This window comes from Xiphophorus couchianus, chromosome 8, assembly GCF_001444195.1.
Source record: "Xiphophorus couchianus chromosome 8, X_couchianus-1.0, whole genome shotgun sequence".
In the NCBI taxonomy this organism is placed as follows: Eukaryota; Metazoa; Chordata; class Actinopteri; order Cyprinodontiformes; family Poeciliidae; genus Xiphophorus; species Xiphophorus couchianus.
This window is the reverse complement of record NC_040235.1, coordinates 18,127,916-18,272,094: the sequence shown is the minus strand read 5'-3', so window position 1 is coordinate 18,272,094 and position 144,179 is coordinate 18,127,916. Positions and strand designations below refer to the sequence as shown.

Sequence of the window (144,179 nt, the reverse complement as noted above, 5' to 3'; positions counted from 1 at the left end):
AGGAGTGTAAACACACACACACGCACACACCAACACACGTGCACATGTGTACACGGTGAGAAGCACGAGCGATTGCACGCGCTTTATCTCATGTAAAATAAGTGCATAGAGGGTAAGCTAGGACAACACTTTCATACCGTCCCTGAAAGAAACTGTGGCCTTCACCAAATTGTTTCTTCATGAATTCTGCAGTGCATCAATTGTGTCCTCTTCTGACATTTTCCTTTTATTTCAACCTTTTACATTGGTCCTCTTCCCCTCAACCTCTCTCAGCTGCTTGCTGCAGATAGCCTCTCCCTCTACTAAACCCATCTCATCCCAGTGCCGTCGAGTATAGAGTGGGCAGGTTGACCTGACAACGATAAAAACCAAAGTAGGCATGAGAGCTTTTTACCACCTATACATGTTAGAGCAGAAAAAAAACAAAAAGAAACAATGGATGTTGCTTCAGCGGTGAGGGGGCTCCAGCTGCAGGCAAAATTCACATGAAAAAGCAGAGGGGCAAACACCTGCAGGTGTGCAAAAAATGTCGAATAAGTAAGATAATGCAACATGTTGGTGACAGCTGCACTGCCCTTGAACTTTGTCATTTTTTATATTCATTTTTAAGGGAATTTATATGAAAGATTAACACATAAGGCAAATGTGTGTTGTTGAGGTCAATGTCTGGGTCAAATGAATTATTCAAAAAACGTCTTACTGTCCTAAAGGCCTATACGTACAATAAACAGAAGCACACAGCAATATATTTAGGTAAACACGGTTCGAGTAAAATGAGCTTGAACAAAAACTAGGAATAAAAAGTAAACCTATGAACAATTAATTATGATTAATATCCTTTACTTTTTCTAAAGTGCAAATTAAGAGCAGCAACAAAAGAAGCTATATCATCTTTGTTTGTTTTGGGTTTTTTTTTTTTTTCAATTTTTGAACTGGGCCTTCAGCATCTCAGATGTTTAACTTGGTCTTCTGCTTGCAGCACAAAGTAAAGCAAATGGTAAAGAATTTTCAAATGTTGTTACAAATACAAACTTGAAAAGTGTGGCATGCATTTTAATTTTGGCAACATTTTGAAGAACAACTATTTACAGAAACACAGCCTAAGGCTTTCTTGGGGCGTGTATTTACCGTCTTGGTACATGTAGAGGAGTCTTTGACTACTCTACTTTGCAAAACAGCTAAAAAAAGGGATGGGCACTGTTTACAGGCTCAAATAAATTGGAATATTACTGAAAAGCCCATTTATTTCCAAAAGAATCACATATAGATTAATTACACACAGATGTTTAATGGTCTTTATCTCTGACAATTATAATGATTTTATACTTACAGGTGCTGAAAACATAGCATTTGAAATTAAAATATATCAGACCAATAAAGCATGCTTAATACCTAAAAATGTATGTTCAATACCTTCTTAAAGGCTGTTATTTTTCAAAAAGTACATTTAATCAGACAAACGAGCCTATTTTGAATGCATAATCTAATTTACTGAATATGATTGTATAACCAGCAAGTTTCAAGTCTTGCCACAGATTCCCAATTATAACTGCTCAAAAAAATAAAGGGAACACTTAAACAGGTGTTTAACACTTAAAGTGTTCCCTTTATTTTTTTGAGCAGTATATTTGGATCTAGGCTTTGATTGGTCCATTCTACTTTTACTTTGTTGGAAGGTGGACTGTTGTTGCACCATGTTTTATAGCAGGGAGGGTGTTTTCTTTTTTTTGAGGTGATCTTTAGTGTTTGTTTTTCTATACAAAAAGTATTTTGCATGTAAGCCAGATTTTATTAAATAATTCTATTTCTCCTCCGATCAGAACACATTCTCCCACACGTTTGCTGCACCTCTCACTTGACTTGTGGGAAACAATCAACATTAGGTCAGATTTATGGCGTGAACCTTTAATAATAATTGTAGCAACATAATCCCCCACCTGCATCTCCAGCTCTAGCTCCTGTAAAGTTACTATGGGCCTTTTGCCTGGCTCGCTGATTAACTCCCCTTGCTCAGCCTGTCAGTTTTGGTGGCCAGGTAGGTTTATAGATATGCCATACTTTGTCTATCTTAAAACGACGGACTGAGAAATACTCCATGATATGATTAAAAACTTGTGATACTGTTTCGTAACAATTTGAATGTGTTCTATTGCTTTTACTTCTCAATTATGTGCTGGTGTGTCTCTTATAAAACCTCTAATAAAGTACAATAATGTGCAATGTTATACAGTGAGGTAAATGGTAGACTAAAGCTCTCAGCTTAATGACAGACTTTAGCCCTCGGAAAGTCAAGTGTCTTCCACAGTCATGTCTAAAAAGTTGTTTAAATAAAATGTTTCCTGTCCTTTCACCGATGCATGTTTCTCTCCTTTTCATTGACACCCGTCACTTGCGCTTTTTGTGGTTTTTAACTGCATGCTTGTTTCTGACAAGAGCCTCCAATTCCCTGATGAGATGAAAGGCATCCAGGCCACTCATTTGTGTCAGCGTGTGGTTTTGTCCGCTGCGCCAGGACACTCTCGAGCTCCGCCGGTCCCTGTAGTCACATCCCCAACCAGCCCGCATATCTTATTTTGGCTGCTCTGAACTGCAAAACCCACAATCCTCCGCTGACCAGAGCCCTCTCCTCTCTGCTGGCCATAATGATAATGTGGATATTGATAGACCAGGGGGATTATTATCATTCACTGAATATAAGTTTTTATTGTCGAGCATTTGACTGACTCTGTCTGGAAAACAGTAAACAAGTTAGTACGAAGGAGCTGAAGCCGATTCCTCCGTAAACTGAGGTTTCCCCCAGAATATTTTACGTGAAAGAAAAAAAAAATGGGTTTATTGATATGACTAAAATACAAGCTCTAAAAATATTCAAAGCAAATAAAAAGAAAACATCATAAGGCGCTCTATGAAAATGTTGTAAAAAGCTGAATATGTGGGCAGAAGGAGGAAAAACGGAGAATCGCCAGTGAGCACTTTTCCTTTCAGTGATATGTTCATTTCTCAGTATTTTATCTGAACTGATCAGCAGCTCAGAGCATCAGCAGTCAATACTGTTCTCATTTGTTATCAGAGAAGAAAGAAACGGAGAAAAAAACACTACACTTCTTGTAAAGCACATAAATAAAACATTTTTAATAAAGGCACTTTTGGCTTTATTTCAGGAGCAGTGGCTAATTAGACAGCTGTGAGCTGGAATCTGACCTCTGATGAACCAGATACATAATATAAACAATATAAGAGACTTTAGTTGGTTTTTCTTCCATTAGACTTTAATGTAGGAACATCACTGTGTTGCAGAGTTCCAAAAACCTTTATTCTAATATTACACATAATATATATAGAAATTGTGTAAAGGATTGTCTGCATAAACAGCAAGACAATATATTTTCTGACATTTATTAATTTTCTGAGAGGCACTGGCTGTAAAATAAGACGTATACAGGGGCTCAACTACATGCTTTCTGAGGTGTATGCGAACATGTCATCGGCGCCCCCTCAACCCCATTACATAAACTTATACAACTCATCTTTAATTAAAGTATCAATAAATGTACATATATGTGAATACATTGCTGCCTACAGGGCAATAAAAAAGAATGAAACAAAAAACACGGCAGGGGAGAGCAGCTGGCAGGAGGGGGAGGGCGCCTAATCAGTGCTGTTCCTATGTTATTGATAATTTCATACACAAACAGCTGTTAAGTATATAAAATGCTGACTAGAAAAAAAATTTCCCACAATGTTTTTGCGATCCCTGTAGTGCAGTGGCCCTATGCGTTACATACGGTGCATACCCACTGTTTGAGCCACTGGATGTATGAGCTGCTCACTCTAAGAAAACAAAGATATAAAATTGTCAAATGGAAAAAAAAAACATGCTTTTAATAAATTCCTCGTCAGATTTTATTCTTTTAATCAACAGTTCACCGTTTTCAATTGGAGTTCTTCTAAAAATGATATAGTATTATGAAAAGGTATTTTACACCCTGACAGATTTCTTCTCGTTTTGCTTTTTTGTCACATAAAATGTTTCAGATCATTAAATGCATTTTAATATCGCTCAGTAATAACCTAAAAAGTAAATCCAAAGAGCAAATTTTAAATGATGAAACAACCTGACTCTAATTACCAGCCGTGTTAACTGGTTGCTGCCATTCTGGGTGGCAACAACTGTAATCAAGCATTTGCAATTGCCAGCAATCACTGGTTCACTGATGTAATATAAAATGAATTAATGTGGGGGAAAAAAAATTCATCATGCTTGCATTGCGGGGTTATTTACATGGAAGTTGGTAATTATTTGAATGGAAAAAGTAGGTAGGACGGTATGTGCCACCGGTGATCTTCCTGTGTGAAAAACACACTGAGAATGGAACATGTAAAGAGTTTCTGGTCAGAGGTACTGTGGAAAACAGTACCTCTGTAAAACTGTGATGTAAAACTCTAAAACATTATGCTGATTTAACTAAACAATAGCTCTACCAAGTTTTACACTGCCTTACTTACTTGAAAAAAAAAACAAAAAACAAAAAAAACAATATATATATATATATATATATATATATATATATATATATATATACACAGTACAGACCAAAAGTTTGGACACACCTTCTAATTCAATGGGTTTTCTTTATTTTCATGACTATTTATAAGGCAAGAAATCCCACTTATTAACCTGACAGGGCAGGTTGACCTATGAAGTGAAAACCATTTCAGGTGACTACCTCTTGAAGCTCATCAAGAAAATGTAGAGTGTGCAAAGCAGTAATCACAGCAAAAGGTTGCTACTTTGAAGAAACTAGAATATAAGGGGTATTTTCAGTTGTTTTACACTTTTTTGTTTAGTGCATATTTCCACATGTGTTATTCATAGTTTTGATGCCTTCAGTGTGAATCTACAATGTCAATAGTCTTGAAAATAAAGGAAGCTCATTGAATTAAAAGGTGTGTCCAAACTTTTGGTCTGTACTGTATATATATTAAGGAATATGGGGGGGGCGCATGGGTAATGAATCAAGAAGTGGTAGTAAACTGCATTTCCTCTGTGACTTCTTTACCAATTTAAAACTTTTCTTTTTGAAACAAACAGCTGGTAATTAGCACATTAAGCAAGATATCCACAGTCTGAAGACTTATCGCTGCTTATTAATGATTAGTCCCAGTTATTTGCTCTTATTATTTATTATTCCCCCCATGTTTCGACTGAAGCCCAGGGCATCTCTCTGAATCTTTAATTGCTAAAAGCTCCATATGTTGACAGGCAGTCACACATTGACATATTTGGCGCTGAACAGGTACTCTGTTGGTTTCTATAGCTTTTCCTCTTTAACAGATGGACTCATATGAACCAAAGGTTTCATACACCTCACTTCATCTATATATCAGTTTGTGGGAAGAGAACCGAAAGTTCTTGCTTGGCCTCTCATTCTCAAGCGTCTCTGTCACATCTCCACCAGAGGTAAAGTCTCTGCTGTGACCCGTAGATGGATAGTGTTGCTGTTTAAGGGCCCTGCTGAGAAAACCACAACAGACTTAAGGGAGGTATCGAGACCTGCTGATAACAGACACCCTAACCTTTAAAGACGTCTCTCTCTCTATTTCTCTTTCTTTCTGCGGAGGGGAATAAATCCTACACCACATCCTGTCAAACCCCACATCATCACGGCCTCGACGCGACTTCTGCAAAAATCAGCATGAAAGCTGCACCACGAAACATGTGGGCCACCAAAACGATTGAAACCAAAAGAAAACTTTTGCTTTTTGGCCTCATTTGTTATTAGCAGAAGACAAAGAGTTAAAGCTTTTTAGTGGTACAGTCACAATGCCTGTCCCTCAGCGATTGCGTTGTTGCCTAACCAGAGCTCTCCCACCTCCTCTCTCAGTGGGTCAGCTGTGCCCAGGGTGTGTGGGATGGCGTTGTATGTTGAGGGAGAGGGAATCTGTGTGAAAACTGTGTAGGAGAGGCTTAGAAAAACATTACGGCCTGGCAGATGAGGTGTGGGGAGCGCGGGACGAGGAGGAGATCAGAGGGGCGGGCAGTGGAAGGGGGAGTGGAAGGGCTGGGGGTGGTGTGGTGCATAGGTATGACAGAAGGGGAGGTGGGAGTTTTTTTTGTTTTGTTTGCATGTGTGTGTAAGGGGTGGAGGTGGCTGCTGAGGTAATATCTCTGGGAGAGTGGTTAGATCATGTTCCTCTCCCTGTCTTCTCATGCTGTGGGTGGGGCCTTGTGGCGGGGCTGGCTGGAAAGGAGGGAGGAAACGGAGAGGCAGAGAATGAACAAAATAAAAGAAAGAGGGAGAAGTGGGAAGGGACATGGTGAGAGATGGCAGAGCCGACGGTTCTCACTGACGCAGCACCGTCGGTAGACTACTCATGTGGCAAGGCTGGTGTACATGAATCTTTATCTCTTTTTTTGTGCTCTTCCATTTTTCTTGTGAGATACCTTTTTCATTTAAACATTTAGATTTGCAGAAAACAGAAATTTGTCATCAAAATCATTTGAACATACAAAGAGTTACTCCAACGTCTGACTTACGTCTTCAAAACCAATAATCCAAGCTGGAAATATGACCCATAGGAAAATTTTTAGTAAACTATTCTGTTCATAATTATAATTGAAAGATGATTATTTGAACTAGATAGAGTTTCACATTGTTATTTACATGGTTTGACACTTCAGCCATAACATTATGACCATCGGTTTACTATTGAGTAGCCCACCCCTCCTTTTCCAGGAATCCAATTTTATTGTTTCTTTTTTCACAGTATTATGATCAGGTAACACTTTGAGTCTTATTTACTTTTTTCTTTGCGTTAATTAACCATCTTTACCTGACCAATGCCTCTGCATTTAGTTTGAAATGATGATTAAAATGAAGTGTGAAATTAATGAGAATTGGCAGGGCAGTGTCATATAAATAAAGAGATTTTGTTTAAAACAAGTAGTGATCTGGATATACACTTTAGTTCTAACACTTGGAAAATAAAACAATTTGATCTTTTTTGTCTTTTGTTTTCACACTTTTTATCTGATTATATTTATTGTTTTTTTGTTTTTTTTTTTACTTTTCCACAGCCTGGTCTCCTTATATTAGTCTTGATGAGCAGGTCTTGTTGATATTTGTCAAACTATTCACATAATAAGGGATGTTCTTGTCCAATCCCATTTTTTTTTTTGTCTCTTTCATTTGATTCATACAATGATTAAAATGAATTACCAATAACTGTATTTAGTGTGATTTTATGTCAACCTCACCTCTCGTGAGCAGTGCAGTCAATTTTTGCACAACCACCTTTGTAAAATCATGGCTTACTTTCATGTCCAAGATTTTCGAATCTGCACATTATGTGTCGATGCAATGAATCTGGGTTTTCCCCAACAATCTTAGCATTTTTTTTCTTTTTTTTTGCCATTTACAATGAGATTGAGAGTGAACAACACAGGCTTGGGTGTCGCAGCTTCCCGTCTTTCTGTGTTTCGTCACATGCACTGTGCACTCTGCTCAGACAGCTGTCGGGGTGAAGAAGAGCTGAGCAGAGGGCAGCTCAAAAACAAGTTACCGAACATTTTCTGCAAGTTTTGTCTGCACACAAACAACTAGAAAAAACACTGAATTATGTTGTGAGCCAATATATTATTGAGTCAGATTTAACCTTATTATACATGCTAACATTCTCTTCGGCAAATTGAAGAGCGTAGCAAGGTGTGGGTTTATTGATGGCTGTAGCTGTTTGGGTCTTCAGATATAAGATTGCTTCTGTCCTACAGAAACTTGTCTCTAGAACAATAACCTCTCTGTGTACAAAACAGATTTGTGGGTGAACCAGATAAAAGAGATTTTCACACGTCCACACTCAAAAACTCAGTCGCTCGGATGCTTTCAAGCGACTGAGTTTTTGAGTGTAGACGTGTGAACCTTAGTAAGTTAGAAAAGATATTTCATTAAAGTGGTTGAGTTTAGAAGGTGAAGCTCACGTACACATTCAGTAAACAGAAGAGCAATACGTTTCAAGTTTATATTTCTTCAAAATTTGATGTTTAACTTAATGGTTACGAAATACCAAAATTAAAATTTTGCACATGAACACTTTTTAAATGAGTTGCTGAGAGAGCGATGTTATCTAATGGTGTTGCTTCACTGTGTTTTATCAAGGTGAAGTCAGCAGAGCCGTCTTCCGGGAAGTTTACAGCACCGACTACTTCCTTCTGCTGAGAAGTTTTATGGAGATGCTTATTTTGTTGTACTTGTCACATACTAACAATGCAGCAGTACCAATATCTATTTAATTGACCGTGGCATAACTAGGGATGTTTTTTTTATTATTATTCATCTTAATGTGTGGGGGGAAATGGGTTTTCCTTTAATATAAGTCAAGATAATCAAAGCTAGCCAAAATCTTTAGCATATAAGCTAAATATTTTAAAAATACTGTACCACTGTATGTGTAATAAATGAAATGTTGCTGTTTGACCTGCACTATTGATGTAAAGCAACTTTTCAATTAAATTCTGACTTATTGAGTTACACCTATATTTTAACAAAGTACTGGCTTTTAGAAATATCCTTTATTGTCTGATCTCTTCCTGTTAGTAGTCAAACCTCAAAAGGTGTCCAATACAGTTTCAAGGACTGTATTTTGGTGCTTCATGTCTGTAAAATGAATTCACTAGTGGGATAGCTCTTTTACGCAAACTATCCCACAACGTTGTAGTTCTGTCCGTCCCATCACAATGACACACAAAGAAAACGATTACTAACAACCCGAAGGGAGTGGTGAATGTGCAGTAGGGGGTGTTTTTTGGACTCAAACCAATGCATAAAACCTGATACAGTGTGAAAACATTGGGTCCATGGCGACAGCCTTCATGTGGATTCCTTCTGACACCACTGCTGTGAACTCTCTGGTAGGTAGTCGATGCTTGCTTCACGCAGCGTACACCTTCAGCTGAGTGCCACATTGTGACTGAGGGCTGATTCACACATGTTTGCATATCTGGTTTTATTTTTCCATCATGTAGCACAAATACTCTGGTGAAGATTTTGTATAATTCTCCACAGTGCCTAATGTTTTAGAGTAAAGTTAGATTGTGAGTGTCGTGTAAACAGTTAAGCTCTTAAGCCGTAGCACGTTTACCCTTTCTTAGTTTTCAGCCCTTTTTAGCTCCCTCCCTATTCCTGGTATGGCGAAGCGCGTTAAACTGGTTTTATGGTGGCACATCTGTGAAATTTCTCTTGTCCTGAATGATGGATAGCATGTTAGCTTCTAAACCAGCAGATCCCACCTTGTCATGAACAGCCTCACCTCTGGGCGTATCAGTTTATTGTATCTTTATTGGAGCACTTAAACTAAAATACGGCAGGGTTATAATTAAGACAAACCGAGGTAAATGCTGTAAAATGAAAGTTACCAGAGCTGAAGAGGGTAGTTAGGGTCACATGCTTGACACTGAGTGAGATTATCTACATGCTTCTTTCAGACATCTTAAAATTATTGCATTGAAAATTTTCCTTCTTCAATTATATGATTTTTCATGAGCAGTTTGTTTCTTAATAAAAATTTATCAAGCCTTTTAGTGTTAGTATCTTCATATCACTCACATCAAGTTTGACAAGAAGAAAAATAACATGCTTCCAAACATTGGTCCAAATTAGACAAAATAAGTATGACACTGCCTATCAAATATAATAACTCGTTTTAAAAAGAAATGTTTTAATTAATGTAAATGCTTGACTCACAATATGCAGCAGAGCTTTAAGCAAAAAAGTTGTTCAAATCTCTGCATAAACATATTTTGTTCCTTTCTTATCAGTTTAAAACTACCAGATGTATAAAGGTTGTCTTTACTGTCACTTTACACAGATATAATTAGGTGCGGGAATTGTTTCACTCAAAAGAACCTTACTGAAGGTGTGCATAACACAGTTTTGCCTACAAACAGTGTGAAAGTTTTTAAAAAAAAGGTTACAGTTTCAAAACCACACCCCGAGAACGATTCAGGCATCATGTGAATCATCCTGAGACGTCTTAGTTAATGTTTACGCCGTCACCCCAGGGACAGAGATAACCTTGGACAGGTTGCCAGTCCATCATTGCATCACATAAAAACAAAAAAGGACGTACAGTAACGCACATATACATGTATTCTCACTTACGGATAGATTAGAGCGATCAATTAACTGTAGCATAACACGAAGGCCCTGGCATGGATTTGAACCTAAAATCTTCTTGCTGCAAAGCGGCAAAACTATGAACTGCACAGCCCACAACTGAGTCATGTTTTATGTCTGTGTATGTTTGTATGTCTGTAAATGTTGTGAAATCATGGTATTTTTAATCGAGGTTATTGCACTGAGCAAATACTGCACCTATAAATTGTTCTTGAACAGAGCTGTTTCCTAAGCATAATTAAATTCAATGTTAAACACAGAGCTGCTATCACACTCGTCTGCAGCTCATATTGTAAGAGTGAGCACAGTTTTGCACAATAATGTTCAGATACTATTTTTTGAAACCGCCTGATACAACTACTCAAGAGACTCAATAGATTACATTTGAAAAATTTTTTAGCAAAACTCACAATGACTCAACATCTTCCTATTCCACTGCCTTAATAAAGGCTCTGACTTAGCACTCAAATGACTCATTTTGGATGGTCTAAAACAGGAATTTAAACTTTACTGCAGCACATCCAGATATTTGAGCTTATTTGTCTTCATCCCACTATCTTGTTTAAAACATAACCACTGACAGCTCAGCTTAACATTCAGCTGTTTTATGTTGGTAGCACTGAGCTCCTGTAGCCTCCGGGCATACCTGAGAAGCAGACTACTGAGGTCTGGGGTCTAACTCCACTTTCTCAGCTTCGCTTAGTTCTACACTTCAAAATGAAGTGATGCTGATTCAAGAGAGGTCGACTCAGAGTGAGTTCCATCCAAGGAAGCATTTTTAAAATAAATAAATAAAAAGTTTATTTTAATATTAAGATTTTTATCTTCATTTAAAAAGAAACTTTAAAAAGAAACTTTAAAAAGCACATTTTGTCAATTAGTTTGACAAAACCGTTTAAATACAAAATACAGGTGCTCCCTTGCTTCCTGTGCTAATCTTAAACTTAGTGAAAGAGTCAAAAAGCCACACGTTAAACACACGTTGAAATTGAGAAGTGTTTGATTTTTTATATATATAAAATCTTTCACTATTTCTTTAGCATCATGATTCAAACTTATTTGCAACAGAAGCACAACCAAAATGCGTGCTTGCCCTTCTAACTAGTCGTTACGTTACCACTCAGATACTCTGTAAATCCGTTTTTGCTTTTTTGCTTCAACTCCCAAACCTCAAGCTCCGAGTTTTTCAAAGCCTACAGCTCATACTGATACAGCTGTGGTCTGCCGTAGTGCTAATGCCCACTTAGGGGACTCTGAGGGGAAAAGATTCTTAACTTCAAAGAACTCTCAGTCGCAGACGTCTTCCTATTCTCCCTCATTTTATCTATGGCCCGGACACTTATCAACCACAAGTATTCCTGGATCCTTCCCAACATTTTATTTACTACAAGCAAATTCAGAAAATGTTCAACAAATGAAACAGGCTCAGAGATGTATATAACATTAAACTCAAAATCTGTCCATAACTCAATATACCAATAATAAAGTGACAGGCAAGCACATTGAATGCCTGGTGAAATATTTAGTGTATAAAGTGCAATTGGAGAAGTTCAAAATAAATCTGAAACCAGGATGTGAACACTGGCAACAGAAGGCAATGGGTGAGTTAGAGGATCTTAAAAACAGCTAATGCCAGTACATAAAGTGAGAAGGGTGATTTTTAGAATAGGAACCAAGTGAGTAATTACACATTACAAAACAGGAGGCAAATAATAATAATAATATGAGAGAATGTAAGATCAAAGGAAGCACAGAAATGAGTAAGCTGAAAATATGTAACCTACAGTACCACAAGAATCCAGTTAAAAAACAAAAATATGCACAAAATCCTCAATATTTCCTTAATTCTGGTCTACCAACAAAAATATACTGAACTGGGTCTCAATCAAGGATTTGTAAGAATGATTTCTATCAGAGTCCCAGGCAGAGTTCTTGGCTCGTGCCACCTTTTGTTGTGTTATCAAATGTAAAGTATACCACACCACCAGCCATTTGTGCACACACAACTTGAGTAACTGTATTTTAGGCACATAATCTTATGATTTGTCATTCAGGAAATGTGTTTTCGTGACTGTGTTAAGTTCCTTGCTTTTCTCTTTTCTCAAACATCTTTCGATCTAAATGAGATCTGTGTAGATGAGAAAGGAGCTGAAGCACAACTCAACATTTTATGACATTCAGAGCAAAGCACAAAGTTTATTCAGCAACAGAAAAACTTTATGTTCTCAGACAAATTACTGATGAGTCATATCAAAATAGAGCATACTTCAGAAAACTGCTCCACATAAGACATAAGTGTGACTAAGGCCTGATTTCATTGAAGCCTGTTTTGAGTCAAGTATACCTTGAGACACAATGGATGCCTCATCTTGGACGAAACGAACAGACACCATAAAGAAAGACATACAAAAACAACAGATAGTGGAGTGTGTTAAACATAATGTATTAGTCAATAATGTGGGACACAGTCATAGTTACAAAGTGTTCAAGCATTAACATGTCACTTACATTAAAAAAGTATCTTGGAATTGGTAGTTTGTGACATCCCTAGCATAAAATCTAATAAACAAAGAACTGTGAAGCAACTTTAAATGCTTCACAGACACTAAAGCGGATTTTATTCTATGCCAGGTGATTATGTATTTCATTTTCAATTACAATAAATCAAAAGATTGTTAAAGTCAAATGGAGTGTTCAAACTTCGGCCAGGGTAGACTTATGATTATGCAACAAAGTGAAGGCAATCACATTCGTGATTGCTGAAAGTTGAGTACAGGATGATTAAATCACATGTAATGTCTCTGAAGTCAATATTCCAACTTTGGAAGTTGGAAGATTTCCCACCAGCCTTGACCTTTAATTCCAATATTGCTGTACATGTAAAACATGATACCTGCAGTATTAAACTGCTTCTTTGGACTTCTGATTAAATTCTTTATGCACATAGTTCAGTGCCACCTCCATGAACACGTTGAATGTACAAAATCCAGAGGAATACATTGCTATTGGCTTGAATTACAAATAGCAGTTAACCTTACCATAAATCCAACATGGCTGCCACGGTTGTAAAACTTTGCTAGCTAGCTGTAGCTATAAAGTCCTTATTTGTACTTCTAATGGTTTGTATCTTGACAGATCAGTCTGTCACATAGTGCAGTGCAACCTCCGAGATGGTGAATGTAAAGATTTAATTGCTGATAATTAGCCTGGTCACTGAGAATGACACTAAGCAACACAATTAAGCTGGGTGTGTTGTTATGACTACATCTGATTAAAGAGGGAAAGTAATCACCCTGCATGGCAGGAGTACATAGTTTCTGTTTGAAATACCCTGCCATGCTGTAGCTGACTCTACCACGAGAACAAGCTTAACACTTGACAGTAACCTCACATTTGAACCCAAACAGAAGAGGAAGAGGCGGCGGAGGTGTAGGAAGAGGAGGTGGAGGAGGAGAAAGAGGATGTAGATGCCTGGATCTTGGTTGTTAGGTCATTTATATATATGTACATTTAAACTTCTGGAAGCAAAGAGCTGCCGAAAAAAGGTTGCTGCAAACTGACATCTCCTACACACGCCCACACACCTCTAACCCAAGTTAGCCTGGTGGACCAAAATTTACTCTTCAGAAGATAAAATGGTATAAAATAGTGACTAAATATATGGCATTCATTTGGGAAACAACACAACATGCACAGTTAAAAATATTTTATACATTATTATAACATTATTTAAGTGGCCTCTGTAGCTTTGATAAGGTGTCCTGCAACTATATTTAAACAGCTGAGTTGCCCAAGAAGAATTACTCCTGTTTTTATTGCATACTGAAAACTATTTTTTACTGTTTATTTTAGATATAAGTTATGCCTAACTGGCAACATATTTCTTAAGAAAAAAAAAAAAAAGGAGTTTACAGCTGGATGAAATAACAGACAACTCACAGCTCAACAATGTCAAAAAACAGATTCCACCAGAGAAACCATGAAGCAGAAACAGGTCTATCTGACAGATTTGCTGGATAAGATGGTGACGCCCACTCCGCAGGTGGCTGCATGAAAGCAACAGGAGCATGTGGGTGTAACTTTGACTTGTTTTTTTATGTGCTGTAAGCATTTCTCTTTGTTGTATTCAAAGGGAGAAGCTTTGCTCTCTGGACCCCAATCTCATGCTCTCAAATCACAGCAGCTCGACAGAAGCAAGATCCGACCACTTGCGTGACAGATTACATCAATTCAAGCGAGTTTAAAAAAAAAATTCTTCTGTTTCCTGCACAGGTGGTTAAGACCGTCAAGCTCCACTTTGGTTTTGTTCCTCTTTACTGCTCTTGTTGAGATTTTGGTGTTTGAAAAGGGAAAAGTTTTGGGGACAGATATTTATTCAGACGGATCCCCAATCTGTAGGTTTTGATTGTTGACCTCTTATTTGTAGCCATAGAAAAGCTTTGTCACCTGTAAAATAGAAAATTAAAAATAAAAGGTTTTTGGATCTATTTAGATAAGGTAGTTCAAAGTCCTGAATAAATATCAAGTAACTTGGTTTTAGAATGACATCTCCACACACAAAAAAATAATATTTTCAAATTAAATATCTCTCCTTTTACTCGGTAATAGAATCTAAATTCTCAGCCATGCTGCCCTGCCCTTGATTTGCCACCTCCTTTTTAAGTTAATCAGAAGCGCCAGTAATTATCAGGATGGTGACCTTGCCAATGGATTTATGCTAAATATTGTGAGTCATCCCATCAGGTTTGGTTAGTGCAGCCTTGAGAAGAAGTTTAAAGGACTTCTTTTCTTTTTAAGTATCTTTTTGCACTTCTAAGTATATGTTTAGGAACTAACATTAGCCACATTAGGTGACTGATGTTTAGTAAAAACATTAGCCAACAAATCTCAGACTAAAATCTTTAGTTAAGGTCAATGTTGTTTCTCCTTTCTCCCCACAGATTTCTTGTTTTCTTATCTATTCATATGTATATACTTCAAATAATCAAACATTTTCTGTATCAGACATAAATAGAATTTGTGTTCAAATGATGTAGGATTTTCTTTTTGTTAAGGGAAAAAAGCTATCTAAGCAAATGATGGCTTTACGAACACAAATATTTGCTCCCTAAAAGTAATATCTGATTGTGCCACAACTGACAGCAAAAACTGCCAATAAGCACTGTTGTAACTGGGTCTTTTACATCCCTGTGGTGGGATTTTGGCCCACTTTGCAAGTCAATCACACAATAAAAAAATAAATATCCAAGTGGCCAAATACTTTTTTGACAGCACTGTATAAAATTGAAAAAACCTGCAGGTTTAAATGCGGTGTCGGTGTTATGTGGACCTGCGACCACCGCCACGAGGACTAAGGCCTCAATACGTGGGTCGTGCTTTGCCCCTGCCCAAATTGTAACATTTTTCATTGCTTCTAGTTAATTGTGTGCAGGCAATACTTGAAGAAAACCTAGCACTTTACTATAGCTGTACAACTTAACAGTTAATGTTTCAGCTGCTCTCTGCACAGCTCTCTCCAACACCTACCACATGTCACATATAACAGATAGGCTCAGCATTTTTTTTTCAATCAACACAATAGTGCACACGGTCTGTTGTACAGTTTTTAACTTTTAAAACATTGACCATTCAAATTGTGACCATTTTGCTCACTGAGAGCTTAAGTTGAGAAGGAACAGGGACTCAAACAAAGATTATTTGAAAATGCCAAAAACAGGGATGAGGTCTGGATATTCCAGGTATTAAATGGTACATAACATTTTTGTGAAAGTCAAACTACAAAGTGAAAAAGTCATGTGGTTTTGTTTGAACATAACCTAGAAACATTCGCTGGTTTCAGACTTGTATATCATGTGTAAAAGTGCAGCAGGTAACGACACTATTTGCTATGAGTTGACTTCGATTGAAATAGACAAGTAGCGCCATAGCATTTAACTGAGAACTGTATCAAAATAGAAAACTTCTCCTTTAAAAAATGTCTTAATGTGCCAGCTGGCAAGCAAATAAATCTTGAGCTTTGCAGATTGAAAAGCTTACATCTGCTAATGCTAGCAAAACCTCTTTATCATATTCCTTGTGTGTCTTCCCATGCAATATTAATGATAATAAAAATGATAATTTGTCAAAGTCACAAAAGAAGACAAATAAAATATCCTTCCATGGGATACTACACAGGTATGAGTACAAAATGATCAAACCTCCACAGGGTGTGTGCATCTAAGAACAACTGTATTTTGTTGAAAAGCCAAACCCATCCAACATGGCAGAGGTGTAATCATCTAAAGTATTGTTGCAAAGTGTTAGGAGGTAAATTTAACTGTTTCATTCAAATATACCTGGTTTGTCATTTGCAAAACAAAAAAAACAAACATTTTCATTTCAACCATAATAAATTTCAATGGAGTCTTCGCCTTGTAAAATCCCCCAAAACAACCTTGTAATGCATCACATTTTAAAAGTATAAGAAAAATGGGATTATTGCAACTGTTTGCATACTGGTGAAAACCTACATATTATCATTTCAAACAGCGACCTCCTTCCGGGATACCCCAAGCCATTCCCAGGAAATGTGTGATACAGTAAATCCCTCCAGCAAATTCTGTTTTCTAACCCGGGGCCACATGTCAACAGGTTCTCAATCTAAAGCAACAAAGCAACAAAACGCATCAGTAATAAAATGCCTTAGCAAGTTTATCTGGATGATAAACAAGCATAGCTGACATTTCTTTGCTGTTTGGAATGTACCATGCTTAGCACAGATCATAATTGTATTTTGACCTGGAAAGTTGTGACATGATAGTAGGAATAATGAGGCAGGAATTGGCAAATAGTGATTGATAATAGCAAATCACAAAGGGCAGTTCAGTTTCTGACAGATTAAATTTGTTCTTATTAGAAACATTTAAATACTTTAATAGTTGGAATGCTGACTACAAAGTGGGGGGCTGCTTTGGTAAACTGACAAAGAAATATTTTTGCCAATTTGGCAAATTTGGACTTGTTTAACAACTAATTATATAATAATATCTGTGATGCATAGACTTGCCAGCTGCTTGTGCATTGATTAGTCATGAGGTGTAAACAGCTTTTAAACAGTATTTTTTTATTTCCTATGTCACTCACTAAACACATGCTGACTACAGGGAAGAGATTATGCAGATTTGCATTACTCTTTCTGGATCTGTATGACATAAGTCACTTGATAGGATTTTTAAGAACATTGAACTGAAGGATGCTCATTTTTTACATGAAGAATGTAAAAATACCACACTATTAAAACTTCTAACCCTGAAATAAGTTCTCAGCTCTTAGTTTTGAGATGGATGAAATATTCACACATATCTACTTTTCAGAGGCAAACTTTAGATATTTTATACAGAAAGAGCTACAACCTTTTTCTTCCAGGTGAGTGCTGAGTGACTGTTGACTGTCAGAGAAAACTATAAATTTGATCATTTACTAACATCATATAATGTAACAAGCAGCTGTAATATAACATTAAGCCTTAGGCTCAACTAAATATGACAAATAAGAACTGAAGAACAAACCCTTCATTCGTTTTATTTACAATAATTGATGGAAGAAAAGAAGAATCAATGCAGACTTAGACTTGAGGCTCTTCTAAGTTGTAAAACAAAAACTTGAGACTCGATTTGGACTTGAGATTTGGGGCTCAAGTTTCGAGAACAATCTGTATCTTATAAAATCTAGTGTGGAAGTAAGTTATAAACTGCAGGTTGAACAGCAATGTGCTTGTGAAAGAGTGCATTTGATGTATATGCCAAGGATATTCAAAAACAGTGGGCTAACAATTGTATTGGTTCCCTGGAGAGAAATGTTAATATTCTTTCTTTGCTTCTTCTTTTCTGATAAGTAGTCAAGTGTGTAAACCGGCTCATTATCACGCCCTAATGGGCATAAAGTTGTCTCTGACTAAAATATTAACATTTTATTAAAAATCCACCATTTGAAAAAATATTTATAACCTTCCCAATTCCAATGGAAAATTATTAGCATTTTATCAGTCAAGCCTGTATTATAATTGCTTTGTAGTTTTTTTCCTTATAGATTCAATGTTTTTTGAAAGGTCTCATTGCCATCGACCTAATTCTTAGTTCCTTCCATTGATTTCAGATTCAAGTCAGGACTTTAACAATGGTTAGTTACTAATGTTAAATAAAAATATTACTTTAAAAGTAAATCTCCCAGGCTTGTGAACTATTTTTAGGTTTGTAGTAAATATTAATTTATTAAATTAGGACGATAAAAAGTGTTTGTATTTATAACAGCATACTTGTGTACTGATGACTTTAACGACTGACAAAAAGTAAAGTGGTTTTCACAACTTTTGATTGTTGATTGAAACAGTAAAAAAAAAAACAGTTATTTACGTTTTCACAGTTACTTAAGTTTTCGAAGGCTTTGCCTGGACTTGGAAAAAATACAGGAAGAGAACACATGGCAAATTGTTTTTTGCACTGTTGAATATTTTTATTTATTTTGTAAAGCAAGAGTTCAACCAAATCATGCCTTGCAACTATACTGTATGTTTCATTATTAATTTAACAGTTTGAAATCTGGTCGTTTTCATCATTAAATCCTCATTATGCAGCATTGTTCTCCCTTTCACCAGAACAATACTTCCTGTAACTCACCAGGTATACAAGCTGGCACAAAAATGAACACACCCAAAGAATCTTACACGCCGTCACTGACTTTTACGACTCAAATTTTCTTTCTCTCCCCTCATTTATCTCTGATATGTATTTTATTTGAGGCTCAACATAAACCTTCTGTTAAAATCCATTCAACTGATTTTGTTCTGCAGCCTTGTTCTTCTGTGTTTTTTCTGTTTATAAATTGATAAATGTGTGTGTCCTGTTTCTATCTGTGCTGATGTCTTGGGCTTTAGCTTTATTTCTAGCTTCAGATCAGCAGCCCATCCCTCTCCCCTCCCCTGCCCATTCTCTGGGCATAACCTTAAAATTCAGTCCAAGTTCACAAGCAGGTTTGCAGGTTTTTAGGCTTGGCCCAGGAGTGGTAGAGTGTGTCACTCCCCTCCCCTAAGCACAGGTGGACTTGAAGGGAGCGCTGCCAAATACTTTTGGTTTAGAAGGAGGGAGGGGTGTTGGCTCAGGCTGGGTGGGTGTAGCAGTTTTGTTTTGTTGCGTTTCTTAGATAACTGTGAAAACGGTACCTTTTCACTCCCCTCAAATCACCGACACACCTTCAGAGCAAATTTTTAAGTGTCTACCTCGGCCGCTCTCACTTTCACAAGTCTGCCAGAGTTGAGTTTCCTGACAGGGAGAGAGCGCACCAAAAGAGGAACTGAAATCAAAACTTTCCTTCCTTAAAGGTCAGTGACTTCTTTCTGATTCACTCTTTTCTTTTCTGCATTTGTTTTCACTGTAACACAGCTATTTCCTACATTCTTTAAAAAACATATAATGAGAGGCTTATATTTTCTTTCTGTTTCAAAAAAGAAATCCTCAAGCATGCATCAGAACGAGGGCTGACTTTATCCTGGTTTGTGTTGCTATTTTGTGTTGCAAGTGGCTTCAAGTCTCTCGTTAAGAAAACAAAAAGAAGATATAAAAAAAATGTGTGTCCAGCAGTGTAATCCAGATGTTTTCCAGCAGATATTTTGCAACAGATGTGCGAGAGGTGAAAACCTCTCAGAGAGGAAGCAAGTGAAAGCATGACAAGGCTGGAACCATAACAATTTTTTTTTTTAGTTCTTGCTTCAACTTATCAATTCAGCAGCTTGTAAAACAGCAGAAAGATTTATGATGCTTCGTATTCTTGTCAGCCTTGATTCTGACTTGTGTGTAGATGCGCCACAGCACAAGAGTGTCTCACTGATAAGGTTGTAACAGCCGACAAGACGCACTGAGGGGAACATCTGTCCTTTGCGGACTCTATTTATGCTGTTAGATGAAATGCGCCTACAGTTTACATTAATCTTTGCTTCAGATCAGGCACTCTGTGCAGCAGATGAGGGGGCAGAGGTGTGAAAGTCAAAATTATTTCACTCTTCCTGTGATTCCCCATGAAACAACATGAATTAACCTTTAAGGGTGATAGCACTATATGTCACGTCTGCTCGACTGCGGGTTGCAGAGAGGCAACTCCAAGTTTGATCATTCTGTTGAGAATAAATTAGACTCAAGTGGTTAATTTAACTTTTCAGTCATTTGAAACACACTTCAATCAATGCTTAGAACCTTTTGCAATCAAACTGCAGTTGTTCACAAGCTTAATCAGCTCCCAACACTGATCTAAAAACAGTCAACTGTGGTTTAATGCAGTTTCGCACCATGCAAACCACATTAACATCACTTTTTTTATATATTTTGAAAACAGACAAAGAGAAAAGGAATAAAGATCTGAGAATAAACTTGATTTTGAATGGGTTGCAATGCAGAACAGAATGACAACATGCAATTCTGATAATTAAAAGCACTTTTATGTAAATACATTTATACTAAAAAGACACATATGCTATCAGCCTTATCAGTGTTCATCATTAATACATTGAAGAAACAAAAAACACACAGAAATTATAGAACCCTCTTCCTGTTGCAGTGAGGGTGAGATGGAGAAAAAACAAACAAACAGACTCCACCACACCTCTTCTCTTCACATGCACACACCCTTGACTACAGCCCTCTGTCTGCCTCTTTCTCCCTCCAGGATTATCTGAATTGAACCTGATCCTCTGGAGTCTTTTGTTGCGGGGCCTCTCTTACGTCGGTGTGTTTAGCAAACATCACCAGAGGCAGATTTCATTCGTGTTTGTACAGTCCCGCCTGTGGAACGCGGTGCAGTTTAATGCTGCGCTCTTAATTTACTGACTCTTTGAAGGAAGCGACCACATGAGTCTGTAAACCTGAGAACCAAAAAAACTCTTAACCGAGAGGTTTAACCCTATAACGCCAAATGTAAAAAAAGAATAACAGAAAATAAACTTATTAGTTATGCTTTTAAAGCCATGAATTAACTTTTGTTACTCCTAAAGTTTTGGAAAGCTTAGTTAAACTGTGCTAGCTAATTACCACCAGATGTGTAAAACCAAGAAGTTCCTTAAATAGAACCTGTCCAACAACATGAAGTAGGTTACAAGAGAGAGAAAAGTAAGACAACATGAACCCCATCTAAAAATGAAATTAAAAAAAAAAACAGATGAGAAACAGTTACTGACCTCTCTCAGGAAAGGGCCACAAACTTTTTTCTAATGCTTTAGGACTCTACCCACAGTGTGAGCCATTATCTACAATCAGAGAAAACATGGAATGGTACACTGAGAGTGACCAGCCAACCAAAATCACTCCGGAGACGTTGACGACTCATCTACAAGGTCACAAAATAACCTAGAACTAAATCTAAAGCCCTGCAGGCCTCATTCACCTCAGTGAAAGTCATTCTTTGTTATTCAACATTAAGAATGAGACGACTGCCGAGCAAAAAGAGCACAAAGCCCAAATTATGTTTGCCAGAAAACATATAGAAAATCACCAAGAGTTTTGGGATAATATTTTGAGAAATGATGATGCAATAAAATACCTTTTTGGAACTTATGCATCCTGATACATCTGGATTCAGGACCTGGATGGGCATAACAAAATTGATGGAACCATAAATTCTGCCCACTGACTGATAATCCTAAGGGAGAATGTCTGCTCATTGGATATTCCTTTATTTAAAAAAGGATCTCAGGATCTAGATCTCATTTTCAAGAGGGACCTGAAACAAACTTCACTCCCCGTCGGGGAATCGAACCCCGGTCTCCCGCGTGACAGACGGGGATACTCAGCACTATACTAACGGAGAGTACAGTTAGGACTCTACTCACAGTGTTCGTTACCTTAAACCTAAGCGAACTTGTCTCATGCAGAAGTTCCATAGTACACCAACAACGTTGCCTCTGAATGCTTTAAAATCAAAGAAAGTGAAGGTTTTGATGTTAATCAAATCTCTGACTTAAATCTGACTGAGATGTAGTAGCTAGACAGGCCTTTCATGTTTGAAAACCCTCGAATGTGGCTAAATTAAAAACAATTCTGCAACTTTGAGATTAAAGGGACAATTAGCTTTTTCTGTTTAAATATCTTTTCTATCCTTAATAGGTAAATCATCATTTGAAGCTACTCACGTTATTCTTGTCTGATATTTAAATTTGTTTAATGGATGATATGAAAGAAGAAAAAACATTATAATAATAATGAGACAATAGAGAATTGTAAGGGAACAAATGCCTTTTTAAAACCCTTAATTTTGCACACACACAAAAATGGCAATGTTTACGTTTTGTATGTTTTGCAATCAACAACCAGTTCTTTAAAGGGTTGTGCATGTTTAATGAATGAGGATGTGGCTTCATGACTGCAAAATTTTTCCTAACGCGTTCATTGTGATGCTAAGAGCGTGAATGAGTCCACACGCCTTCTTCCCACCTGACAGCGTGTGGGCACGTCCATGTAACAGCGTTTACACCGGCATGCTCAATCTAATCCTGACCTCCGATGACAGATCTGATAACGGCAGCTGTCAAAAACCAGATACACTTAATACAAATTGAAAGACAAAAAAAAAAAGAAAGAAAAAGCTTTTGCATGTTCAGTTTGAAACAAGTGTCTGTGTGTTTGCATGTCTACAATAAAATGGCAGCCATGTCTGTGAGCGTGTGCGCTCGTCCGCCCCCCTCCGTAGGATCGAGGTCCAGGTTTTGTTGTGTGGAGTTGGGCTGGGTGAGTAAGCCGCCCCTCACAGATGAATAGGGGATGGGAGGAGGCTTGAAGAGGCTGCCGTGGGTGTGAGGCCAGAGCCTTGCCAAAAAAGCTCCTTCTGTGGGATTTGTGTACTTTTTTGCGTTCCTCACGAAACACAGCGCTTGGCTCTAACGACAAAGCAGCCACGGGAGGCAGCCGCTCGCAGAGGTCAACACTCCCGCTTTTTCTCCGCCGCTTTTAAATCCTCCACCTTTCTTCCATTTACAGCTTGCATCATTCTTTACACCCGCAGCTCTTTTTTTTCCCAGTGCCTTGAAAAAGTATTCACACCCCCTGAGACTTCTTATCTCTCTGTTACACATGCAAATTTCGACATATAAGACCAAGCAAAGTGAAATGAAAATGATGCCAAAATCAGAAATTGACGTCCTCTGATCTTTTAAACTTTGAGCTACAATGTGAAAGTATGTTCACGGCTGAGAGTAGTAAATTCACATTCAGTTGAGAGTATGTGGCAAAATCCTGAAAACTTAGAAAACTCTCCACAGAGGCTTTGCTTCATACTAAGCCTGAGCTAGTGTACAAAGATGCATGGGTGAACTTTTCTTCTCAAAATTCAAAACTTGCAAAAACATTCAGGAAAACACATGCAACTGTTTGCTGAAGGGCACCAAAACATGGCTCTACAAGAATTTTTATTTCACTTTGTAACCCTTCATGTTGATCCAATACATCCATTAAAATTAGTCATTGTGAAGTAGAAAAACATGAAGAAGTTTAAGGATATGTTTGCAATGTACCATAAATAAGAATGTTTGTGTTTAGATCTCTTTTCAGCAATTACTAAACCCCATCAAACTTTATGACTTAATGAACCCCATCAAACAAACTCTATTTAATATTTGTTGAATTTCAGTAAACAAAGTTCACAAAAAACAAATCAGGTATACCTCATTAACAACTGACAAGTTTTTCCATTTTCTTTGAATCTATATTATAACATCAGAGTCATAATGCGTCTTACGGTGGTTTTTGTGATCATTAAAGAGGTCAAAGTGATCTCAGAAACGCGCAAGTCTTTGGTTTCTACTTCAGAAATGTCAGTGACAGCCACAATTCATAATGCGGTTGAGAAATGAAGCATTTGTACATACAAATTGTGGGTGTTTCCTGAATGTTACCTAGATAATACAAAATAGGGCCCTGTCACCAGTGGCAACCCACCTAGCTTCAACCTAGAGACAAGTACAAAGAGACATAATTCTCAGCTTGGCAGTCAGATGAAATAATCATCTGGTAAATTAGAAAATTAAAGCTCTGCTGTAGAATGCACAAAGACATGCAGGAAACACGGAGTCGAATGTCATTCGGCATGAGAGAGTTAAGGAGAAACAAACAAGAAAGAAAGAGAGAGAGGGGAAAAAAGACACGATTTCATAATGTGTAAAAGCAAGATCTGGGTTGAATAAGTGGGTCCACCCACCTGCATGTGAGAGGCAGTGAGAGAGAAAACAGGGCTGGATGGCAGTTTTAGAGACATGAGTGTGTGGGTTAGGCTAGCTGGCCTGCTTATGCTATCTAATCACTGGGAGAGAAAAAGGGAGAGCAGCGTGCCTTGATCCACCCACCCACCCCAGACAAACAGCAGTTAGCCTGCTAAGAACTATACGTGGCCGCCTGCAGCTCCGACTCGTACATGTGGGAACGGAGATAAAATGTGACAGAGTATGCAGGTAACAGACATGAAGCACAATTATGTCTCATTCGCTGCTGTGGGAGAGAGACACGGGTGTCAACATGGAAGCCACCACGGGTCATGATGATGGCATACGAGGGATTGTATGAGTGAAAATCCTGCTTGATGCATTGTCATTGGTGAACATGCCTAAAATAATCCAAAGGGGTTCAGATGGAAATCAAATAAATGAGAGAATATTGGTATAATTTGTTGATTTAACCTCAAGATGACTGTTGAAATGATTGACCATAAAACATTTCTGCACATTATGATTTCCTTTGTCTCAGATGATCAGCAGATTTGTTAATTCGACCACTTCTCTCTTTTTTTGCGTCTTTGTCAGAAACAATTTAGTTACCTGTTTTAATATCTGAGTGGGTGGGATGCAAGTGACTTTGCATCCAAAAATAACTGACCTACACATCACAGTTGTGTGTTTGTAAGCCTGCATGTGGTTCAACGAGGTCCGCCGCCTCGTGAAAGTGTATGTGTGTGTGAGTGTGTTTTCATGACAGGCATCTGTCTCCCCTGCCCTGCAGCCTGACTGGTTTTAATTAGGAGGTGTCAGAGTGCCCGAGGGCTCTCCTGCTGACACATACACACGTACACAAGCATACACAGACGCACGCACACACACTACCCGAGGGCAGACAGAGGCTGTCCCACCAAGGCTGGCCTCCTTCTCGTTATCACCATAAGGAGTTGTCCTCATTCACCTGACGACCCTCACAGCACACACTTACCCGCGCACACACACAAATGTTGACACCAGGCCAATCAGCTGAACACAACAACTGAAATGCATTGCAAAGTTTAATCTTCCAAGTGGTAGAAAGAAGTTTGACTCCTCTAACATTTTGTTTGCAGTTCGGAGATTTGGATAAATAGTTCAGAATAAATTTCCATATTTGTTAGGATATGGAAATATCCTAACAAATACGGAAAAAAAATCTCTTAAAACTTTATCAATAGTCGTTTTTTGTTTTTTTTACTGTAAGAAAGTTATTCGGCTTCACAACAATGGATTTACAAGAACTCACTCAGCCCCAGCTGTGTAACACTGTAACTTTGCCTGTCTTGGTACTCACAGTTCCCAATGTGCAGGATGCGTAGTTTACCTCCCATTTGGCAAAGCTTCCAAAGCTGATTAGGGTGTTTGAAAAATGAGACACAACAGGAGAAAGTTAAGCACAAACAGACAGGTCAACAGAAAGGAAACACCCTAACCTCACTCATCCGAATGGCATGCTCCGAGGTTAGTTTTAATGACTTCACTGAGACGACAGTATGTTTACACAAATCCCTTTTTGTTCAAGTTACAATTCACCTGAGAATCAGTCTCTGTCCTTGGACTTTTGAAGGCTGAGTGGGGAGTTGGGGGTTTATATGATGCTATATCTCTCTGCTGACTGCCTCCTTTTCCTGCCTCTCTCCCACACTCGACCGCACCTGGCCTCAGAAACACAAGGGTAAAGGTCACAAGTTGGTTTGGTGGTGTTAATCTGCCACTGCTTCTGAAATAACCCATAAAGAACACATAGATGGTTGGATTTTTTTTTTTTTTTTTGCTGTCATGAAAATGCTGTGTGGGGTGTAAAATTAACCATGAATATCACTGAATGCACCATTCTCACCATGAAACAAGGTAGCAGCAGCAACATGCATGCTTGTTTTGACAAGGGAAAGGAAAGCTGATCAGAATCTCTATGTGTGAAGCTAATGGAGACATTTTCTAAAAGATTTGCAGCTGTAGCTGCAGTAAAATTTAGCTCACCAATAATTCAAATAGTACCTAAGAGAAATTAAATGATTTGCAGGGATTAAGTACGTTAGCACATTATTATTTGTTTAGAATTTGGATGTGTGAAGTGGCAAAAGGAAACTTGCCCTGGAGCTTGTTGATACAAGTAGGTTACTCATTAGCAACAGAGAAAAATATTGTTCATTTATGTCTTAAGAAAGGGTAGCATATCCTGCTTTGATGACCCACTTGACTTCCTTTGTAAACCCACTGAATTGTGATGAAAAGAGAAACAGTCTACCAGGTGTGTAGGTGCTCGATTCCATTTAAAGACCAATCAACATCCTGTCTAGGGGGGTTTTAGTAATTGATATCCTCTTTTTAAATAGGTTAGGGTAGAATGCACTCACATTAAGAGTGTGTTTCATAAAGGGCAATGAGAAAACTGAGTGTTCATCAGCGGGAAAAAAAAGTATTTGTCATTGATCTCTTTGTTGATTTCACGTCAACATTTTACTCCCACCACCATGATTTTACCCATCAGCTTCTCTACATGGACTAGTTCAACTAAACCCTTTGCAAAATGTACAGTAATATGTCAGAAATATCTGAGTGTCTGATCTATTCTAAGAAAAAGTAGAATACCTTGTTGGTGAGGATATGCAAATCCTCCTGCACAAAACTCCAAAAAGACAAAAAAAAAAGTAGTTGTGGGTGAAGACTAAATCTTAGTGGGGTTTAAGGTCGAAATGACTAAAAAAAATGTCATAGGTTAAATTCAAATTACTTTAGTTGAAGTCAGAAGAATAATTATTAATCATCATTCCGGTTACAAAATTAATTGGTAAGAAATCAAGAGTACCAAATGTGTTGTTTTGGTCAGATTGGTGTCTGTGCAGATATCTAAGCATGTAGGTCTACAGAGTACAGACTTCATTATTCACACACATTATGCATACACATACACACATTATAAACTTTGCCATCTCCAGGGCGAAATTCAATTCTTAGCAGCTCATTAGTCCACTAAAGTAGGGAATCCAAAAATTTAACTTCAAGTGATGCATTAACTGGTTACAATAGACAAAAAATCAGCGGTGCATCAAAATCATCTCCAACTGAAGCAACAAACAAAACTGATTTAGAGTTGACATTTTGAACCGTCTTTAACATTTTATTTACACCTAGAACATTAAAAATTACTGTAGCATAATTTTCCATGTCCATTTTCAGGAGAATTTGGACCTTTATTTTTACCATAAGGTTGTCGCCCGTTTTATATCTTATGCATAAATCTACAGAATTCTGATATAAGAGGCCTGTAGACATTGACAATCTACAAGCCTCACAATATTGAGAAATTGTGAATTGTTTTTCAAAATACTCAGCCACATTTTCAGTCGCATTTAGGATACCTTTCTGTTCTAGACGGTTTAATCTTGACGTTTTATAGTAGAGTACAGTAAAGCAAAGAATGGCACCAGAGCCTCCCTGACTTTATGTTAAGCTGCTTCTTTCACACCCCGTTCCTTCTCCAAAGCGGCAATCTGGTGGCATGGTACGTGTGTCCTGCTGGGAGCAGCAGGTGGCGGTAAACAGGTACGCTGAGAGGCCACTCAATCAGTCAGACTCAGACAAAACAGATGACTCTTACTCAGCCCTTTGAGTCCTCATGTCTTGTGACTCTAATCACATGAAGACGCATGTATTTATGAGAATTAAGTCGACACCAGATGAGAACACAAGGAGAAAATCGTTCTTTTCAATAACTGTTTCAGATTTCACTCACATTTTAAAAGAAATAATAAAAAAATTAGGAGTCTTGCCTTTTCTGATATTTTTTACTGTAGCTGTGCTCCATTTAGAGCAGATAGTTGCCCTTATAGGATGGCTAACTCTTATTTTTCTGGCTGTCTGGCTGGGCTACGAGCAGTTTGTGGCTAACCCTGTTTGTATATACTGGATGCCAATGTGAGCTGCCCTCAACTCTCACCCTGTACAAAACAGTGTAAACCACCATCGGCCCAGGCTGTGGTTTGCTTTGGTCCATGTTTTCCTCGGTAGGGGGAAGTGGGCATGGCAGCCTGATGTACACTCATTCTGATTTCTGCTTGGCTAGTCAAGGTTTATGGCAGAAACTGACAGCTTTTACAGAATGATTGTTGGTTATACTGTATGGATGGTTTGAAGTATTTTAGAAGATTTGTAAATGCAGCAGCCACAAAGAAAACAATGGCTTAGAGTGTGTCCTGTCTCTCTGAGTGGAAATCCTGAGCCAATACTTTGAAATGTTTGTTTTGGGTTTGTTTTTTTTAGCTTGTGCTGATGGTTACATTAGCTTGATGTGTTACATATATCTCTAAAATGTAAAAAGAAAAAAAGAGGAGTACTACACAGGGTGCGGTTTAATGATGTCACACAGGAAAGCCCAATGACTGCTTCAGATTGTGTGAATGTGCTTTGTCATAAGATTTGGCTTGGCTATGAAACATTTGCCCTATTTCTTTCTCTGCAGTTCCTCACCATAAGAAACAAACTTTGACACAATGGAAACTCAAACTACAGCAGAACTATGTTTTTTTTCTAGTCCAAAAATATATATATTTATAGAGTTAAAACACAAAATAGTGCGTAATTGTGAAGCAAAAGGACAATAAAATATGGTGGTGTATTTAGGCCCTTTTAGTCTGATATTCCTAAATCAAATTTGGTAGAATCAACTGCCTTTAGTAGCCACTGAGGTCCACCTATGTGTAACTTAATCTCAGTATAAACAATTATTCTCTGAAGGTCTCAGAGGTTAGTTGGAGATTACAAAAAACAATATAATGAGGGACAATGAACTAAAATATAAATAGCATTGAACAACTGACAGACTGTGCAAGGAGAGCAAGTTCGTGGTAACTTTGGAGGAGCTGCAGAGATCCACAGCTAGTTATCAACTTGACAACTCTGGCCTTTAGTGAAATGCTTCAGTTTACGGAAAATAACTATAGGAGACAGATACAGCTGCAGTTTGTAACTTTTATAAAAAAGTTACAAACTTTTTTTTTTATATATATATATATATTTGTTGAAACTGCCACTACGTTGTGACAGTATATGAGACATTATGAGACAGATAATGTGGAAAAAATCTAATTGAGCTACTCTGCTTTCTCCCAAGCTAACTAAAAATCAACAATCAGAGCCTGGAGGCGGGTCTTAGCGCTGTCAATCATGCCAGTATCGCCCCTTATCACCCAGCTTTCTCTTTTCGATCAAGCTTTTCCCCATCAGCAAAGCCTGTCGTGAATGCTAAGGTTAGTTAGCATGGCCACCAATGACAGCTGATAAATGGCTTTGCTGTAACAGTGACTTGATTCTCCGCCATTTGCGCATTTCACAAGGTGGAGTGATATCGTCAAGATGCTTCTCCTGGATTTGATTGGTTGTTTTTGGTCAGAATGGTGCATTATTTCAGACGGCAATAGCAGCACAGGGAGGAGTAGGAGGACTTGATCTTTTTACAGATTATCAGTCTCATGTTATACTGTCACGCCATGGTGGTAGTTTTAACAAATGCATAAAAAACTAATTTTTTGTAAAAGTTACATACTCCAGCTTTAAGATCAAAATATAAATTGTTGTCATGGTAGCTGTGTGTAGCAGAAAATCAACACTGCATATCACCCTGATCACACCAACCCCATAGTGAAACATGGTGGTGAAAGAATAATGCTCTGGGCATTGTTCTTTTCAACAAGGATGGGAAAGCTGGTCAAAAGCCTGATGAGAAGGATGGAACTAAATGCAGGGGAATCTTGGAAGAAAAACTAGGAGAGACTGGAGGGAATTTACCCACAAGCGGAACAACAATCCAAAAAACCGGCAAGACTTTAAAGGGATGGTTTAGATTAAAGCATATTTATTGATTAGAATGACTCAAAGTTCAATTCCCACTCCAACACAGAATCAGCGGCAAGAATTGAGAATTTATGTTTACAGATTTTCTCCAGTCAGTCTGACTGAGCTTGATCCATTTTCTAAAAGTCGAATATGTAAAAGTTTCAGTCTTGTAATGTGGAAAGATGCAACTATGTACAAGTCTTCTTTCCCCTAGCAGTGGTCTATCACATGAAAACCAACTAAAATACATTGAAAAGGTGGAAAAATTCAGGGATTGTTACTTCGTCTACAGTATAAGGCATTGTGTAGCTTTGATGTTTAACTAAACCCCACTAAGCTCAATTACTTTCTTTTTCACCTTTATCGCTGTAACTTCCTCCTCTCCTCCTCAAACTGAAGTGATGGCATGATCAGCAACTGCCTGCCTGTTTCTGTGCTTTCTGACTCAAAACAGGAATCCAGCGCTCAGTCGTCTGCGAGCTGGGTTTTGAAACTTTGGGTTTTATTTGACGGTTTAACAATGCACGTCTGCACTCTTGCCTGTGGTATGTTTTTGTGTTTGTGGTCGGATTTAGTCTCAGCTTTTTAAGTAATATTTCCTTTCAAATTAACACAACTCCCTGAACCAACCAGTTTTATAGAAGTCTCGCTCTCCGTGTGTGTAGGTTGCAGCATGCCAGAGTGGGCTGATTTATTGTGATGTTTTTCAGTAATTAGTCTGTTCCAAGTATTTATGGAGTCTGGTGACCACCTCGCCACCTGTTTTTGAACTAACGCTTGCCCAGAGGGGTTAAGTGTTAAATGCTGGATTTATAACAAAAAGCAAAAACTTCCACTTTAAGAGTTTGCAGCAGCTGAAGAGTAAATAAAACAGGTGTTAAAAATGAAAGCAAGCAGCTTCGAGACGCAGTAGTTCCTTCACTCTAGCCAACAGAGGTGCACCGAGACGCTGTCCAACTTTTCTCTCTCATTCTCCGCTGCTTTTTTTAACCCTCCCTCGGTCTCCCCAAACAACCCCTTCGAGTTTCTTTGCCCCGGTCCCTTTACAGCAGAATCCACTCTAACACAACTAAAAATTCATTTTGTCTGACCTAAATCAGAGGGTGTCTGCGCCACGGGCTTATTACACACTGCGCTTAAACTTGTGTTGTGGAGGAGGATGGGGTATTATTATCTTCCAGCTACCCACCCTGCTATAAAAACTAGTGGTGCGACATCTCCACAGCGCAGTGCTGCTGCCCTCCCTCCCTTCCTCTCACTCCCTCGCTCTCGTCCTACATGAGCTGCGCGCACACTGAGCCTGACTCTAAACTCCACACGTTTTCAGACCCCGACGCTCACACTCTGTTCATGCACTGCTCTGTTCCCCTCCACTGGATATTTTTTTCTTGAGGTGTTTTTTTTGTTTGTTTTGTTCCCCTTCTTCTCTTTCCTCTTCTTATTTTTATTTTTTTCTGAATGGGCATCAGTGCCCAGAGCGAGGAGCTTTTGAATGGACTGACCTGCTTGACAGCTGGGCAAAAAAAGAGAGAAAGAAAGCGCGGCAGCTGCAATTCAGTTTAAGAGAGGGATGCTGAGAGGTCAAGTGAGGAGCAGCGGAGCCTCTTAGTAGTCTGGAAATACAAAGACACGTGAGGGGAATCGTGAAAGCTGAAAGAAGGTGGGTGATGCTTGCTGATAGCTGTGGAATGTCAGAGAGCGTATCAAGACATGTGTAAATTTATGTGTAAGCAAGACTTGTGCGCCATGCACAGGGGTGTGCGTGTGTGGAAAAGTCTATACTAATTTGTCAAGGAGTTACAACATGAGCATGATGGTGGACAAGCTTACACTTGTGCATTGTGTTACAGCGTGCACATGTGCCTTACTCACTGTTTATGAGTGCTGGAGCTCTGCTTTACTCTAGAAAGGCATGAAACTGGACAATAAAAATGACCCAATGATTCACAGTTTTTTCACACTACAGCTTAAATACATGAGCTGTAAAAAAGAAAAAAAAAAAAAAAAAGAGGGAGTGAAAATAACCAGAGCAGATTTAGCATCATAACACATCTGCAAAGTGGCAAACAGAACAGTTTTCAGTGAAGTTTTAAGTGTGTGTTTGGGTCATTTGGTGTAATTACGTATTTCAGTTTCCATATTCAGGCGATGTTCTCTCGGCGAAATCCAAAATAAATACTCAGGTGATTCGTAAAGTTAAAGGAGGTGTTTGGGAGTGCGGACAAAATAAAAACATGTTATGGATTTAAACTTAAGCTGCAAATTACTGTTTACACGCCCCTTCTCATCGTCTTCTTACGTCATGTCACAAAATGCAGCAATGACAAAAAAAAGTGTCATGATTAAAGCTTTTTACCCGCTGGCTTTTGCTTCATTCAAGTTTGTTTTTATCATAGTTAAGCAGATAACACTACTGTTAATGACATAAATTGAAACTATATAAAAAAGAGACACTTACTCGACAGGCTTATTAAGTGTGATAAAAAATATACAGTAGCAGATCTGTGTCAGAAAAATGCTGTGCTTGCGTAACTACTGTAACTGTACATAAATATATCTTTCATTTTTTCAATAAAACATTTGCAACTTTGAGGTAGAAATTAATGCTCATGTTTGCTTTACAACTCATATATGCTGTATATAAATATATGGGTTGTAAATGTGCTTATATATACACACACATTGCAGACAAAGGTTAGAATCCAATGTACGTAATTAAAATACACGAAAAAATAGACTGAAATAAGCTTGAACACAAAATGTATCAAATTCAGTGACATATTCAGCAAAAATGTGAATACATAGTTGTAAATCAATCAGATTTTATACATATATATATAAAATTAACAAATGGCATAATGACAATTGGCAACATAAGCATTCAAAATATATACATACATTTATTCTATTAAAATTAATTTAAAGAAAGCAATACAAAGTATTTTCTGTAACTTATGTTTTTGTTCAAATTGATCCACTAGTGAACTTTTACACCAGTTTACTACGTCTAGTCTCTGACATGTCTTCATTACAGTGCAGATCCCATTATAAACCTTCCTCTGCTGCTGTAATTGACAGCACTTAAGCATGAAAATTGTCCCCATGTATTTGAAAAAGTTTCAAAAACTGTCCCATTAAAAAATAAAGAAAAAATGCATGGAGCGTGAATTGTGTCCTGCAGCAACAGGTGCACTGTTTATTGGTGATAATGGACTGGGCTTACACAATGGCTTAAATGAGTGTCCTTTCTTTAATGAGGGGGTGAATTGTTTCTGTCAAATTATTGGCTGGGCAATTGTCCGTCTGTGACAGCTGTTTAGCAGGCGTTTGCTATGGCCAGTTGGTGATGGGTGGATTCTGGCTGATGGTGATTTAGCATGTGGGTCAGGTGTACGCGCTGGCCTGACAGGGCTAAAGTGGGCTTTGGCTGTTGTAGCTAACAGGCCAAATGAGTGTCTGCTTGTGACAAGGAGGGTTCGAGATGGACATTAGCTGCTGATTTGTGGCCTGAGCGGTCAGGGCTGGGGACAAGTTAGCAACTCCACTCCGGGCATAATGATGATACAGCTGTAGCATGGACAGAAAGAGGAAGAGGAGGAGGAGGAGGAGGAAGATTAGGAGAAAAAGGTGGTGGTCAGCGCCCGGAAAGCAGATGAAGTTCTTGGAGAAAGACAACAGCGAATAGAGGTGACACATAATTTGAGGTGGGAGTGCTGAGTTGAAAGTGTTGGTGACTGAGTGAGGCATGAGAGGAGACGTGGCCGCTGCAGAGAAAGACACAGAAAAGCCTTTATTAGAAGCAGTTACTTTGAAAAATCTGTTGCTACAAAGCTTTAAAAAGAATTACTGCGAACTAGGCATGCGCATAAAGTTATAGCACAAAATTTAGGTTTCAAAACCAACATTTTGCCATACACCACTGCTATGGCTTAAAGTCCTGTTAGAGAGAAGCCAGAGAACGTGCTTGAATGATCTGAGGGTTTTCCGGTCGCATGAAGCATAAAGTACCGACGTGCTGAAGCTCCCCCATCTATTCCTTTGCATTGCTAGTTTCCTGGCTCAAAAAAAAAAAACAGCTACTACACCTTTTTCTCCCCAAAACAGTCGACAAATTCAACTAATTTGCAAAATAAAGAAAAAACTATTAACAATCACAGTGTTCAAGCTGAGGAGTGCCACCCATAAATGTTAGAAAACAACAAAGTTTTACAAGTACAAATAAGAGATGAGTCAGCAGGGTTAGGCTAGGCTAACTTAGGCTAGCTACTCGGGCAGATACCCCAACTAATTACCAGATAATAAAATCTTATTGTACCTGTTATACTTTACAATGAGCAACAGGAAATTGAAAAATACGAATACATTTAGGTACATATCAAACTCAAAATAAATAAATGTAATTCAAAAAATTTTTAAGTACAATAATACAAATCTTACTGTATTTAGCAGCAGTAGAATTTTGTTGAACTTATCTGTTTTAACTGACATGTTATGTACTTTGCCTAAAACATCTGTGCAAATACAGTGAAATCATGGTGTTTTCTTATTTGATTTTATCATTCTGGGAAAAGCTCATCCCGACAGAAGTGTTAAAGATGTGACTTTTGTTTTTTTTTATTGATTAATTTAAAGTCTCAACTTTAATGACCACTTGTTACAAGCTTACGAGAACCCACTGAGACTTTTTTGTTGACGATCTTAACTTTGCTTTAAGAAATAATGGACTCTGAGTCATAGTAATTACCAGTGCCCTTTCTCAAGGCGTCCCCACCCTGGCTGCTCGGATGGGTGGGTGGGGTGTGTAAGTGCGTGTGTGTAAAGGGTTAAGACTGTTTGGCTTGATGAAATGTCGCTCCAGGACCTTGCGGTGGGAACGCTGTGCCCTCCTCCCCTCCCTGCCTATGTGGCACATCCTCCTCAGATCCTCTCCACACTGTAATTAGGGGGCCGGCCACCGAGAGCCAAACGCTGCATCTAGTGGCAGGCAAACAGTGGGAACGAAGGGGAGTGGCGCTCGCCAGGGCATGGAGAGAGCAAACGGCAACAGCAGCACGTGGCCCCACGGTTCCAGGAGCGAGGTGGGATGGTTCGAGAAAAAAAATGGATGACGGCAAGTGCGCCCGAGCCCTCCCCAGTCCCAGACTCTTTTTCTCTCTCCCTCTTATCCACTCCCGTGTTGTTCTAAGCTTTGCACTATTGTTTGCCTTGGCAGGCTGCTCCAGGGAGGGGCCCCTCGGCTTGTGTTTGTGCAACCTGTTGGGGAACTTTTAGGGCCATCTGATCTCTAACTGGAGATTCTCCCACCTTTTAGACAAGCTGTTTCGCCTGTGAATGATGTACAGAGGTTGCGAAATCCTCTGATCTTCATAAGCTAAGCCCCAAATCCAAGATATTATTGGAAAGACATTTCCAACAATTCTGGATGAACAAAAATCTAGTGAAAAAGTGAAAGATATCAACATGGGATGTACAGTGATGTATATATGCAATTTTAAGGCGATTAGGGTTGGTCACACAGGCTAAAGCCTTCAATATTTTTTTTTTTGCAGACTAAATTCAGATGAATTAAATCAGCTAAAAACGTTAAACTTTTAACTCATCCTTTGGATCTAAATAGTGACAAAGACCGCCGTATTTTAAAAGTTATTTTAAAAATTTCATAGATAATGAGAATGAATACAGAATGTGAATAAGATCAAAATAATATTTAATGTACTATTTTAATTTTACTTGCCTCCTCTATGTGTCTGGTCATTTTTGTTCTCCCTTGCACTGCAAGGCAGGAGATCTGGTCTGCAGCCCTATACGCTGCACCACCGCCCCCTCCAGACATTTTAATTATGTCCACACTGTATCAATGGCATGAACTCGGCTTCAGTTACCAAGCAACAAGATCGACAAGAATAAACTACATGTAAGATTGGTATCCAAGTTGCGTACCTGCAGGTGAACTTAGGGATTCTCTGTGTTTTTGTTCCCTTTTATTTTTTTTTCTTGTATTTTTCTCTATTGTGATTCTGAGCTGCACCGAGAAGAAAGTGAAGGTACTTTTTTTGGTGCATGTGTGTATTTATGTGGCTTCAGCACTAGCCCGTTTAGAGCCAGTCAACAATGCAGCTGTGGTGTTCGGGGCCGCTTCAAAGTGTTTATCTACACATGCCTCTGGTGACCACCAAAGTGTGGATGGCTAAGTTTGAGCTCTATTCATAGATGTGAATGAGCGAGCGCTCTGCCAGAGGAAGTTTTATCACTCTGAGCATAAACAACAGCACAGTGAATCAACAGGTAGGAACTCAGGAACGCCAGGAAAACAAACCAAGGGAGGAGAGGTTTTACGGCTCACAGAGAAAGCTCTATTAGGCGTCCACCAAAGGAGTGTAGAACTGATTGCAAGTAAGCATTTTTGACAGGATACAGTATCTAGAGAACAATCTGACCTCTTTTGTTGCTCTCTCCCCCCTCTTCTTACCACATCCCAGTCACAAACTGCATTGTTCACATGAAGGTATCGGTTTGCTCCATGCTCAAATCTTCCAGGCACAAGACGAGAAGAATGGACATTATCGCAGAAACCTCGCATGCACTTATCACGCCTCTCAGAGCCAAAGTAAAAAAAAAAAGATTTTGAAAAGTGTGCTTTATGGTTTATGAAGATGGGCTTCCCTAACTCACGGTTGCCACACGAGGATTTGTAATAACACATTTCAAAAATAAATATTACCCAAGAATGTCATGTTTGCTCAAAGTGAGGCGTGCTGCATTTACCACTTGTTGCCTGCACTGCACAGATGGCACACAAACAAGCACTGCAAGAAGGAATAAAGCTTGATTGTGGCTCAGTGCGTGAACAACATTAGTTTTAATCAGCATTCCTTATTAGGTCCTTTGCAAAAACCCAACACATCAGGTGTTGGTCGAGCATATCCGACCCACAGCACTCTTTAAAAAAATGTTTGACCTTTTTAAAATCTAAAGTACTACTAAAATTTAAACTACAAAATCGTTGAAGCATCTCGCTGAAAATTAAGTTTCACGATGCCGCCCTTTCAGAAGAGAGAAACAGGAAACGAGACTTATCATTAAATGCCAACAGGAAATCAAATGAAGCGTGTTCAAATTAATCACTGTTTAATATGTGACAGTTTGCTACGCAGATGACGTTTAAATTATTCAGTTCAGTTCAGATTATTTATATACCCCCACTTCAAAATGGTTGACTCACTGATTTTGTTTGCAATGCAAATTATTTATAGTGACTGAAAAATAACTTCAGCATTAAATATATTTTTTCTACAGCCATATCAATTTCTTTTGTGATGCCGTTATGTAGCTGAAGTCTGGTTTACAGTGAAGTTGAAAAGAGGCGAGAAAATAAAACATGATGAATCAAAACTCAAAGCAAATTATTTAAAATGATTTTTACTGAAACAATGGTGGTTCTTGACAAGGGTTATTTGGCTTTTTTTCCCAGCATAGCACCAGCATGGGTGGGCGGCAACTTAGCAAAAATAAAAACTAAAAACATGTTTTCATGTCCAGGTAATGGGAATGGGCTCTCCACTGTAGTATGTACAATGTAAGAATATTTTTCTGTACACGCTGTTTTACACATGATTTAGAGCTTATGACATGGTCCCAAAATAAAGGGCTATTCCTGCAGTGTGTTTGGCCTGCAATTGAACATCTGTGGTTCAAAATCCTAAATATTCAGACTGGTCAGCTGCATAGTTCTAGGTTCTTGACACAAAAACAGGCATTTCAATACCGACTTTGGCTCTAGGATCACAACAACATGAGAAAAGAATGAAAATAATTATATATCAACAGGTCAATCCTGGACTGACTTATTCTGCAATGATGATAGATGCTTTAAAAGGCAGATTTCAACACAGATTTGTAAAATTTTGAAACTTGCAAATTCTCTTTATGGTGTAATGGTAAGATTTTATCAAAAATATTGTAAATAAAATCTAGTATTCCTCTGTATCAGTTTTATCAACTCAATATGAATACTTCTGATAACTCAGAGTAAATAGTTTTTTTTGGCAGAAAAAGCTTGCTCAGTGGAGTGAGAGTGTATGTAGTGTGTAGGGGCTCACCATTCATGTGAAAACCACCACTGTTTAGTTTTAAATTAGAACAGATTTGGTTTTTTATAAGGTGCATAAATCATTCAGATGTCTTCTCAAACGTTTCAGTTTGTCTGACTTTGTTGCGTTTTTTTTTTTTTTTTCCAACAGACACAGAGGGAGGAGGATGGTTCATCACAGAGCGGAGGACCTGATTGGGATCCCTTTCCCAAACCACAGCAGCGATGTCCTCTGCAGCCTCAATGAGCAGCGGCGAGACGGGCTGCTCTGTGACGTCGTCCTCATTGTCCGTGACCAGGAGTACCGCACCCACCGCTCCGTTCTAGCTGCCTGTAGCCAGTATTTTAAGAAGCTCTTTACCGTTGCAACCACAGATGGTGGAGACCCCCATCATGTCGCTGCTGTGTATGAAATCGACTTTGTAGCTCCAGAGTCCCTCACAGCCATTCTCGAGTTTGCCTACACATCTACCCTGACAGTGACCGCCTCCAACGTCAAGGAGATCCTGACCGCGGCACAGATGCTCGAGATCCCCTGCATCATCAACGTATGCCTAGAGATCATGGACAGCGGAGATGGAGGTGGAGGAGGTGGCAGAGATGGAAAGGAGGACGAAGAAGAGGAGGATGAAGAGGACGAGGAGGAAGATGAGGAAGAGGAGGATGAGGAGGAAGACATGGGCTCCAGGAAGGATGAGCAGGAGGAGGAGGAGGACAACGTCAGTGAGAGATCTATGCAGTCGTTGGAGAGCAGAGGCGAGCAGACGCCTCTGGGGACAGAGGACTCTTCTCCTCCCAGCACCTCCACTTATCAAGGACAGTTGGACCAACTGTCCCAGTCACAATCTCCAGACAACAGGGGTAAACAGGTATGTCTATTTCCAGTAGGGGTGCAATCCTGAATCCCACTCAAAATATGAGACATGTATACAGACAAAACTGTAAAATAATCCCTTTAGTTTAGCCCTGATAAGAAGATTCAAAGCACACTTGTTAGCAGCTAATGGTTTGTTAGCTGCAGTATTTATGCCATAATCCCAAACTTTTATGTCATTCTCTTATCAAATCCCAAAATACTGATTTTGTATTGGTAGTAAAAGAAAGAGGAAAGTATTTTGTAATTAGCCTTAAAAAAGTCCTTATTTGGCAGAACCATCAACACAAGAACTAACTACTGCCTTTCTTATTGCTACGTCTGAAAAATAGAAAGCAAAGCATTTATGTTTCTTTTTTATTTTGTGGCCTTAATAATGTGCTACAGTTATATTAATAAACAGACACCCGCTAAAAGACTCAGTAGGCTTCCTAATGAAAACCTCATCTCTTCGAGACATATTGTGAAGTTTCAATATCCCGAGAACTTGTTACACTCCTGTTTGCTATTTATGTGTTCAAGTTTGTCACGTTACAGAAAAATTTACTGTTGACATTTTTTGTGTTAAAGGAGAGTATGGAGAGTCGGGCCCTCAAGGATTTCTCCATTGAGTCTCTTCTCCAGGAAGGGCTCTATCCCCGGATGTCGGCACTTGACCGGAGGGCCAACTTCTCTCCTCTCATGCCTGGCTTCTACCCCTCTATGTGGGCTACAGAGTTCCCATCTTTCCCCCAGCAGCTCCTGAATCCTGCGCATCCCCACACTGCATCCTCGCCACAAACACGGTTGCCTCACACCTTCCCAACCTCCTCGCTTCTCGAGCCCTCGAGGCCCCTCAATCTAGCTGTGAAAAGAGAAATCATCAAGGAGGAAATAAAGGAAGAAGTCCCTCCCAGTCTGCTCCAAGGCGACTTCCTGAAAGAATTCGTCAGCTCGGGTTTGGGAGGCACCATCAATGCCGGCTCAGCGTCGTCAGAGAGTCACATCAAGGACGAGGCAGACATCAGGTCATACCTGAGCTTCCTGAGCTCAGCATCCCACCTGGGGGCGCTGTTCCCACCCTGGCAGCTGGAGGAGGAGAGGAAGATGAAACCCAAAGCCTCGCAACAGTGTCCCATCTGCAACAAAGTCATCCAAGGAGCCGGGAAACTGCCGCGACACATGAGGACGCATACGGGGGAGAAACCTTACATGTGCACAATCTGTGAAGTGCGATTCACAAGGTATGTGAACAACAAACCACATGTTGACAGAGTCATGTTCTGCTTTAAATGCTTTTGTGAAACAGCTGGGTTAACGGAAAAGTACGCCATGTTTTTCTGATTGAGGTTACTCTACATTCATCTCATCTAAATATCAAAGAGTTCAAAGTGGAAAACCCCTCCACTCATTTTTCTTTCTATCAGCGTTATCTCTGTTAACTATGTCCTCCTACTTTTTGTATTTTCCGCTTCTATTCTAGGACATGGGTGTAATTTTGTCACAGCAGAAATTAAGCACTAGAAATGACAAAGGACAACAGCCTCTAATTTTTGTCACTATCTTTCAACCCTCGTTATGAGTGCATCTTGTCTTTTGCAGGCAGGACAAACTGAAGATTCACATGCGGAAGCACACAGGTGAGCGTCCCTACATCTGCCTTCACTGTAACTCCAAGTTTGTCCACAACTACGACCTGAAGAACCACCTGCGCATCCACACTGGTGTCCGTCCCTACCAGTGCGAGCACTGCTACAAGAGCTTCACGCGCTCCGACCACCTCCACCGACACATCAAGAGGCAGAGCTGTCGCATCTCGCGTCCCCGACGAGGAAGGAAGCCGTCGGCCTGGAGGTCCGCGCCCACGGCTGGCTTCCTGTGCCCTCCCACAGTGTCGGCCGCTCAGGTGGAGGAGAATGGGCTGAGTCCCGCGTACCAAGGGGTTAAGAACCACGGACTGGGGGAGCTCCTCGGCCTCAGTGGTAGAGGTTTAGGGTTTAAGAGTGTGGACGGCTCGGTCAGGGAGAGCAGGGAGGAACGGCAAGCAGAAGGAAGGCAAGTCGCGGGGGAGCAGAAGGCTGGAGCTTTGAGGCAGAGAGGAGTGTTTGCCTTTGCCCTAGCTGGAGAAGAAATGCTTACCCACTCTCCATTTTACGCTGCAACCGCTGACCCATGGACCATGAGACTGGAGCGTGCTCCACCCATCCCCGAGTCGGCAAAATGAACTCTAATCTGTAGAGTAAAAATAAGCACAAGAAAATCTCTTTAATTTCTGTGTCTATTCTGCTCCAGGAAGCTAAAGCACCTTTTATAAAAAGGAAAAAGTGAACTTTGTGAAGCCTGCTGATGTGGCAGTGGTAAAGCTGTTTTTTTTTTTCTTCATACGGTCCAATTAAGTTATGAAATAGTTGTTCAAACCCATGAATGTTTACATATATCTCCAAAGCATTTGATAATCCTGTAAAATGGTGTTTCCTTATATGCAAAACAGTACACGACACAGATCTGCCACAAAACGAGGAAAAACAAGATTTGACAGATTTCAAGCATTTTTGCTAAAAAAAAAAAAAGGATGTACAGCAGGAAATTTAAGTTCGAATCAATAAAAGTCTTTTTTCATAATAATTGTGTTTACATGGTTGAAATAACCAGAGCTTACATAATTAGTTTGTCCATTTTTTTTCTTATATATATAAAAAAAGGAAAATCACAAATAAAACCACTTGAAGACTAAATCAGGACACTTAAGGATATTTATGGGTTGTTATCTTCCGCTGCCTTGTTCTGATTTAAGCTCCTCATCTGCACTATTGTACATAAAACCTCTGGCCGTGGTGGTGTTAATTACGGTGATGTGGCTGATGATGTAAAATAATCGTTATTAAAAAAACAGAATATATATGTATATTGCTCTTTACAGACTGAGAAATTCATCCAAAGATGAGTACTTTGATATCTGACTTGAATACAACTCTGTTTTAATATTTAGAAATATGTATATCTTTGGATGCCATACAAATCTGCCTAATCTACAGCCGCTTTAGCTACAAGAGTATGCTTGTGTTTTTTTGCTCTGGTACAACTATTCAGCGGGAACTTTGGCCCAAATTTTTTTCATGCAATGTTCATCTCTGATTTGCGCACTGATGAGTGCAAGAATTATTTGAACTGAAATGGGAAAGTATTTTCTTGCTATTTATGTGTATTTAAATGAATGAGCCTTGGCTATATTTTGCAAATCTGTTTTATAAAGACACTAAATGTTGACCTTCACCATTGTCTGCTTGTATTATTTTGGATGAATTACTTTAATAGCTGTGGACAAACTTATTCGGTTGCATTAGGATTTGAATAAAGATCGAGGGCAAGAGAATTGATTTCAACTTAAAAAAAAGCAAATACACACGTTTATGTGTGATAGCTTGTATCATCAGTACATAACAATGAAGGCTTCCAAGAACTTTCAAATAATTTGCATACTTTCATTAGCATAGCAAGGCAGTAAAGTTAGTTTATTCTTCGAAGATCAGTGTTTTGTTATCTGCTTTCTGTCTTTTTGAATAACGAAACTACTGTATTCAGTATTTAACGCCCACAGAGAAAGTTCCTTCGTAGGTTGATCGGCAGTGTCATCAGTGCTATATACAGTATCAAGATTTAGACTTGATTCAACTCAAAACAAACAGATGTAGAAAATAAACAAATACATGATTAGACGGTGTGTTTGATGGATTAGCTGAAATGTCCAACCGTTTTGCTGATTCAAACATGCATCAGATAATAGTTAGTACCGATGGACACACCATGGAAAAAAAAAAAAATCTCTAATTTACGGTAAAATACCGGCAGCTGTGGTTACCAGAATTTTACCGCAACCACAGATGCCTGTATTTTACTGTAAATTGTTTGCTGGTGTTAACAAGTTCTGCTCAAGCGATGGCAAAATAACGGGTTTATAGCATCAAATGCAGTCCTACCCACCTGTTGCTGCTCAGCTAGTTAAAAGAATCCTGCACTTTTCGCATATCTACAGAAACTCCAACTTGAAGCTGGGTAGTATTTCCAGATTAAAAAATAAAACAAATCAGACATTTAAATGTCATTTTAATTTACTGCTAAACAAGTGACTACTAGAAGGTATGTGTTGGGCTAAATGCACCACTATATAAACATTCCCGTACCCAGAGAGATAATTATAGCTTAATAAAAAACTGAACTGTAACAAAAAAGGCTGGACAAGAACAGTCAGTGAGGAAGATGGTAAGGGAGATACAACAATTTCTCACTGGGAGAGAACTGAGAATATCAGTTACATTAAGTTAGGTTTTGTTGCAGGGGCACCAGTAATGTGGACAGTATCCTACCGCTAACTATACATTCATTCATTATGATCATTTTTGGTCCATAAAAATGTGCAAAGAATGATTTTTTACATGAGGAAAGTAGTTGAGTTAAGCCAGGAACATAATGAGAAATAAACATTCATAAATCAATACAGATATCTAACAAGTTTATGCTAAAGTACCCAAATGCTGACTGATCATGTTATCCTTGTGCATAAAACCTCCAAATCAATCACAAGCAACACACACTGATTTCTTGTAAACAGACAGCAACTATAGTCCATATATGTTTAGAACATTTCAAATTTACGTTCCCCCAAAAGCTAAGAGCCTGCTTCACACTCACCACACTCTTCTGCTTCTCTGTGCTGACCTCTAGTGGAAAACAAGAGATACTATAAATTGAATTTGCCATGACAAGACAAAAGAAAGAATTTTAAAAAGCAAAATTTTATAAAAGGTTTGTATGAAAATTCCTGATGTGTACAAGGATAAAAATGTGCTCAATCTAAGATAACGATTCTCAGGTCCCTTAAATATAAAGTCAAAGGAGTAATATTTTTACCACCAGAGGATGCTGAGGGCTCACATTTGATCTGGTAGTACTAGACCAGGGGTGGGCAATCCTGGTCCTCGAGGGCCGGTGTCCTGCAACTCTTGGTTGTCTCCCTGTTCCAACACGCTTGAATCCAACAGCTGAATCACCTCCTAAGTGCAGTCAAGTTCTCCAGAGTTCTGCTAATGACCTCATTATTTGACTCAGGTGTGTTGAAGTAGAGATGCATCTAAAAGTTGCAGGAGACCGGCCCTCGAGGCCTGGAGTTGCCCACCCCTGTACTAGACAGTGACTTCAATATTACTTTGCAGTGATGTCACAGGTACTGTAGCAACACTTCCTTCACACTGACATGAGAAAAATTTGCTTAATGGTGATGCATCGCTGTTGCAGGTTTTATGTTTCATGTTAAGTCTGGGTTTTAGATGTGCCAGCAATTGGGACATTTTTTTCATTTTTCTTTTCAGATTTGTCCAACTATTCAAGGTTGAAAGAGATATTTGTTCTTATTATGTAATTCTGAGTCAAATGAAATAATGTATGTCTATTTCCCTTACATTATTCATTAGAATTGTACTGTCTGTCATTTCAATTACAACAGACTAACTTAAATCTTAACTTTCCTCTTGCTCTACCCTGTCCATATTAAAAAAAGCTGTTGAAGAGCGTTTTTAAAATGATTATAGTTCAGTAACTGAGGTGTGAGTAAAGCATAGACAGTGGTGGACATTTTAGGATCCACAAGACAATGTGTAAAATATGCACGTATGGGTGTGTGCATGTGTGTTCTTGACTTCCTGAGCCCAGCCCTCCTGAGGTGTGATTTCCTGACCCCATCAGCCACAGTCCCACTAGGTTCCTCTCTAGTTGCTAGAATCCACAGTGGCTCTTGGTGTGTCTGCGCATACAAAGCATTCCTAATGGGAAATCCTCTGAGGAAGCGATGTGACAATGCAGCTTCAAGTGAGAACACAGGCACTGCTAAAGGTAATACAGTCTTATGTCCTCTGTGGGGATTCTGAGAGATCAGTGCGGAAACACCTTCATACCAAAGAACCTTGAAAAAGGAACTCTCGGATACATGCAACAGTATGTACGACACGATAAGAAACGAGTTTAGAGACATTCGAGTCAAAGACAGGCAGTTAAAAATAAAGTCTGATACTGACTGACTGAATATCCAGTGACACACAACAATGAAGGGGTGAGAATGAACAGCACATTCAGTTTGGTTATTATCTCTCCTGAGTATGTGAGAAAATATTATACATGTTGCATATTCTACCATGAGGTTAGTGGTTAAATAAAAATTAGAACATGTTAAACACCAGAATCTTTGTGCAATATAACCTTGTAACTGAGCAACAGTGCAAAGTACGTGTGAACAAATAATTTCTCTCAGTCAGGTCATTTGGTGGAATTCAAATGTAGGAGACTGCCTATATTTTCTAAATAGCAAACATCTGAAAAGACTAAGCAGAAGTGCACAAGCTAACCGTTTCATCCATGGCAAATAATACACAGATTTACAGGCTGCAGGTTGTTGTTCTGCACAACTATATTTGCACTTCTCTGCAAGCATTTGTCAAAACTCCTCTTGTAGAAGAACACTAGTGTAGATTTGTGGCATAGTTTATAAATAAACTTAACTGATTATGCTCCTCTATGCAAGACACTCCATTCCATTCAAATGTCCCTCATTTCATACATCTAATTTACTGCAAATGAGGCATCTTTCCAAGCCAAAGACAGTTTGTGAGCTGTCCCTGCAGATGGCTTCTTCAGAACAAAGATGTACAATAAGAAAGACGGGCACCAGTAAATTATTTTTTTAGGAATACTATAAAAAGGGTGACTATAGAAACCAAGCTCCCATTTCATGTAACATACAGCACACAATATATTGTATTACGATTAAATGGAGGGCTCAATGGCGGCTGACTGAATTTTTTGTTGATTTCTATCTTTTGAAGTCATACAGCTACCTTCAGTGAAATCATGTTTGATGTGTTGTTATTTGCTAGGGAACTACACCCATGTCTGTAAATTTATTTCAAATGAAGCACAGTTTGGTCCTCATGACCTTTCCTCACACTAGCAAACCACTCAGCTGCAGCTGAAGACCACATAATGACCTCATTGTCAAAAAAAAAAGACATTTGACAGAGTGCAGCAACCTCAGTAAACACGTATATGGTTCACTGACTTTCCGTGATCAAATCCACTGTCGTGGTTGAATTTTCACAGAACTCTATATTGAGCTTGACAATATAAAGTTGCTAAGCAGATATAAATTAATTTCCCTTCCCTTGAAGCCAAGCTTCAACATTTTTATGAATCCTTGGGCAAAAATTATACAAACGAACTCGCATGTTTTTCCAGTATAGGCAATCTTTTGCAAGTAAGAGTGTTCACTTTAGTTGTTTTTGCTCTGCCAATAAACAGCCACACATTCAATTGACATATACAGTATGTGTTCGAAAGTGATTTTGTCACAAAAGCATTTCCCTTTCTGTTTAAACACTAGGCCACCGCTCCCTACTACTGTGAATGATATATCACATATGGTAATCTTTTAGTCATTTCTAAAAAAAAAAATAAATAAATAAAAAATACCAGAAGCATCACTTGTCATTTATTTATATTTCAACTTTCAAGATTTTCAGTGGTTTTTCTCAAATTATAATACAATTTTCAAAGTAGCTAAAACCTGCAAAACTGAACATTTTATAAACGGTTACTTTCCCCTAATGAAGCCAAACTGTGGCCAAAAATTGCCTCAGTTTAGTTCAGTATGCCTGAGTATTAATCTTAATCCATATTTCACCTGACAAACAAAGAAATGATTTAGTTTTATAGCTTTGCAATTTTTTGGGAGGGCAGACAAGCTACTTTAAGCTGTACTGTCACCTTTAAGTAAAACTTTATCTCTTTCTACTTGATGCCTCCAGCTTTTATAAAGTCAAATAAATCTCTGTGAATACCTAAGATACATGCACCCATCACCTGCTTATAGAACAGCTTTTTGTTGTACACTTCAGGCCTACACAGACATTTAATCATGTTTTAATGGTTTCCCGCGCATTGACAATGCATCTCAGGAAGTTTTATAGCTTACCATGGAGCCTTTTTATTGATTTCATCAACAGGAAGCACACTATTTGAAAATCATCTTAAAAAGAAAAAAATATATACATGTTAATGTTGCACTGAATAGTGTCTTATTTGGAGTCTTTGCTTCACAAATTAGAGACTTAGACAGGTGATAATGTCAATAAAAATACTGCATGATATGGCAAAGAAGTCCTGCTTGGCTTTGCAAATTTAGTTGGCTGGAGGATCCAAGTGGAGATGCAGATTATTGACCCAACAGAACACTTTTCCTGGATAATCTGATTATGGAAACTTAATCCTGTCTGCCTTGTACAGAAAGCAACATGAAGATGCTGCCTGAGGCTTTTAGTGGAACATTTCAGATTGAAATGATTTTAAATTTGCTATTTGGGTTATAGCACTTGAGTTAGAAGGAATTAATAAGGAAATAAACAGTTCAGATGGTAGAAACATTGACTCAAAAAGCATTTGAGATGCACATACAATTGAAATGTGCTCCTCTGTGCTTTCTTACTTGCAGTGAAAGGATACAAACACTTAATTGTTGGCTAAGAGGTATGGTTACATTTTTAAAAGCTGGGCTAAGTGAAATGAAGAACCATTTCTGTTTTTTTTAAGGTGAATGTATTCTAAGCTAAATTTGGTTAAATTTGGATCAGATTTTAAGATAATTTGGAAGAAGAAGTTCAAGTTCAATTCAGCGGTGGGACAAATGCAATCTCAAGTTCAGACCAAAACATAAGAAACAAGATTGAAACTTTACACATACAGTGGTGTGAAAAAGTGTTTGCCCCCTTCCTCATTTCCTGTTTTTCTGCATGTTTGTCACACTTAAGTGTTTCGGAACATCAAACCAATTTAAAAAAAATAGTCAAGGACAACACAAGTAAACACAAAATGCAACTTGTAAATGAAGGTGTTTAGTATTAAAGGAGAAAAAAATCCAAACCATCATGGCCCTGTGCGAAAAAGTGATTGCCCCCTACACCTAATAACTGGTTGGGCCACCTTTAGCAGCAACAACTGCAACCAAGCGTTTGTGATAATTTGCAATTAGTCTTTTACAGCGTTCTGGAGGAATTTTGGCCCACTCATCTTTGCAGAATTGTTCTAATTCAGTTACATTACAGGGTTTTCGAGCATGAACAGCCTTTTTTTTTTTGTAGATATGTTTATTAATTTTTTGTTTAATAACAACAACAACACAACACAGAACAAAAGCTCAGCAGTACAGTCCAGAGTCAAAAGGAAGGATAAGATAGGGGGCATACATACTTCCATCATCATTCACATCTAAGCATTGAACAGCCTTTTTAAGGTCATACCACAACATCTCAATAGGATTCAGGTCAGGACTTTGGCTAGGCCACTCCAAAGTCTTCATTTTGTTTTTCTTCAGCCATTCAGTGGTGGACTTGCTGGTGTGTTTAGGATCATTGTCCTGCTGCAGAACCCAAGTTCGTTTCAGCTTGAATTCACGAACAGATGGTCGGACATTCTCCTTCAGGATCCTTTGGTAGACAGCAGAATTCATAGTTCCATTTATCACAGCAAGTCTTCCAGGTCCTGACGCAGCAAAACAGCCCCAGACCATCACACTACCACCACCATATTTTACTGTTGGTATAATGTTCTTTTTCTGAAATGCAGTGTTCCTTTTACGCCAGACATAATGGGACACACACCTTCCAAAGAGTTCCACTTTTGTCTCATCGGTCCACAGAATATTTTCCCAAAAGACTTGGGGATCATCAAGATGTGTTTTGGAAAAATTGAGACAAGCTCTAATTTTTTTTTTGCTCAGCAGTGGTTTTCTTCTTGGAACTCTGCCATTCAGGCCATTTTTGCCCAATCTTTTTCTGATGGTGGAGGCATGGACGCTGACCTTAACTGAGGCAAGTGAGGCCTGCAGTTCTTTGGACGTTGTTGTGGGGTCTTTTGTGACCTCTTGGGGTGATTTTGGGTGGCCGGCCACTCCTGGGAAGGTTCACCACTGTTCCATGTCTTTGCCATTTGTGGATAATGGCTCTCACTGTGGTTCGCTGGATTCCCAAAGCTTTGGAAATGGCTTTATAACCCTTTCCAGACTGATAGATCTTAATTACTGTCTTTCTCAATTGTTCCTGAATTTCTTTGAATCTCGGCATGATGTGTAGCTTTTAAGGATCTTTTGGTGGACTTGACGGTGTCAGGCAGCTCTTATTTAAGTAATGTCTTGATTGAAAACAGGTGTGGCAATAATCAGGCCTGGGTGTGGCTAGAGAAATTGAACTCGGGTGTTAGAAACCACAGTTATAATCTATTTTAACGAGGGGGCAATCACTTTTTCACACAGGGTCATGATGGTTTGGATTTTTTTTCTCCTTTAATACTAAACACCTTCATTTACAAATTGCATTTTGTGTTTACTTGTGTTGTCCTTGACTATTTTTTAAATTGGTTTGATGTTCCAAAACACTTAAGTGTGACAAACATGCAACAGGAAATGAGGAAGGGGGCAAACACTTTTTCACACCACTGTATTACAACATCATTAAATTTTGTTTTGCTAACAACATACCAGCCAGCTATTTGATGGAAAGCCAGCAGCAAAAAATTTACTACAGAACATTGACGCAACATGCTTCAAGTACCGCTGACTTAATGGATTGGAGAGAGATGCTCTGTTCAGTTTGTGAAGAATGGTGCCTTGCTGTACCCTCGCATTAACTGTCTGAAAGGCCAGTGCACTCAACACAAAGGACAGGAAGCAGATTCGTTCACTACCTAATGTAGATGAAGTGTTGCAATCACAAAGACAGCTTATTAGAAGCAAAACAATTCCTTACGTATACAACAAAGGTTAAGGCAAAATAAATACCATGGGCCACATCAAAACATGGTCTCAGCATATATGTGACACTGACGGAAGATGAACAAGCAAGTTCCTGTTGTGAGATATAAATTATCATTGCAATAACTACTGCAAAAGATAAAAAGCAAGAAGCAAAGATGTCTATCTTTATTTAAAGGCAGCATATTGGTATGTTTGGGAGCCACAAGAGTAAAAGCTTGATATCCTCTAAGTTTTGGCCTAGCGTTTGCAGCAACACAAGCAGCTAATCTTAGGGACCGTGAAGGAAGATAAGGCTGTAGTAACTCAGAGAGTGAAAGAGGAACAATGACGATTTAGATATCAGTAAAAAATAGAACTTTAAAATTAATTCTGCTAGATGGGTTGTTAGCATAAAGATGTTTTTTCATAAGCGGGTGGTTTCTATATATATTCTCATTCATCTGCTAAGGTTTGAAAGGCAACTTCTGGACATAACGTATACCACGTATATCACATTTATCATCAGAGGAAAGATGATTTGCAGCGTCACACTAAACAGTGCACTTATCAAATAAATCTTAAGAGCTAAACAATAAGGAACCAATCAGTGATGGACAGACTGAGACACACAGTGTAAAAGTTCCATTTTGACCAGACTGAACAAGTACATTTTGTTTGCAGAGGTTGCCTGGAGAATGAAACTTCTCGCTTTACATAAGCATTACGCTTAAGATTTACTTAACCACCATGCAGGCACCATATACACTTCCCTCCATTAAATATACCTGATCCATGCTGCAAAACTTCCACTATGACTATATTTTGGGTGGCATTGCATTGGGTCATATTACATTACACAGTGTTTCTGGATTTTTTTTTCCTCTTCATGTATTTCCATGGAAGTTGGCAAAATATTACAAGGACTCAACCAGATGAGCATGCAGAGACCTTGGCTCGGAAACATATAATTTTTATAGCAGCTTTCACAATGAGTGTGCTCCAGAAAATAGTGGCTTCAGTTTTCTCCATGTTCAGCATCATCAAACCTCAGTCCATTAAATATATTATTGTAAGATAATACTGGCTAGTTTGACACTGGCTTTTCTGTTGAAAATTATCCAGCAAAGGAGTATTACCACAGTCAGAGAGACAGTCAAAGACGGTAACCTTGGGTTAATCTCTCAGATAGAAAAAAAAAAAAGTAAAAAAATTCACTGCAACGTAGTTTATAGGGCTAAAGGTAAAAACAGTCATGGATTTGAAAGGAGACAGCAAGCCTATTTCTGTTTGTGTGGCCCTCTGTAGTTGGCCAGTCTCAGACTAAACTGTGCCACAGCTGAATTTATACCCCATGCAGAAACATCTCTGAGGCTTTGTTCTGCTCAGCTGCATGCAAGAGACCAAAGGCTGTGCCTGGAAATACTGCCGCCACAAAGCCGCAGGCTAGGAGGGGGACGGTCCGCTTTGGGTTCGAAGCCCAGACTCACAAGGGTGTGTTTTAGCCCCAAAATGGCAAGCATGAAATTAGAGGCAGCATTTACATGTAATTGCACATGGATGTGCCCACTGCCCACGGACCTGACCCAAGCTCTTGTGCACTAATGGAGGGTTGAAAGCACATCCTGGGAAAAAAAAGAGGTAACTACAAATACACCTTTAGTACTCCAGCTCTGCACTCTTAACATTTATTCTAATATTCATGTTCTCATTTAGCCATTGGATTTGCAGTTTAAATCAAAGAGTACAGTGCCAGCTGTCACACTGACTTCCTTATAATCAATTATGAATGCTAGTAAAATACTTAAAGGTGCTTTGCCTTCATGAAGCATTAAGATTAATAATGCATATCTTGATCTCAAAGTCATGAGTCAACAGTAGTTGGTTAAATGCTTAACATTTACTGTACATCTAAGCAGCATATTCATGCATGCTAATACTAATGCTAAAGTGACTTGACCGCTGTAGATGTATTTTTGATTGATTATTATAATGCATGATTATATGGTAATATCATAGAAAAAACTTGTAAAGAATCAGAGCATCATAGCTTCCTTTACTCTGACACACATTTTATACATCTCATGAAGCACTGTTATTGTCAAGAACACAATGACTGAGATAGATGAAGGAGGAGTTCAAACTGGCAACCCACTGCGAAGAGAACCTGGTCAGAGTAGAAGAATAGGTGGTTGGAGCTTAATATAGGGCAATAATGGAAGAAAGCTGGGAAATGCTGAAATAATCTAGACTGAGGGTGGATGTTCACCTTCCAGAAAGAGCATAATCCCAGCATATAGCCACAGGGACAATGGAATGGTTTAGATCAAAGCATATTCGTGTAGTAGCATTGCCCAGTCAACACTCACACCTAAATCCATTTGAAAATGTGTCAATACTTGAAATATGATGTACAGAGACACTCTCCACCTAATCTGACTGAGCCTTAGCACTTTTGCGGAGAAGAAGAGTGTACCATTTCTGTGTTTAGGCCTACAACTGCAATTGCCGGCTTAATCTGCGAAGTAATGCATTTGGGGCATGTGAATACAAATTCATGATACACTTTTCTGATATTTATTTCTCAAAATTGACTATACATCCTTTTTATTCTATTTCAAATTTATATTGTGTTCTATAAAACAAAATCCCAATAAAATACATTGTAGAGCAATGTACATGAAAATATTGAATAGCTGAGGAGATGCAACATTTAACTCGTTTAAAGTCCATGTACAACCATGAACATGGAGTGTCTCCTGGTGGTTCATGCCAATAAAATATGCAAATATTTTGAGGAATATGTCCAAACAGAATCACATAAAACTATCAAATTTCAAAGACTGGTTGTGATGTAGCCAGGAACACTTTCCCTCTGTGGTAGGTTTGCCATCCATGAGGCACAGCCACTCAAAGGTAGGGAAGGTTATATATCAGCGTATGTGAAAATGAGGGGCTGCAGCTTGTAGGGCATGCTTTAATAATATAGCAACGTAATGGCAGGAAGTCACACATATGGTGCACTCATCATTTGAGGATGTTTTAGAAAAACTCATTCTAAAAAATGGCAGCAACAAGAATTACACTAGTCTCCTGAAGACAAAGACCAAGAAAAGACAGCCTTATACTGGAAAAGAAAGGTTTTAGCAAGGGTGGTCCTGCCAAAGTGAAAACCCTCCACCCCATTCTCTTCTCCAGCACTCTACGAATACACATAAGACTCACTCTGACCACATATTATGGGTTAGTACTTGCTGATGGTTTCAGATTTGGCTGAAAGTTTATGTAAATGCAGATGTGAGCCCCACATCACTGCAGTTTGCTGGGGAAAAAAACAAAAAAAACATAAAAACCAAGGATTTTCCAACCATGTTCCCAGTCTGTTAATCCAGCAGCCTTTACGTGGACCCACTCCGTGATTGGTCCCAGATTCGCTGTGGGTCCGGAAATGCTGTTTGGCTTTTTTCACTGAAATTTTCCCATTGATTCTGGCACAGTGTGACCAGCAGGAAATGACTGAGAATTGTGACTATAACAATGCAAAATGGACTGTTGCCAGACTGCAGCTGTTTGTTCAACCACACTAAACATCCCTGTGGGTTAATAACCACAGACACTGGAAGGTATCCACTATTTAGAGATTTGGTCTGTGAAACAGTACAGCATGTGCTTAGTATGGAGAAAATTATCTCACAGTGCAGCCCTATACAAGGAAAAAGCAGGGGTTTTTTTCTTTTCTTTTTTTTTTACTTTGGATGTAAATTGTTTTAGCTTGACTCGGACTGTTTAATGCTGACTAGTTAGAAAAGCCTTAATACTTCTACAGATTGTAGATTCCACCTTATCACATTTGGTTTAAAGGATCATCATCTTGTTACTGCCAGCCCTGCCCATCCTTCCTGGATATGAGGTCACAAAAGAAGAGTCAGAACAAAGGACTGTTTCAGCCATCTTGACCTACAATAACCTGCATGCAATCTTTTGCATTGTTGCATCAGCAAATACAAACACAAGTATGAAAATGTGAAAATCATGATAAAAAAAAAAATCAGAGTGCTTCTGCTAGCAAGTCGTGCAGATGAAATCTATACACTCAAAATATGGGACCCCCACTTTGGGAAAAACAGAAATCAGAAACTTGAATAAAGTTTTTAGAATGAATTCACTTTTCTATAGGTACATTTGTTATCCATTTTATAGTACTAATAATAAAGTGTTAGCACTATATGCTATATAGCACTCCAAGCTATAATGAGATCTTAAAAACATAGTCTGCATCAATAGGATTTAAGTTTTTTCATGGATCTTTGCATGATGGACCCTAGTCAAAGGCAGTTTTTTTTATATTTCTGATCTAAATTTGAAACAAGAACCCCAGATTGTGACTTCTTGCCACCACCCCCAAAAACAATTTAATCAACATTAAATTATTTTGGTTACACTAGTTTAGTCTGATTTGTAATTTTCTTATTTTTTATTACCCTTCCCTGACCAGCAATCCTACATCACTGATGGGTGTCAACATGTACATCTCCTTCAACACCTTTTATAAAAGTTTCTTAATTTCACTTGGAAAACTTCATATACATCTATTCTTTAATTTATGCAAATTCATCAAGTTAGGTTAGAAAAAACAAAACATCTCAATTAATCTAAACTACCTCATTCAATGATTATCCAGGGACAGAGGCAACAATGGAAGGCCACTAATTTTGTGTCTGATAAATGATTCCTGTGTCAATTCGATCAAATGTTTTGAATAATTTTCGACCATTAAGAACCAGTGACACATTACCAGAACCAGTTATTTTTTAAATATGGTAAATAACCTGTAGCTTACAGAATTGGAAACATAACAAATGTTCTCATCAGTGTATAATGTACTCATCTAGTTTTTGAGGGTCTAGAACTGCTCATCTCTGCCCAACGTCTGCAGAGACTGATCGTTTAGTTTGAACTTTTACTAATCTAAATATAATTTTCAATGAAAACTGATTCCAGGAATCATCCATTTATTTTCAATACACATTTATCCATGCAGAGTCACGGACGAGTTGGGAGGGTGACTCTGCATGGATAAGTGTGTATTGAAGCCTATACACCCAGGATAAGTTGCCACTCAGTCACAGGCTATGACGACCACAATTCATACACACACGCACAGACCCTTTTTGGACAATAGAAGGAAGTGGGAGTACCCAGAGAGAGCCTATGAATGGAGAGAACATGCAAATTCCATGCAAAAAGACCCCATGCCAGAATTCAAACTCCTGACCCTTATGCTGCATGGCAATTGTCCAACAATAACATTTTTCTATGCATCTATCTAAAATTATATACGAGTATGCACACATAACTGATCCCTCCTTAGTAATATCTTGTAGCAGCCATGTTTGCTGGTTTCTGCATGTGTTTATCATTGCCAATCAAAAAGGTGACGCACGTACAATATTTTTCATATTTTAAACTATATATTGTTTCAAATATAGGCAAATATTGTTAGTATCTGCGGTAGTAGAAAGGCATAATGATTAATTGATTTGTTAGACATGACTCCTCTTTCATCTTAATTTGCTTAAACTGCACAAATATGTTGAAGATAAAAACAATGATGAAGGAGTTATAACAACAGCCTCACAATATCAAAGTCTCTTTGACATACTGAGCTTAATTAAAACAAGTTTATGAAGAAACGTATATTATTAAGTCGCAAGAAACAGAGCCTCCATGCAGTTATAACATGAAGCTGAATGATTGTTATAGTAATAATCATAAGTCACAATAAAATTGATAAAATAACTATTTATGCACTGTTTATAATTAAACGAAGATAATTAGCATTTTGAAGCAAACTTACCACCAGCTAGCAACACGGCCTTCGGGCTCCTTTCGTGACCCACATTTCATTTCCATCCAGTTCTTGTCCAGTTGTGTTGTCGCCCAACTCGGACTAGGACGTCACCAGCTTGAATTTACCAAGACTACTTACTATTATCGAGGCCCTCTCTACTTTCAATTCAATATTATGGCAGTAAAAATTGCGAATCTGAAGAGCGTCCGTTAGCTTCACCGTTTTGGCTGTTTTTCATTTTATGGCGCTTTTCTGTGTAAAGTGTGGAATACTGCCACCATCTGGTCTGGAGTGTGAACTGGAGCTAATGCCGTTCACCAACAGATCTTCCATCATCTGAAAATGGATTGGGTAAAGACAGCTTCCGTGTTTTAGTTAAAAAAACTGAAAACAACAGATCATATTCGAGGAGATGTAAAACTGAAGATACCTGCGACATTTAGTGTTAAGGACAAGTATTGTTTTTGTTATAGAACCTCTGTCACTAAAGTGTCCGTGTTTAATATTTTGAGGCATGAACACATTATTTACTTTGCTAAACAACATTACATCAAGTTCCACTATAAGGATTTTTTTTTAAATTCTTTGCAATTTTAATAAAAATAGTAAAAGATTGTTAAGGCACCTAAAAAGGCAGACTTTATTAGCCTAAAATATACACAGACATGTAATTTAAAACATACTGAAATTAATAATTTAAAGTAAGCGTTAAGTGAATTTTAAAAAAATTCTATTTTGAGCATATGTTTTAAAATATACACAAATTATCTTTTAAATATTGAGCAAGTGTATATTTACACTTGGGCAAATAAATATTTTGTTCACTATACTTTTATTTAATATATTTCTTAAAAATGTACTTTGGTGCAATTATATTTAAGTGTGTTTAAAGTTATAATGTCAAGCATATTTTTTAGCATACTTCGTATATATTTAGAGGTAGTACACTTAATACTTATACTTAAAATGTACTTACACTGTCAAGAAAATCCGAGCTCATCCCACTTCCCCACCATGCTGGAGATTTTAGTTTAACAGTAATAATAAATAAAGTTATCTTTAAAATGAATCACTCAAGTGACATCAAGGCCCAGCAGTAGACTTAAGTGTCAATAAAGTTAGTTTAACAGTAATAATAAATAAAGTTATCTTTAAAATGAATCACTCAAGTGACATCAAGGCCCAACATTAGACTTAAGTGTCAATAAAATAAATCTAGTTGTGTGTGTTGTTTTTGTCTCATGCAAACTTTGCTTTAATTCTACATTTTTCTATCTAATCATAAGAAATCATAGTCAGTCAGAGAGATTCATGAAACAAGAAAAGCAGGTTTCCTGGAAAAAGAGGAAGTTTCCAGCCTGCAGATTTATAAAAATAGCTGAGACTATTCCTTAGTTTAAAGTATGAAAGTTTTAAAGAATGAAATCTAAACATTATTAGTAATTGGATAAGATTCAAAGTAAAATACTTATATGAATATTGGTTTACTTGTAATAATACACTTATATTTGTGGGAACTACAAGAAAAACAAGTAACTGTAACTTTAGTAGTAAATAATTAGAATCATGTATTATTCTTGGTTTCTTTTCAGAAAAACATCTGTAATAACTCACATTAAGATTATAATAAGAATAATTAATAAGTTATGGTTATAAAATCATAAATGAATGATAGATCAGAGAAGCTGAAGAAAATAAATGTGATATAAGTTATGGTTATAAAATTATAAATGAATGCTAAATCAGAGAAGCTAAAGAAAATAAATGTGATATAAATGTGATTTTGACATTAAACTTGAAATGGTGTAAAAAGGTGTAACTGCAATTAAACATCACTGATATGTTGGAGGTAGAGAGTAGGTGAAAGGTTGTGCAGGCAAGGGACACAGGAGGTTGAGCAACCCTGAGACATTGGCACAGACATCAGGAAATGTCTGTAAGACAGTGATGGATATGAGATCATCTGTCTAAGCAGACAGCAGGCGCACCAGGGGGGTGGATGAACCCTATATAAGGTGAGTGCAAAAGAGGAACCTTTTGTTGGATCCTCCGGGCAGCTTCGAGCCAAGATCGAGATGGACAAAGAACTCTGCAGCTGAAGAAGAGCCGGGGCCACGGAGCCGGAGACTGTCCTGCACATGGAGACCAACCCGTCTGGCCCACAATCTGTGGCTTCGAATCGCACTTCTCTCATCGGCTGGGTTCTGACCCCAAAGACAAAGATGAAGACAAAGACAAGGAAGAAGAACTGGTGCCTTTTTTCCTGCCAGCACCAAGTCCTGTGTGACCTCAGCATCCATGCGGAGAGGAGGTTCATCAGACCTGCGGAGATCCTGGCCTTCATCGATCAACTTCCTCCTCCTGCTGCCGCACCTTCTTCATCATCGTGCCAGGTCTGGGGTTCGAAACGCCAAACTCCGTCCGTCTCTCTCAAAGGTTCCCTTTTTTAGTACTCAGTATCAGCAGTAGGGAAAGATAGACTAGATGATTGATTTTACTTATTTGATTATTTCTGCTACTGAATTAAGCTGTACTGACCCTTGCAAAAATGCCTTACTAATAAAATATTTAGCATAAAGAAAATCTAAAGATGTTGTGGACATTCAGTTAATGAGTCACCTTAAAGTTCTTTGATGGTTGTAAAATAGCTGTGATGTTTGATTCTGGAGAGGAAGAGGTGGAAAATGTTTTTAGGTTGCTGGTAGCCCATATTTAAAACCTCATCCTTGGGACTCGCCCGAGTCACTAAAACCTACCTGGTTCAATAACAAATGCAAGTTGCAAAATAGAGAACGAGCGACCGTTAACAGGTGTGCTCTGTGAAACTAGTTGGCTGTAGGCTGCTCAGTCTGGCTAATTCACAGGGGGAAGAAGGGTGGGACACCTGGATGTAGGCCGTCAGATAACCAGGCGAATCGTTTCTCGAAACCAGCTTAAACAGAGTTTACTTCAGTTCTGGACAGGGTAAATCCCAGCAGATTTAGGAAACTCAACGGACCCGTTAGACGGAGAGCTGGTAGCACATCTCCCCTCTCAGAAGAGGAAGTACGAGAGTGAGAGAGTAGAGACAGAAAGGAGGGGGGGGGGGGTGTTGCGCAACAACAACACATATCTGAAATATACTAAAGTATTTTATTTAATTTTTTTTTCACTAGGGTGGGGATTTTCTCAAGCTGTTAAACGTTCACCTGTTGGTGTTTGGGCTTTGCACGGGAGGTAAAAGTAGGAGCAGGAAAACGCTGCGAATTACAACACGTTAAAGTTAACGTACCTCCTGGTGCTCATAAGCCTGGAGAAGTGTGCAGCTACTCCACAGAAAGGCTTTCTGTGTCTGAGTTGATGGAGAGAGGCAGGGAGGGAGGGCTGAAAGGGACTTCCAGCCCACCGCCGACTTCTCGGGAGTTTTCAGAGCTCGGTGGGAGAGATGAGGAGCTGCTCTCTCCTTCATGACGGAGTGAAGACGAGATAAAAAAATTAAAAAAAATCAACGGAGAATGGAGGAAAGACGCAGCCTCTCCGTTTTCACAGCCATGAAATGTTCGTCCTTCGATGCTCGTTTTACTTTCAACTAATTACGAGGTCCGGGCGTCCCGCGGTGAGTTGCTTCCAGGCTGCCATGAACGAGAAGTGCAACTGAAAAGATTTAAAAGTGCATTGCATGGGAAGTCAGGTATGTCAGATTTAAAGGATTTGGAGCTTTATCTCAAGTTTATGTTGAAGGTTTGAAAAAGTAGCTGAATTCCTATTAACTTTCTTTTACTATTGTTGTTGTTGTAAACCCCCTCATTACCAGGACCTGTTTGTCCTGGAAATGAGTCACAGAGCAAAATCCAGCTCAACTTTATTACTGTGAAAACGAACGTTTATGGCTGATGTGATTTCTGAAATAACATTATTTTTTCTGCTGCAGCTGAAGACACCAGACTCTTCTCTGCAATGACCTTCAGTGACAGCAACCGTGGTGATTTGAAGATGAATGTCATACTCCTTCACTATAACCACACTGGAAAGCTGGACCACCGGCTGCTGAGCTCTGACACAAACTCTGGAACTTTGGATATCAAAATCATCGTCTTCCTCATCATTTGCAGCTTCATCGTTCTGGAGAACCTCACCGTCCTGGTGGCCATATGGAGGAACCACAGGTTCCACAACCGAATGTACTTCTTCATTGGGAACCTGGCACTGTGTGACCTGCTGGCTGGAGTCTCCTACATGGTCAACTTGCTCCTCTCTGGGGATAAGACGTTTGATCTCTCACCGACTCTGTGGTTTATCAGAGAGGGCAGCACATTTGTAGCACTCAGTGCCTCCATCTTCAGTCTTTTGGCCATCGCCATAGAGAGACACCTGACTATGATCAAAATGAGACCTTATGATGCCAACAAGAACTACAGAGTGTTTCTGCTTATAGGGACCTGCTGGCTGATTGCTGTGATCCTGGGAGCTTTACCCATCTTGGGTTGGAACTGCATTGGCAAACTCCAAGACTGTTCCACAGTCCTGCCTCTTTACAGCAAGAAATATGTAGCTTTCTGCATCACAGTTTTCATAACCCTGCTTTTAGCCATGTCAGTCCTTTATGCTCGCATCTACATCCTGGTAAAATCCAGCAGCCGAAAGGTGAGTAAGCACAGCAACTCTGAGCACGCTATGTCCCTTCTGCGCACCGTCATTATTGTAGTTGGAGTCTTCATCGCCTGCTGGACACCCCTCTTCATCCTGCTCCTGGTGGATGTGGCGTCTGAGCAGCACTTTCCAGTCCTCTACCAGGCTGACTGGTTTATAGCACTGGCTGTGCTCAACTCGGCCATGAACCCAGTCATCTACACTCTGGCCAGTCGCGAGATGAGACGGGCCTTCCTGGCTCTGGTTTGTGGCGTTTGCTACAAGATGAAGGTGTCGGTGAGTGGCAGTGGGAACAGACAGTCCCTTGAGCCCAGCCGGAGCAGGAGCAAATCATGGAGCAGTCAGAACAACCAGAACCAGCAGAGGGGCCAGGAGACGGACACTGGAACGAATAGAGAGGATGCTCAGGAGGGTGTTTAGAGTGGTGGGGAAAACTGAGAGAAGAGTTCCAGAAATCAATCAAAATGTGGAAAGATGCTTGAGAAATGAAGTCAGTTTAATATGAAGCAAATCCAATATGAAGATTGGACTATACAGTTGCTCCTGCACAGAAGTTTCAGTTTGGTGACTAATGTTTACATATCTTAAGCATCTGTAATTGAGACCAGCACAGTTACTGAATGTTACTACAGTAACATTCTCAATAATTGAATGCTGTTACATTCACTAACTGTGCTGGCAAGTTTTACCTCCTTGTCAAGTCCTGAAAGAAACCGAATGTGTTCAAATGGGATCATTAAAATTACAGGCAACTGTTTAAAATATAAAGAAAGACCAATATTATTAACAGTGCATTTCCAGAGAACAGTGCAGCTCATTACTAGATAAGATTTTAGTGATCAGTATTGTAACATCTGAATAAATTGTGCCTCCATTTTGCAACATATTTTAGAAAGTGCAATTAGAGTTCCACAACAAACTGAAGCATGATTGTAGGAATAAAACAGCTAACTGTATTTATGGATGTATGTGTTATGCATTTATATATACATATACATATATATATATATATATATATATATATATATATATATATATATATATATATATATATATATATATATATATGTATTTACCAGTACCTTGATTGTAGATTCCTGATTGATAAAGAACACAAGAAACTGCATCTGTTTCACCTATTCTGCATAATGACGAATGAGGACGCTATTGTAATGATACCAGGGCTCCCTCTGCTGATCAGGTGTAGTACTGCTGCAAATGCAGTTCTTAATTGTTCTGATGGTGGAAGCTAAAGCTTGTGTAAAAATGTAAAGCTGGCAAATCAAGTATTTAAGAAAAATGTGGATGCTGCATGCAAAAAAAAGGAGTATGCAAAAATATTTTAGCCTATTTATGTGGTGCAATATATCATCTTCCAAACTCAAAATAAAATCTAAAAAAAAAATTAAATCTGGAGTCACTGATGGCAGACCAGTGACAAGTGCACATATTTTCTGAGAGCGTTAATTTTCCCTGTTCTCTGTTTTCTCTGTCCAGTTCTCAGATCAAAGTTGAAGTGATTGTGTGGAACTGAAACGTTATCAATTCTCCATTTCAAAGAATTGAAAAATAAGGAGTTTTGACATTTGCACTTGAAATTATTAGATTTCCACAACAAATTAGTTGTTGGTAAACAAAGTAAACAAAATCAATTAAAATAGCTCAACAGAACACATTTTATAAATGTTACCTCCAAACAACACCTTAAATGGCAGCAAGTCTCTAAGTCTTTTCTTTCCGTCAGGTCTCTTTAATAAATAGTAGGGACTTGACTGAATCCATCTTTACTTCCTTTCCGGTGCCAAAGGAAGCAAAGGACGTCTAAAGCCTCACAGAGCCACCAGCATGCTTCTTTCCGGCAGGCGTGGAGTTTTTTTAGTCAATACTTCATTTTTCCTTCCTCTTATAAACCACTGTTCCATAGTCTAGGTTTGATTCATTGCTCCTTAGAACTAGATGACAAAACCTCTTTGGCCTAGTTACACAGTTGTGAGCAAGTTGGATCAAACTTTTCTTGTACTTTTGTGTCAGTAATGGGATATGTCTTGAAGTTGAGACATGAAGCCCTTGCTGTGGAAACTAGTAAGGGTTAGCAACCTCAGCTGCTGCTGCCAACATGTTTTGCTGGAGGTCTTGTACAGTCAGTTGAGGGCTTTTGTGGGCCAACTGCCTCAGCCATTGTTCATTTAACATTGAAATCACAAACTAGCCTTCTAATCTTATCACTTTGAACATTCAGAACATTTGCTATGTGTTGTGTCACTTTCTTGCTTGGACAAGACAATGATTGCTTCATTGAACTTTGGTGACAATTGTTTTAAATGATCCACATCTTTAACATAAAATCAAACATTCCTGTCCACAGTCCAGGTATCTGAGGTACTCCATGTCAAGCACACCTGATGCTACTAATGAAGCCATTGGGTTCCATGCCGGAGACCATACCTGATTTGTAAATATATGCCCTACTGAAAACCTCTACCTAAAGGTTTGAGAAGTTTTGAGGCAGCAGTAGTTCTTAAAAGTAGCACTAAGTGTTTAATCAGAATTGGTTGTCATCGCGCGTGACACAAACAAATTGAGTCTTCCATCCATCCAACCATTTTCTTACACCCTTGTCCCTAGTGGGGTCAGGAAGAGTGCTGGTGCCTATCTCCAGCGAACATTTTGGGCGAGAGGCGTGGTACACCCTGGACAGGTCGCCAGTCTGTCGCAGAATGAAGTCTTTTTAATATTAATTTTATTTAGCTGCCTTAACTGTTTTTGAGTCATTTGTTTATTGCAAACATGTGAAAAATGTACACCTAACTGTGGGTTGAATAATTTTAGGTGCAAATACATCAGTGCAACTCTTTCTGTACCTAATGTCAAACGTTTTTATTCTGATCTGTCAACAATCTTAAATGCAAAAGCTCAAACTATAAAAATCATTCCTGTCTTTTTTTTTTTTTTCAATGAATGTTTTACCTCAACTTGTAACTCGTCAAGAGACGAGAAAATGTGCATTGCTGTTTATTTTCACTACTCATGTTCAAGACGTTACACCGGAAATGAAGTTTATTATGTTGAAATAGCGCTCAGTGTTTAGAGTGAATGGAGAAATCTACCAAAGTGACTGTTTGGTATGCATGTTACACTTAGAAGAAATGACCAGGTTCTTTTCGCAATACCAAATCCTGTCAGTCATCTATTAATCTACTTAATCAAAAAGAATAAAAGTTATTTTGGGGTAACTGTGGATCAGTGAGTAGAATAGTCATTTTGCCGTTTGAAAGTTGTGGGTTTGATTCCAGTGTCTTTCTGCTGCATGCTGATGTGCCTTTAGGCAAGGTACTTCACTCTGCTGGATGCCTCACAATCTACTTATCGGTGTTTGAACGTGTGCGCCTAGTGAGTACTACTAGTTGAATTTGGCTTTAGTGTAATATCTTTTGAGCAGTCATTATGCTTAGAAAAGGGCTAAATAAATTCAGTTTAGTGAAAGTAACCGATTTTTCAAATATCTACAGGGGTCAGCATTAATAATTTTGAACATGTAAACAGGTAAAATGTGAACGCAAAACAGACCAACCAATGTAGGTAATCTGACACCTTTCCGTCTTGCAAACCTTTCAACCTAAACAGCAGCACTGTTCTACCGAAACAGAAACAAATAATAATATTGTGACTAGGTATTAATTTTCAAATATTATTTTTACATTTTTTTGACACCTGAATTTTGTACATTGTTTTCAAATTCACTGTCACCTTGAAGAAATAATTGAAAAAAGGACAGACTTAAACAAGACATTAGTGTACAGACATGACTTTTTTGCTATAGAGCTGAAAAAGGATAATTGTGAAGATTTAGCTCTTTGTATTTTCTTACAGCATGTTTATTTGTATTTACTGTATTGTTTACTCAAATTAAAAAATATATTTATTACGCTGTGTTATTCACCTGTGCCGATTGTGCTTCTGTTCATTTTTATAGGTCTTTGAGAGAACAAGATATGTTAAGTTTTAAATTTAACAGGGATGAGAAAGCAGCAATCAGAGGAGGCAGCACTGAATAAAAAATTACACACATTCACTGTTTTACTGCCAAAAGCCATTTCGAATAACGATGACAGAACCATACAAACCGAGATATTTAAAATGTGCAAACATTATTGAAAATGTTTATATATTCTGCAAATCCAAATTAAAGCAAACTAAAAAAATTCAAAAACATTTTTATCATCACCTTATGTGCAAAGTTCCACTTACTTTGACTAAACTGAAGCTCACACATATTTTAAATTATGGTCTTTTTTGTTGTTTCTATGTACAAAAGGATAAAAAGAGGCACTGAGAGTTGTGGTCATTGTGTTCCTTTTATAAGAAAATCATGATGTGTAAGAAACCACACTAAGTGAGCCAACCACACTTGATACAGCCGAAGTATGCATCAAGTTCGGGTGAAATTACTTTAGATTTTTATCAAAGATGTATTCTCATATTTACAAAACTTGTATATCGTCTGTCTTTAGGGTTTTTAAAACATATTTGTAAAAAAAAAAAAAGTCTTTCTTTAGACATTTTTGCTGATTGATTTTGAGTGGAAACCAGGGTACACAGAAGGGGGGCCCACAGATGGATGGAGAGAAGATCCAAACTCCATGCAGAACAACCCAGGTCAGGTTTCAATCCCAGGACTTTCTTGCTGCAAGGCAACAGTGGTACCAAGTAGTCTATCGTGCAGTTTGCATCAGAGCATGATATACTGTATGTTCAGCATACTGTTAGTCAAGCAAAAGATGGGGTTTTAAAGTTATTCCCCTACATTAACATTATTCCATTTCACTTGGCAGACATTTACAATTATAAAGGCTTGTGAATTTAAAGAAGGTAAAATTGGAAAACCTCTGTAATTAGGAACTCATATTTAAAGTGTTGAAGTGAAGCACAAAATAAATACTGTAGTTTTCCTTTGACTGCTTTAGACTAAGTTTCATGTTTTCTTCCTGGCTTATAACAAAAAGTCGAACACGTTGAATAAACAGCACCTTTCACATTTGCTGGGACCTTTGTTGAGAAAAATGTTTTTTTTTAAAAAGGCAAAAGATAAAGGCATCTTTTATTGCACTAGCATCATTTCACACAGACGTTTTTTTGAGAAATCTAATCTTTCATTCATTTTCATTTCATTCATTTATTGATTTGTAAATGGCTTTAAAACTTTACTTGTGTTATATAACTACAATTTTAGAACTTTACTGTTCCAAATTTGCATTGAATATTCATTTGTCCAATTATGTTAGAAAACACACATGGTGTTGTATACAAATGTTATAATGTTGAAAAAGCAAAACATTTCCTGAAATACATTAAAGGACTTTTATACCGTTATTAAAAATCCCCTGCTCACTCACAAGACTCTTCACACTTATTTACACAATCTGTGAAATAAGTATGCAGTAGCGTATCATGCGGTAGCGCATACTGCATAATAATAACTTTAATCAATTCTTAAAAGAAAGTAGAAATAAAAATGTTTTTAAAATAAGATTTTACATTTTTCTCTGCAAGATCTACTACAAAATGTTTTTTCAACTTTTTACATTTTAGTGGCATTAACATTTGACAGCGATGTGCTGCATGTTACCCGATGACTGAAAGCTGAAGCTGAATCTTTTTGACTAATCAATTGTGATACCTAAACACTTGAGTATCGGTGTGTTTGTTTTACCATCTGCTTGAAGTGCATGGAAAGCTGTCTTCTTTCTAAAGTGCTGCTAAATAATTTTGGCTTATTGTTCAGCAAAAACTTCACACACATTTAAAATATACGAGGAATGACTTCTTGTCACTTGATCAGAAAGAAGAGACACTTCATTTCGAATAAACCATGTGATATTTTGAGGTAACATTTTTTTGCTGTTGTTTTTATGCCAAGCTGTTCATTGGTTTTCATGGAACAAAAATAAACTGTGGTTTGTTTTTTTCATTCCGGTAAAGATGACTTCTCAAGACTTTAAGGGGAAATTACAACAGATTGATTGCACTACATCTTAAAAAAGACCGGCCCTCCAGCATACAGAGGAAGTTGGTTTGTTGCATGTGTGTTACTACAGGTTGCAGTGGTTTAAAACAGTTTTGTGCAAATGAGAATTAGGTCCATGTAACATTGTTACCAAAAATCCATAATGACAGTTGAAAAATGAGTTTAGGAAACTTCTCTGTTCCTCTCTAAACTTGCATTTCCTATATCTGTAAACCTGCACTCCCTCCCAATTTATGAAAACGTTGTTTTTCATAAAATGTTCTGTCAAATTCAATTTTACATTAAGTTATCATGCCTGATTTGAAGTAACCTAACAGTTTGTAGACCTTTTTGTACACAGAGTTGCTGGAGACTTGGCTCTGTGTTTGAACTACAGGCTTTTGTTTTCATCAGATTCTAGCCATGATAATACAGAGGTAGGCAGCAACTCTTGAGATAGAGAGAGGGAAGATGTGGGTGACTTTAGTGGTTATAAATAATTTATAAATGATTTCCTTTATGAGTGTGTAAGCAAACGATTTCGAAGATTACTTCATGAAGCATACAAGACACGAGAAACACATTTCCGTAAGTACCTCCTCATTAGTTAAGAATAAAAATATCCACTAGTCATTCAAATCTATGTTTAATATCTTTTTTTAAAGAAAATGCCTATATTTTTCTAGTGTTCTGTAAGTTAAGGAGAAAATTTATTTATTGCATAATTTAGTTGCGGATTGTATTTATTTAGTTTTGTCCCTCTTTAAAAGGAGAACAACTTTTTATTAACTTTTGACTGCATGTGAGCTGATGCCTGAAAGTTGAATCTGAATCTTTTTGACTGATCAGTTGTAATACCTAAAAGCTTGAGTATCGGTGTGTTTGTTTTATTGTTAAATCGTGAAATGAGTGTTGTGAGTGAGCAGTGCAATGTTAGAGATGGCTTATTTTATCCGGTAAAAATGACTTCTCAAGAATTTAATGGGAAATTGCAACACTATGATCAGTCTTGTCTCAGGTTGACTGGCTCGCCAGCATTTAGAAGAAGTTTGAATTACTGGCTTTTATTTTCATCAGATTCCAACCATCACTTTGAGGACGACATCAACTCTTGACACAGAGTGAGGGAACAATGGTAAGCTGTATAGTCAGCATACAGGCACCATCTTCAAGAACTCTGAAGAATCTGAATTAATGAGCTACAACAACATTTCAATTTAATTTGGGATTGATAAGGTATTTTTGAATTTGATTTGAATTAAAACAATATCATTTTCAATTTGTAAATATGCAAAATTAGAAAATTGGTTACATGTCTATTCTGATATGTCAGTTGTAGAAGGCATTAGTTGGCTTAAATGTATTTTTCTCCACGACCTAGCTCAGAGGTAAGATTATTTACTGAGTTTATCAGTCAAATTCAATGCAGTCAGCTCATTGCAGTCTTCCGCTTCACATGATTACTATCAAAGCACTTCTAATAGCAACCGCAATATGAGACTGACATTTTTAACAATCAAACTTTTATTTGGCTGTATTCTTAGTAAAAGAGGTTATGAAGCTAATTAGCTTCACTAAGGGGCTGTTATTTTCAAAAGATATGCTTCCTCTGACAAACTAGCCTCGTTAGAGTTCCCACTATGATTTATTGAATATGACTGCCTACTTATAAATTCTCGCAGTAATATTTTCCTCTGTTGCAGGTGTTGGTGGACTTTTGGAATACTGCTGAACTCTGACCTCTACAGTCAGCAACCGGTAGTCTGAAGATGAATGTCGTACTCCTTCACTACAATTACACTGGGAAGCTGGGAAACCAGCAGATGACTCCCACTAATAATGTGGACTTTCAAAGAATCGTCTCCCTCATCGTTTCCCTCATCGTTCTGGAGAACCTCACCGTCCTGGTGGCCATATGGAGGAACCACAGGTTCCACAACCGGATGTACTTCTTCATTGGGAACCTGGCACTGTGTGACCTGCTGGCTGGAGTCTCCTACATGGTCAACTTGCTCCTCTCTGGGGATAAGACGTTTGATCTCTCACCAACTCTGTGGTTTATCAGAGAGGGCAGCACATTTGTAGCACTCAGTGCCTCCATCTTCAGTCTTTTGGCCATTGCCATAGAGAGACACCTGACTATGATCAAAATGAGACCTTATGATGCCAACAAGAACTACAGAGTATTTCTGCTTATAGGGACCTGCTGGCTGATTGCTGTGATCCTGGGAGCTTTACCCATCTTGGGTTGGAACTGCATTGACAACCTCCCAGACTGTTCCACAGTCCTGTCTCTTTACAACAAGAAATATGTAGCTTTCTACATCACAGTTTTCATAATCCTGCTTTTAGCCATGTCAGTCCTTTATGCTCGCATCTACATCCTGGTAAAATCCAGCAGCCGAAAGGTGAGTAAGCACGGCAACTCTGAGCACGCTATGTCCCTTCTGCGCACCATCATCATTGTAGTCGGAGTCTTCATCGCCTGCTGGACACCCCTCTTCATCCTGCTCCTGGTGGATGTGGCGTCTGAGCAGCACTTTCCAGTCCTCTACCAGGCTGACTGGTTTATAGCACTGGCTGTGCTCAACTCGGCCATGAACCCAGTCATCTACACTCTGGTCAGTCGCGAGATGAGACGGGCCTTCCTGGCTCTGGTTTGTGGCGTTTGCTACAAGATGAAGACTTTTTGTGGACGGCGGTGGGAACAGGCAGTTCCGGGAGCCCAGGCAAATCTGGAAGAAATCATGGAGTAGCCAGAACAACCAAAACCAGAATGAACAGAGGGGTTTGGAGACAGACACACATCCCAGTGAGGTCTCACAGATGTCTGGAGTTAGAGTACCCTCAGAAGGGGAATCGGGACCATGGAAAAGACTAAAAAAAAGGTGCAAGTTATCTAGAATTAGGAACAAGCTTTTTTTCCTTCTCTTGGTGGATGTGCCAGCACTGCCTAGACCTCTCCAAGCCCGACTGGTTTGCTGGACTTGCTGTGGTCAACCCTACACTTTGGTCAGGAAATTCAGATGGGAATTTTCTGGCACTTGGTTGTGGCATTTGCTGCAATTCTTTGGTTACTAACAAATGCTTCAACAGCATGAGCTTATCTAAAGTAGCCATATATGGTTTTTATATGAAAGCACATCTGCTACTTAGGGAAAATGTGTTCAAAAAATGCCAAAAGCTGCATCTGACACCAAAGGAAAAGAATCCTAGTCGTAGTAAACACAAGAGAGATTATACACATTCACAATTTTATTGCCAAACAGTCATACAGAATAATGACGAACCCATACAACTAAAAGATTAAACATCTGTAAACATCATTTGGACTCGTTTTTATTTCATACTTTTAAATATAGCTGTCCCGAAATAGTGTTTTTCTGTGACACCCTCTGTCATTAATGTATAACCCAGAAATAATGACACTTATAATACATATTAATAGTGAGGGAAAGAGACCAAGATAAAGTGAGAACACTAGTCTCAAGCAGCAACACGCAGCAGGGTAAAAACAACCTCCAGTGAACAGGCATGCCCCATTGAAGATCAGCTATTGCACACTGAAGGGAGAGAATGGGAGAGAAAAACACACCATTTGTACAAATTAAAGGCACATTTCAGTCAAGAGAAATCTGGAAAGACGCCATCAGTGTCCAAGCATTTTTAGTCGAGTAGTTTCTTTACATTGCAGACCTAATAAGGTTCAGTCTGTTACATTCAAGTATGAAGCTGTTTTCACCTTCAAAATTTTGTCCAATTTGCTTGTTTCTTTGTTGTTGTTTATTTTTATAGAAAATTTTGTACTGTTCCCTTTTGCAAGTCCTCAGGTTTGCTCAAATTTAGTCACAAACATTGCAGAAGTAAAAGATGTAAAGAAGTAAAAGTGTTTTATAGTATGCCAAAGGTCCATGACCAAACAGGTTACTGTGTAGTTCCTGTACTATACACACCTTCTTGCAGCAAAACACAGGCACATTATATTACATTGCATCTGTCTTGTCAAACTCATTGAACACGTACTTGTTTTGGTACAACTCAAGTGGTCGAGTGCATTTCAAATACAATGCCCCATTCATTTGGTATCCATCAGAGTCCTGACAACAGTAAGAATGAAGCCATTTGAAACAAAAGAGAGAGAAGAAACGAAAAACAGGCAGTTTCCAGAGCAGCTGCAGATCATTTCTACTAACCCTATCAAAATTTGGGTTTCTTTCTTCGTGAAATAGTAAGATCTAACACTAAACTGTTTATAGGAGCAATTGTTTACAGATGGCATTAACTTTGATCTAAAATGAACAAATACTCAAACAAAAGCTACTCTTATGGCACCTAGTGGCTGAAGTATATATATGATTAGGCATAGGCTGGCTAGCATTACCAGAGAAAGTGAAGGCATAACTTCAGTTTCTGAAGCAGTTTTCAGAAACAACAATTGGGAAGCAACAAGCAATATATCTGACTGAAAGCTGGCTACCTTTACAACATTTGATTAATTGAATCCATTGTTATGGCAAAATAAAACATGGCAAAATTATTCTAGGCAATAATCACCTGAACAACTACTACTGAAGTTAGTGATGTTTTCTCTACTTTTTAAATCATACATATGGAAAAATGTTGTAGATGACATTATTAAAGCTTATTTTAGCAACTGACTGAATAATTCTTGCTTTCAGTTTAAAATAAAATAAATTGAAACATAGTATTTTCCTATATGTTGACAAAACCCCTTACCATTTTTCGGCTTTTTTCCCTATATATTTTTATGTTTACTAGAAGTCTGAATATAGTCCTGTTTTACTAAGACTAAAAAAAGCAGTGGAATGAACTTATTAGATTTGGGGAATCTAGATTACTAACTATATCTTTACTAAATGAGCTATGAGTCAACAAGATTTTTCTGGTTTACCAGCTGTGGTTTTACTATCATTTCTAAGTAATTACTGATTTTTTTCCCCTCAAAACAAAACAAAATGAATTCATCAAATGCCTCAGATATTCTGCCAACACAGCATAATCTCTGTTTAATCAGCCTCTGTGGGAGAGTGCAGCAGTTCTGGTTGGAAATTAGGATCCTAGCTCTTCTTTCTTCATTAGAAGGGAACCGAACTTTATTTCCGGTTATATAAACAATAAAAGGTTTTGTTGTGAATGTACTCCCTCTACTGCTTGAAAGTAAAAACACATTGCAATTTAAGTACAAGTATGTACATGGTTTTTACCACTCCTCTTTATCTAAAAAACAGAATATTTGGGAAGACATTTTACCATAATATTTCATTTGATAAAAAGGATAAAATTCATTCATACTAAAACAAAACCAAGCTGTCTTTAAATTTGCTTCTGTCATTTTAGCACAATCTACAGACTTTTTGTGGAGTTTTTAAAACAATTGTAAGCTTAAACCACTTTTAGACCTAGCTGACAGTTTTGAGTGAGCTAAACCTAAATATATAGGTCCAAATGAGGGCTATTTATAGATTTAACACTGACCAGCCCATGCCTAGTCATGATTAAAGATAAACACATTGAATCTATGCAACTGTATTTTCAAGTGCAAGCGAATAATCTGTTCTACCCTTAGTGGATGTAAAAGCAACATTTCCATTAATGACACCTTGAAACAGTGATCACTCCTCTAGTACGACTGAAACAGATCTCTGATTGTGCTATTCATTTGTGATCATTCAAGAAACAGAAACCCTTTTTAAAAAGTTCACCCAAAGAGCAAAGCGTGTTCATTTAAAATGGGAGGATATTAAACTGTATGAATCAAGCACCAAAAACTAATCACCGACGAAACACCTAAAAGAAGTCAGAGAAAACCAATTCAAAACAAACCACTGGTTGAAAAAGCAGAAATATATATATATATATATTTTTTTTTTTACAGTGTCAGCATACACAAGCACCTCCTTTCAAATAAAGGGGAATCAAGGTCTACGAACACGGCCACGAGAACAATTGATTTGAAGTCATGCGGCTGCAGTGACACAAGGAAATGCTTTATAATTATAAAAAAGGCTGATCTCTAAAGCCATTGACAGCAGTATGAAAAGGTGTCCGTTTGCTCCCCGACACTGTGACAACACATTCGGCTTCAATCTCCAACAAAAGTAGCTTTCATATGGAGACTAATAAATCAAGCTGTCACACTAATGGTCAGTTTCAGGGCATTTTTTTTCCTATTAGAATTTATTTAAAAGAGCCTTTTCTGATTCTTCAACCACTGAGTCAACACTTTCAGTAGAAATATGGTTGTGCTTGACAGACAAAACTTAGTTTAGAGTTTTATTTTAAAATATTCTTCTCGCCTCTTCGAGGTTTTATTTGCACTTCATCTAAACTACAAGAACAATTTGTCGCTTTATTGTTTCTTTAAACACCAAATCAAAGTATTAAGTCCAAATGCACCCATTTTTTTTTCTCAAAAATATAGCATTTCAGTCATCACAACAAAATAATAGCAATTCTATAAATAGTTTTCCTTAATCCTTAACAAATGTTGAGTACTCCAGTGACTCCAGTAAAGCAGGTCAGTGTTGAGCACATTGAGCCTTTTGTAGGCATCTTCCAGTTCCAGGAGAGGGCATTTAAGGCCCTCTGCTTCCCATCAGGCATTTCAAGCATCACAATTTCCTTTCAACAGGTTGATGGAGACAGAGTTCACTCCCAGCTGAGACAATTGGCAAATTGTTGTCACGATGATGGCCAATGAGGTGGCTAATGCTGTCAAATATATGATCTTTTGTCCGTACCTGTGAAACAAGAGAAAACAGATGTTAAGAATCAGTTTTGGTTTCACACTCTAAAACCAGCTTTTTATCCTGTTCTTACCGTCCCTTCAGGGTCCACAAGCAGTAAATGCTTGGCAAGTCCATTGTGCATACCAGTCAGAACGTAGGACCCTGGGTTGGTAGTGCTTGTGCGGACAAGAAAGTCCCCATCGCTCTTAAGCAGTTTCTCAGCATCACGGCGACTCATTTTGCCATGGTACCACGTCTGACCTTCCAGCTCCTCTTGCGCACGGGAAGCCAAAGATCGCACAAGGAGAGGGCTCGAGTTGTCAACAGAAGCTGCCTTCTGAAGGTTGGACACTTGAGTCTGGGACTGCCCCGGGGCCAGTGGCTGGGACTGGGACTGAATGGCTTCCTCAAAGGGCTCTAGTGTATGAGAGGAAAGGAAGAGTCACGACAGAAAAATGTAGTTCATAAGATTGTAAAAATATTTCCGTATTTGATTGGGTTGCATCCTTTACGGGAATTAGGCCGGCCAATCTGGGAAGGTTCACCACTGTTCCATGTATATCCATTAGTAGATAATAGCTCTCAGTGCAGTTTACTGGAGTCCCAAAGTCTGAGAAATGGCTTGGTAACCATTTGTCGTCAGAGAGAAGTTTGCGGTTTCCAGTGTGTTGACTGACATTTAACTTAACTTCCCAAAAATTGTGTTGAAACAAAGTTCATTCATAATTTTACAAGGAGGACGATTATATTTTTCACATAAGGTCACAGTGGTTAGGAGAGGGTTTTAATTAGTTTTTACAATTTGCTCAGACTATCTTGGCTTTTTGTTGAAATCTGATTAATGATAAAAGAGCAGAAACAGAAGAAATCAGGATGGGAACAAATACTTTCTCATGTGACGATATAAAATCAGTAGTCAAGTCAAATTGGGGGTTAAAAGAAGGAAAGAATAAAGCCATACACCAACATTAATACTGTTATCTTCTTATCTTTTTGCTGACATGATGTAATTAAATAAGACATGCATAAAGAGGAAAAGCTGTGAACCGCTGTAATTATTTTAATTACAGCAACCTCTGCATTTAATTGCACCTCTGGTAAAGATGTTTAAAGAGCCTTAAAATAAATGTACCTTTTATTAGAGATACATAACAATTTATAATGATCCATCTTTTTATTCAAGTATATTCACTGAGGTAGTCAAGTCTCACATTAAGAAACAAACATTTTTTTAATCTAACTTTTTTACAAAATCTTGCTGAAAAGGCTGCATTTTCATTTTACTAGTACATTAAAACAAGATTTTATTTAAATGCTTTGATGTCTCAGACTGTCCATGTACTATATGAAAGTTTCCAGAGCCTTTATAAGAGAAACAGGCTTACAGAATCATGTATATCTACCATCCTGAATGGCATCTTAACATGTCTTTCTTTTTGAAGTGTGGGCAAGAGAAATGGACCTCTGTCGACCAGGAAAAAAGCTCGTTATAGATACCTAATTTCTCATAAAAGTTTACACAAGAAAAAAAATATTGCTTAATCAATTTTAGAGTAATTTTAACATAAGTACTCAAATTAAATATCAAAAGCATTTTTTTAAGGCTTTTCTGTTCATCTTAAACAGTAGTACCAATACCTGTGTAGTAGCACAGTTTTATAAAGCAAAAAACTTTATACATAATTAGATGATTTTGGCTTTAATTAGGTTTGCCAGTTACTGATAACAGTTATCATATCATACATAGATCTAAATCCATCAGCAAACTGTAGCAGGCAATATAAAACACTGTTAAGTATTTGTTGTGGTCTCCAAACCACAACAAATTCAGTAACTTGGACCTATAAGTTACTAAATTATATGTAGGGCTCAGTTTTTGACTGCATTCACACAACTGCAAGGAAAATAGCTCAAACTACAGAACTTTGATGAGAGCTTTTAAGTTGTAAGGTCTTTGTATTTTAATCAACACAACTGAACTATCCATCCATCCATCCATCCATCTTCTTCCGCTTATCCGAGGTCGGGTCGCGGGGGTAGCAGCTTCAGAAGGGAGGCCCAGACTTCCCTCTCCCCAGCCACTTCTTCTAGCTCCTCCGGGGGAATCCCGAGGCGTTCCCAGGCCAGCCGAGAGACATAGTCCCTCCAGCGTGTCCTGGGTCTTCCCCGGGGCCTCCTCCCGGTGGGACGTGCCCGGAACACCTCACCAGGGAGGCGTCCAGGAGGCATCCTGACCAGATGCCCAAGCCACCTCAACTGGCTCCTCTCGATGTGAAGGAGCAGCGGCTCTACTCTGAGTCCCTCCCGGATGACTGAGCTTCTCACCCTATCTCTAAGGGAGAGCCCAGCCACCCTACGGAGAAAACCCATTTCGGCCGCTTGTATCCGCGATCTCGTTCTTTCGGTCATGACCCAAAGCTCATGACCATAGATGAGGGTAGGAACGTAGATCGACCGGTAAATCGAGAGCTTCGCTTTTTGGCTCAGCTCTCTCTTCACCACGACGGACCGGTACAGCGCCCGCTTGACAGCAGACGCTGTGCCAATCCGCCTGTCGATCTCCCGCTCCCTTCTTCCCCCATTCGTGAACAAGATCCCGAGATACTTAAACTCCTCCACTTGGGGCAGGACACCCCCCCTGACCCGGAGAAGGCACTCTACCCTTTTCCGGCTCAAGACCATGGCCTCGGATTTGGAGGCACTGATCCCCATCCCGGCCGCTTCACACTCGGCTGCGAACCGATCCAGCGAGAGCTGCAGATCACGATCTGATGAAGCCAAAAGGACCACATCGTCTGCAAAAAGTAGAGATGAGATCCTAAGGCCACCAAATCGGATCCTCTCAACACCTTGGCTGCGCCTAGAAATTCTGTCCATGAAAGTGATGAACAGAATCGGTGACAAAGGGCAGCCCTGGCGGAGTCCAACTCTCACCGGAAACGAGTCCGACTTACTGCCGGCAATGCGGACCAGACTCTGACACCGGTCATACAGGGACCTGACAGCCCGTATCAAAGGGCCCGGTACCCCATACTCCCGGAGAACCCCCCACAGGGCTCCCCGAGGGACACGGTCGAACGCCTTCTCCAAGTCCACAAAACACATGTAGACTGGTTGGGCGAACTCCCATGCACCCTCCAGGACCCTGCTGAGGGTGTAGAGCTGGTCCAGTGTTCCACGACCAGGACGAAAACCACACTGCTCTTCCTGAATCCGAGGTTCGACTATCCGACGGACCCTCCTCTCCAGGACCCCTGAATAGACCTTGCCAGGGAGGCTTAAGAGTGTGACCCCTCTATAATTGGAGCACACCCTCCGGTCCCCCTTTTTGAACAGGGGGACCACCACCCCAGTCTGCCAGTCCAGGGGAACTGCCCCCGATGTCCATGCGATATTGCAGAGTCGCGTCAACCAACACAACCCTACAACATCCAGAGCCTTAAGGAACTCCGGGCGGATCTCATCCACCCCCGGGGCCTTGCCACCGAGGAGCTTTTTAACCACCTCGGCGACCTCGCCCCCAGAGATTGGAGAGCCCAACCCAGAGTCCCCAGACTCTGCTTCCTCAGTTGAAGGCATGTTGGTGGGACAACTGAACTAATCTCTTCCAAAAATATTTGGTCTAAAAGTTTTGTCTTTTCACAGTATTCCAAGTTAAAATCTTCTAATTCTATTATGCAAAGCAACTATCTACAGTAACTAAACATTAAATAGAAATTAATCAAGTCTTACTCATGTCAAACAGGTCCTTCTGGGGGCTCTCTTTGCCTGCCTCTACTATGCCCTTGGTGGCATTTTCTGCTTCTGCCTGGAGAGCTGCAAGCACCTGGGCATCAATCTGCTGGGTGTTCACATACATGGGCATCTCCGCTGCTTTTGGCGTCTGACCTTTATTCTCTGGCAGACTGCTGATATCAAAAGATCCTGAATATTGAAAGAAACAAAGCCACAGTCAGCCTGCTGAATTGACAACATGGTCCCGGAGTAAATATGTGCCTACTGTACTGGAGTGTTTGGTAGTTCCTACCCTGCTGCAGGAAGATGGCTTTCCTTTCATCAGCCCAGTTTTCACAATGCCGTCCCTGGTAGTACGTCTGATCCACCGAGCCCGAACCAGTCTGATCAAACGCACAAGCAGTGAATTTATTTCTCAACAAATTATGCTGAATCCAGGATTGAACAGCTTTCGAAGCATGCGGTTTTAACTACCATTCGGCTAACATCCAGATAAAGGATAAAGTTATCGCAAGTAATCAAATCATTTAGCGTATATAGTTGTTTGGAGAGTAAACATCGTCACACCTAAATGTTTCAGATAATAGAATACATTTTAATACCAATCAATAATAACCTGAATAAATGCAGAAAAATTCATTTAAAATGATGATATCTTTAATAAGAGAAAGTACTGTATGTTTATTTGCCCTTGTGAAATTATGCATTAAATGTGAATAGCCCTTTATTATTGAAAGCTGAGAACTGACTAGGACAAAATGTCACACATGGAAACGTTCCAAGACAAAATGTTGAAATGTTTTAGAAAGTGTGTGTCCCCTTATGTCACATAGAACACAACAATGTTTTGGGGGGAAAGATTGTACTGACAGTCAAACATTTTGATTGAGACTTTTTTCAGCATCAAGAACTGTCATTGTAACTGTAATTTGTGCTTTCCAACAAAATGCTAAAGAAGACTATCCTGCCATCAGTTTGTGACCTTAAGCTTGAGGACAGTTGGGTTAAGCAGTACTTTAATGATATAATATCAACACATCTGCATTTCTACCTCTGAATGAAACATTATCAAATGGCCTAGTCAAAGTCTTTACTTGACTGCGATTGAGATGCACTGGTGTGAACATAAGCATTCCGTTTAGTCTTGAAAACCTTCAAACATGACTAATTTAAAACAAAAATTCCAAATAAATTTTTATAGCAATGTGAAAGACATTGCGATAAATGTCTTGATAATTGATGGCAGCTGTTGCCCCCAACAACAACACAATCAGATACTAGGTTTAGAGGGCAAATACAATAAACCTTAGTTTCACATAAAATAAGGTTGGTTTGGATAGCTTTTTCTCCCAGATAAATTAAATCTTAATATGAAAACTGCATTTTGTGTTGATTAAAGTTATCCTTGTCTGATATGACATTCTGTAACAGTCTGAAACATTTAAGTCAACTAAAAACACACAGACAGAATATTTTTAATGGCATTGTAGTATCAGGTCAATGACATATAAAGACAAAAAGGATGCTATAATCTTAGCAATTTTTTTAAATGAGGTGCTGATTTATTTTTTTAAGACAAAACCGTCCACATGATTGTTTAATGGTGCTTTAGAATATACCAGGTTATTAAACTTCTACCTGGCCTCCTTCAGATGCAGCATTCTGATTCGTCAGTCGAGTATCAATAAAGCCTCCTTGGGGTGGCATTTTGCCGGGGATGTTGTTATAATAAGGATGTTCTGTTGACTCCTCTTCTTCCTCTGTCCATGCCAACTCCTCCATGTTTAATACTCTGAAAAAAAGCAATAAACATGGAAAACCATTAAATATACAGTACAGACCAAATGTTTGGACACACCTTTTAATTCAATGAGTTTCCTTTATTTTCGTGACTATTGACATTGTAGATTCACACTGAAGGCATCAAAACTATGAATAACACATGTGGAAATATGCACTAAACAAAAAAGTGTAAAACAACTGAAAATACCCCTTATATTCTAGTTTATTCAAAGTAGCAGCCTTTTGCTGTGATTACTGCTTTGCACACACTCTGCATTTTCTTGATGAGCTTCAAGAGGTCGTCACCTGAAATGGTTTTCACTTCATAGGTGTGCCCTGTCAGGTTAATAAGTGGGATTTCTTGCCTTATAAATAGTCATGAAAATAAAGAAAACCCATTGAATTAGAAAGGTGTGTCCAAACTTTTGGTCTGTACTGTATATGTAAAGCAGAACCTTTAAAAACTCTTCAACAGCTGAAATTGAACAATCAACAGGAACGTTTCTTCTTAAAAATTATGGTTTCTCCTCTGTATGTTCTTAAGAAATTCTTAAGAAAAGTTTATTCACCATAATGTTAACATTGAATTCATATGAAGATTACAATTTCTAATTCAATCTTATTAAAATATTTTCAGTGTTTTGTTATTTTTGAAGACACCAATTTCACCTTTCAAATCACAAAACAATGCTTGTTTGGGCTCACCTACAGAAGCTCTTGTTCAAAATTTGTACTTATGCTGAATCTAGGATTGAACAGCTTGCATTTACCAAACAACTGAAGAATCCTACAATAAATGTAGGCTTTTCAGAACATATTTTTGCTTTAAAGACTACGTTTATTTTATTTATAAAAATGCTAAACATAAAAGTATGTTTAGTAAGTTGCTTGCCTTTTTAACTTTTATTATTATAGGATCAGCGTAAGTTTTATTTGAAACAGTCTAACATCTAGAAAGTAGTGAAATAGCTCTGTCCATTTATTCCATCTATTTGACAAAGGAAATTTTAAAATCAAAACAAAGACAAAGCAGGTCAATTAAATCTAAATCAGTGCACAAGCATTTATAAAAGAATGGAAAATTAAAAAAGGCTAGGAAAAAAAAACATCTTTCAAATATCCATTTACTTTATTCTAAATATATCCATATTTTTTTCAGACTTTTTGAGACCTGTATAAGAACAATTCAAATATTGATATTGGACTTCTTACCTGTCATGGACTGAGGACATCTTGCTTGAGGGACACTGCAGGTACTGCTGGAAGCGAAGGTCAAACGCCTGGCCGATGGTGCTGATAACATCCTGAGCGAGCCCGTCAGAGCATTCAAGGATGTGACATGCTGAGAAGGGTCAAATTACAGCAGTAAAGAACATGCTGCACATTAGACCGTTTTATGAATGTCAGAGAAATGCATCCTCACCTCTTCTGTTGACCGGGTCCTTTGCTACATAGGCAACATAATCCGTTGTATCCTACAAGAATAAAATATAACTTGGTAAATTTAACTGACATTATACTGCTAATACATTGAAATAGGTAAATCTCATGTAGTAAGTTGTATTTGACAGAGTGAGGTAATTTGCAATAAATCACAGATATTGACTCTCTTTAAAACATCTATGTTGGTAAACTGAAAATTAATGCTGGCAGTACTTACAGGGTCTCCACCTGATGCAAAAGAGATAGACTGCATGTGATGGTTGGCAATGATCTGACAAAAAAAAAATACATTCGTAAACTGAATATTTTGTACACACACAAATCGTCGTGAAATAAAGTTTAAAAGTCCAAAATTAACTCACCCATAATGAGTTAATTTTGGACATAATTGGGGAATGTTGGAGACTGACCTGTTTGCAGTCGGGGGTCATTAGGTTGAGGCTACTAGTGGAGATATTCAGGTTGATGGACATGCCAGCAAACTGGAGATTACTCTTGCCCAAAATGTTGGATAGAGCTTTGGATGGTGGCTAAAAGGAGCAAGGGAAGAAATAGAGAGACAAGAAAAAAAAATAGTTTCATGCAAACTAGAAAAAAAAAAAATCCAAACTTAAATCAACTTACAGATTTCTGACCCCAATCTTAAACTTTTAAGAAACTCAAAACAACACCAGGGAAAATCTACAGTCTGAATCTGATACCAAATATAACTTTCATCCCATTTAAAAGAAGGTTTTTAAAGGGGAGTGGGCAGATAAAAAAGGCCAAAGTTATTTAAGATTCTCTGTATTAAGCCAATGTCACCATCATCGGTTTGTCACACATCCACAGGAACATCATCTAATATCAGAACCTCCATTCAGAGAAATTAGATGGTACTCATTCTGTTTTTGTTATATCCTCTTTTCTGACATTTGAGGAAGCTTTAGAGAGCAGAATAATGCTTCACATTAAGGCCCACAAACAGAATCCACTCACACACACTGCAGCTCAGCCTCCTGATCACAGATATTGTGAACTACATGAGTCACTAAGCACTGTGCAGTGTGCAATACATCGTGGGCTGAAGCTACGCCCACGCAGACATAGCGCCATTTGTCTTCATCTCCCTTCTCTGCCTCATTTCACATACAGGAAGGTAAAAGGGAGTGGGGGGGCAAAACATACAGAGGGGTTCTATAAATAGACCACAGAAGGGTAAATGAATATCTAATGTCCTTTACTCTTCAAACTACTGAGCAGTTCGCATATATTCTTCTGGGATCTGGACGGTGTTTGCGGTTGTCGGCATACCTTTCTTTTCCGCAGCGCTCCTTTGGTCCCAGGAACTGCTTCACACACCAGGCTGATAGCTTCCCTACAGGGAGGGTAAGAGGACAACCATGTTCAGTGTCATCAGCAATAACATGGATTGTATTCCCATTGTTACTTCAGTTTAATACTTACTGAAAATCAGTTACTATAATTGTGCTTGTCATCTAAAACAGCTGGTTTTTCTTTTTGGTTTTTTAGATTATTAGTCTAAATCTGCTTTAAAAACATTCAATTTTTCTAACATTAATATGTAGCTATAATAGTGAATGAATAAATCATTAAGTAATAGAGTAGCTTTTTCAGTTTGTGAAGACAGATATTACAACACTGTATAAAAAAAAAAAAAAAAAAACAAAAGTCATTATGAAAGATGCAACAATGCAACAATAAATTTCCCGTAAGTTTTTAGCAAAGATATTTTTTCCTCCAATGTAGTCCTGCCTACATTAAAAGGACCATGTTTTAATGTGTCATTTGAATGCATAGTTTTTTTCCCCATTAAGTTTGAAGATGGTTAACTTTTTGCATATGACTGTTTCATTATACAGATTAAAATGTGTTTGAGTTAATACTTGTTCATCTTCTAAATACCTATGCTTCACACAGGTATTACATTGTGCTTCTCCACAAGGAAAAAAAATAGTTCACTTTGCTAGAAATGATAAAGAAATGGAATTATGTTTCAGACTTTCGCACACTTTTGAGCAAGTAAGGATTCATGCACAGAAGACAAGCTCACAAATTAAAAAGTGATTAACAAAAGGACTAATTTAATTTAAAATGTGCACAATTCAAAAATAAGAGACTCATCTTTCTGATAAATCTAATAATATATATGCACTTTATTCTTCTGTAACTTATGTTTTTTTGGGGGGGGTTTGCCTGACATTCTGAACAAAAGAAAGGTTAATCATGTGACACAGTGGGGCTACAGAGACATAGCTTTCCAAGCTTATGATGCCAAGCTCAGGAAGTCATGCAGAAAAGTGGACGAGACATAAACTAATCCCCATCAGGCTTTGTTTCACTGCACATCGGTTACAAACTTCAAACATACTCATGGAGTCACAGAAATCTCCAAGTGAACAAATAATTAAAAGAGTTTACATCAATAAAAATTATTGCTTTACCTGTTTAATGGACAATGATTTGAATGTTTTCTTGCTTAGAAAGAAGCCATCTTCATCAAAAACATGGCATCATGCAGGAATTTCGCAGAGTTTTATTACACACACCTTTGATAAATCAATAATTTGTAATGTTTTACAATGACACATATAATTAGATTTTCTGACTTGTGCAACTCTTATTAAAATGGGTTTAATTGTCTCTGTATTGTATTTTGCTTGCTACTTTTTTTGGAGGGAGGAGGGCTCATTTGGACTCTGACACAATAGAGCCACTGAGTCATTGTCAGGGTCTGAGTCACTTTAATCAGTGTGTCATTGCTGCAATATACACACACGGACTGGAAAATGGGCTTACAGAAGAAGAGGAGCTTCCGTCATTTGTTAATCAACTAACCAAGTAATTGATCTTTTCTTTTTTAAGGTTAAACAGTGAAATATTCCATGATTTTATCTTTTGTATACAGCAATATTTAAATCTAACTTTATGCACATTTGCATTTTCCATTCACTCACAACAGAATCAACCCCTACGTCATTATACTTTAGTTTATATTAGCTACGTAGCAAAATGTTAAACATGTATGTCTGTTGCCAATTTGTTATGTTAATGTTTTGTATGAAGACATAGATGAACATTTGAATTGTAAACATTTTGTTTGTGTTTTTTTTCCCCACAATACAAGTTTTATATTCCAACTTTGCATTAAGGGATCTCTACTCAGTGTAGGAACTTTTACTGTTCCTACAATGAGGAGAGCATGGTAGATTGTGAGGACTTTATCATTAAATGTAATTGAAATGCTTTAAAAAAAATGTTAAAGATTGTGGAATCAGAAGCTGTGAATCAGCATATTCAGCAAGCTCTGGCACATGGTTCAATTTTTTATTTTAACAAACTGGACATGCAGAGACGTAATTCAACAAAAATGTTTGTGAAACAAAAATTCTGTTATGTCTTTAAACTGTTGAGCTGTGATTGTGACCTGGGCAGTGAGCCATATTGTCTATATCAAAAACAATCAGTAGTCCCAAATATATTTACATTTATTTTATTTGAGATACTGACACCAGGAAATATTATGAGATTATTATGTTTTAATAATAATGAAAGAAAGCAACCTTATAGAAGCTACCATTTTCAAATGAAAAAACTGTGTAATATTAAAAGCAACAAGCCATAAAATCCAAGAATTTGAATGAAGAAAACCACACCATGTTTGAACATACCTTGTTATTTGTGACCTTGTAGTGAAATCCAAGGATCTCATCGATCGTAGGACTTCTATGCAGCCCAGATACTGCAAAGAATCAAGAATGAAATCTTTGAGACAAACTATACATAACATGTTTTATATATAGCACATGTATATTGTACATGTGTTTTATGTACAATATACAACATATTTGGCCAGGGAATAAAGATCAAAGTCACCACAGTCCTGTTGTGGATTCATAATTATTGTATTAAAAATTTTAGAATTATGTACTATGGGTCTTGAGAAGAAGACAAAACTGGACAGGTGTTAAATGTGAAATAGTTGCATCCTTCTGAGCTTGTGTATCAGTGTTGTATGAGATGCATGCAGGCAGCTCAAAGTTAAATGTATCAGTTTTATTCCTTGCTGGTGTCTTGGGGTGTACAGCTGTGTTTTCATAAACATGTTCATGCCATACTTTCCAGCTCTTCGGGTTACTTTAAGATAAAAAATCCAGAATTCTCCAAACTCAGTTTTCCAGAGTCCTATGTCCCTTACTTTTGATTTAAATATGAAAACATGAAAGTTCATTAAGAAGCTATTGCAGATATTTCTACAGGCAGATTTTAAATATGGAAGCTTAAAAAGAAAAATGAAAGAACACGGGGAGTGAAAAGAAACATGCAGGACATGTGGAGGGAAGGAAGGAGTAAAGAAAGGAAGGACAGAAGGAAGGAAAGATAACAAAAAGTAATGTCAGTGCTTTATCTCTTCATAAATATCAGTGTGTCTTGCAATGAAGTCAAGTCACAGTACACGAGAGCTACTCGTATTACAGACATCTCACGCTTGAATAATACTGCACCAACCAGGACCATTTTGTGCTGACAAATTCTTATCATTTAGCAGAATCATATTCTTAATTTGGCATCCAACAACCTTAATGTTGCCCCTACTGTTTCATAACTATAAACATATTAAAACCATAAATTGCAGACGACTTCTCCATTCTCCAGGGTGCATTTAGCAACTTTTGGCAACCAAACACGTTCTATGTCACAGTGACATTTGCAGACTGACAGCGTTATCTATTTTCAGTACAACGGATATGAAGAGCTCACTTCCACAAGCCCAAAAATATATCAAACTGTTCTAAAATTGGAAGAGAAGACTTATTCTGAGCACAGCATTGAAACATTTCTTCTCTGCTGTTTCCCATAGGGTATAAATGTTTCATAAAAACTATTCCTCTTCACCTCAAAATGGGAAAGACTGGTGAACATGCTGTTCAAATGAGGCAGATGTGTATTAATCTTCATACATCTAGAATTGGAAACAAAAACTTGGTTCTTCCCAAATTGTGCCCATATTTATAGAGCAATAACTAAAAAGCTTAAAACAAATAGAACTGCAACATGCAGAAATACACAAGGACTTGCAATCTCCAAGTCTCCATAAAAACTATTAGAAATTATCAATAAACAAGCTGGTTGCTTTACAATGAGTCATCCCTCTGGTTTTGAATGCTGTGCAGCTGGAAAGACAGTTCTTATGATGTGCAACGTTGGCAACCAGTTTTTACAACCAGGAGCTGCTGATTAGCATCTCAAAAGCTCAGATTATACTTGAACTGTATGAGTTTAAAAAGAGGCTTCAAGGATGCAGAAGCAGGGCCAAAGAACAGAGAAAGAAGGAGAAAGTTCAAATCTTTTCTTCAATCAATCATAAAAGTCAAGAATAATATCCAAGACTCCACCGTCCCCAAGATCGGTCTTCAAAACATACGATCAGTGAGAGACTTAAAAAGTGGCAGCAAAAGGAAAATGAGGTGGATTAGCAGTTTTTGCCAACAAGTGATGGTGTCATCCAGGACATGTTACTGTGGAATATTGTCTCTCCTGCCAGGATATTGAGCTTGTTAGTACGTCCTGCAGTACTCATTACTACTAGAGACCCTCCCTGTGCACTTCATCACCATCTGCAATAACTCTTTAATTTCCCTTTGGGATACATAAAGTATTTTTGAACAAAAAAAAAAAAAGTATCTCATCCCACTGCCATCTCAGTCCCCTTACCCAAACCCAAAATAAATCCAGTGGAATGAGCTAAAGAGAAGAATGTAACAGAGAGGATCAAGGATTGTGGATGATCTATAAAAAATATGCAACATTACAAAATGTTTTATGAGAAGACTACTGCTGTCCTGTTGGCAAAGAGCGATTGTAAATATTAAAACCAAGGATGCCAATAATTGTGGAGAAAACAAATCTAATCTAATGGATTCCAGATGCATCAGCAGACAATCCACCACCAGGACCCAAAGAAGAAGTAAATGTGGAACCTTTTTACATCTTCTTCATGACATTCATGACGTAAATGTGGAACGTATGCATGTGGTAGTATCTTTACTTTGGGGAATATGTGTTGGTCTCTGAACGCTGTCCAGAGACCGGAGGGACTTCTCTATGATCGGGCCAAGATTCTGTCATGATTCGGTTGTGCTGACTAGGCTGCAGTTTGTCATAAAATCTTCACTGTTCGACCGAAGTCCAGCCTGCAGAACTTTATTCCCAAAGCATTACCACACCACCATCTTGAAGACAGTGACAGAATATACTACCCAGGGATTAACAGGATTAATAGACATGTCAAGCATCAAAACACTGAGCATGACAATGTGTGAAAATGAGCAGTATGAGATTAGTTGCTTAATAGTTTAAAAACCTTGTGGTATTATTCAACCACAAGGTTGAATAATAGGGCTTCTTAGTCAGTCTAATAAATTCAACCGGAAGTTAACTTCAGACACGTCTAGAGCTTATCCAGCCCATCGCCAAATAACCGCAAACCTTCAAGGTTGGGTGGAAGGTAGGGGTTGACATTTATTGCAGTGCTCACCGTTTTCATGATTTGTTTTCTTGTCATAATAAGAATTTGGACATTTTATGACAATGATTAATTCCCAAAGTTGTTGTGTGAAAACTGCCAAAAATTGACTGTATTGTCAGAGTTGTCTTTAGTATTTTTTCCACTGTGTGTCCCATGAGAGCATCAATGAACAGTAAACCCAAAAACATGATTAAATGCATTTACTGCATGCATGTTGGTGATAAAAATTATACTTCTTTATAGTGTTCAGAAATGGTGTTCTCTGTAGGTCTATTTCAAATGGTATGGTGTTAAAGAGAAGTATTTGTGTTTGTGTGATTGCTATGTCATGCTGTCAAAAATAAACAGTTATCTAAAAAGACATAGTTTTATCATCACCTATATCATTATCACAATAGTACCACAAATGATAACAGAATTTTACTTCCAATAAGAAAAAAAAACTAGTACTAGTACCATTTCTTTTATTATTATTATTATTTTTTTTATCTATTTTTACTAACAAACAGCAACAAAAGGAGAAGGAACGTGAGGGTAAACAATGTCACAGTGAGTCAATGCCCTCTCTAGTGTAATGGTGCATGATGTATGAGGGTTGACCACATGACGCTAATTAAAAGTGCTGTGAGCAGAAACACCACGCTGAACTCGATAGATGCAGGACACAAACTGACAGGAAGAGCTGGGGGGTTGGGGGAGTCAGACCCATTTCCCCTGTCACAGCAGCATTGACTGGACCAAAATAAGTGCTGTCTGCCTTGAAGCAGTTAATGGAAAGCCACGCTGGTCAAACAGACTGCAGGCTTTATTCAGAAAAGTTGTAGTAGGTGTCATATGATGTTAGTCATCTTGTATAACTTGATTTGGTATATAGCATGTCTCACTGGGTGTGTTTATCCCTTCCTAAGAGCTGAAGAAGTGCTTTGTTAAATCTACTGCATGAATAAAAGATAATTTTATTCAATTAAACTATAAAACTTAATGGTTTCAGTGAAAATGGTTTCTATCCCATTACCCCATATCTGTCTTTCCTTGAAGAGTCGGGTCTCAGCATCATCACTGTGTGCTAGTGACTCATTGCTAGTATGATGACATTTGCAGCTCTTCTACTTGTGCACCAACTTAAATGATGCATGATGGCTGAATAACATTAGGGAGAGATAACAGCTGCAATGAGACAAACACACCATGAGTCTCTTCCCGTTCAGCCGTTTTCAGGGAGCTAACACAGCCATGGAGCTCGGAGAGGTGCACGATGTACAGAAATAACACATCACCATGGTTACAAAAGCATAACGCTGTAGCTTCACATACAGGAGAATACCAGATAAACCATGGTTTAAAGCCTGTTTTTTCATGTTGCCATCGTGAGCTTTGTCTCTACTTTTCCACCAGTGTTGACCTTCTGCATTTCCTGAATTATTCAATGTCTGTTTTCTGATTGCTCAACCTTCAGCAGTAGCCAGCTCACACACACCCACTCAAGGGCATGTTGTGATGCACAACTGCATTCTCACTCTCTAATCCCCATCGGACGTAGCTAATCTCTTCCCATTGAAAAAAAAAGAGAAAGAAAGAGAATGAGAGGGAAAGTCCACCAACCTTCACAACGTATGTGACTCCTGGGCCAGATATCTTCTCATTCGAGTGCAGCCATCCTCTGGAGGGCTTGCTCACCAGTCCACCACCCCCACCTGGATTCCAATCGTCTCCTCTAGGCTGGAGATCGTCCAGTTTGCTCTTCTTGCTCATGTTGACAGCTGTCTCCAACTGTGTGCAGGAGGTTGAATGGGAGCTGCACTGAGACCCTCCCACACCAGAGACGGCTGTTGCTGCTGCTGCCGCCGCCACGCTGCTGGGGCTGGAGCCCGCACCCCCACCCCCTTGCAGCTTGGACACGGCCAGGTCCTTGACGGCCGAGGGTAGACCCTTGATGCCAAGCAGGCTGCCCGAGTTGCTGAATTTCAGACCGGAGACCTTGTTGATGAGGGTGCAGAGGGTGGTGCCTCCATCCTCCAGATGCTCTGAGCCGTGGCTGGTTGTGTTGCTGGAAGGGACGGCAGCGGTGGATGAGGGCTGGACCTCACTTGGGGGTGCGAAGGATGTCTCGGCAGCAGACTGGGAGGAGGCCGAGACCTTGGGGTTCATGGACAGGCCGTGGAGAAGCTCATCGACAGATGTTACTGACTCATTCCTGAAGCGGTTATACTTGGTACGGTGAAGCATACCCTTCCCTCTATAGCTCGCTCCTCTTCTCTCCACCAACCAACCAACACACACAGTCTGCCTCCTTCACAGGCGTGCAGGCAGACGTGGCCGAACCGCGCTGATAACCCTCTCCTGTAACATAGCAGCAGTAGCACAGGCAGCGAACGCCTCTCAGCAATCACAGGCCACCTGACTGTAATTTTTTTTTTCCTCTCTGTTGAGTTTACAGTGGCGGTTCAATGTGCAGAGCTGTTGCTGTCACCAAAGTCCAATCGTTTCTCAATAAAATCCAGAGCAGAAATACAATCCGTTAGAGACCAAATCTGTGGAAACACAACACTGTAGCACAAGAAGTAGAGGACAAAAAAAAACAACCCTGCCAGTTTTTGGGGTGCAGTTTTTCAAGCTGCGATGCTCCTGCTTTTTCTTCTTAGAGCTGTTTCTCAAAAAGAAAAGAAAAAAATCCCCAAAACTGGAACAGAAAAGAGATGAATGTCGCTGATGATCACGGACACTGCAAGGAAAGAGCAAATACTCTCTGCTGGCTGCTGCCTGCCGGCTCAGAGCTGAAGCATGACTCACTGATCTGAGAAAACCTTCTCAACAAAAGGCTTGCTGAACACCGCAAATCACTTCCTGTTGGAGGGAGAGGAAAAAAACTCCCACTAACAGCACACTAGAACCAATCAGTTTTTAAATTCCCTAGACTCATATTTATTCCCTGCAACACCTTGCTTTCTCATTTGCTTCTCAGAGGACAGTAAATGAAGATTGGAGGGGAGCGGGGGGTGTAATGATCATACTTGGCAAAAAATGAATAAAAACAAATCTGCATTAAATCAGATCTTGAAACAGCAGGAAATTCATAGAGAAAAAATATGCAAGGACATTTCCTCACAAATTAATCAGAAATATGAGCAACTTTTAATAAAAATTCCAAAATAAAAACTTATTTTAAATTTTTTTAAAATAAGTAACTAAAAAGAAAAATGCAGTAATAAGCTGGCATGACGGGAAATATATTTAAATATATTGCCCATGTTATTTTATAAGAGCAGCAAAACATAAAGCAGACACCAAGCCCGGAGAGAAGCTTCGCACAAACTAAAATCTACCAAATAATCTGTATTAACCGTCTCTCAAACATATTTAAATTTAAACTAAGTAAAGAGAAAAAAATTATTTAGCTTAAATTTTCCAAAATAAAATATTTCTAATTTTAACTTAAATGTGGCCAAAAAATCCACAAAGAAAACCAAACATGAATTACAAAACAATTTGTTTTGACTTCTAGAAAGATGGCAAAAATTCAGGAAAATGCCCAGCAACTGGTTCTGTCTGAATGAAATTAATGAAATGATTAAAAGAAGCAAATAAAATAAATAAATAAAGCAGAGACTGACATTTTTCTCAGGTGAATACGACAAAATGATCAAACAAAAAGCTCAAGAAAGCCAGTAAGAAACGCAGCAGTACAGCATCATTGTCTCCCCCAGTCAGCAAAAAGCACACATCTGTATAAAATGTCCTCAGCAGCATTTAGCAAAGCTGAAATACTGACACTCATTCATAAGCAGCTTCCGCTCTCACTGTACTGCAGATTTCGCACTGCAGTCCTTCCCAATATCTCTGTTTCCTGCCTGGCAAGAGAGAAGAAAAAAAAAAGAGCACGTCTGCCTTTTCTCCTTAGAAACAAAGGCAAACATAAAGGCAGGGATGATGAGGCAGGTCCTCGTATATCACAAGAAGAGGAAAGAGAGAAAGAGAAAAAGGAAGCCAAGGGCTAAAAAACCCCACATGCAATATTTAGTCTTTTATGTGAATGAAATAACGGGCAGGCATACCAGTGTTTCTGTGAATGGAAGCAAGGCCTTTCTGCCTCTGCAAGGCAATCCCTTGGGATGGCATGGTCTTATCCAATGAAGAGCCAGCTGGATGACTCATTCAGGGGAGGCTTGCAGAATAGTGGAAGAAACCATTCCAGACAGCCATTTGTGTTCTGTCTCTTCTCAGCAACCTCTTAGAAATGTGGTAAACAATAATGAGGGTGAAATGTTTGCAAAGCATTATTCCTCTGTGGTCTCATAAAAGAACAAAGTACAAGAAATGAGTTCAAAATATTAAACAGAAGAAACGCTGCCACCCCTATGTGTTGAACTGCCTTCATTATCACCTTTTTTCCTTCACATTCATGTCAACAGTTACCACCTACACATTTAATTACTAATTTACTGTTTATATGCTAAAGGAGATACAGACACTATACTGCAAATATATTTTGAGCTGAAAAACAACTGTAGACTGAATTTATTTAAACTGAAGTAGACACTATGTAATTGGATATGAATTATATATATGCCCTGTCTTTATTGTGAATGGGTGCTATGTAATTCATAAATGGAACATTGTATTCAAAATGTAAGGTTTGCTTAGAACGTTTTGACAGCAAAAATATAAAAATATCCCAGTGGAAAATATATATATAAAAAAAACAAAGTGGCACCAAAAAGTGCCAAAATGAATATGATGAATAAAGCAAAAAAAAAAAAAATGTAGTCAATATCCCTTCATTTTGCATCGCAATTTCAGGAAAATCAATTTGGAATAATGTGAGGACATTTTCAGTGGTGGTTCACATGTATGTATTCTGTGTGGACCTAATCTGAATGGCTCAAAAAAGAAAAGTAGCAAAGTAATAATTTTGTAGTGGCTTATTTAAAGTCACTGGGCCACTAAACAAGCCATTTGTGATTTTTAAAAACCACAATTCTCACAAGAAGGAGGCCAAATTCTTCTACATATATAAAGAAATTCAGCAAATCAATTATTATTTTTTCACACAGAACCACATAGTTTTAGATCAAATTTTTCCATACAAAGAAATTTAAAATCATTTGATCCTTTTTGTATTTACTCTGGTTATCTCTGTATGATATCAAAACTTTTTTGATGATTTGAAAACTTTAATGTGTTGCACAAAAGCAAAAACTGCAAAAATCTATTATGAGGGAAAAAACTAACCACAGCAATGAAAGAACAATCCCCATCTTGGGAAGAAAGTGCTGCTGTAAGTTTGATTGTGCCCGATTATAATGTTCTGCTTTTGACTTCAGGTTTAGCATTTGTTCTCCTATTTGTCATGCTTAAAGTTTCAGACCAAACAAAACATGAAAAAAGTGATTCAGAGCCCAACTTAACTCTTTAGCACAGCCCAATTCTCCTGTTTCTTTGTCTTGTTTTTAGTGTCAAAAAGAAGTGTGTTTCAAAACATTTGCCACTAGATGTCGCCTTTTCCTACTCAGCAGATCTTCAAAGTGAAGACCTTTTTCATAGAATAGATTCACATTCTGTGAAAAGTGCCTTTAAGACAGCAGCTTTCTGTCATACTTTTGTCAATCCATAGATTAGATAAAACTTGTAATAGTAAAACACTTAAGTTAAAGAAAGAAATCTATTAAAGGTCTAAGATTCAATCAATGCCTTTCCTACGTCCTGAATCCCAGCAGCCGTGCTTGGTGCAGCACAGCAACATGGACCACAATTAAAGACACTGTGTTTAAAGCATTACAATTGTGAACAATGCTATAGATAGCAGGAAAAATGGGAGAATTATGTTTCTCTGATGTTTTTTTTTTCTTTTAAAACAAACATTTGTTTATTTGCAGGTTCCAGAAGACAATATTGTCTAACACTAATTATTTGGTGCAATTATGGTTTCTCAAGTTACTTCTGAAATGTTGAATTTTTTTTGGAAAGTGCCTTGAAATGACAGTGATTGTTGTGAAATGGAGTTATATAAATAAACTGAATGGAGTTGTTAAGAGGTGGGGTAGGAAAAAAGGAAAGACAAAGCGAGGAATCCGACAAATATTTCACTTGACTGCTGTTGCCTAGTTACCAAAGCCATGTTAAAAAAAAAATGTTCCAGGCAAGCTAGAGGGAAAACGGTTAATAATATAAAAAAACAGAAGCATTTAATTGGTAAAATCGGATATTTTTAGTGAGCTCTTAACAATAAAGCAAGAACACATCGATAGTGTGACAACAGGATTCTGGTAAATAAAGGGTGAACTACTTTATTGTTAATGAAGATACAAGTCTGCACTACTAGAAAAATATACATATTGAAGAATTGCTGCCACAAAAGCCAACTTTAGCACCACTTTCAGAGATTACACATTTCAGGTCAAATATTTGGTAAATTTTTTTGAAATCGTCTTTCTCATAAACCAGCATGGGTTTTAAGGATTTTCAGATGCATTTAGTGCTTGACCCAATATTGTCGACAACACTTTACTCAATCTATCTTTAGGTCTATATTAATGCTACTGGAACTTTTCTGAATAAAGTAAAAAGAACAGTCACAATTTTAGTGCAAAAATAAATAAATAAAAAAGAAAAACAGAAAATAAATCCCATACACGACATGCTGTTGGGTGTATTGTACTGAAAATTCTTTAAGTTGCTCAGGACTCACTATGGAGTGTCTGTGAGCATAAATGTTCAAGTCTCGTCACGATTTAGTGTGGACTTTGATTGGGTCATTTTTTGTCGCATGTAATGTAATATGTTAAACGAATACGTTAAAACTGCTGAAGTTTCACTGACAACAGCTTATATGTCTAGTCACGATACACAAAGCACACTTACACAACGCATCTCTTTCACCCAGCCAAACTCACTGCACTTACAGTATATATTCATGCATTATTTTCACAGGGTCACAGCCAAGTGGTTTAATTGCCCAATGGTACATCAACATGTGGTGCTAGACTTGTGCTCACAACACAAGTCTAGCTGTGTTTTAGATGTTTTCTACTAGGACTTAACTATAATAATCACCATTAATTTTTCCCTCTGCTCTGACCAGTTTGCCTGTCCCTGCTAAAAGATAACATTACCACAGCATGATGCTGCCATCATCATCATCATCATCATCATCATCTTGTATCAGTAGATGGTGTCTTCTTTTCTTCTACTGTATTTTTGACCTCTCTGGTGTGGTTCCGGATTTATACTGGGATGAAATTAACACACAGGTGGACTTAGCTACCTAATGGATAACTAGCTACCCATTAGGTAGCTGCCTAACTGTCAATGATGGCACCAGAATATGGGTATCAGACTCAGTAGTATTTGCAAGTTACTGTATCCGCTTTAAACATAAGAGTCTCACTACAGGACAAAATCCATCCTCTTACACCAGCGCCGCAGAAAAGCTGTTTTTGTCTCTGCTTGTGAAGCCAAAATGTCTGCGATATATAGCAACACAGTGAAGATAAAATATTAATCAGCAAAGAAAAAACTCGTATTTAAGACTAAGCACATCAAACAGTATTTGATATTATAATGCAATTCCCCACATGTCATTATCAGCATAAAATTCCACATTTGTAAAAACACCCTCACCTGCGCCCGGTTGATTGATGGAAACAAAGTTTTTGGTCACGTGACATGCACCGTCCAAACACCGCCTCGATGCAATTTACGCGAGAGACCAAAACCTCAACTGAAGTGTTGTTCTGTAACGAGCGTTTGATTACAAACTTTTCTTGTTTATCTTCACTGGAAATATGTCTCGAATCCAGATTTATTACTCGGACAGGTACAGTGACGACCAGTACGAATACAGGTGAGCAGCCATCTCTCTCAGCCTGTTTACTGTCAGTAAGGAAAACAACCAAGTGATATTCTATTAAGAAACACGTTTAACTGTTCAAAATGTCTATTTTTTTTTTAACTCACCTGTACCGCTTCTAAAACTTTGACCGGTGTGCCACATTAATGGGGCAATTGTGTGTTTTGGGGGGCTTAAAACTTGAATTAATGTACACCTTATATAATTTTCATACAATAAAAATTATATTTCAGGAGTCCTTGGGGTTCCTGAAGTCACCATCGTGCACAGCTGCATCTCATTAATCTTTTAGTCGTGCTCATTGGAGAAAAGCTGCAGAGTTTTTCCAGGTCTTATCTATTCTGGACATATGTGCACAAGTTTCTCTGTAGTCTTTACAGGACAGTCCTAAAGATACCTACGTATTTATGTTTCTGAGGTAGCAGTAATGACCATTTCATCTTGATACAGCTGGTTTGTAGTCTGGAAAATTCCAGAAAAGTCTGGAGTTTAAATATTTTCCAGGGGTTGTGTTGACTGGAAAGAATGTGTAACTTTGCCAAATAGACATGGAGGAGAATGTGCATATATATAAATGCACATTCTGCTCAATGTAAACATTGTATACACACACATATATATAGTATATACATATATGTCTGTGTATATGTATTTTTTTTCTAATTCAACCCCAAGTCTTATTGGGATTGAAAAAATTGTCTTAAAATATAATATATCCACATTTTTAAGTTCTCAGACTGGAGAGATTTGTATAAAATAATTTTTTATTACTTGTCATGATATTAAGGAAATTAGTTGTTTTATTAAAAGTAATAGTCTTTTTTTTTCTCTTGCTTAGGCATGTCATTCTACCTCGGGAAATGGCTAAGTATGTCCCAAAATCCCACTTGATGTCTGAAGATGAGTGGAGACAGCTGGGAGTGCAGCAGTCCAAAAGTTGGATCCACTACATGATACACGAACCAGGTCCGTGAACTAAACAGTTTAAGGTTGGCCTACCTTGGAACTGGAAAAAGCTTTCTTTGTAAAATAACGGTAGAAATTAGTTGTACTGCTACCTAGTTATGTGAAGTTTTCATCAAATTCTCTTTCAGAGCCTCATGTCCTACTATTTAGAAGACCTCTACCAAAACACTGACCCAGTCCTACCACTTCTCATTGGGAAGTCGTACTGTGAGTGATGGTTACCATGTCGCTGCTTAAACAGTTAAAGATAAATATTCTTTGTAATTTTCCTCGTGTTTCAGGGACTTGTGATTAGCAACAATTGCTTCATTCAGCCAGAAGGAAAAAAGCTGACTTAGAATGTTTACCAAGAAGCAATTTGGACGTAAAGAAATAATGGAATGGAACACCTGACAGCCCACATGACCAGTGGAAAGGTTGCTGTGTAGCTAAATACTTGTATGTGAACTCTCTAGAAAACTGCTTAAGGAATTGTGCTGCTGTCATACAGTTTCAGTTTTTCCATGTTTTCTTTGCTTACAGCATTTTCCCCCTTTTTTGGGCACAAGAGGGTGCTATTATCTTTTTTAAAATTCAAATGGAAACATCTTAAACAGCAACTTGTGCAGAAGTGTTGTCCAGGTCAACTGCATTTCTTTTGCCCAGATGCACTTTAGCTCAATGCAAAGTTTCTAATGTGAAAAACAACAATAAAGCCTCACCACAAAGTATTTTCCCCTTACGGAATAGTCATCATTCTTTAAATCTATAATCCATTTCTTTAATAATCAGCATCTGTTTTGACAATTAGATTCTAGGAAACAGTTGTCCTGTTCCAATGCTGTAATAGATCTACAAGAAGAAGTCCTTGGGTAATAAATTATTCAGGTGGAAGAAAATGCTTTTTGTGGAAAATGCTGATGTGGTACACTGTGATTCAGCAGAGTTGGAACTTGCCGAGCTGCAGGATTCATTCAAATAAGTGCCACTGTTGCAATATTTCAGTGCACAATTACAAGTAAAAGTTTCTCTTTTTAAAAAAAAAACCCTACTTTGATAGATTATATTATAAAATCATGACTACTAAAGAAGCATTAGTGTTAATTACATAACATAAATCTGCTCAGTGAGGTAAAAAAAAATCCAGACCCCCACAGGACTTATCCAAGACATGCCTAAGAAAACTTCTATTAAAGTACTGTATAATAAAGTTTAGATAGCCTTGTGCCTAAGGTGCCTTGCAATAGCATGTATACCCCATTCAGTGTTTTGTTCTAAGGTAAAAACTAACTTTGTTGGGTTTTTACCGAAATACTGGTTTTCAGTATTTCTGTAAAAACCAGCAGTTGCTCAACATGATCTATTCAATACAAATCAGACAGGAATAAAACAATTTATTTCAAGACTAAAACCATACGTTTCTTTTAAAAAATCAATAAGTGGTAAACTTTTCAGTGTGTGCCAAAATACACTGAACTTTGGCAGTTGAATGTTTACTTTTGTATTGGTATTGTGAATATTATAATAAAGTATCGTTTGATTCAAGTAAATAATTAAGCTAGCTTAAGCATAAGACATACTGGCAATAAAAGTATGACCATAGATAGCAAATTTCTTATCTCAGTTTGATCCTAGTTGAGGCTTGAATAACTTAGTATATTTTAAGTAAAAATTCTGTAAGATAGCCTTAAGGAGTGAAACTGCTTCTTTAAGGAAGTTAAGAGGCAAAACTTTGAATATCATCACACTATAACTGGGTTTAACAGAGACACTGACCCACAGAATCTGATAAACTTCAAAAAGACATTTGCCGTTTCCCCACAAGCACTACTTCAAAATGGCAGTCTTATACTGTGTGAATACAGCAACAAATCCAGTACAAGCTTTCTTAGACTGAAGGAGTCAGTGGGCTGACTCCAATCCTTCCAGTTTGGAGGGAGTCCAAAAACCATCACAGCAGCCATGTGAGGTCTGCACCTGCTGGTTGCAAGAGCTGTGAATTCTTCATGTCATGGTCCATCAAACTCTCATGTAAGTGGTGACACTGAAACATTTTACTTGTGTTTGTGAAATGTTCAGTGTCAGAGGAGTGGTCCAGCTGGACTGAGAGGCCAGTCCACAACCAGAATGAACACGTGCTCACCCAGTTGTGTGGCCATCACAACTTTCCTGTAGAGGAAAGAGCAGAGATTATAAAGAAGCAAAGAAGTGAAAAAATGCAAGGCAAGGATTTCTGTGGATTCTGTGCTTAATGGCCATAAAAGGATAAAAAAAAATTTAAAAGTAGATGGTTCTCCTCTAAAATCTAAGCTATAAATTGGTCATCACATTTTATTTTTAAAAATCTCAATAGACAATCATGGTAGACTTGCATTTAATCCAATTAGAAGTATTGATGTGGTTAAAACAATTTGAAATAAAATTGATAAGGATATTTTGTAACGTGGTTCTTCATAGTCTGATTTATTGAGACTGTTGCTTTCTTACATTTGTACTTATTTTATTTTATTTTTACCATAAGAGACAAGCGACTGTCATATTTTTCATCAAAGTATTGCCCTATAACGTTGTTTGAACCTCCACCATAAGTAAAAGACAACAGCTATTATTGAGACTTGGTCACACTGAGATGTCAACTTAAAAAAAAACGTATCGGTTAAATTTACTTTAAAGATGTATTTTTCAATTGTACCAGCAATTGTGCCAATGGTGAGAAGTGAAAGCCAAATATTTTTCTTGGGTTTATTTTTCCACCAGAAGAAAGATCCTCAAATCATGATACTGGAATAAAAAAGATTTTCATCTTGATATACTGGTTCTAATGAAGTGAAACATTTAGACAAATAGGCTTTTGAAGAACATGAGACGTAAACACTGTGTGACCTACCCAGGCTTTTTCCCATCTTTTCAGCAGCTGCTCATGCTCTGTAAGCGCACCTCTCCATTGGTTCAGATCCCTGGATGGAATGTTTTCGTCTGTCAAACAACAACATCCTTCATAGATTTAAACATCACCCGTCGCCCCATCAGTGGCAATACTCACAACCAACCAGGGCAAATCCCTTATACACGACCACTTCACAGCAGTTTAACGTTTTTACTCAAATCTACACAACTATAATACCTCCGGTAGTCAGATGGAGGTCAATGTCAGATGTGTCACTTCCTGTGCTGGCTTCAGCAACACAGCGGTAACGGGCTTCCTTGATCAGCGGCCCCCCTCTAAGCCAGCTGCTCACCAGCACCTCCCTCTGGCCCAGTGGCCTTCGGTACTCTGTTACTGGGGTGTCCACACTGTACCCATTTATTAGCCAATGAATATGGATGTCGCTTGGACCTGCGGAACAGAACGGGACTTCTTGTTGACTCCTGATTGTTGAGACCCTGGCGTGGAAAACATGGTGCTTTCCTTTGGTACATTCACATGAGGAAATCGGTTTGCAGAGGTGCAAGCAGTCATGCAGCAGTAACAGATTCCATCACATCTGATTTTGTTTTGTATCAACAGTGATCATGCAAACAGTTCAGCATGCCAGAAAAAGTTTCATTTACGACATTAAGAAAAAGCTTTTCCTTAAACCTTATCTGTTCATTGCCATCTTGTAAAGTTGTACATTGAGAGTCTGAAAGAAAACATTGGACATTCAGAAAATAGTTTTTGATGCCTGATAAACTATCACCAACCAGGATGACTGTTTAAAACATTTTCTCGATTGTAGAATGATGTGTCCGTATCAGATCTACGTGTAACCCAGCCTCTGAGGATTACACGCAAGTAAAAAAATACAATATAATTTTGAATTTTGGCATGCATTTGATTTAACCCCCTCTTAGCACCTCAGTGCTGCCATAGATCTGACTTAAGAGCTGGAATACAAAAACTAGCTGAATTGAAGTTGCTCAGTTTGTTTAGTTTAGCACCAGCTATGTAGAAGATACAAACATAAGAAGGAAGGAGCTCTGATCAAATAAGACCAAATTTGAGCCTTTTGACCAACATGCAAAATGCCAAGTTGGGCAGAAAGCTAACATCACACCAAACCCACCATTCCACCTGTAAAACATGGTAATGGCAACACCATGCTGTGGGGTTAACCTTCAGATGGATGGCAAGATGGATCAAGCTAAATACAAGATGAATCTGGAAACCTTTTAGAGTTGAGACTGGGATGGAGACCAATTTATAGCAGGATGAGCATAAAAATACAAATAAAGGGAGTTTAGATCAAAAGCACACTGACTGTATTTGAGTGGTCCAGTTAAAGTCCTGGGTTGAGTACAAAATTGATGTTCAGGTTTTCTTTGTTATTAAATTGACAAGTTCAGTAAAAATTAACAAAAAATGAAACAAAAATATCAATTATTGATATGCAAAGTTCATAGATACCCCAAAAGATACAACTAAGTGCAGCAGGAGGTGATTCCACAATAAATCAACTGGGGATCACTTTAGTTTGTATCCTCATTATGCCTACTGTTGTCCCTATCACTGTAATTATTGTATTGTATATATCTATGGATGTTGATGAATATAAGTGTCTCTTAAAGGGTCCAATGTCTATCTGAAGGAAATGTATCTCTGTTGGACTGTTTCCTCCATCAACATTCCCTGGAAGACTTTTGGCAGAGCTGGAATTGTACGACCAGTTTGCTTGTGTAGGTTAAATGACTGGAATGGTCTGCGTAAATAAGATGTGAATTGTGAGTTGTGACAGGAGTGGACATGTGTATGTGTTGATATAAAACAGTTATTGAAAATAAAACGTTGAAAAAAAAATCAACTCAGGATCAAATATAATCGCATGCCACAGTCTTCAAATCATTATTCATAAATATTTGCCTTCCACTTGACATTAATGCCGTCTTTTGTTTTTGGTCAATCATAAAAATCTCAAAATACATTGAAGTTTGTGGCTCAAACATGACAAAATGTGAAAAAGTGTAGTGGGACTGGATTACCTTTCAACAATAATATACCATGATATTTTGTGTAATTTTTTTTATTCTGATTCAGTTTTAAAAAAAAGTTTTGAAATCATCTGACAAGGTTTATTTCACCCCTCTACAGGGAGCCCAACATCCCATGGATTTATGTACATAATCAACAACCATTTCCAATATATACAAATATTGACAAATGTTTACAGGCACAAAAAAAATCAACAGTTTTACCAATAATTCTTTTGCAAACTTCTGTATGTTCCATGGAGACATCGTTAACAGTGCTCATCTTTAAATTTTACAAATTAAGACTGCCATTACACAGCAACCTATTAAAATATCTATATTTGTGCAAGTCGGTTGTAAAGAAGCTGACATTTTTGCAATGGATCCCTATTTTGTATTTTCAGAAATTGATCCATCTTTGTGGCAATCCAGCAAATAAATCCAGAAACCCAAACACACAGCTCTGTTAGTTCAGGTTCGAGTAATGCCAACACACAGTAGAACGGGGAGAAAAAGAATGTAAAACAAATGGTTAAATACACAAAGCATGGGTTTCAAAACCAAGCATGTGTCCCTGAGGGAGGGGAAGGGTTTTGGAGGGGTATGAGATAGGTCGGAGTCACAGGCAGCACTCACCCAGAGCGAGGCAGAAGAGCAGGAAGGCCTCCTGGGCGTGAACCCCCCAGGCCTGGTCCTTCAGCAGAGGAGGCAACAGTTTTACCTCTGCCTCCCGAGCCTCCACGCAGTGGGGCTTGGCGGGAGAAGAGGAGGAAGGGAGGGAAGAGCAAGAGCTACTTCCAGAGGATGACAGAGAAGATGAGGAGTCGATAGAGGAGGCTGTGAGAGGGAGTGGCGGAAAAGAAGAGAGCTTTGAGGAAAGTCTGAACACGGGATGGCATGCAGAGAATAAAAAAGGGAGAGTGGGAGGTATAAAACTAGACGTTTTGCAATAAATAAAATAAAAATGAAGGATTGAATTGCTGTGTTGATATTACCACAGATGTGTCATTTTAAATAATCTAAAATAGAATGTTTAATAAAATCATAATAAATATTAAACTTCAGATTGTTTCCAGGGCTCTAATGTCCTCTGCTCACACTGTACATTTTTTTTTCAGTAACACACCACATAAGAGAGACGGACTGATGAGGATTAATACACAGGACAATCAGGAATGTCGACTTCACAGGTAAAGAGAAAAAGAAAATGTTTTTTTTTTTATCTCAGCAGTGCCACTCATCAATAGTCCATGGTTCGATACATTCCAGCATTTCTCCACCAACCAAGATGTCAGACTGTTTTTCTATCTTCTGATGAATCGACTCTGTGATACGTCACAAACCAGGTGGGCATGGCTGACAACACAGAGCAACACACAAAGGCAAATCACACAGAACCTCCCTGAGAAATTACTATGACGATGAAGCATCAGTTATACAAATGGATGCAAATGCTCCAAGGGATATTTTTATCCACTCAGGCTGAATAGAAATAGGATTCCAACTTGGAAAACATCACAATAACTTACCAATTTGGTAAATAATGTTTCCAATTTGGAATATAAGAAATAGCTTTTCTTGCTGGACTCAGCTGAAAGGATAGAAGCTCTAAATCAGACCACAAAAGGGCAGAATATCTGGTTTAAGGCTTCAGATATTTGCTACATGCTGGACATACGCTCACTTTCATGACATTTAGCTGCTTAGCATGGGCCAGTGACCGGCAGCCAGTATGAAGGCATGGAAAGAGTTCACAAAGTTAGCCTTTTAAAATGAATCAAATTGTCAACATGACCAGAGTTTTTTCCAGATGCATAGAGCATTAAGTAATGGCAACAATCCTCCTTCTCCAAGGAAAGGAGGAGGAGGATTTCCCTCTCCTAGAATACAAATTCAGCTGTTTGGAAACATTTCTAGTTGTGAAAAACACCACCCATTCCTCCATAACGGGGTTAAAGACACTAGTTTAAAGCAACTTTGGGTTAGCGCCTACATATCATACTGTTAAAACTGTGCTACTCTCCAACAGGTTCAATATTCTCCACAATAAATTTAGCATTTATTCTATATTTTTGCTTTAGTCTCATGATAGATGTTGTTTTAAATAAAATTAACTGGATCATGTCAGGCATTTGGGGAGAGGAGGGGTTATGCTAAATACGTCAATCTGTTTATTTTACTCAAGGTCATCATACTGGCCCATGACTACTGCAGAAATAAGGAACATAGCCCTGGCGCACTTTCTACTCTAAACACACCACTGATATTCATCAGTAAGCGTCATCTGCATCCGCAAACTGGATGGACTGGGAGTCGCAGTCCACATCGAAAGGTTTTTCCTGGGAGGAGCTGTCGCCTCCAAAGTTGTGAGAAGGGAGGCGTCCGTTGCCACACTCGGGTTCCGTCTCGTAGCCAGTGTCGCGCAGTGCCTGAAGGTTTTTGGTGGGTTGGCTGCCGTTCTGCGCGGGTTGTTCCGTCATGTTAATTTTGTCGGCAGCAGACGCTTCCATTAAACCCGCCTCACAGGCCCTGTACTCTGGCTGATGGGTACACTTGTTGCTCCCTAGCAGAGTGGCTCGCAGCCTGAGGCATGGGGCGGGGAGATACTGCATGTAGCAGTTGTACACCATCGCGGCTAAAAACAGGAGGAAGAACAGGAGAAAAAGAAAGAGGAGGGCCACGCTGTTGTTGTGTTGCAAATACTCCGCAGCAGGGTCCTGGCTGTCTGGACGAGGAATGACGGAGTTTGGGGGATGGTTCCTGCTTGGCTGTAACCTGACTGTGCCACTGGATGGCGGGGTTAGTGATGGGTCAGTTTGGGGCGGGGTGGTGAGGAGGACTGTGGATGTGAAGCTGGCCGAAGTTAGTGGCTGTCTCTCTGTCTTACCATTACCTTCAGCTGGAAGCACGCTACTCGTCTCCTGGTTGTGGACTGTGGTGGCCACACGGTTTGTCCGGGCAAGGGGTCTGGGAGGAAGATCCAGCTTCAATGTGTATCCAGCAAGAAGGCGGCTAAAGTTCTTCCCAGCAGCAGGAGCCCATTCCACAGACCAGCACTGGTAGTCACCCTGATCCTCGGGGGCCACGCTGTAAATGAGGAGCCCGTTTTCACCGATAAAGTGGAAACGAGAGGCCTCGTCGAGAAGAGTGTTGTTTGATTTCCACATCACATGAGCCAGGTTGGACTTTACCACACAGGGCAGCTCAGCAGAGCTGCCCGGTTTCACTAATACTTTCTGATAGTCCTTGAAAGACACCGAAGACACTGAAAAGCAGAAAAAAAAAGAAGTCACATTTCATCTTCTGTTCTAGTGACCCTTCAAGTGGAAAATAGTTTTCTCATATTTATGGCCTCTAAACAATATACTGTGTAGTAACCCTCTGTGTGCAGTCTGACTCTTTGGGTGGAATGTGTGCACATCTTACCTGGAGGACACTTGTTTGCATCACCGCTCAGACTCTGGACAAGCCTCCTGCAACACAAACAACCTACGAGTTCAAACCATCACCAAACACTGAGAAGCAGGTAAAACAGGTCTGTCTCTTGGAAGACAGACCTGACAGATCTGGAAGTTTCCTTTTCACTGATGAGTGCAGTACAGCTATGCAGAAAGATAGCAGTGATAAAGAGTGAATGTAGCCCATCAGGTTACCTGAGCTGCTCCTTTGGAGCATCAAGGATGCAGACACAGGCGGCTGTGTTGGGGTCCCAGGCGCAGTAGGGGTCTCGAGCCAGGACACAGTCGTCACACGTAGAATACTTTCCACAGAAAGCTGTGGGGGACTGAATGACGCCAGAGTCCGACCCAGCATACACTGACTGTGTCTGGAAGCGAATATGTTTGTTTGTATGATATGCAAAGAAATGTATTCATAAACAAGGTCTTATAATTCCCATTTTTCTGTGGGATTTAAAACTACAGAACTTGTAAACTTTCAAAGAACTTGTAAACTTTTTTTATGTGTCTGTACAAATAATGGTTTTATGACTTTCACAGTCACCAAATGTTTCCAGCAAACATTTTTTCCCTCAGACAAGACATAGGATCTTCTCTGAAAATCACCTGAAATGTTTAACTTATATTTTTGGAGAACTCAAGAAGAAACTGACCTCTGAAGACAGCAGCAAGTTTTTTATGGGTTCAGAGTTCTTCAGGAGCTGGATCTCCTCCACAATATGGACATCTTCCTCGAACACCACAGACTTGTGTAGGACACCTTTATCTAACAATCACAGCAGAAGAAAAAAAACATTTAATTATCAAAAAAAACATTTAATTATCAAAAAAACATTTAATTATCCAACAAGGCACACATGGGGAAAGTATTCTTCATTAGTTTAACATTTTAGCATAACATAATTCAAACATGTTATTGCAAACTGCATGCAGAGATCAAGCCATTTGCATGCAGTATTACAGCAGATAAGTTCTCACCTGTTCCGGTGAAGATTACATCATAAATGTTCCCATCAAGAGCAAGGACCCTCTCTACTACAATCTGAGTGTAGTTGATGTCCTTGGTGATGAGTCGAGGTCCGTTGCCGATGGGCAGGACAGGGTCCTCCAGCAGCGGGTGGTCCCGGACAAACTGAAGGGTTTTGTCCGGAAGGTGGAGTGAGCTGCTGATGTTTTTTTGACGCAGTTGGTTGCTAATACACTGGTGGTGTTGTGGGTGGAAAAGGAGAAATTAAAGTCAGACAGATACAGAATCTGTAGCAAATATTTGATACAGAATCTTGAAGTATTCATAGCACTTATTCATTGCGCTCTCTCACATTTCAGACCACAAACTTTAATGGTATTTTACACTCTAGACCAACATAAACTAGAGCTTAATTATTCTGCTCTGGAGTTTTATTTAGGGGAATTAAAAGCCCGCTACACTTTTCCGATTTCTTTTGTAAATACTTGACGTTTATCATTTTCTGTCCCCTTCACAATTCTGTGATGCGTTGTGTTGGCATATCACATAAAACACACTGAGCTTTGTGGTTATAATGAGCTATGAGTTGCGCAAAACATGTGAGTTGATAGTTGACAGGCACTCACTGCACCAGGACGGGGAGACGGAGGGATGCCGTTATACCGCACCCACTTTGTGTGGGACTGCTCCACTGTGGCTTTCTGCATATACTTCCCCTTAGAGAAGACTTCCTCCACAGCTGCCATGTTGTAGGCACACACCGCTGACAAACCCACATTTCCCCTACGGCAGTAAAACACACAGGTGTGATAAATCGGTTAGACAACAAGGAGAAGAAAGAAACAGAAGGATAAAATTTAAATAAAACAGACATATTTATGGATTGTTACATAGCTGAAGGTTAGAGAAATCACTGACCACTGAGAAGTGAAGACACCATAGAAGACTGTCTCTCTCCAGTCTCTCCCCTTCAGGATGAAAACATCATGGACCACATTGAAAACAAAGTTGAGCTCTGGCATGGAGCACACCAGCTTGGCTTTCAGAAAGGAGGTCCATTTCTTCTGCAGAGTACGCTCTCCTCCAAGGTCACCCTGGAAACGGATATTAAAGAGGCCATGTGTAAAAACAAAGAGGAAGAAGTCATATTGAAAATCTTAAGGTAGGTTAATGTGCAAAAGTGACATCAAAATCCACTCATTTTCCTTTTATTAGGTTATAATATGGATTATTCTTCTGACCTTTCTAATAAACTAATTATCAAAAGACTATATAGCACCACCATAGTGTGGCTTATAAATACTGTTAAGATGTTTGAATTAGAAACCACACATTTGGCAGAAACTAAGAAAAAATTTAAGACTGACTACTTTATCTTTAAAAAGTTCTTCAGTTATGTTCCACAAAAATACTAGATATTTTTCTATAAAACTCCACTGAAGAACTCATTTCCATCTTTGCCATGGTTCCACCTTAAAAAATGACAAAGGCGGTAAACCAAAACCTCTCTCATATTCTGCGAGAAACAAACAATACATCTTCATCATTTTAGAGCTTTCTGAGAAGAGTAAGAATTTTACTTGAATTGATAGATTTTGGTGGATTGTGTTCGAGTCTTTAACAAAGTTATATTCGACTTCTTACACATCAGTCATAATAAGCTAAAGTCTGCTGGTAGTTTGTTGTCTAACAAATGTTGCACAATTATAATAATCACTCTTATTCACTAAAAGTTAATACAAAAGAAATTACTTAAGATTTGAATAAAATATCAGAAAACATACAGAAGATTGGAATCTGAGAACGATCCATAAACAACAACAACATGGAAACGGGGATAAAAGGAGCATGCTGCAGGTAGGAGCAGATGGTGCAGGTAGGAGCAGATGGTGCACAGCGTCTGCTGACCTTACAGACGCGAGCCACCCTGGGAATGAGCAGCTTGCCAAAGAACTCGTACTCCACTGACACTTCAGTGAAGAAGTAGTAGACTTTGTCGTCCTCGCCGTCTCCTCTGTGCTTCTCGGCTCTGATCACATCTGCAAAGACGAAGCTGGGCTCTGAAATGAGCACACATGGAGAGGACAGATAAATACGCTGGTGATACAAGAGGTTCAGACCAATATAAAAATCCTTTTTACAGCCCATTTATCTACAGAAAAATTCTACACATCAATCCTGAATAGATGTGTAGAATTGAGATGTTTAATTCATAGTATGCACAGTTTATTTTAGATTACAGGAGTTTACAGTTCGGAGATAATGAGACCAAGATAGATTCTCCATTGCTAACCCCCACCTAAATATTGAGCACATATGCTATACAGTTACTGTATTAAAATACTTTTATTCGTTGTATGTTATATTCAAATTCTCAGAAGTCAATTCTAAGTCATAACACCAAAATTAACAGGAATAAAGGCATGAAACTATCACTGTGCGTACACGCATGGTTCACTTTTTGAAGCGAGTTCCTGAAAATTTAATGATATTTTAATTTACTGAGATGTAGGTGTGTACATGTCTGCCATACATTTGGTCTTAGAAGTAAGCTGCAACACAGAAACCAGACTTTGCCAGAAATGTGTAATTTGGGGAAACTAAACTTGAACTTTCAGATCAAGATTCCAAAAGGTGCAAAAATGGTCATCAAAGAAAAACAACATATTTACAACAAAACATGGTGAAGGCAGCATCATCCTCAGGAATTAATTTTTTTTCTGCATCATTAGTGGCCCATCATAAATTCAAATCTACAAAAGAATGACTTTCCCAGAACACATTTAAGTTCTAGCTAGGCCCAGTCACGCAGTGACATTTTAACAGACTAGTGTCTGAGTAAAAATGAGAAGTTGCGGGTTGCATGTTCTGTACACAGAAAAACTAAAATCAGTCACAATCTGAATGTGTGGGATGTTGTAACAGTCAAGATGGCAAAAAATTGCCAAACTTATATTTGTCTCTGTCAGGCAGCATGTTGAAGTATCTTTCAGCTGGATAAACCACTTGTGAAATATGGTCCAAACTCACCGTTGAGCCATGATGTGGAGTACTCTGTCCTCAGCAGGGAATGGGATGGGGAATATCTGGAAATAATCGGTTCACTGCCTAAGAAGTTATAAGCTGTCCCAGAATAGAGGTCTCCATCTGATGGGAGAATGAAGCCAAGTCAGTTTTCCCTCGCCATGACAAGAGATTACTACAGATTATTATCCATTTTAATGCAGGGCCTTCAACCAAAAGAGCTGTTTGTGAAATGAGCCGAAGCTGGCCTCAACTTACCGACCATGACGGTGGTAAAGCTCTGCGAAGGGTCAAACGAACACTTTCCTCTGCCATCTTCAGGTCGACCCTCCAAAGAAAAGTCTGCAAGATTCTGAAACAAACAAGCTCATATAAGTCAGTCATGCTAATGATAAGTGGGTGCATGTAGTGTGTCATTCCCAGTTAAAAGTGTAATGGACCATTAGCCTACCAAGTAATCACACTGAGGCTGGAAAGCATGTGTGCCACAGATGTAAAGCCGCTTGTCATCCACTATCTGGAGCACTCGAATGTAGTTGGGGCAGTCCCTCTGAATTGGAACAGGACAGTTTTATTTACAATCTTGAATTGTACATCATAGATTCAAACAGGAAAAGCTTGTGTGAAACAAGCGGAAAATGTATTTATGTAGCAAACCTCTCTTGATTTTCCTTTACGTGTGCACATCTCCATGGGATGTTCTGCAACTTTCCACTGAACCTATAAATCAAACATGACAACTTAGATTTTTAAAAATATTCTCTATTCTGTGATAGCACCATTATTCCCACTCTTTCACCTTTTGGTTCCTGACCGTCACATTCCTCTTGTTGAGCTCAAAAATGGCATCCCTTGCTCCCACATACAGAGCACCTCTTTCCTCACTCAGCAGTAGCGTCGAATAGTTAAAGATGCCAGGCTCTGAAAACTCCATGAGGTCCAAATCTGAGGAGAATAATGTTTGGTGATGAGACCACATTTACAGCTAAGGAAACCACCAATCGATGTACATTAAACCGTATAGAGTTTAAATTAAGCTGCTCATTATACATTTAGATCAGCATTTTTGAAGCTGTCAGTACAATACAGGAAATTCAATTCATGATGTTTGATTTGAGGACTAATTTTAAATTGACTGAAATAAAATGCTGGTCTTAATTCTCATCTAAGCAGCTCATGCAGGTTAGATGAATAGAAAGTTCCTGTTAAAAGTATTCAAACTCTTTGTGGTTGTAACGTGACAAACGTTGTATTGAGATTTTATGTGATGGACCAAGACAAAGTATTGTTTGTTAGATTTTGTTAATGGGAAGAAAAAGAATGCAACATTTAAAAAAAAATCTCTAATTAAAATCTGAAAACTGTAACATGCATTACAAAATCAGCCCCTTTTAATAAGATGCCTCTAAATAAAATCATCTAATCTGGTCGATACATAAACAGGAATCCTTGAAGCTTTAACTGTAGCAAAATGTGTTTTTAAAAGTATTGACTAGAAAGGGCTGAATAAATATGCACAATGAACTTTTCAGTTTTTTTTTTAAATTGTAAAATTTTATGAAAGCCTTTTGAAAAGTTCAAGGGTCATGAATACTTTTTTCTTTTGAAAGGCAATGTAACTGGAACTCATGTCTTCTCACTCCTAAGACATTTCATCTCTTCTATTGAAGTCTTTTTAAAACAGTAATGGAAATTATCCTTCCTGCTGCGTGTGGAACTGGTTTGAAGCAACATGACAGCAAATGTAATCACCTTTTCTTCTATTCCAAAGACTGCAACCTGAAGTCTCTTACTACTGGAGGTTTTAATTTCAAATGCAGGTCACAAACAAAATAAATAGCCTCAACAGGCGACTAAATGCGGCTGGGTGACAGAAGAGTTTAAAGAGGAATCACTCTTGCTGTTCTCACTCGGAGACCGAGTTACCTCAACTATTTCTGTAGCCAGCAATGAGAACTTTTTCTTCATAGAACCATTCACCTAATTTCAGACTGGAGCTACTTTCTCCTGATAGAATTAGGCAACAGGTGAAACTAAATGTACTATTGTGAACACGAGATGCTGAGTTGAAAGAGTTTGACATATAAAGACCGTGTGAACGCTCTGTTCCTCCTGCTCTGCCAGCAGAGCCAGTGAACTTTATATCCGTTACTCGTGTTTCTTGTTTTGAGATTGAGTAAAGATATCGACTCATAGTGAGAAACACTACTTCTCACTGAGATGGCTTTTATAGAGAAGTGAGATTTAATTTTTTTGCCAAAAATTAAGAAATCAGATGCTTGACATATTTCTAAATCTAGGAGTAAAAGATGAAAATGTGTACAGTATCAGTATTATCTTTTCTACTCCTTTAGGTTATCTGCAGCTTTCTCTCTTAATGCAGCAGGTAGATTTACTGCTTTTAATCAAGTCAGAATATTTACTGCGAGCAGCTTTACCTTGGCGTTTCCAGGAAGTTCGAGGAACACTGTGTGGTCCGTGGGTTGAAACCTCCAGGAGGAGCCCCAGAAAAACACTTAGCACTCCAAATCCCATATTGGACTCTGAAAGCTTTGGAACTGTGAAGTTTCCCCTGCAAGAGCACAAAAAGAACAACTCAAAGTCAATGAACTGAAACCTTCATCTGCTTTCCCCGTCACAGAAATCTAAAGTTTGTTAAATGGAGTGACATCATGCAGTGGAAACTAACAAATGGGGGAACCAACTTTAAGTTCTCGAAAGCAGACTCATCCTGTTTCAGTAAAAGGTTTGTGTACTGAATGTTACACACATTAGAATAAAATCTGCAATGAATCAAAAACAAAGACATGAAGCCCAGCAGAAGCACTGCAGCAGCCAATCAATAAGTTCCTTCTAAAACACAGATGGCAATCATCTACTTCTCTAGTTTCTGTATTCAGTTTATGGGCTCTTGAGTCATACAGATCTAAGGACAATTCAGACAGGCATAAAATTATAAAGTAACAGAAATGCTCCAGCCATGGTTTAAGAGGATCTGCTGCTTTTCTAAATACCAATATAAACAAAATATGTATTTTTGGGCTGTTTGTCAGAGAAAACGAGCTAATTTATGAGGTCCTGGAAATTTTGCCTCTCCTACATTTTGAACCTTAGTCATTTAGATAATTTACCATCTGTCAAGCAAGACATGTCATCATCACTTTACAAACCAATAATTTAAAGAAATGTTCTGCTAATTGTTTAGCATTCATTCTGCTCTACAGAAATGTGGTTATGGGACTCTGCCAGCAAGGGGTAATTTCAAATCAATGTGTGTTATGTATGACGTGCATTTATCCCCATACCTCAAAAAAAAAATACAAACAAGCTGTTAAAGCATAAAACTATTGTTTATAAATAGAAACTATTACAGAACGGTTTAAATACAATGTTATAAAATTGGTTGTTTACAAGTGCAAAACAGATGGATGAAACAAAATGGCAATATTTAGGTATGAAATGGAGGAGCTACAAATTAGTAAAGGGGCAAAATTACTTGGAGCCAGACATTTGGATAAAGATTTTGTGCCATTTCTGAATAATTAAACTTAATCTTGGAGGAAGCGCAGATATAAAGGCAGGGGTCCTGAAACCTTTAGGGATGCCGTTCCAACTTGGATATGGGTTGCTGGAGAGACGAAGAAACATATATGGCAGATTAACATTTTCAAACCTTTTGGAATATTAAATTACACAGCTTCAGGTGCAGAAAACACCAGAAATTCGTTTTGTTTTATGTCTGGTTCCCTCCACCTTTTTCCTTCTTTTCATCCACCAGACCTAAAATGATCACACCCGATCAGCAATAAACTTATAATATAAATTTGTTGTGTATGTTTCATTTCTGTCAACAACATTGATAATAACCTTTCACCTTGCAGAAAGGAAATTACACCTGTTACCGCTCTCAGGATGGAAAAAAAAAACTTGATCTGCTTGCCTCTGGTGATGACGACAATAACCAAAGCCTTCATGACAAAGCTGCTGGTATCTATCCATTATCAGACACTGGTGTCTTTTTCCATTTGTCAATATGATGAATCACTGACTTTTTTTTGTCCTCTGTCTTTCCTAGAGAAGTGCATGCTAAAGACTTGATGAAGCTGATTTGTCCCATTTATGCAGGTATCCTTTTTATCTAGACTGTCATCACGTGGCTGATGTTCTGATAGTTTATAAAACCAGTTCTAATGCTTATAACAACTTACAAAATTTGACAAAAGTTCTCTTATTGATAAAATGGCTAAAATACAGCAGAATAAATAATTAACAATATGACATTGGCTTGGTCTTTATCTTGATTGTTTTATTTTTGGAAACTCAGAAAAAATCACAATGTTCCTAGTAGGGGTGTCACCCACACATCGCAGATGACAAAAGCTAAAAATGGGATAAGTTACACTGCTTACTCTAATGGTGGTCTAACAACAACAAACAAAAAAAGCAGTAAAAGCTGAATTAAAATAATATGTTGGGTTTATTTCGGGATCGCGCCTTTAACAAATGTTACTTAGTGGGATAGGATCTGGGCCAGGCTAGGTTGGACTTTGTAGGCCTGATCTAAACTCAATTTCCCCCCCTCCTCTCGACAACTCGGCTGAGCACAGAGAGCAGTCTGCTTGTTTAGTATCCTCTGTGTTTACCTTGAAATATCTCCAGACTTTTTTTTTTAGGAGGATCAACAAATAACGTATTGGTGTGTTACCACCACCTCCTAGTATGAAGTGTGGTTTATCTTCGAGTTGCACCGCAACCCAGCCCTCAAGAAAAATCCAGCAGAACAGTGGTATCGGTTTGTAGTATCGGCTTGCTTTTACAAGTACAAGTACTTGACACTGGTATCGGGACACCACTAGTTTCTAAGTTTCAAATAAAATGTTTGGAGAAAAAAAAAACAGCTTTAAAACATTAGTAAAATATTGCAATAAATCTCTAAATCTGCTCTAAGTCCTGTCTCTAAATCTGGCCAGATTTATCGCAGCTTGAGAAAAGCAAGACAGAGAACCCAAAATTATCTCAAAGGTCAGTTTTCACTACACTCAGCTCAATTCATTGTGACTCACGCAGAAGACCAATTACCTCCTTTTACTCAATTATTGTTGACACTGAAAAGGCTTCAGCTGGGAGGGTGATTAAATGACATAATTCAATTGTAAAGCTTATGTGCTTCCTTTCTGCTGATCCAGTCATGTGAGAGCTGCTGTGTTAAAGCCTCGTACCCTGGTTTGTGTCTCATTTAAACACAGGATGTTGGCCTTTAGGGAGCCATGTGCATCCGGTGTCTTATGAAAGAAGGTTTTAGTGGCAGCAATGAGCAAAAGGCAAGTTCCAAGATCTGTGCACTCTTCACCACTGAGTAAGCAATGCGATTCTGCACTAAGCAGGTTATTCTGGTTTTATATCACTACACAATTAAAAGTATGTAAAGTACCAGCAAGAAAACTGCAAAATGGTTGGACCAGTCGCAAAACAAATGTGCTTAACCAAGAAGCACAAATGAACCCATAAAAAAAATAAACTAGAGATGTAGCAAGAAACTGACCGATTACCCATGACTACTGGCTGCCCAATAGTTACCGACTCTCTAGGTACTTCAGTTTCCTTCCACATTAAAAAAAACGTGACATTGGCTGGCAACATGCCCAGGGTGTACCCATCTCATGCCAGAGGACCACTTCAGATAGGCACCCAACAAAACTGCAAGAATAACGGACAAAGGCTGAATGTTCAGATGCGTCTCCAATTCTTTCAGGCTGTGAGAGTGTAAGGCTTTCAGCGGATGACAGGAAGGAGAATTACAAAGTTGCTTCCTTGAAGTCATTCATGGATCATGCTGGATTTAGAGAAGTTTAACATTTAGGAAACAGGATCTGTATTTTTTCATCAAGCCGTATGTTCTTGTAATACTAGCTACATTAATCAGACATAAGATAGTAATCAATTTTGTTCCCAATATAGTATTAAATATAACCCCCGTCACCACCAGTTTGCACCTTTGTTCCTATTTCTGTTTTAAAAGCCACTTTCAATCGATAGTGCCCAAATGAAGCCTTATTGCTGCTTTTAAAAGCTCATTTTAAAATAAACATTCAAATTATGTTCTTATATTTTATTTTATTATAGTTCTAAAAGAAAAATTAAAACAATATAACTGGTACTGGCAGATGAAGGGTTAGCAAATAACCAGGGATTAGAATATTATCAACTAAATTCTAACGTCTACAAATACCACAAACACTGCATGGTATTTAGCTAACTTACAGTTATTTGTACTAAAATATTTTCTCATTCAGATTTACTGAATAAATTAAAGAACACAACAAATAAATCATTGTTGATTGTTTTTTAATGACCTGGTGCCCGTACTGTGGCTCATTAAGCTCAAATTTAGGTTAGTAGTCCGTCCCACAGCAGTTTGGGGGGAGAGATGTATCATATGGCATCGCAGTACGTAAAATCAGTCAGGCTCAATCCAATATGAGACAAAGAAGGGAAAATTATAATTGATTATTGATCCATTTCTAAATGAGAACAACAAGGTCTTTAGGCCATGACCTTTACCAACACTGAACCTTCCACCCTTCAGAAATTTCACAAACAAAATCTGCTAGAGCTGGAATGCCATCCCAGCTTCAGGCTCAACCATGGACTCCATTCTGCTAAACGGGGGGAGCCAAACACACAAGCATCCATTGTTTGCAGAAGATGAGGGGAGCCTCCACTCGACTCCATTCCACCCTGTCTCACATCCGCGTAATCACTGAGGAGTAGTCGACAATGAATAGAGAGAAAGGTTTTACCTCCCCCTCGAACCTCTTTCAGTTCTTTTGCTGCCTTGCCAGCCTAAATGCCAGGACAGCTTAGCCATAAGCAAGTGCCCCCCAAGGCAAGCTGGACATTTTAAATATCACACAAGTCCATGAGATCTGAGTACAGGGTGAAAATCTCAGATGATCACAGCAGAAACACTGAAGACATGTCAGAGAGCTCAGGCGGACAATATTTTCTGTGTTTACGCTTGGAGATAAAAAAAAAAAAAAATTAAAAATCCCCTTTGGGCAAATTCCATAAGGAACAGTTTCCCACTAGACTCAACCATCTATTTGTACTCATGATGGCCTCCATCATTCCTGCTACTCTCACCCCCATTTAGGGCAAAACCTGGGCTTCAGAACCATTTGAGACTCAGTGTTACAGCAGCAGAAAGAGCCCACACTCATGAGTCAATGCTGCTGAGAAATGTAGGAGTGTCCATAGTGGCCTGGGGATATTTAAGACTGTAACCATGCTGGCTGGTCTCTTTGAGCCCTTTGTGTTCCCAGCTCAGCTCTGCTGACTGGGCACAGAGCGGACACCTGTTTGGGGCCTTGACGTTCTCAGCACTGTGGTGTTAGCTGGCTGCAGACACTGGCAGGTCGTCCAACAAGTTCAAGTTCAGGAAAGAAGAAACAAGAAGTGAGAGCTTATCTGAGCGCTTGAGTCTTGGCCATTTTTTCTTACATTGGTGCCATTGCTACATGACTAAAGTAGCTGGCTCCTCCAAGTTATTCTGCTCTCTTTTTCCATTTGTTTTAAGACTAAAATGTACCAAGTGCTGATTTTTGGCTTGGATCTAAATCTACCTGGCCTGTAAATAAGTCTTTTAAGAAGTAGCCAAAATAATTTCAGAGGTTGGATACTTTAAGGTAAGCAGTTTCTTAAGAAAAAAAAACTTCTGCAAAATATTATAGAGCATTCAGTGCCTCCTGAAAGTATTCATACTCCTTGAACCTTTCTACTTTGTTTCACATTTTAGCAACAAACTACTTATATTTTATTGGTATTATAAATACCAATAAAATACCAACACAAAGCAGATCAGAATATTTCTAAATAAAATTCAGGTCAAAGGTCTTCAGGTCGAGAGAGAGAAAATTTGGGTTAGAAAAAGAGAACATGAGCAAAACGCCAACCCTGCATGTCACTCTGAAACCTTCACCCCCTGTCAGTGAAACATGGTGGCAGCAACATGATGTGGGGCACATTTATTTAGCAGAGCTGTGGAACAAGACCAGAATGGATGAAAAGATAAGCAAAGCTGAAATAGCGGTGAAAGCGGTGGTATAGCGGTGAAAGGACAATGATTGTACACATGCAGCCAGTGTGACTGAGGGTAAGTGGTTCTCCACAGAACAATGGTCAAATATTCCAGTTGTTAGATGTGCAAAGCTGGCAGAGACATACCTCAACATACCTGCAGCTGTAATTGCATTGCTTTCAGACTTTTATTTGTAGAAACAAAACTACTGTATTGGTCCATCCTGTAAAATCACAGTAAATTACTTTGATGTTTGAGGTTGTAGGGTGACAAAATTCAAAAACCTTTTATAGAGGTGTGGATACTTTTCCCAATGTACTATAGACATGAATTGAAGATGATGAGCAAAATGGTAAATAGTCTGCATGGTAAAGGCAGGTAAAGTGGTTAAGTGCTCAAGAACACAATGACTTAGAAGGATGGAGCAAGGGTTCAAACCAGCAACTCACCTATCAACCTGCTTCCAAACATGAAATTAACACCATGTTAAATGTTTTAAATGTCAGTGAAGAAGGATGACTGCTAGCTTTACAAATTAAAATTCTGTCATATATGAACTATTCGTTTCTATGTAAAAGTACCATAGTTGTCTCATCATCCAATCTTTTCTGTAAAGTAGAAAATGATTGAAATGAGGCACCAGATTCCTCAGTGAAAATGTTTTTTTGCTAAGAATGTAACAAATCATCTGAGGGGAAAACCCTGAAAAAAAGGCTCAGATGAAGATAACCTCAATCCAGACTTCTGCAGGGGAGTGAAAACTGTAGCAAACAGTAAAGAAAAAAAAAGTTGAGTAAAAAAAGTTATAGTTTCCTGTTCTATTTAATAGTTGTGAAGCAAATTTCATCTACACCCTGCCTTGTAATCAACTTAGATCAACTGGCTCCCATCTAGTTCCCTCGCAAAACACCAGTCCCACTTGTCATTAAGTGGGTTCACCACTTTCCACCTCATTTTAATGCAGAGTGCGACAAGAAGCTCAGCATCCTGTCAGCAGAGAGAGAGTTGAGGATCCAAAGCAGAATGGAGCTGGACTTAAGGAAGTCAGACATTCAGCGCCTGCCAACATCTCCGACCTCGCGGGAGCTCCTCTTTTCCAGCTATTCCCCCTGTCATCAGCATCAATACAGAGATGCTCTTCTTCCTTTAGCTGATGTAACCCAAGAATCATTTTTGGCTTCCTCTCTTGATGTAATACCACACACAGACAATGGAACAGGAAATCTGCTAGAAGTAGTTTGTATTTACTGGAAAGAATGTCTCACTTGGCACAAGTGTTTATATGCTAGACTGCTTTTTTTAATTTTTCCTTTAGCTCTTCATACCTGGTGTATTAAGTTGAAGTATTACCGAAAATCCCTCAACAGCAAGATACCAGACTTTGTTTTTAATAATGACTGGCCGGCGTAGGCAGACATCTGTACAGTTCTCACCCAGCTGTGGAAATGATACAGGCCGACAAGCCGAAGTGCTTAAGTACAAGGCAACTGAACTACTCTTGTTACCTCTCAGCCAAAGTGCTTCTTTAATTCTGAACATGGTTGGAAGTTTTTATGGGGGAAGAACTCCAAATTAAAACAAATCCCTGGTGCTGCTGACTTTCCATTTCTTCAATATTAGAAAGGTTGTGTGGTGTTTGCTTTTACATCACGCTGTGATTACTGTATCAATTGTGATAAACACAATTCCCTTACTTTTCTTTCTTTACATTAAGTATTGGGATGAAAGAGACTGGATGTTCATATAACGCCGATATATTATAATGCTGCATTTTTACATGTGTTCTTTGAAGTTTTTTCCAAACTAGAGTAATGTTGGAGGCAAGCCTTGTACTACAGAATGAGTGAGTAAGTGATCCTTCACTTGAAATGAAATACAGGGATCAAAAAGGATGAAATCTGATGGGGATAGATGTCTGTTCCAGTGCCATTTACAGATTAATGGAGTTTGGCTACAGATGTGGCAGAGAGCCGAGCTTGCTTATATGTGCATGTGATGATGCCAACTGTGGGCATCAGATTCCTCTTATGAGATTTGACTGGGGCAGAGATCCCGTTCTAAAATACTGCCAGGTGCTAAGGAGGTTTTGGGTTCCATTTCTCGTCAAGCTGAATCCTTTTGGCATACACAGCCAGGAATGTACAACTTGTCACAGTTTCAAAACTGCAGCTAACAAACCTTCAGCTCACTTTTACACCTCCATTTGGTAGTTGTGACTATAATCTGACTCAGCTCTCTGTTTCATTCTACTTGGTAGGACTCTCTTTCTGCAGCAGTTATAGTTTCACCAGTTTGCTACAAATAGAAACTATGATTTTTTTCTATTCAACTTATGCAAAATTGCTCAAGTAACTGGAACCAAAGTCTCTATGAACAATTTATAAATCTTGCCCTAAATCTTCAGCTAGCTTTAGGTCTGGACTTTGACTGGGCCATTTTAACAAGTTAACATGCATTGATCTAAACCATCCATTGTAGTGGCAGCTAAATATTTAACATCCTACCAACTCATTAGTTCTTTGAAACGTCTCAGTGGGTTTTGTCCAGAATAGTCTTGTATTTAGCTCCATCTATCTTCCCATTAACTTCAAAACACATCCTCACCACATGGTGATTTAACCACCAACACCACTGAGTTCACCCCGATGTGTAGTGTTAATTTCTGCCACTCACTGGCCAGTGGAACAAAATGTTCAATTGTGGTCTCATCTTACCAAAGCACCTTCCTCCATAAGTTTGTTGTGTCATCTAAATGTGTTTAGTAAACCTTAAAAAGGAAACCTTTATGATCTGGTATAGTGTTTTCAAAACTAAACTTGCTTTTAACTTCTCCCCAAAATTATCCTTGACCTGTATGCTGTGTTCTTTGATCTTCATGATGCCATTCGCTTGTCAACAAACCTCTGATGTCTTCATAAAGCAACTCTCTTTGACTGCATATAGGGATTAAGTTATGAACAGATGACAGTAATTTTTACTAATCCCAGAACAACATTCATTAGTAAACATGCCATTTGTTAAAGGATTTAAAAAAAAAATACACTGGAGCTTTTAGTTGTGATGCATTAAATAAAAAGAAAAAGAAAAACTTTTTTTTTTTTCAGCATTTGACTTGCCAATCACTAGGCAAGTCAAAAGGAGAAAGTAAAGATTTTAGCGTGATTAATCAGTTAATTAGTACCATTTTCATCAGTAATGGTGCTTTCAGTGACTTGCAATTAAATTCTGGTACACAATACATTTTATTAAATTACATAAATTATTCAACTATGGTTTGTAATCCTGCAGACAAATATGTGCTTTCAGGTGAGATATGCAGATAAAGCCGCACCAAGTTCACTCAGCTGTGCAAAGTGCACAAAACAGCTGGGCAGTGGTCAGAATAACCACAGCATATGATCCAGAAAATCATTGCACTTTATCCATGGTAATTTTGCAGGATGACAGATGAGATGAAGAGTTCAACTCTAACATTTACTAATGCAATGAATCATACTTATAGGATTCATATACAATGCAAAACAGTTTGGAAACAACGTTTTGCATTCAGAAGGAGAAACAGTAGGTAAAACCTAAACTCTAGGTAACGCATCAATGACAATCCAGATGGCTAAACTGAGGAAAAAGGATGTGTACAGGGTATAGAAAATGGAAACCCTCCTATATAATTACTAGTCATAAGGCCCCTGCTGAGCAAGCATGTCGACCCTAAGTGGCCACAGCAAAGGCAAATAAAGGGTCAGCTCCAGTAAAGGGTATATTTAGTCTGCCGATGGTGAGCTTTTTAAAAACAACACACCCTTGCACTGAGTCACATGGCTCTGGAGGATCTGAAAAACTTCCCTATAAACATGAAGGCAAGTGAAGTTAGCTAACTAGAAGATTACTGTGTGGTGTTCCCCGTCAAAGCACTGAATGCGGCTCTGTAGTCCAGTATAAAAACATAATCACCAGGCTCCCTCTCTTTTAATTAAAGGAGGAAAAAAGTGGGGAAATTTTACTACAAACATCTGCAGAGACAGGTTTAGGAAATACCCTAGAAGAAGAAACTTCTGAAATATGAAAATTGTTTTTCTGTAATTTGATACCACACACAAAGACATGAGGGTAAGCATTCCCTGAAGACATCTGGCTGTATTTTTTTTGTTTTGGCATTATGCATGTATTAATATGCATATTGGTGTTTTAAGGTTGTAGATTTTAGTTACAAAGTTGCAGAAAAATGCATTTTTGATATAGTGAAGCTCAAATGCAACACATTTGGGTTTTTGCAACCCAAAATTAAAATCAGGGGATGCATGGTAGTCACCACTCTAAAAAAATAATGGCCCTTTTAATTTACGCCTTTTCTTTAAGGCTACTGCAATGCTGGACTGGAAGCATGTAATGCCAGACTATTTTCAGAAGCTGTGAGAGTCCAGCTGAAGGTCTTGTGGTCCCAAACCAGGAAACAGTAGACACAATAAATAGCAGCGGCCATCTGCAGGTGACTTCATCTTCCACAAAGCAGCATACAGCACTTTGCATCTCTCTTGTACTTTTTCCACATTTGCTAACACAGACGTTATCTATGAGAATCAAAATCTAGATTGATATTCCTGCCCAGTCTTCATTGCAAAATTACTCAAATTGATGTACAGATGCTTTTTTAATTTTTTTTTTAGGTCTTGCAACAAATTTTGATCTTTACGCTATTCTAACAAATATTCTATTCTGATAGTAGCTCCGGGTGTATTTTATGGGTTTATGTGCTGCTGGATGGTGAACCACTGACCCGGTCTCAGGACAATCCTAGAAGAAAAGCTGTTAAACTGTGAAACCCTTGGCCAGTGTTCCTTTGAGCTTCTGAAGAAGCTACAGCATGACACTGCTGTTCAGAAGCTGTGAATACGTTTTGAAACTGCTTTATATCTGGATTTGAAATTGAATATCACATGTTGGACATCTTTGTTAATTTTTTAAGCAATCCTCTTATTTTTTGCTTTTGACTTAGTGGTAAATAAATACAATTGGTCTTCGTATGACAGTCACAAGGTTTTCCCACCAGTCTAAGAGCCTTTAATGAATCCGTAGCAATTCCTTCAAGCCTGCTATATTTTTCCAGACCCTTTATGCTTTTCAACAGGACTCCTTTCTCTCCTCTAGGCGCTGATTTCATGGTGGTAATTTTGGCCGGCAGAGACACAAATCTCCTTTAGTTGGCTGTGTGAAAACTCACCCATCACCCACAGGCTGCTTCAACTCTAACAGCGTGTCCTCCTGAACTTGGCAATCAAGCACACAACACACTAATTTCCCCGTTCCTTTTCTTCACACCACAAAGGGATAAACAATACAAAGCCTAAAACTTTGAACACCTATCATGGTGGTTTCTCGTGATCTGGCCAACAGATTTGGGTCAAGCATTCTTTTTCTGCACAACACAGTGAGTACAGTTTACTGTTACAAAGAGAGATTAACAATTCATTCCTTAAAAGCTGGGTCATTCACTTCCTAGGGAAGTAGGTGAAGTCTCAACTTTTAGCTAGCTAATGTAGCCATATCTATTTTCATAGATCAAGCAATATTAAGCAAAAAAAAATGATAAGGGGCAATTTGTGAACATTTCACCTGTACTAACCAGTCTTTCGTTAACTTCAGGAAATAGACAAGAAAAAACATTCCTTATCAGGGTAATTTGTAAAAGGTCATTAATAACCTGTTCTGGATGGATAAGAAATAGGCACAGTGAAGTTTTCACAAATAATTTTCTTCTATGCCCTTAAGGAAGGAGAATACATGCCATATTTTCTTTCAAGAGTTCTTTTGTTGCGTTTCCATTTTTTAGGGGTAAAATCTCCAATTTGTTCTCCTACTTCATAAACTTAACTCTGTTCTGATTGGAATACTTTAATTGCTACTGTGGTGTGCTGTCTTCTCTGCTCTTGACACGTCTCTCCAACATAGATAGCTATTTGCTGCCAAGAGCAAAACCAGAACTGTGGCTAAGCACAGATGCAGGCAGGGCAGAGGCCAGCCGCCCACAGACACGCACCTTCACAGCTCTTTTACTTTGATAATTTTAAGACTTGGCAAACAAGCTGAGGACAAACCTCCGGCTCATTTAATCCACCAAATAATATGTGCAACCTAAAATACAATTTTTAAAGTTGTGCAGTCAAAAATAGGCAGCAATTTTTGATAATTAGTCGAGCAAAATTAGCTGGTTGGTCAACACTAAGCATCAATTCTTTTGCAGGTTCAGCGCAAAGCGCAGTAGATTTATAAACATGCTGGATGCGAGTCACATGAAGTCTCCAACATCAGATCTACAGTTGCCTAATGAGAGAAGCCACTGCTTCAATCAACCTCATTTTAAGTCCCAAGTACACAGTTGTTAGAAAAAAATTAAATTCTTCATGTCAAGTTTAAGAAACCCTGAAAAATAAAAAACTATAAAGAATTTCCAGTGAGCTGCCACACTTAAGAAAAATCAGTATTTGCAATAAAAAAAACTGAAGTCTATGCAACTTTGTTTCATTTACCAGAAAACTGTGTTAAGCTTAAACTTATGCAGGGAAAAGTGGGTTGCACAAGGAAAAAAAAAAGCACCTTAAGCAGACACCACAAGGAAATGCCGAGGGAAACACCAGAGAAAAAAAAGTTGTGGAGGGAAAAAAATTCATTCTCAGAATATTTCCACAGTTATATAACTGCATGTATTCTCGGAGAGTTAGTGAAGCTTCACTTTGTAACTTTTATAGACAGGTTTGTTTTTTGTCATCAAAATATTTTTTCACAAGGCTATACATTATTTATTTAGTAGTAGCAGCATTATTTATAAACCATATTTTTATGAAATTAATCAAAGTTTTATGTTTTTAAAAAACAAGATTGTCTGTTTTTTTTTTTTTTGCATTTTATGCTCTCCAGAAGCTCCGTTGCATCATGAAAAGGTTTCTCCTCTTCACAAAAACCTTTTAAGGCTCTTAAATGATTGATTGTTTTACATTTCAGTGTGCGGTTTAAAAGCCAACAGAAGTGCAGATTGATGCCTTTGGATGAAACGTGCATCCTGTTACACCTTCAATTGTTCCACAACAGAAAAACATCCAACATGTGTTTAAAGTCTCCTCTCATGATCAAATGGAGCTGAGCAACATCCTGTATTGATTGTTTAACACAATGAAATGACAACTGTCTTTAACCTCCTGCTGACTTGTTTCTTTGAAAGCGTAAAACCACACCCATGGCATGTTGTTTTTCATGTTTTCAATTTATATCTATATTGTGTCCAATAATCGGGTTACTTAATGTAAAGTTACCTTGAGGGTGAAGAAAGTACATGCAGTAATTTTATAAATATGCACTTAAGCCTATATAATAAATATATTAACTATTTTTTCTTACTGCAGCCATATCCTTAGCACTTTGGCATTTGGAGAAAAGCTTTAGAGCTCTCGAGTTACAGTTGCTAAACTATGAGTAATTGCTGTGTAGAGCAGTCACTCAGGAAAATAAAAGCAGAGCCAAAGAACAAAGTTTGCAGTCCAAAACACCAGTGCAAGGCAGCCAAGAAAGTCTTTCATTAAAAACACCATCAGGTACACAGAAAGAAAAAAATATTTGAGCAAATAAAGGAATCATCAAGTTAAAGTGGAAAAAATATCAAAAGCAAGAACGAGTAGCTTCAGGAATTATTGGTGGAAAAGCACAAAAATAAATAAAATCCCAGCTAAGTTGCCCAGGTGTGGTCATGCAGAAAAAAGTTAAGAATAAAAGAAAACAAGCAAAACGTCAAGACAGGTACAAGTGGGGGTTGGCTGAGCAGGCAACACTCGTTTTAAAGCTTGCGGGCTTCAAAGCAAATCAGTATCGGTCTGCACAGCAAACATGGAGTGAGCGAGGAAGAGAGGAGGTAGAGGAGTAGAGTTTCTGACCTGTGGCTCCTAAAAGATGCGTCGCTCTTCCTCTGGGGTAATTATAATATCCTCAGGCTAGGGAGGGCGAGAAGACACACAGATCAGACAAGACAGATATGTGATGTGTCACTGTGCGCATGCCTAAAAGGGGAAGAAGGTTAGAGGTGTGTGGTTAGTCTGTCAGGACATAGTTAAAACAGTTAGTTAACCCAACACCATGTGATGCTTCATTAAGATGTTGACATATTTACCCCTTAAAAACTAGTCAGGATTACTTAAGTTCACACAAGGGCTTTAGATAATGGAAAAGGGACATTTCCTGTTGATGAAAGTTTACATTTTCACACTATACAATTTTCTTTAAAAACAAACATACAAGGAAATTTGATCTAATTCATTATTGGCTTTAGATTCAAAACATTTTTTCAAAACTAAGTTGTGCTGGAGATTTTAGTTTAACAGTAACAATAAATAAAGTTACCTTTAAAATTAATCCAAGTGACAACTAGTAGACTTAAACTTCAATAAAATCAATCTGGTTGTGTGTGCTGCTTTTGTCTCCTGCAAACTTTGCTTTAATTCTACTTCTTTTTTTCTATCTAATCATAAGAAATCATAGTGAGCAGAGAACGTCATGAAACAGGAAGAGCAGGTTTCCTGGAAAAAAAAGAGGAAGTAAGTTTCCAGCTTGCAGATTTATAAAAATAGTTGAAACTATTCCTTATTTCAAAGCATGAAAGTTTTAAAGAATGAAATCTAAACATTTTGAGTAATTTGATAAGACCCAAAGTAAAATACTTATATTAATATTGGTTTACTTATAATAATACTTACACTTACACTTGTGGGAACACTTACAAGTAAAACAAGTAACTGTAACTTTGGTATCAAATAATTAGAATCATGGATTATTCTTGGTTTCTTTTCAGAAAACATCTGTAATAACTCACACTAAGATTATAATAAGAGTAACTAATAAGTTATGGTTATCATAAAATTATAAATGAATGCTAAATCAGAGAAGCTAACGAAGTTATAAATGTGATTTTGACATTAAACTTGTGTTGGAGGTAGATGGTAGGTGAAAGGTTAGGGGAAAAGGGGAACCAACAGGAGAGCAGAGATGACCAATGCCTTACTTGGAAACAGATTGTTAAACAACTTAAACTTTTCAAACAAAAGGTTGTGCAGGCAACGGACATAGGAGGACCATTGACCAACCATGAGACATTAGCACAGACATCAAGACATAATGTCTCTAAGACAAAGATGGATATAAGATCATCTATCCAGTCAGTCAACCAATGAAACAAGCACAGCAACAGTACTAGCCAATGCAAACTCACCAAAAGGGTGAACAAACCTGCCGCAAGACAAGAAACTGAGGAACGCTACACACATGAGGAAGTCACCCTAAGACCCGAGACCTGCTGCTCTCACCTCAAAGTTCTTTGATGGTTGTAAAATAGCTATGATGTTTGATTCTGGGGAGAAAAAGGTGGAAAATATTTTATAGGTTGCTTTAAGCCCAAAACTATATGTAAAACAACATCCTTGGGACTCGCCCGAGTCACTAAAACCAACCTGTTTCAGTAACAAGTGCAAGTTGTAACATAGAGAAAGAGCGACCGTTAACAGGTGTGCTCTGTGAAACTAGTTGGCTGCAGGCTGCTCAGTCTGGCTAATTCACAGGAGGAAGAAGGGTGGGGCATCTGGATGGACGCCGTCAGAAACCAGGCGAGTCTTTCTCGACACCAGCTTAAACAGAGTTTACTTCAGTTCTGGACAGGGTAAATCCCACCCGTTAGACGGAGAGCTGGTAGCACATCTCCCCTCTCAGAAGAGGAAGTAGAGAATGAGAAGTAGCGAGAGAAGGGGGGGAGTGCAGCACAACAAAGTGAAAAGCGGCTGCAACGTCCTCTCAAAGGGACATCTCACCTCAATTTTGAGGCTGTTATTCCAGCCAAATTTGTATTTATTTCACTTTTTGATTTGGACAATACTTTTAAGTAATATCAAATAATTATTTCCAAAAAATCTTGCAGATCCAGTCATAAAAGTTTTCAGAAGATGCTGATCCAACATGAAAACAAGTGACCAATCTGAAGCCAATGAAGCAATAACTGATTGCAAGGGTTTTTCAAAGTGTTGTGCATCACTAGTGACATTTAAAGGACTGAATGCTTCCAGAGGAATTTGCAGTCAGCTAGACGGTACTAACACTTGTGTGCATGGAAACAAGATTTTTTTTGCCCTCAGAAATCCTCTTGCTATTGTGACAGATGGCTGGGTCTCCATTCAGAACAGTTTCCAGTCTGTTCATTTAGACTGCTTCCCTGAGCAAAATGAAAACCGCTACACCAAAGCTGAAAACATTCTTCCAGCAGGTCAGCTTTTATTCCCCACAGTCCTCCATGGAAAAATAATGCCTGGACTTTTTCCACCAAAACTATGTACAGAATCAATTCATTATCAACCTGCAGTGAGACCTTGTATTATGATTACCAAGACAATTCAAACCCAACCAAAACGTGTCACAAGAGCCGACAGGTTCACAACTGAAATCAGGTCAGCTAAATCAACCCAAATATGCAGAATCATCTGTATTAGCCAGTTTCCCTACTTTGGTGCATAAAAGAATAATCAGATTATGTTAAGCAGGGATAAATCACAAAAAACTGCTACCAACACTGGCATTTTTACTGACCCCATCTATAAATACTTGGATGTGCTCCCAGGTTTACAGTTCAAAACTATTTACTAAGAGTAATTTCCTATGTTTAATGAAGCAGAAAACATTGGTTAGAACTGATTGCAGTTCAATATAGAGTTCAAACAAAAATGATAACATATTTTGCACTGCACTTCCAATGGATGGTTGAACTTAAAGCTGGGAATGACACCGGTTTGTATGGAAGATAAACAATGAACAGACAATGAGAATAACCTGTGCCAGTGGGTCATTTAGAAGTATGTCAATCTATAAAATTGATAAAAACACTGTAGAACATAGTATTTGAAACAAAGAAAGACACACTCAAGTAAAAATGTATTATTGCAGCTGCTAAAACTTTCAGCAATGCTGCCAAATCTGATTTCAGACTCGGAGTTGGTGAGTTTTCAGTCAACTTTTAAAAAGTCAGATTTGACAATCCAGTTGGAAACTTCAATTTGACACATGAAACGGGAAAAAATAAAACTAAAAATAATTGTATTTCCAATCATTTTTATAAGAATCTTATCAATATAGCAACTTCAAAACTATCTCAGTGGAGTCCAGTATCAATATGACTTTACCAGTTATCTATGTCAACTCACCCTACAATCACATAATCATGGAAGCACCAAAAGAAACATGTTTACGACAAGCACAAATATACAATATACCCAATCATCACACAACATCTCCGGACAGCATCTACAGAGCAGTAGGAGAAGCTGACAGATGCATAAGATTGATGTGCCTCAGGTCAAAGAGTGCATCCCCCTCGACATCTTCAGGAAGCATTTTGAACTAGATTTCCCTGGCTCCCACAAAACCGTGTGACAGCTGATGTAAAGTTTTTACAATGCAGCCACGAATCCTAATGACACCACGCCTTCATATGTCTCAATTCAGGATGTCCTATGGAGGGGAAGTGCGGGTGCAAGACGCGTAGCGCCCTGCAAACACCGCCCTTGGTGACACGGCGGTCCACAGGGGTGAGACAGAGGAAATGGAGATGTCACAAGTCTATAGTTTTTAATTGATGAGTGGAGATGAATGACAGCCGGGAAAAGAAGGTCTTTTGAAAACTTCTCAAACCAGAACAACGACGGCTACAGTTGCACTTCAGGACCCTAACAGATTGGAAGTGCAAACTAAACACTTCAATGCAATAGATTTAAAACGATGTGTTCCCAAGAAAAACAGAGCTTTTTAGAGGTTTGCGCTTCTAAAAAACTCTAAATGGGTTACGTTGTTCTGAGACCGATGTGAACTCATACACAGAGAACCTTGGCTGATACAAAAAAGGCAAAGCAGACATTAAAACAGAGTAGGCAGCTGGGAAGTGCTCCCATATCTCTATGAGAGTTTGTTATTTTAGCCCTCTCAGAGAAACACACACCCTGAGCAGCCTTCCTTGCTGTGGAACTATAAACATCCCAAGTCTCTGACAAGGCCGTCAGTAAACACCAGCACAGGTGGACGAGGGAAGTGAGACTCAAAGAACAGAAGACACAAAACAAACAAGCTTTGATACAAAAGTCTCCCAGCACACAAAGAAAAGAAATATATAAACAGACAAGCAGACAAAGAATTCTCCTTTGTGAAAAAGTTTTAAAGATATATAACAACAAACATGATAGCATAGTTTTTAGATTTACGCAGCACTGAATTTTATTCATTATAATTTTAATTCTATGATTGCTCTCTTGAGATAAATTGGAAATAACATTAACAATGCAGCTTTACGCTTTATTATAAAGAGCCTGGTTTAGTAATTAATCTTGTAAAATTAAATGTTTCTATAATCCTACGTGTAAATCTTGTTTAAAACCAACAACAACAAAAGGACAAATAAGTTAATTACAGTTAATAAAAATTTAGGATGAGTGGACACACATGGCTGTGTCTTTAACAAGATTATCTAGGGCTTGAGATTAAACATCAGGAATGCTCATCTGCAGGCTCTGTGGAGTACATCTGGCTTTAGAAACCTGCCTCCTCATCGCATCCAGGAACAGCAGGAGCCCAGACTTTCATGTGGATTTCCAGTTTAATCACAATGTAAAATAGCAAATCTGTCATGCTTATAAAGGTACTCAGTTTTAAACTACTCTCCATTACAGTAATTGTGTTCTTTTAGCAGAACTTCACAATTCTATGAACTTTGGAAAGTTTCAAAAGGAATTTCTGGGAATAAATAAAATGTGGAATATAATAATAATAACCAGAAATAATGCAAAGAAATAACTGAAAATAGATCTGTGTTGTTCCTTAAAACATCTCATAATTAAAGAAAATTAAGACCATGGCCCCTAAATGCACTATACATTTTTTCAAAAGTTTTGGGCATCTATATTTGACTTATTCTATTGTAGTTTAATTGCAAATGTGTGATGGATACCTTCATATGGCAAAACAAAATATTTGTTTGGATTGGATACAGCTAATTTAAATTAACTCCAGTTTCGATGTAATTGCATATTTTCTACATATTCCCGCTTTATTCTCCCATGGAAAGTCTTTAGGAGTCAAATGAGATAAAAAATCATTAGAGACGCACTATTCCACTTGTTAGACATGTCCACATGTTAGCTTGTATCTGGGAATACCAAGTGGAATTTACATTTCTCATGGAACGTCCACTGATATCGCACAAAGTGTAAATGTTTGCTAATGACTGAGGCAGAGGGAGAAAGAAAGGCTGAGGGTCATGCGAGTCTGTGTGTTGAAGAGAAAATAAGTAGCAATCTTCTTCTGCCTTTGTACAAATCCTGAGTAGTCCCACGTTGAGGGGGGCTTTGTTCTCGGTCGCTGTTGGGGGGCAGCGTCCTCCAACTTTTCCCCTGGCTTCCTTTTAGCACAATATTTATCATTCTACTCACTCAAACAATCCTTCTAGCACACAATAACAACACCCCCTCCACAAGAGGCACCATCTTTTGGTTGCTTGGATACTTTTGATCCAGCAAAGAAAGTTGTCAACATTGTCATCTCTTACTTAAAAAGCATCACAGATCCCATAATTGCATCAATTTTATGCATCTGGTTTTAAAATTACACTCTCTGCAAAGATCATTTTCTTTGTTGTGCTGCGTTTTTTTGTTTTTTTTTCAGGATTAATCCCCTTCTGGGGAGATATTGCATTCTTCTGCTCAAAGAGATGTGGTGTATCTTATGCTGACATAATTGGATGCAGAGAAGGCACCCTCAGGCTTGTTTCATAGAAAAGCCGACTAACCAACCCGCCGCCCTTTTTATCCTTCCCCTCTCAAAGGGGTGAACAGGTGCATTAGCAATAAGTGGGTAGATGATGGACGGTGTGTAAGTGCACTCAAATACTGTCTTCTTACCTATTTTCACATGAAACAATATGTACTCATGACATAAACCTTCTGCAAACACTAAAACTGTTATTTCGCTTAACTGGGAAAAGCAAAGTCTTTGTTTTGCTTTCAGCTGACCGGCCTGCACCACTTATTCCGCTTATTATGAATGCTGACGTCAGATTATTTTGCTTACTGCACTCCAATTCTTCTTGGTCTACAGGCCAAAGTCAGGAGCACTGGTCTGAGATACAAAGAGGCAGAGCTTACAAAAGAAACAAAAAAAAAGGAGACAGAGAGCAGAAAGAGATTTGATCCAAAAGAACATAGATAAAGAGGTGAGCCACAAAAAGAGAGAATGCAAAGAAGTTTTAGGAGGAAGAGTTGGGATAAAAATGCCTCAAAACCCAGTAGCTGTGTTATTTTGTCAGGAAACTAGAGAGCAGCTAAACGTAGCAGCAACATACCAACACAGTGAACAGGAATGCAAATCAGCCCTGATGCAAATGTCATATGTCTTCAGGGGCAACACAAGACTGTCTTTATACCAGCCCCCCGACCACAACAACACACTTCTCTCTGTGCAAAGTGCACCCTGCTTCACATTCAACATGGGGAAACAATGAGAAGAGCAACCACAGACTGCATCCTCCTCGTCCTTTATATTTAAACAAGCATCCAGTTAAAAAAAAAAAGGTATGAAACTCAAAAACTTCATGGAAGAGACAAACTTACTTGTCAGTCATAGCGTCGGCTAGCGAATACTGATTCATTAAATCTTCTTTGCACTTTTCTTCACACAGTTGGAAACAGGTGAGTGAGGCTCAGCTCCGACACAGCAACCTAGATCTGTAAAACAGACAAACGTTTAGATTACACTATGAAATATTACATACAAATAAGATGAAATTGTTATAAATGTCTATAGCATCAAAAACCCAATAAAGAGACGAAAACTGTTAAATATGCCTCATAATTCATAATTCACAAAATTTGATCCTGGGTTATGAGTTAGGATGCTCAAATCAAGATTTTTCCTCCTTCAGTTTTCTTTTTGAGCTATCTAAAAGAAAAATAATTCACAAAATTTGATTTTTTCAAAAGAAAACATTTTTCCTGTTCCAGAAATGTATTTAAAACAAGAAAATACAGATGCAGATTTATTGCGTTTGAGCTTATAGACAATAACTGTTACAGCTTAAAAAATATTTATTATAGCATTCAATTACTAGATTGGTAATCTACATGTTTGCCCTCTGCAGTAACATTAATAACTGGTGATGCAACAAGACAAAATGGCTAATGATCAGAATTCAAACATTTTTCATTTATTTTTTTAGCCTGATTGGTTAGTTGGCACCTAAACATGCAGATTTCTTTTCTTGAAAGCATAATAGCTGAGTGATTAGTTTGTACTTTTAAAACACTCTTTACTGTGGAAGTCTGTACTGAGTGATAAAGACTTGGCTCCTTTTAGAGGCATTTAAAAAACTGAATTTTGAAGAAGATAAAAGTATTTAAAAAAAAAAAAATATATATATATATATATATATATATATATATATATACATTGCAGACATTTTCTGCAAAACAAAGTGGGACATTATGAGATAACAGAAAGGCTGAATAGAGAACAGCAAAAGGTCTGGATTTTATCCTTCTGAACTTTCAACCCATCTGTCACAGAACTTGCTGGATGCAGAAATGCTTATTTTAGCTGTGCTAATCAGAAAACAAGATGAAGACGAATCAAAACATTGCCTTTGGAATCCTTATGCCTTTGCTTCAATGCAGAACTGCGTCACTCTCTCCAATTGTATGGCATCATATCTTGTATTTAATTGTTCACATGTGGGAATCTCCTCAAAGCTATAGTAAATTACTGACTTGTTTAACAACATAACAATAGGAGATTATTTTTATCTCTGCTCAATACCAAGAAGGATTTCACAGATGTTAGGGCTGCAACATACTGAATCACAATTGCTATCGCAATATTAATGATGCAATATTTGGTAGGGTATCATATTTCAAGTTCAATATTGTGCATGACAATAATATATATGGCCAGCTGGATGGTCTCCAATTGCCCTTAGTTCCCATACTACGCTTATATTTTTGTCATATGATGGAAAAGAATGAAGAGAATCTGAAAAATGGTTAATTTAATCACAAAATTCATTGACAGATTCACTGAATATTGTGATTCTTAAAAGGAATCTGCTAATACACTGACTCCCCTCCCAAACTTAGGTTATTTTACTTTCAGTAGCTGGAGGATTGTTTAACTATGTGTGTATTTGTGCGTGGGTGTGCATGTGAGGGGGGCGGAGTGTGGAGTCGACAGTATGAGAAAGAAAACAGAAGGAAAAGGTCACTGTCCGAGTCTCTACTTTGCAGACATGCATCACTTCTTTCACAAATCAGACGTGCAAAGCTGGGGGTTGCTCCGAGGCTTACTGGGGACACTGTCACCATAGTTACTGGAGCAGCCCACCAGCCAGCTAGCTTCCACAAATAGAGCACACCAAGAAATCCACCAGCTAGCAAGAAGACTTTGTATAGCCTATAGTTACAGATGTGGACTGCTTTACAGGATTCTGAGAGTTTAATCATGGTCTGGCATCAATTACCACTAGTCAATAACCTCTATTTTACTGAATGGAAATTCCCTTATATGAAGGAATTTATATTGCTTTGTATTATATTTAACTGACTGATCTTACCCTGCTTAACTGGAATATGTACAAACTCCAAACCTGCTATTAGCTCCTTATTTTATCTGCCTTTAAAAGCTTACAGCAGTAGCACATAGATTTAATAGATTAGACGATACAATGTGTTGACAGACTGACCAGCCAGTGCAGGATTTAGGGACTTAAGCTGATAAATTTTAAATAGCAATTCACAACAAGCCCAGATAAGACGAGGTGACCAGACAAGTGAAAGCAGGGTCTCGACCCCACCCAAAGCCAGATGGGTCAAGCAGCAGCAGAAGCAGCCAGTATTTGTCTTCAGGGTATGCATTTCACTCTCACAATTCCTACCCACTTGACTAAAACGCACAGATTAAAAGCATTTGTCAATGATTCTTCTCTTTTTTTGCTCATTAGCACATCCGTCTTCCGGACTGTCAAGCATTAGCTGTGCATTTCCAAGTAATTACAGCAATCAATTTAGAGGTAATTTCCTCTGGCAATTCAGCACCAACGGAAATGTAATTAATAAGGAAAGATGCAGGAATCAGAAGTCTCTCAAAGCACAAAAGAATAAACTAATACAACAAATCTAGATTAACAAGATGTAGATTTTTTTAACTGACAATTGCCACAGCAATTTTATTATTGCTGTAGCAATAATAAAAGCATGTCTCGTTTTTATGCTGGAAAAATTAAATGCTGCATGCAAGAAAAACTTTGAATACTGAATGCAGCACATGTGAAGCTGCAAAAAACGTAATGTGGTTAAAAGAATAAACTAGCTCTTGTGAACACTGTAGAAAAAGTGGTTTCCCCTATGCGTGAGCTGAAACAGTGAGATGCTTACAGCTTGCTCTTTGAGGTAAAGAAATGGGGCGCTTGCACCCAGCCCTCACAAACAAGTCTCTCAGTATTCAGGTTGACCTCAGCAACTTGTGGAACGGAAGATGATGGTTGGACTTCATCCTCTAGAATAAGGCATGTTAAAAACAATTAGGTATACAAAGAGAAAAATTACCAGGGCTTTGACTTTCTGCACCTTTCCTCTGAAAAACACCACTGTGCACTTCCCATCGCCGCCTTCCAAAAACCTGCAACCTAACACTAAATTATTCACTTGTCATATGAAATTTGGATAAAAATAGCATGCACCATGCTGCGCAGATCCCACACTGCACAAAGCAAATCCAAAAGCCACAGCATCCATCCATATTCTGCAGAGAAAAATAAGGTGTCAACACTGCCGTCAGTCATAACGTTCAACCGTGTCGACAAGGAATGTGCTTGAGCTGAATCTTACCATTTGGTCAGTGAAAACATCTTGCAAAATGAGGAAAACCAGCTCTTGGCTTGCACAAAAAAATAACATAATCAAAACATATGAGCACCTTCTCCCTTTAGTCGCCAGTAAATCTTCTCTCAGGCTCTCCCTCTAATGCTCTCTCATCTCAATCTGCCTTTAGCGTCATAAATCCACGATGCTACACATGGCTGAGAGATAGTATATGCCTTCCAGATGCATTTTATTTAAGCGCGTGCCATCTGAGAGTGTGACCAAAGCAAGGAAAGCTTTCCGATCCCCATGTCACGGCTCGGCATCGGAGAGCGACGGCACACGGATCACGCCTCTGGAAAGGCGCACAATTGACGAGGAGGAGGGGGAGGGGGAAATTGGGGTACCGGGGCAAGAAGGAGGAGGGGGAGGGGGCTGAGGTTAGGGTCTCGTGTCTGTGGGAGTGTGGCCATTGTTGAGGGGACATATTGGTCTCTCCTACGACAGAGTGAAAAGGGACAGCAGGTTGAGGCTGTGCTTTCGCTTGATAAACCTTTGCAACCCCTTACTACACATGAAAATGGTAACTGCAAAGACTCTTCGCATCCCCAGTTTTGTGATGCACACACCATCTTCCTTATGTGCAAATTCAACTAGCAGCATCAACAGGAAAATAAAGAAGAGAACTGGAAATGTGTTTCCCCAACATTCCCCCTATGCAAATCATCTTCAAACATTTAACAGAAAAGTCCAACAGAAAAACACCTCCACTGGTTAGCTGTGATAACGACGTGCTCCAATAACAACAGAATGTACTGTATGTAGACTGTGCTCCCCACCTCCCCATCCATTCCCTTCCAGCTCTCTGCTCTCAGAAACACAACACTGGGAACCTTTTCAAAACATCCAAGTATGCTGTCAGCGGCCCTGCAGCAACAGATCAGGGAGCTTACTGCACTCTCAGCAGTATCACTCTAAAGCTGTGCAGTCTAACATCTTGGGAATGTTCACAGATTTCCTGGAGTTTTTAGTAATCTGATTACTGCATGCATCTTCTAGCACTTTGCACACTGGTTTGGGTCTATGAAAGCTAAGAAATGCTCTTCACTTTTACTGCGGCATGATGCACATCTTGGATGATAAATTGAAATGAAAGCAATGTTGTTTTAAGACTATTGTCAAGTATTACTATGCCAATTGCATACAGTACAGACCAAAAGTTTGGACACACCTTCTAATTCAATGGGTTTTCTTTATTTTCATGACTATTTATAAGGCAAGAAATCCCACTTATTAACCTGACAGGGCAGGTTGACCTATGAAGTGAAAACCATTTCAGGTGACGACCTCTTGAAGCTCATCAAGAAAATGCAGAGTGTGTGCAAAGCAGTAATCACAGCAAAAGGTTGCTACTTTGAAGAAACTAGAATATAAGGGGTATTTTCAGTTGTTTTACACTTTTTTGTTTAGTGCATATTTCCACATGTATTATTCATAGTTTTGATGCCTTCAGTGTGAATCTACAATGTCAATAGTCATGAAAATAAAGGAAACTCATTGAATTAAAAGGTGTGTCCAAACTTTTGGTCTGTACTGTACATATACAGTATATATATATAAATAACAGAAACAACAAATAAAAGGATTTGTAGTGTCTCTGTAAACAAAATTATCCTTCAAAACAAAAAAAAAGAGGAGGTGCGAGGGGCTAGATGAGACCAATGCACCAGTAAGATTAATAACTGGACATTAATAAATGCACCTAGACGCACATCTTACTGTATATGCCCTTTCCAAGGCAAAACATAGTAGTGACAGCTTCAGCAGGGACAAGAAAGTTGATCAGGGCAAGAAGTTTTAAAATCCATGAATCATTTAACTTCCTCTTAACAATCACAAGCAAGTAATGTTCTTTCATTTAGTACCAAACGACCAACAAAGCTAAACATGCAGCATTTACCTTAAACCCACACTAAATTGTGAAGCAGTTTTGCTGAGATATCTTTGGAATGCGCTGTGTATTGCCAGTTAACTCAAAGTGCCTTCACATGCCACATGTCTGCAGCTGATATGCAACCAGATGTTGCTGTCTTTGCCAGTGTGAGATTACTCCAGCCTGAGGGTGCTGGGGTACAGTGAATGGGTGTGGCAGGGGAGGTCTGTGGCTTTGAAATGGAGGTGGGGGTTTGCCCAAAAAGTCTAACATCTAGCACACTTTCCACATCAAAGCAGCACTGGCTGTCTTGATCCTGGATGCCTCCAGGATCAAGACAATCAAACTCTCCCCATTTGTTCCTTAACCTGACATCTAACAGAAAAACATCACTGTGTATATGAGCTCTTTCATCTTTCAGGTTACATACTGTAACCTGAAAGTCTGTAACCTATATGAGAAGAAAAAAAATCTGCCATTAACTATTCTATGCATCTCCGTCACAGACGGCACCTTCTAAACTGATGGCTACAACAGCAGATTGAGATCAGGTGAATTACAGGCAATTCACCCAGTCCTGCGACTGGAAAACAACTAAAAGGAATGCTTGTGGCATGCATGAATAGCGTTCACCATCAAACCCATTAGGGGTCCAAAAATCTCTCAGAGCTGGCATGCAAAGAGCTGTGACATCTCTACACCAAAGGCCTTTTTAGATTGGCAAATTGCATTTGGAACCTGAACGTGGTATGTGCTCTCAACTTGAGCTGGATCTTCTCCAGTCAGGGCAGATTTTAATGCACCCAGTTTGTAAAGAGTGAAAATCTGACAAAGAGCCAGAGCTTGGCCTGAGACTTAAAGCAGGCATCCAAGCAAATAAATGCTCACATAAAAAAAAAAAAAAGACAAAGAAGTCATTTGTGCACAAAGTTCAGATCTAAAAGAAGGCTTTCAGTGAGACAGCCTGCAATCTGTATTCATTTCAAATTGATTACTGATTAAATGAGAGCTATGAAGATACAGTAGGTCACTCTGTGTGTGATTTCATGCAGACTGTTCTGAGTTAATTCCATACACTTGAATTTTATGGGTTTAATATATTTCTATCTATACTAAGTTTTTCTCCAACAGTATTCAAACCAATCGAGAAGAAATGCATTAAAATTTAATTTTTCATATGCAATGAATACCCCCATTAAAAAAAGCAGGTCAAGTGACAGTTCAGATAAAACCATGCCAAATTCAGTACATGTGAAAGCAACGGTCTGAGAAAGAAAAAAAAAGAGTTGTTTACAATTCTAAATGATTAAAATCTGCTTAACCAACAAAATCCATACACAACTGGCTATGATCAGAACAGAAAATCTGAAACCTGCCAAAACAGCAAGAAGCTTACAACATAAACTCTAGCCTGAGGGGGAAGTTTAAGTGACAGATAGAAACGCCTGAACCGCTCATCGGCATGCGGCCCAGGGTTTAATGATTTGTCTGCTGCTGGTGAATGATCACACAGCAATATCCTGTTCTGGCTGGCTCTTCGAACCCCCCCGCCCGCCGCTCCCCGCCTTAGGGTCCGCCTGACACGACTCTGGCTCACTCAACTGCCAGCCAGCCCGTCAGATTGACAAGATCCAGGTTTCTGCCCCTACGTCTGACGTGACCCAGCTGAGGACCTGTGGAATCAGGGCCAATGAGGCAGAAGAATTAGTTATTGAGCTCAAAAGGGAGGGGCATGTCAGCGCCGATGGATTCTGGTGAAACCATGAGTGAAGATGACAGCGAGGCGGGGCAGTAAATGGCACCAACAACAAACATGCGGGAACAAAGATTTAGAAGAAACAACCGCTGTATTTAAGGGAGAAATCATCATATCTGTCATGTTCAAATGTTCATAATCGGTCATGAGATGTAAAGTAAACCATTACTGTACTATACAGGAGGCGCTTTAAAGCTCTAGAGAGGAGCTTTTAACCGTTTGAGACATTTTACTAGCTTTTGAGAGAGTATGAAAGCAAAAGTTATGCAAAATCCGCAAATTACAAAGTCATAAAATAGTTGAAGTGCCTGGTAAAAAGTTTTTAACACTCCAGATTGCATTTTTGTCACACACAATGTTTCTGACAAAGATCATTTGACTGGTATAAAACTGTTTTCCAAATATTCCAATTATTATGGGCAAATAAATTATTCATACCAAGTTAGCCCAATGTGAGAAAGTTGTTGTCCTTATCATGAAATCATTTCCTAAAATTGAATTTTAAAAGCGTCTGATGAAGATTGGTAAGGTTGGCATTTTGCAGAAAAATACAAAGGCATAAAAAAGTTAAACTAAATTAAAGACTAGCATTATAATAAAAACAATACTTGAATCTAAATAAATGAATCATTGCATTTAAATGCCTCTAGCCCTAATAACGTTCACCATTTTGACATATAAAACAAAGAAAACAAATATCTAGTGCACATTTTCTGAGGATAATCAGAATTTCTACTGGATTTACACCTACTGCCTTTAACCACGATAATATGTAGAAAATTCTCTCTTACTGGTTATCATCCTGATGAAGGAATAAAACTGAATGAGACATAATTTGAATCAGGACATCAGATGGCAAAGAAAGCCAGAAATTTGGCAAAAAATCCTGGTCAAGACAAATCAATCAACATAGTTTCTGTAATAATATGCTTCTTTTTACAATCAAAACAGAACTAAGGCAAAGCTATTATGACAGCTTGTGTTTCACTGTAAAAATGTCAAAAGGAAGCAGAAGAATAAGTACAATGTCACACACCAACCAAAACAAAGAGCAAGTGATGAGACTGAAAGCAGCTCAATAAACTATTACTACTCAGACTAGATAAGCGTCCAGGTGAGACGTTTACAGCTATACCCACAAATATGCTCCAGTTTTACTGAGATACAATTTAAAAGTTGGAAATAAACAGACTGAGACACACAACAGTGTGCTTTTCATGCATTTCTTTACGTGATGGTATCTGAGACGCCATCCTAGCCCTTCAAATAAACTGTGGTTATGTGGCTGGGCTTCAGCGCTGTCAGTAAATGGGCTTTTGTTATTGCAATGAAAGAGCACCCTTGATTTATGCATGCCAAGGGTACGAACCCCTGAATGACCTCTGGGTGGCAGAGTGGCATTTTAAAGGTGGAGGAGAAGTTTAATCTTTAAATGGGTGTTTTATTCTGACGTTATTTGCGTTTCAAGGGGAGTGACCACAAAAAGCGCTCTCTTAACATTATTTTCGTTACAAATTATTGTGTTGTTGTTTTTTTTTAACCACGGGAAATTAGTGGTAAAAGTTTACGCAAAACAAGAAACATAATATAAATAAAGTGCTATTTTTTCTCTCTCCCTCTTTGAGCCTCTGTTGGAAGTTTGGGCGAGACCGTAACAAGTGCAGCTGAGAACTCCGCGGCAGCACGATGCAGTGCGATAAATGGGCAATTTCTGAAAGAAAACTCTGCGCTACTTTCCCAAACTACACCTTCATAGACGTAAGCGTCTTCGGTACGGCACAAGAAACTGGCACTTACTGTGTGGAAGGCGTCCCTTTTTTTATTGGTGAAGACAAAATGCGGCAGCAGCTTGGAAAAAATAAAACTTTGGTTCGTCGCTGTCTCTCAACTCAGCAGCATGGCGGCGGCAGCGTCTGGGGCCACAGACTGAATTCAAAACTCTCCGGGCTGTGATATGAACAGGCCGGCGGGGGGTGGGGAGGGCGCAGGAGGAGACGGTGTGACGCTGCTGCTGCCTGCTGCTGCTGGGAAACAAACAAAAATGTACTTCACTTAAACATTACCCTGGATTATGCATACAAAATACCGACATTGTTTAACTTGAACTGAAAACGCTGCATTTAACTGCGAAAACTATCTCTAAAACCAAACCAAAACAACTCCCGAGTGACCTACTGCTGATAAATGTCATTTACTGGAATAAAAATCTTACCTTAAATGAATCAACAATTCACTTAATATGAGCAATTAGTACCTGGTGAGTACAGATTGACCTGCACCCAAGAGAAGCAGGTCACACCAGAACATCCTGTCAATCAAGCAGCAGCTGCCAAACCTCAAAAGGACTGTCAATAGGACACAAGTCCCTAGACCAGCTCTATGGTGAAGTTTCCAGTCTTCCAGGACATAATTGTTTTAAATGTTTGAAAGAATAAACAAAAAGAAAATGGTTTGATAGATGCCATTTTTGTAAAACTAAACAAAAAAAAAGAAAAGAAAACAAACAAATATGTGTCCTCTGGTTATTTGAATTATCTTGAATGCAACTTCTATTCTTCTCCTCAGGTGGTTTCACAACCATTCACACCTTGAAATATGAAACTGAAACACGTAAGTCTCATTAGCAAACATCTCACAAGTAATGACGCAAACACCTAAAAGGATGGAGAGAGGTGAACAGGGGTCAAATTGTGTGACTACCCAATGATTACTCAATGATATATGAGGCCAGGATACCTTACACAAGATCTGAAGTGAAGAAACTTTTTGAATGTCACTAGAAACATCTCAGACGAAAAAGAAGTCCAGCTGCCTCTTGCTTAAACACTTAAAATCGCTGGATTAGAAGTAAATCTTCAGTCAACTGAACTGTACAAGCTGCAAGTTCTAACCAGTATTATTGTCCATACTGCAGAATTTATCTCACACTTCACTAGCTACATTAAATGTAGAGCAGGTCTGAGAATAGGATGGAACTACCTGAAATTTCTACGCCATCGGCTCTCTGGTACTACAGAGTAAGTACAAAGTAAGAGGCATGCTACCTCTGCCTGCTCAGTTCAGCTGAGTAGCATGCAGTTAGTTTAAAAATTCCAAATAAATAAATAAATGAATTCACCAGTTACAGACCAAGCTACCTTAATTATCAACATTATTGGCAATATTGACATCAGCGTTGGCTTTAGAGAAAAAATATGATGGCAGTCTTCTTTCATTCAGATAAAATGCAGTACTGTAATAAGAGCAATATGTGCTAAATGTGTCTATGTGTAGAGCAGTTTACTCATGAGAGCAGATAAAGGAGAGTAAACATTAGCAACATTGTTGTGGAATTTTTGTATTCCCCTAAAAATGTTTCTTTTTTGCATACAAGCCTAAAATGTTCGATATCTTTTCACTTGAGTGAAGCTGATCTCTGCGGCTCCTCCAGGTAGCACTCTGGCTGATTTATTACGGTTCTCATGGTCCAGCCTGTCACTACAGATGGACAGCTGTGCCTTGGTAGGTTTGCGATTGTGTCATACTCTCACTACAGGATGATTGGCTGAGCATGTCTGGTGTTGCCCTTGGTTTAAACATTGTGGACTGGTTTTATTAGATTTTATTTAAGGGTGACAACGTAAAGGGGGATGAATGCAAATGCATATTACACTTTTTATTATTTCCCTTGTGAAAGCATCTTTGACAACATGCAACATTTTCCTTCTGCTTCACCAACACGATCACATGAAGTAGAATAAATAAAGTTTGTGGCTTTAACGTAAACATGTGAAAAAGATCAAGGAGTACAAATACATTTTTATTAGAGAAGTGGAAAATTTAGATCTGTGGGGCTTTCTAAAGCTGTTTATTCACTTCCTCATAATTTGCATTTCATCTGCTATTCTACATGGGCGCCACAGCTACAGACCTGGTGCATAATTACTTACCTTAAACTGTCTACAAAGCACTCTGTAGGTAGCGCGATTGAGTTTAAAAGGTCACGGTGCAGGGTCAAAGGTTACAAAACGTTTTCCTAAAGGACAAGTGAGGCAAAACATGGAGGGGAAAAAAAAAAAAAACAGACGGACTCTTGTTTCGTTCTGGAGGCCAAAAGAGGAGGGGGGAGAGAGGTTATCCACAGCACTGAGTGCAATACAATACCATCTTTGAGTAAAAGTCAGATTACTGCTGGTAGAGGACACAACAGTATCATAGTCTACCTCTGGGGCTGCTTTGTGGGTTTGCGGGACAACCTGTCCAGTCTTAGCTGAGTTAACTTTTTTCTGGTCTTAGACAGAGCAAATAAATAGGCCGTACTCTTAAATGTGCTAATGTTGCCAGACATCAACAGCTGCAGTTTTTAAACTGTTTAGTTTCAGAAAAGCCCTTGATGATTTGAGAACTGAGACTTAAAGGCCAGCTGCAGTTAAAAAGGGGATGGCAAGTGCTGCCTGAAATGAATACGAAAAGCAGCTGGGTTTTACTTTCACTCACCCTGTGACATGTGCTGGGAAGAGAAAACAGGAAACTTGGGAATTTATTCTGAAACCTTAGTGAAACACTGGTAATCCAATGATTTGTTGCTTAAACAGTTTTTAAAAGATATCAACATGACAGTTTGTTGCCCTTTGCAATTTTTTGTTGTCACTTTTCACTTCAGTTTCTGTTGCTCTTTCTCTAAATTGTTACAGGTTGCAAACAGCAGAAGACACAATGACTTAAACGATAACACAGTGTTAAACCTCATTTAAATGCTGGTTTAGATAAGAACGTTGTATGAGTTCACCTTTGGAAGAGCATTTAGGGAGTGTCAGCAACATTCAAGCGCACAATGGATTTGGAAAGTAATGCAGTAAGGTGTGGATTTCTAGTGTAGGTATATCATCTACATGCCTGAGCTCTTCAGAGACATCTAGTTGGATATATTTAGATTCCCCAGTGGGTGTATCCATGCTGCAAGGCAGACCACAATTATTCACAACACTGAAAGAGAACCAGTGCTGGTCTGGGATCGTGCATGTTTGTCAACTGGTATGGACCAGGATTAACACAACAAGGGTCAAAGGTTTACTGTTATGGACTACTTACAGAAATTTGTAAACCAGAACTGGAGTTTTGAGTTTAAAAAAAAAATCCTTGATGTTGAACTTAAAATAGCAACAACAGGCTTAAATTATCTAAATTTTTATATGCAATACAAACTACCAGCAATGTTCAGAATGTACAACTTTAAACAGATGAAAAACATGTTTGTCACAGAACTGAATGGGCAGCGATTTTGGTTTGAGAGAAATTAAACTCATAATTTAAAGTTTTAGACGTAAAATTTTGAAATATTATCATATTTAATATAATATTTTAGTGACTTACTTTTACATAACTTTACATAGCTTCAATTCAACACTTGAATATGGGATTTTCTGGATAGATAGATGTTTTTCTTTTTCACTTAGCCTCATAAACTGAATTTGACTGCACTGTAATAACTAGGACTGAATTGGGATGACTGGGTTTTTAATTTGCTTACATTTGGATTCTATTATGTTGACTTAGGAATTTAACATGTTTGTTTTGTCTAATAAACTATGCATTATAAATTGGTAATATCTGAAAATGAAATTAAACGGTACCATCCCAGAATCTTCTCTTCTAATAAGATTTACTATTATTAACATGTAACAAACAAAATTAAAATAATAACAGATAAAATTATACCTCCCAATAAAATAATGATTTTTTTCCCATTTAAAATCTAATAATCCCTTGCCAATTTTAGCACATTTTAATAGGTGATCTAAATACCAAATACAATTTACAATAATTCATCAAAAATTTGTTCATACATGGAATAAAAAACACACATAAATATCCCCCAAAAAAGTCTAAATACAATTTTTGAACAGATAATTCTCATAATGATACTTACAAGCATAATTTATAGAGATAGATGCACAGTACATATCCTTGAAGAAGGCATGTGAGGATTGCGCCATCTATAATACCTATTTTTATGACAAAATTAACAAAACCTGTAAAAAAACATTTCTAGGAAATAGTTTCCTAACAAAGAGTGACAAAACACCACCATCCAGCGGTAAGAAAGAGTAAATGCAATTCATTGAAGACTTCAAACGCAGAAATTATGCTAATTTGTACAGTTACTTCATATATATATATATGTATACTGAGTCTACAGCGTAGCAGGAGTATTTTAACAAGAACCCAAAAAGAAAAAAATAACAGAGACAATTGCACTTCTTTTCTACATAGTCACAATGAACAACATTTGAAGCCAGTGGACATCTTTAAATTTTTTTATCCAACAATAGAAGGGAATTCAATGCTTGAAGAAAAAAAACAAAACATACAAACAAACAGAATATGTTGGATTTCTGGACATGGAAGGAAATAATTATTTTTTTTTAGATTATCCAGTTTCTCTGTAGAATTGTGGGGGACAAAAGCACAACAGTATAATAAACTAAATAGCAAACAAACATCTTCATTAAACATTATACCTAAAAATAGACAATGCAAGTGCAATTGCACAGTAATCTATATTTAATTACAATAAGGAATTTG

The 144,179-nt window shown here is 38.4% G+C and overlaps 6 protein-coding genes across 11 annotated transcripts; 4 read left to right on the top strand and 2 right to left on the bottom strand.

The window, feature by feature from the left end:
* The first annotated feature begins 19,325 nt into the window (after nucleotides 1-19,325).
* zbtb7c (zinc finger and BTB domain containing 7C) lies at nucleotides 19,326-42,482 on the top strand. Of its 2 annotated transcripts, none has more exons than XM_028025973.1 (4): nucleotides 19,326-19,527; nucleotides 38,508-39,225; nucleotides 39,801-40,453; nucleotides 40,812-42,482. In XM_028025973.1, exons 2-4 carry the CDS (start codon nucleotides 38,524-38,526, stop codon nucleotides 41,431-41,433), a joined length of 1,977 nt encoding a protein of 658 aa, XP_027881774.1. In that variant the 5' UTR covers nucleotides 19,326-19,527; nucleotides 38,508-38,523; the 3' UTR covers nucleotides 41,434-42,482. The 2 variants fall into 2 exon arrangements, with proteins under 2 accessions (XP_027881774.1, XP_027881775.1); XM_028025974.1 differs by lacking the exon at nucleotides 19,326-19,527 and adding an exon at nucleotides 31,489-31,927.
* Nucleotides 42,483-59,207: 16,725 nt separating this feature from the next.
* Nucleotides 59,208-61,540, top strand: LOC114149225 (sphingosine 1-phosphate receptor 3-like). Of its 2 annotated transcripts, none has more exons than XM_028024875.1 (2): nucleotides 59,208-59,480; nucleotides 59,796-61,540. In XM_028024875.1, exons 1-2 carry the CDS (start codon nucleotides 59,435-59,437, stop codon nucleotides 60,932-60,934), a joined length of 1,185 nt encoding a protein of 394 aa, XP_027880676.1. In that variant the 5' UTR covers nucleotides 59,208-59,434; the 3' UTR covers nucleotides 60,935-61,540. The 2 variants fall into 2 exon arrangements, with proteins under 2 accessions (XP_027880676.1, XP_027880675.1); XM_028024874.1 differs by having other exon boundaries at nucleotides 59,210-59,555.
* Nucleotides 61,541-66,737: 5,197 nt separating this feature from the next.
* LOC114149227 (sphingosine 1-phosphate receptor 3-like) lies at nucleotides 66,738-70,027 on the top strand. The gene is made up of 3 exons (XM_028024877.1): nucleotides 66,738-67,106; nucleotides 67,596-67,653; nucleotides 68,222-70,027. Exon 3 carries the CDS (start codon nucleotides 68,288-68,290, stop codon nucleotides 69,272-69,274), a length of 987 nt encoding a protein of 328 aa, XP_027880678.1. The 5' UTR covers nucleotides 66,738-67,106; nucleotides 67,596-67,653; nucleotides 68,222-68,287; the 3' UTR covers nucleotides 69,275-70,027.
* On the bottom strand, nucleotides 69,761-89,911 carry shc3 (SHC (Src homology 2 domain containing) transforming protein 3). The gene is made up of 12 exons (XM_028024873.1): nucleotides 88,359-89,911; nucleotides 83,899-83,969; nucleotides 81,521-81,584; nucleotides 80,638-80,757; nucleotides 80,445-80,498; nucleotides 80,208-80,259; nucleotides 79,997-80,126; nucleotides 78,641-78,794; nucleotides 77,295-77,385; nucleotides 77,000-77,191; nucleotides 73,359-73,684; nucleotides 69,761-73,279 (listed from the first exon to the last, which is right to left on the bottom strand). Exons 1-12 carry the CDS (start codon nucleotides 88,980-88,982, stop codon nucleotides 73,151-73,153), a joined length of 2,007 nt encoding a protein of 668 aa, XP_027880674.1. The 5' UTR covers nucleotides 88,983-89,911; the 3' UTR covers nucleotides 69,761-73,150.
* A 1,099-nt stretch (nucleotides 89,912-91,010) lies between these two features.
* On the top strand, nucleotides 91,011-95,837 carry LOC114149228 (cyclin-dependent kinases regulatory subunit 2). The gene is made up of 3 exons (XM_028024878.1): nucleotides 91,011-94,596; nucleotides 95,441-95,568; nucleotides 95,697-95,837. Exons 1-3 carry the CDS (start codon nucleotides 94,538-94,540, stop codon nucleotides 95,738-95,740), a joined length of 231 nt encoding a protein of 76 aa, XP_027880679.1. The 5' UTR covers nucleotides 91,011-94,537; the 3' UTR covers nucleotides 95,741-95,837.
* Nucleotides 94,695-139,559, bottom strand: sema4d (sema domain, immunoglobulin domain (Ig), transmembrane domain (TM) and short cytoplasmic domain, (semaphorin) 4D). 4 transcript variants are annotated; one of them, XM_028024872.1, is made up of 20 exons: nucleotides 139,413-139,559; nucleotides 130,690-130,803; nucleotides 110,382-110,515; nucleotides 108,743-108,888; nucleotides 108,601-108,663; nucleotides 108,395-108,493; nucleotides 108,202-108,295; nucleotides 107,950-108,066; nucleotides 106,828-106,979; nucleotides 105,838-106,013; nucleotides 105,546-105,702; nucleotides 104,931-105,153; nucleotides 104,606-104,718; nucleotides 104,148-104,320; nucleotides 103,921-103,967; nucleotides 103,388-103,759; nucleotides 101,131-101,331; nucleotides 98,672-98,884; nucleotides 98,435-98,523; nucleotides 94,695-97,716 (listed from the first exon to the last, which is right to left on the bottom strand). In XM_028024872.1, the coding sequence occupies exons 2-20, from the start codon at nucleotides 130,725-130,727 to the stop codon at nucleotides 97,687-97,689; spliced, it is 2,637 nt and encodes an 878-aa protein (XP_027880673.1). In that variant the 5' UTR covers nucleotides 130,728-130,803; nucleotides 139,413-139,559; the 3' UTR covers nucleotides 94,695-97,686. The 4 variants fall into 4 exon arrangements, with proteins under 4 accessions (XP_027880673.1, XP_027880672.1, XP_027880670.1 ...); XM_028024871.1 differs by lacking the exons at nucleotides 94,695-97,716; nucleotides 98,435-98,523; nucleotides 98,672-98,884; nucleotides 101,131-101,331 and adding an exon at nucleotides 123,940-123,996 and having other exon boundaries at nucleotides 101,673-103,759; nucleotides 139,413-139,557; XM_028024869.1 differs by lacking the exons at nucleotides 94,695-97,716; nucleotides 98,435-98,523; nucleotides 98,672-98,884; nucleotides 101,131-101,331 and having other exon boundaries at nucleotides 101,673-103,759; nucleotides 139,413-139,557.
* Nucleotides 139,560-144,179: the final 4,620 nt, after the last annotated feature.

Coding starts and splice junctions, on each gene's coding strand:
- zbtb7c (XM_028025973.1), top strand. CDS start 38,524: ATGGTTCATCACAGAGCGGAGGACCTGATTGGGATCCCTTTCCCAAAC. Junction 39,226..39,800: donor CAGACAACAGGGGTAAACAG/GTATGTCTATTT, acceptor TTTGTGTTAAAG/GAGAGTATGGAGAGTCGGGC. Junction 40,454..40,811: donor TGTGAAGTGCGATTCACAAG/GTATGTGAACAA, acceptor TGTCTTTTGCAG/GCAGGACAAACTGAAGATTC.
- LOC114149225 (XM_028024874.1), top strand. CDS start 59,435: ATGCTCGTTTTACTTTCAACTAATTACGAGGTCCGGGCGTCCCGCGGT. Junction 59,556..59,795: donor TGCATTGCATGGGAAGTCAG/GTATGTCAGATT, acceptor TTTCTGCTGCAG/CTGAAGACACCAGACTCTTC.
- shc3 (XM_028024873.1), bottom strand. CDS start 88,982: ATGCTTCACCGTACCAAGTATAACCGCTTCAGGAATGAGTCAGTAACA. Junction 80,260..80,444: donor TTGCATCAGGTGGAGACCCT/GTAAGTACTGCC, acceptor TTATTCTTGTAG/GATACAACGGATTATGTTGC. Junction 77,192..77,294: donor AGCCATCTTCCTGCAGCAGG/GTAGGAACTACC, acceptor TTCAATATTCAG/GATCTTTTGATATCAGCAGT.
- sema4d (XM_028024869.1), bottom strand. CDS start 130,727: ATGAATCAGTATTCGCTAGCCGACGCTATGACTGACAA. Junction 110,516..130,689: donor GCCGACGCTATGACTGACAA/GTAAGTTTGTCT, acceptor GTGCTCTTGCAG/GGGAAACTTCACAGTTCCAA. Junction 105,703..105,837: donor GGTGTCTTCACTTCTCAGTG/GTCAGTGATTTC, acceptor TTACTGCCGTAG/GGGAAATGTGGGTTTGTCAG.
- LOC114149227 (XM_028024877.1), top strand. CDS start 68,288: ATGAATGTCGTACTCCTTCACTACAATTACACTGGGAAGCTGGGAAAC.
- LOC114149228 (XM_028024878.1), top strand. CDS start 94,538: ATGTCTCGAATCCAGATTTATTACTCGGACAGGTACAGTGACGACCAG. Junction 94,597..95,440: donor GACGACCAGTACGAATACAG/GTGAGCAGCCAT, acceptor TCTCTTGCTTAG/GCATGTCATTCTACCTCGGG. Junction 95,569..95,696: donor CTACATGATACACGAACCAG/GTCCGTGAACTA, acceptor ATTCTCTTTCAG/AGCCTCATGTCCTACTATTT.